The 144,179-nt window shown below is 41.5% G+C and overlaps 1 long non-coding RNA gene across 1 annotated transcript; it reads left to right on the forward strand.

Annotated features, from left to right (window-relative positions):
• The first annotated feature begins 44,130 nt into the window (after nucleotides 1-44,130).
• LOC127910596 (uncharacterized) lies at nucleotides 44,131-88,361 on the forward strand. The gene is made up of 3 exons (XR_008075412.1): nucleotides 44,131-44,228; nucleotides 67,656-67,737; nucleotides 88,085-88,361. It is a non-coding gene; the product is annotated as an uncharacterized LOC127910596 (long non-coding RNA).
• The last annotated feature ends 55,818 nt before the right edge of the window (nucleotides 88,362-144,179 follow it).

A 144,179-nucleotide genomic window follows, 5' to 3' on the forward strand; every position in this document is an offset into this window, starting at 1 on the left:
GGACTTGAATAGCCTTTACGAACAGGTCTATCTCTACAAGGCAGCAATCCCAAAATTTGCCAGGGCCCTGAAGGACGTCAGCCACAACCGCAACCCCAGCACCTCACACGGGAGCAATAGAGCAACGGACACCCCGCCAACCAATGAGACACCCTCTCAGACCTGGTAGACCCCCTCCCGAAGGACCTGCACTGAAAGAACCTAACACTCTCAGCACACATGGGGAGGTGACAATATTCCCTCCCAAATATGTCCCCCTAGACTATGACGAAACAACCCCCAAAAAAGGGTCACAACTCCTGCAGCTCTATCATACACTCATTAGTCAATGGTAGGCTTCGAGGATAATTCATATGGTAGGTACACCTACAGCTCATCTCTTGGCAGTAGTACTGTAGATTTACTTTATCAATGACTCTCTGAGTGTTCAGTCAGCCCACCAACACCCCTATCAGATCACAGCAAAATCACAGTCTACCTGAACAGAGCAATACTCAATCATGAGGCATCAAATCCAAAGGAACTGCACAATATTAAGAAATGCTATAGATGGAAGGAACGTAGTGTAGAAACCTACCAAAAAACAATTAGGCAACAACAAAAATGTCAAGCAGACAACCTAAGAAAATGAAAAACAATGGCAAATGGTTTGATGAAGAATGCAAATACATAAGACAGAAATTGAGAAACCTATCCAACCAAAAACATAGACAAGAAAAACCTGAGTCTATGCCTTTACTATCGTGAATCACTAATACAATACAGAAATACGAAAAAAGAAGAAACAGCACATCAGAAATAATTTCAATGTAATTGAAGAATCCATAGAAATTCCTTGAAATACCATGGAAATACCATCCAACACAAAACTGAGTGAGTAATGTTCAGTCTGAACCTACTGCTGAAACCATGTAATTTGTTATATAAAGCTTAGCAAATAAGGTTACTAAGGCTACTAAGTTACCAAGCTGCTAGGACGGAACAGAACTGTCTGCATCTTCAATTAGCATTGATGTGTGAAGTGAGATGTCAAAACTCATGAGCCTAACAACGGCAGGAGAGTTTTGCAGCCTCCCCACCAAATGCAGAGGCCTTTGAAGCCCCCTCTCTTTGTGCAGAGGTCATTACAATAGAGTACCTCATGGATATTAAAAATAACACTGCACAGAATAAGCACAAAAATAAACTCCTCAAGGACCATCCAGCGACACCATTTGCTTACTGCTACTAAGAGGGGAATGTAAGCAATTTCCTTTTAACAGTATATTTGACCTTTCAGCTTACCTATCAAATCTAAAAATGTCAAGCAGACAACCTAAGAAAATGAAAAACAATGACAAATGGTTTGATGAAGAATGCAAATACCTAAGAAAGAAATTGAGAATCCTATCCAACCAAAACCATAGACAAAGAAAACCTGAGTCTACGCCTTCACTTTCATGAATTTTTAAAACAACACGGAAATAAACCATGGGAAAAGGAACAGCACGTTAGAAATCAGTTCTATCCAAAACAGAGATGTATGGATAAACCACTAATCCAATCTTTTTGACAAACAGCAAAAAATATACATGATTGAATCAAGTATTAAAGACTACCAGAACCCACTGGATTCTCCAATTACTTTTGAATGAACTACAGGACAAAATACAAACCCTCCAACCTAAAAAGGCCTTTGGTGTTGATGGTATCCTAAATGAAATGCTAAAATATACAGACAACAAATTCCAATTGGCTATACTTAAACTCTTTAGCACCATCCTTAGCTCTGGCAACTTCCCCAATATTTGGAACCAAAGGCTGACCACAACTATCCACTAAGATGGAGACAAATTTGGTCCCAATAACTACTGTGGGATATGCATCAACAGCAACCTTGGGAAAATCCTCAGCATTATCATTAACAGCAGACACATTACATTCCTCAGTAAAAACAATGTACTGAGCAAATGCTAAATTGGCTTTTTACCAAATTACCATACGACAGACCACGTATTCACCTTGCACACTAACAATGGCATTACTGCTAAGTTAACCTCCAATTAGACATCAGACCTAAAGGATTGAATGACAACGGCACCGTTACTTCTAAGAGGTGTTACAGAATGGGGGATAGAAAGAACAACACAGAGAATAATACATTCCTGAGAAGACAAAGCTTTCACATAGAGTGTAAAGTGTCACTTTGCAAGCTGGGCAGCCCTACATCCAATGCAAATATGGCTAGGGTCTATTTTTCTCCACTTCCTGTCTGACTGATGTGCCAAAAGTAAACTGCCTGTTACATGCAATTATATGCATATAATTGGTACCATTGGATAGAAAATACTTTGAAGTGTATGGAAATGTTAAAATAATGTATGAGACTATAGCACAATTGATATGGTAGGAGAAAATCCAAAGAAAAACGAACCAGATTCTTTTTGAGAGCCCATCCTCTTGCATATAACCCATAGCTTTCTATTGTAATTCCAGCTCCCATATTGCAATTCCTATGGCTTCTACTAGATCTCAACAGTCTTTGTTCAAGTTTTCAGGCTTGTTTCTTCCGAAACGAGGAATAATTTCAAGTTTTGGTACTGGGAGTCAGACTCGAAAATCAGACTGTGCGTGCAACGAAGAGGATGTGCACCTGTTTATTTTGCTATTCTATTGAACATACTTCTTTCCTTATGAAATATTATAGATTCATTACATTTTAGAGTACCTGAGGATTATATAGAAACATATTGACTTGTTTTAACAAAGTTTAGCAGTAGCTGTTTGGATTCCTTTCTCTGCATGCTGAACGTGTGGATTACTCAAGTCGATGGCGACAACGAAACAGACTTTTGGGGATATAAAGAAGGATTTTATCTAACAAAACGACCATGCTGTCACGTCTAATCAAGGTGGGTGGAATCAGGCGCAGAGAGCAGATAGCGATATAAAGTTTATTCTCCGGTGAACAAAATAAACACGGTCAACCCAAATACACACAGGGTGAAATGATCCAATACAGGATAACAGACTAACCGGAGAATAAGAAACACAATAACACCAACAGACGAAATGAATGACAAAATAAACAACCTACATTATATACCGACACTAATTAACTAAACAACACACAGGTGAAACCAATCAGACAAAACCAACAGATACACGAAAAGGGATCGGTAGTGGCTAGTAGGACGGTGACGACGACCACCGAGCACCGCCTGAACGGGCAGGAGAGCCAACCTCGGCGGAAGTCGTGACACATGCATGTTATAGCTGGGACCCTTTGGAATGCAAATCAGAGGAAGACTTTCAAAAAGTAAGTGAATATTTAAATTGCTATTTGTGATTTTATGAAGCCGGTGCTGGTTGAAAAATATGTTGATGTGGGGTGCCATCCTCAAACAATCGCATGGCATGCTTTTGCTGTAAAGCCTATTGTAATTTGGACTATGCAGTTAGATGAAAAAGACTAAGCTTTTAACTGATATAAAACACTTGTATATACCTAAGTGTTTAATATCCATAATTTGTATGATTATTTATTTGAATTGTGCGCCCTCCAATTTCACCGGAAGTTGTCGGCAGGTGTCCCGCTGACGTGACGGAACGCCTAGCCGTAAGAAGTTTTTAAGAATCAAGTTATCACACGGCTTCACCTTGTCTAGGAACTCACAAATAGGCTTGAAATAAAGCTAACCCTTTCCTCTTTTCATTACACATAGTTGTTTAAGGACACTCCCATCATACAACTATTTATTAAAGAAATAACAAGCATATGAATATTTAATTTCACCCACGAAAAATGAAAATATCCCTCTCACCGCAATGTTTTGTGATCTTGACCTGAATTGACCACATGGGTGACCACTCTTAAAGAAGAAACACATTTGTAAATTATTACACAGCTGCCCAGTTGCACTGTGAGAACCAAAACCTGGCTCCACTACTCAGCAGTTTGAGTGACAGCTCAGACAAATTTCAATTTGAACTGCAGACATGGTTTGATACCCTGGCGCCTCGAGTATTACTCTCACCCGGATCATGCTGAAAAATGAATCAATAAGACATGCTCAACAATTAATCCATGGATTGATTTCTGACTTTGGTTTAATTCAGCAACAAGCAAATATTGTTACAATCAGCAACACTGGCGATGTCTTTGGGCATGGGGTGAGTGTTGTTCATTGATAGGTTGGATAGATATGTACACGACCAGCTCTAGGAAGAGTCTTAGTGGTTCCAAACTTGTTCCATTTAATAATGATATAGGCCACTGTGTTCTTGGGGACTTTAAATACTGCATAAATTGTTTGGTACCCTTCCCCAGATCTGTGCCCCGACACAATCCTATCTCAGAGCTCTATGGACAATAGCTTCAACCTCGTGGCTTGGTTTTTGATCTGTCATGCATTATAAATGATAGCTAAGGATATGGACAAAATTCTGCCCTTTGATTTCAAATATGCAGAGGGAGTTGAAAAGATCACAGAAGGCTGTGTAAAACCCATGTCTCCGAATTACATCTTCAAACTAAGGGCAACCATGGCATCCGTGACAGAGAGGGAGAAGCGTTCATCCATGTATACAGGTAACAGTCTAGCTAGCTACGTTTTCAGTTATTTTTCTAATTTTGTCAGTCATTTTCCTTGCAAGTTAAAGTGTACTGTTAGATCACTAGCTAACGCTATGTGAATGGTCTTTGTAGTAATTTTATTTGTATCTCAGAGAACTATTTGCAATTCTAGTTATTGCCTAATGTTAGCTAGCTAGTTAACATTAAACCTAGTTGGTTATCTTTAGCTATCTTCAGATTCATGCGTGGTGGCTAGCTTCTGTATGACAATCAGTTTGTATTGGTAGTGAATGAATGTAATGAATTAATTAAATGCTTTTTACGTGTCAAATCGCCAATTGGCATCCCATCCCTGATGGGATTAATTGGCGCATAAACAAACATTACAATTCTTCACTATGGTAATTAAATGATAATTATTCTTCCGGTGTTCTCTGCATTGTGCATAGCATAAAGAGTTTCAAAAAAGTACTGTCAAAATCAATACATAATATTAAATAAGGTTATCCAAACAATAATTACATCCCTGGAACAGTAAAATAACATACATACATACATACATACATACATACATACATACATACATACATACATACATACATACATACATACATACATAGTATACAGTTGAAGTCAGAAGTTTACATACACTCAGGTTGGAGTCATTGAAACTAGTTATTTAACCACTCCACAAATTTCTTCTGTCAAACTATACTTTTGGCAAGTCGGTTAAGGACATCTACTTTGTGCATGACACAAGTAACGTTTCAAACAATTGTTTACAGACAGATTATTTCACTCATAATTCACTGTATCACAATTCCAGTGGGTCAGAAGTTTACATACAGTAAATTGACTGCTTTAAACAGCTTGGAAAATTCCCGAAAATTATTTAATGGCTTTAGAAGCTTCTGATAGGTCTTGTAATACATCCACAGGTACACCTCCAATTGGCCAATCAGTGCCTCTTTGCATGACTTCATGGGAAAATAAAAAGAAATCAGCCAAGACCTCAGAAAAAACATTGTAGACCTCGACAAGTCTGGTTCATCCTTGGGAGCAATTTCCAAACGCATGAAGGTACCACGTTCATCTATACAAACAATAGTACGCAAGTATAAACACCATGGGACCACGCAGCCGTCATACAGCTCAGGAAGGAGACACATTGTCTCCTAGAGATGAACGTACTTTGATTTAAAAAGTGCAAATCAATCCCAGAACAACAACAAAGGACCTTGTGAAGATGCTGGAGGAAATAGGTACAAAAGCTTCTATATCCACAGTAAAACGAGACCTATATCGACATAACCTGAAAGGCCGCCCAGCAAGGAAGAAGCCACTGCTCCAAAACCGCCATAAAAAAGCCAGACTATGGTTTGCAAATGCACATGGGGACAAAAAAATCGTACTTTTTGGAAAAATCTGATGAAACAAAAATAGAACTGTTTGGCCATAATGACCTTCATTATGTTTGGAGAAAAAAGGGGGAGGCTTGCAAGTCGAAGAACACCATCCCAACAGTGAAGCACGGGAGTGGCAGCATCATGTTGTGGGGGGTGCTTTGCTGCAGGAGGGACTGGTGCACTTCACAAAATAGATGGCGTCATGAGGACGGAAAATTACGTGGATGTATTGAAGCAACATCACAAGACCTCAGTCAGGAAGTTAAAGCTTGGTCGCAAATGGGTCTTCCAAATGGACAATGACCCCAAGCATACATCCAAAGTGGTGGCAAAATGGCTTAAGAAAAACAAAGTCAAGGTATTGGAGTGGCCATCACAAAGCCCTGGTCTCAATCCTATAGAACATTTGTGGGCAGAACTGAAAAAGCTTGTGCAAGCAAGGAGGCTTACAATCCTGACCCAGTTACACCAGCTCTGTCAGGAGGAATTGCCCAAAATTCACAACATATTGTGGGAAGCTTGTGGAAGGCTACCCAAAACATTTGACCCAAGTTAAACAATTCAAAGGCAATGCTACTAAATACTAATTGAGTGTATGTAAACTCTTATCCACTGGGAATGTGATGAAATAAATAAAAGCTGAAATAAATCATTTGCTCTGCTATTATTCTGACATTTTACATTCTTAAAATAAAGTGGTGATCCTAACTGACATAAGACAGTGAATTTTTACAAGGATTAAATTACAGGAATTGTGAAAAACTGAGTTGAAACATATTTGGCTAAGGTGTATGTAAACTTCTGACTTCAACTGGTCTTACATACATAACATGTACAGATAAATAAATCCAGAATAAAATACAAAATCAACAGAATTAATTTGAACCCAGTCTGTCACAAGGAGAATATTCGTATGGGAGACAATATACAATCTATATACACACATGCCATTTACCACGTAGACGCTAAGTACTGCATATTAGTTGCCCTTTTTTTAATCCAGTCTTTACCATTCCGCAAATGGAAATACACAATGGACAAAAAAACATTTAAATTGCCATATAATGCCATATTATCCTTTTGTGACTAGGGGGCAGTATTTTCATTTTTGGATAAAAAAAACGTTCCCGTTTTAAACAGGACATTTTGTCACGACAAGATGCTCGACTATGCATATAATTGACAGCTCTGAATAGAAAACACTCTGACGTTTCTAAAACTGCAAAGATCTTGTCTGTGAGTGCAACAGAACTGATGTTACAGGCGAAACCCAGATAAAAACCCAATCAGGAAGTGCCCCATTTTTTGAAAGCGCTGCATGTGTCACGCCCTGGTCAAAGTATATTATGTTTGTCTTCATTTATTTGGTCAGGCCAGGGTGTGACATGGGTTATTGTGGTGGGTTTTTGTCTTGGTGTTTTGTGGGGTGTCTAGCATAGTCTATGGCTGCCTGAGGAGGTTCTCAATCAGAGTCAGGTGATTGTCGTTGTCTCTGATTGGGAACCATATTTAGGCAGCCATATTCTTTGAGTATTTCGTGGGTGATTGTTCCTGTCTCTGTGTTGGTGTTCACCAGATAGGCTGTATAGGTTTTCACGTTCCGTGTGTTGTTTTTGTATTGTTCGTTTTTCTTCGTCATTAAACATGTATGAAAATTACCACGCTGCATTTTGGTCCCACTCTCCTTCGACGGAAGAAAACCGTAACAGTATGCCAATAACTGCTTATATGGATGTGAATGGGCTACGAATGAGCTTACGCTTTGTACGTATTCCCCAAGGTGTCTATAGCATTGTGACGTCTTTTTACGCATTTATGTTGAAGAATACCCGTAATGGACCACATTGAGCAAGTGGTCGCATGATGGCTCCCACAGAAAATCTTGCCTAAAGTACAGAAGTAGCCATTTTTCCAATCGCTTCTATTGCGAAACCAACTGTCCCGACGGATATATTATCGAATAGATATGTGAAAAACACCTTGAGGATTGATTCTAAACAACTTTTGCCATGTTTCTGTCGATATTATGGAGCTAATTTTTTTTAAAGTTTGGCGTTGTAGTGACCGCATTTTCCGGGCCATTTCTCAGCCAAACGTGAAGAACAAACGGGAGCTATTTCGCTTACAAAAATAATATTTTTGGAAAAAAGGAACATTTACTATCTAACTGGGAGTCTCCTGAGTGAAAACATCCGAAGTTCTTCAAAGGTAAATGATTTAATTTGATTGCTTTTCTTATTTTCGTGAAAATGTTGCATGCTGCTAGCAGGACATAATGCTATGCTAGGCTATGATAAACACAAATGCTTGTCTAGCGTTGGCTGTAAAGAATATTATGAAAATATGAGATGACAGTGTGATTAACAAACGGCTAAGCTGTGTCTCAATATATTTCATTTGTGATTTTCATGAATAGGAACATTTTCTAGGGATATTTATGTCCGCTGCGTTATGCTAATTAGTTTCAGGCGATGATTACGCTCCCGGATCCGGGATGGGTAGTGTCAAGAGGTTTTAACAAACCTCCAAACAAACTTCAATACCATACAACACTCCATCCGTGGCCTCCAACTGCTCTTAAATGCTAGAAAAAATGAAATGCATACTCTTCAACAGATCGCTGCCCGCACCCGCCTACCCGACTAGCATCACTGCTCAGGACAGGTTCTGACTTAGAATATGTGGACAACTATAAAAACCTAGGTGTACCTAGGTGATTTTCATGAATAGGAAGATTCTCTAGGGATATTTATGTCCGCTTCGTTATGCTAATTAGTTTGAGGCGATGATTACGCTCCCAGATCCGGGTTTGAGAGTCGCAAGAAGTTATCTGGTGTGCTTTCTGAAATAAGAGCAAGTGTATATCGTGGTAGAAAGGGCAATAGTGGATAAAATATTGAGGACATAATTCTCTTGACAAGATGGCACTGGAGGGGATGGCTGCCGTTTAACTTCTTGGTGACAAGGGGGCAGTATTGAGTAGCTTGGATGAATAAGGTGCCCAGAGTAAACTGCCTGCTACTCTGTCCCAGATGCGAATATATGCATATTATTAGTAGTATTGGATAGAAAACACTCTGAAGTTTCTAAAACTGTTTGAATGATGTCTGTGAGTATGGCAGGTGAAAACCTGAGAAAAATCCAATCAGGAAGTGGGAAATCTGAGGCTTGTAGTATTTTTTAACTCAGCCCCTATTGTAGATAGTGGGATATTTGTTATGTTGCACTTCCTAAGGCTTCCACTAGATGTCAACAGTCTTTTGAACTTTGTTTGAGGATTCTACTGTGAAGTGGGACCAAATGAGAGAAGAATAAGTTAGCTCTCGTTCCATTGCTTTTCTACAATTCTCCGGTTGGAACATTATTGAAGATTTATAATAAAAACATTGATTCTAAATTTAGTTTAACAAGTTTCTACGGGCTGTAACGGAACTTTTCGTCCGACGTTCAGCGGCAACTTGAACACGCTTTTGGATTTGTTTACCAAACGCCCTAACAAAAGAAGCTATTTGGACATAAATGATGGACATTATCAAACAAAACAAACATTTATTGTGGAACTGGGATTCCTGGGAGTGCATTCTGAGTGAGTTGGTGGTGACCTAACAATCGTTTGTGGTGCTTTCGCTGTAAAGCATTTTTAAAATCAGATACTGTGGCAGGATTAACGAGAATTTTATCTTTAAAATGGTGTAAAATACTTGTATGCTTGAGGAATTTTAATTATGAGATTATGGTTGTTATTTGGCGCCCTGCACTTTCACTGGCTGTTGGCGAGGTGGGACGCTACCGTTCTACATATCCTAGAGAAGTTAATGGGCTTGTTTTTTTGTATTTTCCGTAACTTATTTTGTACGTAATGTTGCTGTTACCGTCTCTTATGAACGAAAAGCTCTGGACATCAGAACAGTAATAACTCACCTGGAACTGGACAAATATTCTTTCTTTAATGAGTCGGACGAGAGGGATTTTTACTCCAGACACCCGACAAGACCCTCATACCCATCATTCGCAGGAGAAAGAAACAGATATATCATGGAATGAGATCAGGGTGCCTTGAAAGGATCCGGCAACGAGTGGCTAATCTGCCTTTGCCATCAGTACTATTGGCCAACGTACAATTGCTGGAAAATAAAGTGGACAAACTACAAGAATGTATATCCTACCAACAGGACATTCAAAACTGTCATATCTTAGGTTTCACCAAGTCGTGGCTGAACGACGACATGAATAACTTGCGGGTTATACACTGTATCGACAGGATAGAACAGCAGCCTCTGGTAAGACAAAGTGGCAGGCTATGTATATTTGTAAACAGCTGGTGCACGATATCTAACAAAATCTCAAGGGTTTGCTCGCCTGCTGTAGAGTATCTCATGATAACCTGGAGAGTATACATCTGTATTATTCGTAGCTGTCCATTAACCACCACAAATCGATGCTGGCACTAAGACCGCACTCAATGAGCTATATACAGCCATCAGCAAACAGGAAAACGCTCATCCAGAGGCGAGGCTCCTACTGGCCGGTGACTTTAATTCAGGGAATCTTAAATCCATTTTACCTAATTTCTACCAGTATGTTAAATGTGCAACCAGAGGGGGAAAAAACACTAGACCACCTTTACTCCACACACAGAGACACGTACAAAGCTCTCCCTCACCCTCCATTTGGAGAATCTGACCATACTTCTATCCTCCTGATTCCAAGCAAAAACTAAAGCAGGAAGCACCTATGACTTGGTCAGATGTCGCAGATGCTAAGCTACAGGACTGTTTTGCTAGCACAGACTGGAATATGTTCTGGGATTCTTCCGATGGCATTGAGGAGTACATCACATCAATCACTGCCTTCATCAACAAGTGCATCGATGACATCGTCCTCACAGTGACTGTATGTAACCCAACCAAAAACCATGGATTACAGGAAACATCTGCACTCAGCTAAAGGGTAGAGCTGCCGCTTTCAAGGAGCGGGACTCTAACCTGGAAGCTTATAAGAATTCCCGCTATGCCACCCGATGAACCATCAAACCGAAACGTTGCAAGATTGAATCCCCGAGCTGACAAGGTAAAAATCTGGCATTCTGCCCCTGAACAAGGCAGTTAACCCACCATTCCTAGGCCATCATTGAAAATAAGAACGTGTTTTTAACTGACTTGCCTAGTTAAATAAAGGTAAAATAAATAAATACAGGACTAAGGTTGAATTGTACTACACCGGCTCCGATGCTTATCGGATATGGCAGGGCTGGCAAACTATTACAGATGTCATGCCCTGACCTTAGTTATCTTTGTTATTATGGTTATTATTATGTTTTTTGTTCATCTATGGCGTTTTGGTTTGTCTAGGTATAGATAGGTCTATGGTGGCCTGAATTGGTTGCAATCAGAGGCAGCTGTTTTGTCGTTGTCTCTGATTGTGGATCCTATTTAGGTTGCCATTTTCCATGTTGGTTTCGTGGGATTTTGTCTATGTGGAGTTGCATGTCAGCAATCGTATTATAGCGTCACAGACGTTTTGTTAGTTTGTTTAGTGTTCTTCGTTTAAATAAAGAAGAATGTATTCATATCACGCTGCACCTTGGTCTTCCCATTATGACGAACGTGACAACAGATTACAAAGGGAAGCACAGCCATGAGTTGCCCAGTGACATGAGCCTACCAGACGAGCTAAATGACTAATAAAATTGTATTAGTCACATGCGCCGAATACAACAGGTGTAGCAGTGAAATGCTTACTTGATACAAGAACCTCATTCATGTTTCCAATTACCTTCTTGGCGGAATCATTTTCGTCAACATCCGCTGAATTGCAGAGCGCCAAATTCCAATTAAATTACTAAAAATATTTAATTTCCATGAAATCACAAGTGCAATAAATCAAAACCCAGATTAGCTTGTTGTTAATCCACATGGTGTGTCAGATTTCAAAAAAGCTTTAAAGAGAAAGCAAACCAAGTGTTTATGTAAGGTTTCTCTTTCAGCAGACAAGTAGATTGGTCACGAAAGTCAGAAAAGCAATAAAATTAATCGCTTACCTTTGATGATCTTCGGTTGTTTGCACTCACAAGAATAAAAAATATTTTTTACATCCAAAATACCTCCATTCGGTTTGCGCATTATGTTCAGTAATCCACAGGCTCGAGCGGTCACGGTGGGGCAGACAAAAATTCCAAATAGTATCTGTAAAGTTCGTAGAAACATGTCAAACGTTTTTTTTATAATCAATCCTCAGGTTGTTTTTACGATAAATAATCAATAATATTTCAACCGGACCGTAGCTTTTTCAATAGGAGAGAGAGAGAAAATGTCTGCTCCAAGCTGTTGGTGCATGCAAAACTCTGCTGGCGCTCAGCTATCCATTGACGGGATGTGATCGTTCTCGCTCATTGTTCAGAATACAAGGCTGAAACTATGTCTAAAGACTGTTCACACCATGTGGAAGCCATAGGGAACGGAATCTGGTTGATATTCCTTTAAATGTAGGGAAGGAATGCAATGGAACAGGGATGTTTCAAAATAAGAGGCACTTCCTTGTTGGATTTTCCTCAGGTTTTCACCTGCAATATCAGTTATGTCATACTTACAGACAATATTCTGACAGTTTTGGAAACTTTAGGGTGTTTTCTATCATAATCTGACTATTATATGCATATTCTATCTTCTGAGCCTGAGAAATAGGCTGTTTAATTTGGGTACGTTTTTCATCCGAACATCAAAATACTGCCCCATACACTCAACAGGTGAAAGCACTTTGTGTGTGAAACCAACAAGTGTGATCATGTCATACATTATATGTAAAAACATGAAAAGTTTAACATTACTAATACACACAGGAATAATGGTTCAATATAGTACCAGATGGGGGTTCTTTGGTGATATATACACTGAGTGTACCCCCTCCCCTTTTCCCCTCAGAACAGCCTCAATTCATGGACTCGACAAGGTTTTCGAAAGCGTTCCACAGGGATGCTGGCCCATGTCGACTCCAATTCTTCCCACAGTTGTGTCAAGTTGGCTGGATGTCCTTTGGGTGGTGGACCATTCTTGATACACACAGGAAACTGTTCAGCATGAAAAAGACAGCAGCGATGCAATTCTTGACACAAAGCGGGGCGCCTGGCACCTACTACTATACACAGTTCAAAGGTGCTTAATAAATCCTTCGTCTTGCCTATTCACCCTCTGAATGGCACACATACCTCAATGCTTAAAAATCATTTTTTTTACCTGATTGAACTCGATTTAACAATTTAACAATGTAACAATTACATCAAATAGGCATTATAGCTTTCACCTGGTTAGTCTATATCATGGAAAGAGCATGTGTCCATAATGTTTTGTACACTCAGTGTATAACCCTTTTTTGAAGGTTCAATAAAGAACCATGCTCTTAAGATTTTAAATGGAACCTCTATGGTGCTATAAAGAACCATTTCCTACGGTTCAATAAAGAACAATTCAAGTAGGTTCTATATAGCACCAAAAAGGTTTCTGCTATGGCTATATCAGCAGTTCCCAAACTAGTAGTCACATCAAAAGTGAAGGGGCGACTCCAGGACGCTGGCGTTCTTGGCAGAGTTTCTCTGCCCAGTGTCTGTGTTCTTTTGCCATCTTAATATTTTATTTGTATTGGCCAGCCTGAGACATAGATTTCTCTTTGCAACTCTGCCTAGAAGGCCAGCATCCCGGTGTCGCCTCTTCACTGTTGACGTTGAGACTGGTGTTCAACACGTACAATTTAATGAAGTTACCAGTAGTGGACTTGTGAGGCTTCTGTTTATCAAACTAGACACTAATGTACTTGTCCTCTTGTTCAGTTGTGCACCGGGGCCTCCAAATCCTCTTTATTCTGGTTAGAGCCAGTTCTGTGTCATTCTGTGAAGGGAGTAGTACAGAGCATTGTGCAAGAATAGACTGACGAGTTTCAGAAGAAAGTATTTGTTTCTGGCCATTTTGAGCCTGTAATCGAACCCACAAATACTGATGCTCCAGATACTCAACTAGTCTGATGAAGGCCAGTGTTATTGCTTCTTTAATCAGTACAACAGTTTTCAGCTGTGCTAACATAATTGCAAAAGGGTTTTCTAATGATCAATTAGCCTTTTAAAATTATAGACTTGGATTAGCTAACACAACGTGTCATTGGAACAGATGGTTGCTGATAATGGGCCTCTGTACGCCTATGTAGATATTCCATAAAAAATCTGCTGTTTCCAGCTACAATAGCCATTTACAACATGAGCAATGTCTACACTGATAATTTTAATGGGCAAAAATGTATTTTCTTTCAAAAACAAGGACATTTCTATGTGACCCCAAACTTTTGAACATATCATAATATTGTAAACCTTAAAAATTAAAAAATACAAATTCCAACAGAGCACTCTTAAATCATGGGAAAAGGCCGCACTTTCATGGTTGACTTGAATCATTCCCACGAGGAATTCCTAGGCCCGCTACACTATGAAACCACACACAATTACAAAGTCTCTGATATTACCGGCCACAAATTTTATGGTGAAAACAATGTGTGGTGAGGAAGAGGCACAGAAAATCAAACCAATACCCTTCTCAGATAACACTGTAAAACTAAAAATGTATGCTTTTACTAGCAATCTAAAGGAAACTCTGACTGAATGACTCAAACTCCCCAGCGTATACTCTCCAAATAGATAAATAAACTGTGGGGGCCGAGATGCCCATGTATTGACTTTTGTTCGCTGTACATGTCTGGGGAAGCTATTCTCAAGGACACACTGTTCTGTCTCATGATTACCGAACATGGAACGGCACAGGGGATGTTCAGTGTGCTGTGTGGCTATATTGGCAACAACAACAACTGTGTCTCCGACGATGGACGCATTGTGTGATACACCGAGAGCAACTGGCGGCCAAAGAGCTGAGCACAGAACTCAAAGATATACTGGAGCAGGTAACTTCAATTGCAAACTATACTGAACAAAAATATAACCGCAACTATTACAACGCTTTTACTGAGTTACAGTTCATTTAAGGAAATCAGTCAATTTAAATAATTAAATTATACCCTAATCTGTGGATATCACATGACTGGGAATTGGCGCGGCCATGATATGGCCTGTGAGGGCATAGACCCACCAATTTAGGAGCAAGGCCCACCCACTGGGGAGCCAGGCCCAGCCAATTAGAATGAGTTTTTCCCCACAAAAAGGGCTTCATTACAAACATAAATACTTCTCAGTTTCATCAGCTGTCCAAGTGGCTAGTCTCAGACGATACTGCAGGTGAAGATGCCAGATATGGAAGTCCTTGGCTGGCGTGGTTACATGTGGTCTGTTGTTAGACGTGGTCTGAGGCCGGTTGGATGCACTGCCAAATTCTCTGAAATGACATTGGAGGCAGCTTATGGTATAGAAATGAACATGCAATTCTCTGGTGAACATTCCCGTAGTCAGCATGCCAATTGCACGCTCCCTCAACTTGAGACATCTGTGGCCTTGTGTTGTGTGACAACACTGCACATTTTAGAGTGCCCTTTTATTGATCCCAGCACAAGGTGTACCTGTGTATTGATTATGCTGCTGTTTAATCAGGTTCTTAATATGTCACACCTGTCAGGTGGATGGATTATCTTAGCAAAGGAGAAATGCTCACAAACGGATGTAAACAAATTTGTCCACAAGATTTGAGAGAAAGAAGCTTTTTTATACATACAGTATGGAACATTTCTGGGATCTTTTATTGCAGCTCATGAAACATGGGACCAACACTTTACATGTTCCGTGTATACATTAACCATATCTACTGCTCGCAAACCTGTTCACAAAACTCTGTGGAGCTATGGGCTCAGAGCATGACAATGTTCCTTTTCACACCGAGGCTTGGTGGTTATTGAGGGAGAGAGTAGGAAACATTTTTCACATTGAGAGAGCAACTGTTTTTATTCACAATGGATCTAATAAAAAAAAGACTTGAATGTCTTTCTGTGTAATGAAAAGAAAATGTATCTCCTTGCCTATATAACAGACATATTTATTAAACTGAACAAATCATGCAGGGGAAATACAAAAACGTTCTACATGTGAGTGACTGAATTAGTGCATTCAGAGGAAATAATTATTATTGGAGAGTCTTTCATCAAAAGCTAACCGTACACCTTTTCCTACGGCTATGCAAGTGTGATGAATGCTCACCTCCAGTGCTTGGAAGAGCACTTTGGGAACTACTTCCCAATACTTTTGTCTGTGAACCTGGCTCAGTTCACATCCTGGTAAGTTAAATTAAAAAGCTGATTAAGCTGTCATGTGAATGAATGCTGCAAACAATGCATTTACAGGTCACTACAGAGGAGTTTTGGTTCGACTCAAATAGCCTGCCATTTCCCTCTGAGAATTAATGCCACGGTCAAAACAACTGGAAACTCAGAATGTACAACTCAAAATCTCAGACTTCTGACTTCAGCATGTTCAAGACAACTGGGAAACAATACTATATGTCAATGGCTATATCACACAATGTTGAATGGTCTAACACAACACATTAGTTAAACTGGTATGACACTTTCTCTCACGGTTGCACAAAAGTGGTGTGCAAATCACGCCCCACAATATTCTAATGAGCTGCCTCCCCTACATTTGAATTATCACTAAAAGAGCAAAGAACCCTTTTGTGATCTGTAAACAACCATTGAAGATCTCAAAGGGTTATTTGAGTCATTAATGTTCCAAATAGAACCATCACCCCCATTTTTTTGTGTAGCTAGTAGCCTAGTCAAGAATGCAGCAGTGCAATTTGGCACACAATATTTTGTTACAGACCAACCAACCAAACAATTAAATCTTGAATTGTTAGGCTTAAAATACCCCTCTAGTGTCCAGTGTTGACACATTTTAAGAAATGCCATTGGTTGGTGGATATAAAGTCCAAGATCTTTCATAGGCTGATAAAGAAGTTGTGCCAGTATATAATCATTAGCACCTGTTGAGGTTAGCATAAGGCTAACATGTGCCATGTTTTCTGATGGGACCAACAACAATTTAGTGTTCTGTCACATGCAAGTAAATCAATGCTTTTCATTGGCTGATATACATTTTGTGAGCGAGAACCCATTTAACTTGAATTGCTTGCTTATGTTTCCAAGAATATGGCCCCACTGTTTTAATTACAAGAAGTCAGTTGTGGTGGTGGATATGTAGAAAAGTCAGTATCTGTAGGTTTTAAATCAATATAATAAACATTGGGATGTGACCTGACTGCATTACAGGAGCACTAACGTAGAACTTCCAGTCTTGTAAAAAAATCCAATATCAACAACTTTCATGCAATGAATGATTGAAATAGGAGTTCATTTCAGGTTCCAAGAAAATACATTTGGTTCTCTTCAGATGAAAAGATACACGAAGGAGAAGATGCTGGCAATATGGACAAAGTCAATAAAATAGCAGGTAATATAATGGAATGTATATATGTGTTTGTGGAGGGTAAACTCGGGTAAACCTCATATGTTAACTATTTGTTTTCAGACACAGATGGCTGGGGAAATGAAGCAATGTAGTGTAACATTGGTAATACATGCATGTTCATGTTTTTTTTACTCAAAAAGTTATAATGTTCTTGATTGGAGAAGCTGGATTGTGGTCCTGAGGAATATATGGTTTTGTTAGAGATGAGAACATTTGTAGTGTGGCATGGTAACATGTCAAATATATGGACGTTAATGCAAAACAGAAATTAAGCCGTTTTAAAGTGTGAATTGAGTGTCATCTCATTAAACATGGACAGTGAAGTGGTTTCATGAAAAGGATTGTGCAGCAAAAGGCTAATGGCTGTAAATTCTGAAGTGCATGTATAACATAGCATTTAGCCCATACGAACAAAGAGCAATTCAAATACATATCACTAATCAAGTGGAATACAAATACGGTCATTTAATGAATCTGTGTGTGTGTGTATTTATGCAAGTGAGAGCGAGAGATGAAAAGGATAAATGTGTTTATCATGTACTAGAATAATTAAAGACGATTCCTTACTTGCATTGGAACAAGTTGTTGAAATGAAAAAGTATAATGGTAGCAAATGTTTCTTTGATTTGGCATCATAATGCATCTTAACTGCATTTATTAAATTTACTACACTAAGCTTCCAACTATTCCAGCAAGCTCTGTTGAAGTAATGCATGAGGAAGACTTCATAAGAGCACTACACACACGTCAGCTAGATGGATGACCTTGAACATAAGACAGAATAATAACAACATGAATTTTGGGCGCCAGTATCATGATATGCATGTATGCCAGAGTCCAGAAGCTAACTCCGGTCCAGCCATCCAACATGGAAGCACTGAGGTGGGGGTGGTCAGGAGGAGGTGGGGGTGTGATTCTTGGCTCGCGTGGCTCTGAAGAGGTATGTGAAATCGATCCTATTTAAGCTGGTGACAGTTCATTATACCTCCATCAAAGTACATTTGAGAGAAATTAGCCTTGTGGTATCGGTGAGACTCACAACCCAAGGTGCCTTCCTCAGGCCTGTTTCTTTTTTAAATGAATGCATTGCTGTTTGGATCTCACTGCAGTTTGTTCATTTTCCCGTAGGTTTTCTATGTTGTATAATATTTTAACAACAAAAAGAAGTCAAACCACAAAGTAGCCATTACAGAAAGTAGTCCTTACAGACCTTAGTCCCTCCAAAGTAGTGCATTCTTTGAGAAATCAGTCACTACAGAAAGTAGTCCTTCCAAAAGGTAGATAGATATTAGTCACTTATTTGAGAAATGAGTCCTTCCAGAAAGTGGTCTAAAACTGAAAGATGTCCCTCCAGAACGCAGTCCCTCGAGAAAATAATCCCATGTTTTCCCTTTCACTTCACTTCTGTATGTCATCAAATTGCATTTGTCACATACATTGAAATGCTTACTTACGGGTCCTTTTTCAACAATGCAGAGTTAAAGATAAAATACATTTTTTTAAATTAATGACGCAAGGATTAAATACAAAGTGAATAATGGATGACAATGATGAGTAAAAATAAAATGGCTATACACAGGGTGAACTAGTACCGAGTTGATGTGCATGGCTATGAGGTAATATAGGTAGCTATGTGTACATACATTAGGTAGGGTTAAATTGGTTAGGAAACATGATAGATGATAGACAGTAGCAGCAGCAGGTAGCCATTTGATTAGCTATTAAGCTGTCTTGTTTAGCAGTCTCATGGCTTGTGTGTAGAAGTTGTTCAGGGCCCTGTTGTTTTCAGACTTGGTGCACTGGTACCGACTTCTGTGTTGTAGCAGAGAGAAGAGTCTATGGCTTGGGTGGCTGGAGTTGAACATTTTTGGGGCCTTCCTCTGACACCACCTGGTATAGAGGCCCTGGATTGCAGGGAGCTCGGCCCCAGTTATGTACTTGGCCGTACTCACCACCCTCGTAGCACCTTGTGGTTGGGTGCCTTGCAGTTGCCGTAGCAATCGGTGATGCATTCAGTCAAGATGCTCTCAATGGTACAGCTGTAAACATTTTTGATGATCTTAGGACCTATGCCAAATCTTTTCAGTCTGTGAGGGAGAAGAAACACAGTTGTGCCCTCTTTACAACTGTGCGGGTATGTGTGTACTATGTTAATTCCTTAGTGATGTGGACACTGAGGAACTTGAAGCTCCTGACCCGCTCCACTAACGCCCCATCAATGTGGATGGGGGCATGTTCACCCCTCCGTTTCCTGTAGTCCACGATCAGCTCCTATGTCCTGCTTACTTTGAGGAAGAGATTGTTGACCTGTCACAACACTGCTAAGGTCTCTGACCTCCCTATAGGCTGCCTCATCGTTGTTGGTGATCAGTCCTACCACGTGTCTTGTGTTGAACGCTGAGCTGTAGTCGATGAACAGCATTCTCACATAGGTGTTCCTTTTGTCCAGGTGAGAAAGGGCGGTGTGGTGTGCGATTGAGATTGCGTCATCTGAGGATTTGTTGGGGCAGTATGCGAATTGGAGTTATTAGTCTGTGAGGAGACTGTTGATGTGAGCCATGACCAGCCTTTCAAAGCACTTCATGCCTACCAACGTGAGTACCACGGGCTTTAGGATGGTCACCTTCACTTCCTTGGGCACAGGGACTATGGTGGTCTGCTTGAAACCCTTAGGTATTATAGACTCGGTCAGGGAGAGATTGAAAATGTCAGTGAAGACACATGACAGTCGGGCCGCACGTGCTTTGACTACACGTCCTGGTAATCCGTCTGGCCCAGCGACTTTGTGAATGTTGACCTGTTTAAAGGTTGTATTCATATTGGCTACCGAGAGCGATATTACACAGTCATCCAGAACAGCTGGTGTTTTCGTGCATTCTGTTTGGGATATGTACGTACAGTCACTTTTTCGGATGACGTCATCAACGCACTTATTGATGAAGCCAATTACTGAGGTGGTGTATTCCTCAAGAACATATTCCAGTCTGTGCTTGCGTAGCATCCGCGTCATCTGACCCCTTCCGTATTGAGCGAGTCACTGGTACTTCCTGTTTGAGGTTTTGCTTGCAAGCTGGAAACAGGAGAATAGAGTAATGGTCTGATTTGACAATGGGAGGGTGAAATGGAATAAAGATGATATAGAGTTATGTCACCTCCAGTTGGCATGCTGGAAATTGGCCATGAGAAACGCCGCCTCTGACTGTGCATTTTCTTCTTTGCTTATTGCCCTATACAGCTCGTTGAGTGTGGTCTTAGTGTCTGCAATGGTTTTTGGTGGTAAATAGACAAAAACTATAGTATGGTCTGCAGCTTATCCTAAATCAAGCGGGCAAAAACTCCAGACTTCCTTAACATCAGAGACTACCCTTCCATTGAAATGTATATACTTGTCCTTGTTAAGCCACAACCCTGAGGAACATAAGATATTCATGTTTTTAGGTCTCGTTGTAAGGTTTTAGGTCTCGTTGTAAGGGCTGCTCATCCTGTTTCTTCTCCAGTGATTGCAGATTCGCCAGTGGCAGTCTATGTGCCCACCAACGTAGCCTCTCTTTTCGCTGCTGCTTCCTCTGGGGACCAGGGCCTGTTCTGGAGTAGGCAGATTGTCCAGAGCTGCCGACTCATTGTAGTAGAAATGTTCATCCAAATCGATGATAATGAATGCTGATCTGATGTGCAGAAGCTGTTTTTGGTCATATGAAATTACGGCAGAGACATTATGTACAACAAAAGTTAAAATCAGCATAAAACAATTGCTCAGGAGCCCATAAGAAAGCTACTATCCCCTGCTAGGCCCTCTTGTTAGCTTACGCATGCCGTACATTTTTCAAAATCCATTCCATTATTGGGTTTATGACCATATTCAACCATTGAAGACCTGGAAGTGGGACCTTGTGCAGTTACTCTCTGGTCAGTGTGATAGTTTTAATGGGTAATCATTAGTGTGAGGTTGGACTCCACTTGATTAGGTGTCATAGGTAAAGGCAGAAACCATCACACTAATGTGTAATTGAGTTTTGAACGACACTATCATCTTCAGGAAAGAGGGGATAAAATAATGACCCCATAATTATTTACTGGGGTTGGAGCAAGATTTTTCAGAAATGTGAAATTTCATGTTTTCCATGTCAGTTCCCTTTACGGGTAATAATTGGCTGAGGACAACAGGCATACTGACCGTGTTACTGTAGTTTGGCAAATTATTTTAACCAGTCCAGGTGTTGATTCCTCATTTTTTACAGGCATCTATAATCCTCTGACAAATTGTTGAGGAGGAAAAAAGGACAAAGGTAAATAGATTGGAGAGTAAATGATATAGACACAATTGGAAACCAGATTTAGTCGAATGCCAAAGATGATTATATATTCAAATTACTACTTCAAATAAATCTAATTATGAAAATGATGTAGGGAGATAATACATTGTTTAAATGTCGTGTGTACAATCTAATTATTAGGTTATTTCTTCAGTCAGATCTCGCTTAACCTAATTGCAATTTGCCATGCATTCTAGTCAGAAATACTACACTTCTAAAGTGGCATTCAGCAGTTGAAAAAATAACAAAGCCAACTCACCACCCCTGTTTTGTTAAAAAGCTAAGGCATGGGGCTGGAGAAATGTAACCACGCTCAAATTCATAGACGGATGGATGCAAGGACTGATCACCCATGATATCAAAATTATGATTTTAACCATGTTTTGAGGCTATATAGTGTTTGATTACATGTACTTTGTTTACCAACATTGGAGTAAAACAAGCTTATATTTTGGCTTTTGATGGGGTACAACAGTTGAACTAAGCTCGAGGCATTTCTAAGTTATATTCTCCAACTGCTGATTGCCCCTTTAAAAAGGATGCCTTCTCTCTAGGAAAATATCAACAACACAGGCTTTATGAGGAACGCAAAGTTTAATCACACAACCATCTTCCTGTTCATAAACAGGCACTTTCACTGATTGTCACTCTCTCTCACAACAATGTAGAGGACTGCTACTGTATTTTCATCCCCCACCACCCCACTGACCCCTCTGTGTTCCATGACACTGTCTGTGAGATGTGAGGAGCCTAGTAGTTTTCCTGGGTTGGACCACCTGAGGGGCAGTGACACAAGACACCATCACCTCCCTATCAGGGCCATGCCACAGCCCACTCAGGGACCACATCAGCGGGCGTTGATCAATCAGCAGGCAAGGCATGCATCTGCTGTGACCCACTGACTCATCACTTGGACTGCTTCCCGGAACCACCGGCCGTCCTCCAACAGCAGAGCAGAACCCGCCCCGGTGCTGCCAGAGTGATGCAGTGTCAGAGGGGCTGGCATGGAGGGAGGTATGGCGATGGAGGAGTGGATGAAGGAGAAAGTGGATAGAGGGGGCAGGCAGGTGGAAGGAGGTAGGTATGGAGAAGGTGAGAATGGATGGGTAGGCGAAGGTATGGAGATCGAGGAGTGAGTAATTAATCATGGAAGTAGGTGGGAAGGGGAGTGTATTTCAACAGTTGTACAAGACAGAACTTAGCATGAGTTCAGCATCAGCTGCTCTGTTCTTTGTTTCAGTCTTTGCTCATGAGTAGGTACTAATCCATCTCTACAGTCTCCATAGGCAGCCAGACATATATAGCATCCAGCCCCTGGAGGTCTGGAGTTTTTGCACTTTAACATAAAAAAAAAAAATGTTACCTTTATTTAACCAGGCAAGTCAGTTAAGAATAAATTCTTATTTTCAATAACAGCCTAGGAACAGTGGGTTAACTGCCTTTTCAGGGGCAGAATGACAGATTTGTACCTTGTCGGCTCGGGGGTTTGAACTTGCAACCTTCCGGTTACTAGTCCAACGCTCTAACCACTAGGCTACCTTGCCTTGGAATGATCTTATTGTTTATCAAAATAAAATACCTTTCCATGGCAATGATACACAGTAGGACTGGTATTGACTAGTGAGATAGTGACAGATACTGAGGCTAAAACACTTTAGATTAGAGGTCGACCGATTATGATTTTTCAACGCCGATAATGATTATTGGAGGACCAAAAAAAGCCGATACCGATTAATCAGCCGATTTATTTATTTGTAATAATGACAATTGCAACAATACTGAATGAACACATCAATAAAATCAATTTAGCCTCAAATAAATAATGAAACCTGTTCAATTTGGTTTAAATAATGCAAAAACAAAGTGTTGGAGAATAAAATAAAAGTGCAATATGTGCCATGTAAGAAAGCTAACATTTATGTTCCTTGCTCAGAACATGAGAACATTTGAAAGCTGGTGGTTCCTTTTATCATGAGTCTTCAATATTCCCAGGTAAGAACTTTTAGGTTGTAGTTATTAAAGGACTATTTCTCTATATACCATTTTTATTTCATTAACCTTTGACAATAGGACGTTATCATAGGCACTTTAGTATTGCCAGTGTAATAGTATAGCTTCCGTCCCTCTCCTCGCTCCTACCTGGACTCAAAGCAGCGTTACCCATGCAGAGCAAGGGGAATAACTACTCCAAGTCTCAGAGCGAGTGACGTTTGAAATGCTATTAGCACGCACCCCGCTAACTAGCTAGCCATTTCACATCGGTTACACCAGCCTAATCTCAGGAGTTGATAGGCTTGAAGTCATAAACAGCGCTGTGCTTGCGAAGAGCTGCTGGCAAAACGCACAAAAGTGCTGTTTGAATGAATGCTTACGAGCCTGCTGGTGCCTTCCATCGCTCAGTCAGACTGCTCTATCAAATCATAGACTTAATGTCATTAATATGGTCGAATCCGGAAACTATCATCTCGAAATAAAGACGTTTATTCTTTCAGTAAGGTACGGAACCGTTACGTATTTCATCTAACGGGTGGCATCCATAAGTCTAAATATTCCTGTTACATTGCACCTTCAATGTTATGTCATAATTACGTAAAATTCTGGCAAATTTGGCGGCCCAAACTGTTGCATATGCACTGACTCTGCGTGCAATGAACCCAAGAGAAGTGACACGGGTTTAAAAATATTGATGTTATATTGATTTTAAGAAAGGCATTGATGTTTATGGTTAGGTACATATTGGATCAATTATATGCAACGCAGGACACGCTAGATAAACTAGAAATATCATCAACCATGTGTAGTTAACTAGTGATTATGATTGATTGATAGTTTTTTTATAAGATAATTTTAATGCTAGCTAGCAACTTATCTTGGCTTCTACTGCATTCGCGTAACAGGCAGTCTCCTCGTGGAGTGCAATGTTATCAGGTGGTTAGAGCGTTGGACTAGTTAACTGTAAGGTTGAATCTGTCGTTCTGCCCCGGAAACGAGGCAGTTAATCCACTGTTCCTAGGCCGTCATTGAAAATAAGAATGTGTTCTTAACTGATATGCCTAGTTAAATAAAGATTAAATAAAGATTAAATAAATTGTGTAAATAAAGTGTGTAAAAATATTTTTTTAAATCATCCAAATCGGTGTCCAAAAATGCAGATTTCCGATTGCTATGAAAACTTGAAATCGTCCCTAATTAATCTGTCGACCTCTACTTTAGATGGAGGTCATTAGGGTTAAATGGTGGGAACCTGGTTACCGAGAGTTTCCACCCAAAACCACTCCATTTTCTTGGGATAAATAATTTATCAACAGCATGACGTAAAATGGAACTGTTAAATGATATGCAATGTCTAAATATGGCTTCTCTACGGCCTTCTCTCTGGTCTCTGCATGATCAATCAATGCTCATGGTGGGAACAGTCAGCTCATCTCAGAATGTGCAGAATGTGTCTCACAATGCATGTAGACCTATCTCATCATGGTAACTCTTTTTCTTGTGACAGGTAGGCTTACATTTGCTGCAGCATAGCCTATGCTACAGTAATATAAGGACCAATTTCCACATCTACATCTGGCTTTTGGGGGTCACCTTCATTTTTTTTTTTTCTTTGTGAAGTATTTTTTTTATTGCAGCTGCAGAGTTTTGAAACAGCCTATCACTCGAATATCATTGCTTTAAATCAGAGCAGTAAATCAGAGCAATTCCATTCAAATTGCATCAAAATCCTGTACAAGATTGAGATATATGTCCAAGCCTACCTCTTTCAGATAATACATGCAATGCCGTATTAGCCTTATATATAGCTACTGAATGATGGGTTATGCATAATAAGCTTCTAAATAACCACGGTCTCTTGCGCAACATGCACCCACCTGTGCTCCGACCTCTCTCCTTAATAAATGCTCATTAGCTCTTGGAGTCCCATATCGGAAAAGCTAGATTAGAATAGCTTGCTGGACATTTTACTTCTTACATTTCTTATACCAATAGACAATTCGAAGAGCGACGAAGCTCTTGTTTTCTGAATTTTAAATACATTAGCCAACTGAACTCACGGGGAGTTTGAAAGAAGAGCGAACACGCCGTGGGTGGCGGTAGGCTATAGCAGTTATTTGTTCAGACTCGTGACAATTCAATCTTTGTGAAGAGAATTGTAAGTCGTCTGCATCTAATTTTAGTCCTACATTATTCAAGGAGATTGTTTAATTGATTTACCCAAGAAAGCTACATCTATGGGCTTTCTCTGTTTTGCGTAATGTGCAGTAGTCTATATGTAATATATGTATTGGATCATTTGGGCTTTTTTTGGCTTGGGCTCATAAAATGTCTTTAATGTAGGGCACATCAGGCTCAGGCTTGAATGTTCAATCAAATCTCTAATCTCTAATCAAACCAACACTTCCGATTTTGGCGGAAAATACCGGGTTACCTGGGAGAAAAGGGATTCATTTTCGGGATGGAACATTTGTGAAATACAGAGAAATTATTCCACCCTTGATGTCATGCCCCTGACAGATCATAACAAGAATATAACATGAACATGAGATGAATAGATACATATTCTTCGACCATATTTTGAGTATTTTTAATATATAAAGATCAGTGGACACCCTGAGACAGAAATGACATAAACAAATACATCAATAGAGATGTCCACTCAATTTTCCTCAGCAAACCCTAAAGGACCTTGAGGCATACAGTATGCTCAGTGGGTAAACGTAAAGGCATTCTACGCCTTCATAAAATGACATTATTATTAAAAAAAAAAACATTTTGTTATCCTTTCTATAATTTGTTTTACATTCTAATTTCATCTCTTAGAGACATTAAAGAAAAACAAGCTTATATTTTGGCTTCTGAAGGGGTACACTTGAACTAGGCCCAAATTAAATATAATTTTATTTGTCAAATGTGCCGAATACAACAGGTGTAGCCCTGACATGGAAATGCTTCCAAGCTCTTAACCAACAATGCAGTTTTAAGAAGAAAAAAAAGTAAGAGATAATAGCAAATGATTAAAGAGCAGCAGTAAATAACAATAGCGAGGCTATATACAGTGGGTACCGGTACAGAGTCAATGTGTGGGGGCAACTGTGTCAAGGTAATTGAGCTATTATGTACATGTAGGTAGAGTTATTAAAGTGACTTTGCATAGATAATAACAGAGTAGCAGCAACATTCCAGAGGTGGGGGGGCAATGAAAATAGTCTGGGTAGCAATTTGATAAGCTGTTCAGGAGTCTTATGGCTTGGTGGTAGAAGCTATTTAGGAGCCTCTTGGAACTAGACATGGTGCTCTGGTACCGCTTGCCATGTGGTAGCAGAGAGAACAGTCTATGACTAGGGTGGCTGGAGTCTTTGACAATTTTTAGGGCCTTCCTCTGACACCGCCTTGTATAGAGGTCATGGATGGCAGGAAGCTTGGCACCGGTGAAGTACTGGGCAGTACGCACTACCCTGTGTAGTGGCAAGCTGTCGGGGTTCGAGCAGTTGCCATACTAGGCAGTAATGCAACCCGTCAGGATGCTCTCAATGGTGCAGCTGAGGATGGGTGCAGCTGAGGATGGGGGCGTGCTCGATCTTCCTTTTCCCGTAGTCCACAATCATCTCCTTTGTCTTGATCACGTTGAGGGGGAGGTTGTTGTCCTTGCACCACAAGGTCAGGTCTCTGACCTCCTCCCTATAGGCTGTCTCATAGTTGACGGTGATCAGTCCTACCACTGTTGTCATCAGCTAACTTAATAATGGTGTTGGAATCGTGATTGGCTGTGCAGTCATGAGTGAACTGGGAGTACAGGGGGGGACTGTATACTTTTCCAAAATATTTCTAGGTGTTTTTTAACGTAAATAATAGATAAAATTGAAGACGGATTGAACAGAAGAAGAAGAAGAAAGAAGACTTGAATCTGTGTTCAGTACAGGAGGAAAACAAACTGTAGCTAGCTTTCTGGTCAAGCACCACTGGATGTCATAAGGTGAATGCACCAATTTGTAAGTCGCTCTGGATAAGAGCGTCTGCTAAATGACTTAAATGTAAAATGTAAGCACCTCTATAACAGTACACTTCAAGTTACCCTCACTTTTTTTGTTGGCACTCCAATATGTCCCATAAACATCACAATTGGTCTTTTTGTTCGATTAATTCCATCCATATATGTCCAAAATGTCAATTTATTTGGCACGTTTGATCCAGAAAACAGCTTACAAAAAGCACAATGTCACTACAAAATATTTCAAAAGTTGCCTATAAACTTTGCCAAAATATTTCAGACTACTTTTGTAATACAACTTTAGGTACTTTTAAACGTTAATAATCGATCAAATTGAAGACGGGTCAATCTGTGTTCAATACAGGAACACAACAAACCAACGCTACGTTTCAAGTCTTGTGAAACTGTCAACAGTGTTACCCAGTTCATAGTTGGCCGTACTTCTTCATTACACAAATGAAAAACCTCAACTAATTTCTAAAGACTGGTGACATCCATTGGAAGCGATGGAAACTGCAAGAAGGTCCCTTAGTTTTCCCACTGAAAACTCATTGAAAAGAGGGGGACCTCAAAGAAAATCAGAATGGTTTGTCCTCTGGGTTTGGCCTGCTAAATAAGTTCTGTTATACTCACAGACATGACTCAAACAGTTTTAGAAACGTCAGAGTGTTTTCTATCCAAATCTAATAATAGTATGCCCATCTTATCTTCTGAGGATGAGAAGCAGGCAGTTGAATTTGGGCATGCATTTCAACCGGACGTGAACATACTGCCCCCTGTCACTAAGAAGTTAAGGGCTTGTAAGTAAGCATTTCATTGTAAGGTCTACACTGTTTTATGATAAATAAAATTGTATTTGATTGATCAGCATGATCATTACACAGGTGCACCTTGTGCTGCAGACACTAAGGACATTTTAAAATGTGCAGTTTTGTAAAACAACACATTGCCACAGAGGTCTCAAGTTTTGAGGGAGCATGCAATTGGCATGCTGACTGCAGGAATGTGCACCAGAGCAATGCATGTTAATTTCTCTACCATGAGCTGCCTCCAACGTTGTTTCGGAGAATTTGGCGATACGCCCAACCAGCCTCAAAACCGCAGATCATGTGTAACCGCGTCAGCCCAGGACCTCCACATCCGGCTTCTACACTTGCAGGATCATCTGAAGGGTTGTGGGGGCATGCTAAGGAATATTTCTGTCTGTAATAAAGCTATTTTGGGGGGGGGAAACGTATTCTTATTGGCTGGGCCTGGCTCCCCAATGCCCTCCAAGGCCCACCCATGGCTGCACCCCTGCCCAGTCATGTGGAATCCATAGATGATGGCCTAATGAATTTATGGAGGTAGACATCATGATTGTATGAAGCAGAGGAGGGAACATGCACCGATCCACATCAATGGGACTGCAGTAGAGAGTCACACATTTTAAGTTCCTTGGCATCAACATCACTGAGGAGTTGTCACGGACCATCAACAACATGTGGCATGCCGCCCAGGGTCCTCTCCAAATACTACTGCTGCACCATTGAGTGTCCTGACCGGAAGTGTAACATCCTGCTACAGGAATTGCTCCGTCCACGACCACAAGGCCCTCCAGCAGGTGATGAAAACAGCCCGGTACCACACTGGGACGGTGCTCTCATGGATCCAGGCAATCTACATCTGCTGCTGTCATGTACAAAATGCATCTGTGGAGGGCTGCTTGTCTCAGATTGGCAGCATTGACATTTTTGCTGTGAGATGTCAAATTGCTCTTTGACATTTCTGTGATAGCTTTTAAAAGCACCCATAAGTGTGATTCAAGCATGTCTGAAACTGTCACAAATAGCACAACATGAATTTTATCCAGAAAAAGGTAGTTTCTTCCCAGAGAGCGTGACTGCAATTGAACCAATTGTCAACCATCAAGAACATTTAGTTTTACAGTTTTAAAAAATGTATTCACTCTGACTACTTAACCAATATCAGGAACTTGGACATTATGATAAAACAGGGACTGAAGATGTAAATTAGCTATGTAGCAGTATTTGTGGTGTTTCTCTGGCGTCAAGCCTTTTTTGATAAACTGTGCCATCCATCTCCATTGGAATAAAGCCATCTTTTCCACCATGGATGTTCACCAGATCACTGTAATTAATTGAAAACTGGAACAAATGAAATTCAAGGATATTATTGAGTTTAGGTTTGTCAACACTGGAGCCTGGTATATGTGCTGTGCTTTGCCCCAAAAAATACATAGACATACAGTAGATGGGAATACTGTGAAGCAGTGGTAAAGAGTTGAAATAAAAGTCAGATACCGCTGCAAGCTCACCCAGCTATAACTAGATAACCTGGATAAAAACAGAGTGAGAAAGTCCTAAACCTCTCCCAAACCAGTGAAATGCCTGTAATAAATCAGTTATGAATTATCTATTGACCGGAAAATAGCCCTGTGTGACTCTCTACAAGAGTTATCACCAGCACATTCAGACAGGAAATCTAACAGGTCAGTGCCCCTGGTGAATTTGGGGCTTTTTGAAGCAGGTATCCTTTGATTCACACCTGGATGGCCGCTGATACCTGCTAGCCTCCTGGGCACGGTGTGTTGGGAGAAAGGTGAGGGCTGCCTATTTCCAGGATTTAACAAGCTAACCAGGTCACAGCCCAACACCAAAATAAACGAGGGGCCGGCCCAGGTTGACACTGGGCACTGAAATTGTAAGTGAAATGAGTTTGCATGTGAGTTATATTGAAGGTCATAATCAGCAAGAATCATCTCAAAAACTGTACTCTGCTAATGGCGATGGTAATCGGTGGTAATATAACTATTTCATGATTGTACACACATGTCCAAAGTCAGCATTCACTGGGGACATGTCGCCCCCCACATTCTGAAATTCAATTTTTGTCCCCCCCAGTTTTATCGTTGGAACATGATACAAAACGAGGCAACAGTGTGCTGTAGGACCATGCAGATGAATGGATTAAAAAAAATGTATCCCCCCCCCCTCTTCGAAAACCAAAGATGCGCCCTATGTGTTTAAGTGGTTTAATATTACACAGTGCATTCGGAAAGTATTGAGACCTGTTGACTTTTACCACATTTGTTAAGTTAGTCTTATGAAATAAATCCTTATCAATCTACACATAATAACCAATAATGACAAAGCGAAAACAGGTTTTTAGAAATGTTTGCAAATGTATTACAAATAAAAAGCAGAAATACCTAATTTACATAAAAATTCAGACACTTTAATATTGAGCTCCGGTGCATCCTTTTCCATTGATCATCATTGAGATGTTTATACAACTTGATTTGGAGTCAACATGTGGTATATTCAATTGATTGGACATGATTTGGAAAGGCACACACCTGACAGTGCATGTCAGACCAAAAACCAAGCAATGAGGTTGAAATAATTGTCTGTAGAGGTCCAGATGTTTTATTATTATTTTATTATTTGTTAAGAACAATTTCTTATTTTCAATGACAGCCTAGGAACAGTGGGTTAACTGCCTGTTCAGGGGCAGAACAATTTGTACCTTGTCAGCTCGAGGGTTTGAACTTGCAACCTTCTGGTTACTAGTCCAACACTCTAACCACTAGGCTACCCTGCCACCCAAGATTGTGTTGAGGCACAGATCTGGGGAAGGGTATCACAAAATGTCTGCAGCATTGAAGGTCCCCAGGAACCAATGGCCTCCATCATTCTTAAATGGAATACGTTTGGAACCACCAAGACCCTTCCAAGAGCTGGCCGCCCTCCAAACTGAGCAATAGGGGGAGAAGGGTCTTGGTCTGAGCGATGATCAAAACGCAATGGTCACTCTGACACAGCAAATGGAGTTCCTCTGTGGAGATGGAAGAACCTTCCAGAAGGACAACCATCTCTGTTAACACTCCACCAATCAGGCCTTTATGGTAGAGTGGTCAGACAGATCCACTCCTCGGTAAAAGGCACATGACAGCCCGGCACCTAAAGGACTCTCAGACCGTGAGAAACAAGGCCTGAATGCCAAGAGTTACGTCTGGAGGAAACCTGGCACCATCCCTACAGTGAAGCATGGTTGTGGCAGTATCATGCTGATGGGATGTTTTTCAGCGGCAGGGACTGGGAGACTCGTCAAGATCGAGGGAATGATGAACGTAGCAAAGTACAGATAGATCCTTGTTGATAACCTTCTCCAGAGCAATTAAAGATTATCTTTCCAACAGAACAATGACCCTAAGCACACAACCAAGACAACGCAGGAGAGGCTTCGGGACGTGTCTGAATGGCCAGCCAGCGCCCAGACTTTAACCCGATCAAACGTCTCTGGAGACTTAAATAGCTGACAGAGATTATCTGCAGAGAAGAATGGGAGAAAGTCCTCAAATACAGGTGTGCCAAGCTTGTAGCGTTATACCCAAGAAGACTCGAGGCTGTAATTGTCGGAAGGTGCTTCAACAAAGTACTGAGTAAAGGGTCTGAGGACTTATGAAAATGTTTTAGCTTTGTCATTATGGAGTATAGTGTGTAGATTGAGGGGATAAAACAATGTAAATGTTTTTTGAATAAGGCTGTAACGTAACAAAATGTGGAAAAAGTCAAGGTGTCTGAATACTTTCCGAATGCACTGTTTATGAAGGAGACATTCCCTTCGAGCCCCTTTCTCTTTGCTGCCCAAATACTCTCCAAGGAATGCTCTGAACAAACATCAAAGTGGAAATTACATTTGTCTCCCACTCTGAAGTTCAACACTGTTCCTGCAAGTTATTTTTTTATTTTTCATTCATCCTTATTTTTCCTTCAAAAGAAGGCACAGTCCACAAAAAAAAACATATCTGCCTGCTAAATGTCACGGGCAGCTTTGTATAATCAGCAGTGCAGTGGTGCCAGGGGAGAGGAGGGAAGCTGGCAGGGATGCAGAGTAATGGCCCCACGTGCCAGAGGAGATCAGGGGCAGTGGAGTCATGAGTCCGCCAGAGCACCTGCTGCCATTAATAACCAGCCAAACAGAGGCAGGCCACAGGGCCACACGCTGGTAGGGCACACACAGGGCACGTTCACCAGGAGAGGGATGGAGAGGAAGAAAGGGAACAGATCGATTGATTGAGCACCACACAATGAATCACAACAATGCAAAACATTTTTAAACTGCAGCCATGCTTCACTTGCTCTCTGAGTAAAAGTTTGGGGATTAGGGGTCGATGTGATAGTTTTGTTAGGGCTGAATTTACAGTTGAGATTTACACAGAGTAAATACTTTAAAATGCAGCATCAAAATCTGTTGGGTCAATGTCTCACAAAGTTGTTTTAATTTACATTACACTTGTGATGTTCAGTGGCAAGAAAATGTATGTGAACCCTTTGGAAATACCTGGATTTCTGCATAAATTGGTCATAAAATTTGATTTGATCTTCATCTAGAACACAACAATAGACAAACCTAGTGTGCTTACAACAATAACACACAAACAATTATACGTTTTCATGTCTTTATTGAACACTGTGTAAACATTCCCAGTGCAGGGTGGCAGCAATAACCTTAACCAAACATTTTCTGTAGTTGCGGATCAGACCTACACAACAGGAGGAATTTTAGACCATTCCTCTTTACAAAACTATTTCAGTTCAGCAATATTCTTGGGAGATCTGGTGTGAACTGCTCCCTTGAGGTCATTCCACAGCATCTCAATCGCGTTGAGGTCAGGAATCTGACTGGGCCACTCCAGAATAAGTATTTTCTTCTGTTGTTGATTTACATTTGTGTTTTGGGTCATTGTCCTGTTGCATCATCCAACTTCTGTTGAGCTTCAATTGGTGGACAGAGAGCCTAACATTCTCCTGCAAAATGTCTTAATAAACTTGGGAATTCATTTTTCCGTCGACAATCGCAAGCTGTCCAGGCCCTGAGGCAGCAAAGCAGACCCAAACCATGATGCTCCCTCCAACTTACTTACAGCTGAGATGAAGTTTGGATGGTGATGTGCTGTGCCTCTTTTTTCTCCACACATATTGTTGTGTGTTCCGTCCAAACAAGTCAACTGTAGTTTAATTTGTCCACAGAATATTTTGCTAATAGCGCTGTGGAACATCCAGGTGTACTTTTGCAAACTTCAGACGTGCAGCAATGTTTTTTTTGGACAGCTATGGCTTCTTCTGTGGTGTCCTCACATGAACAGCATTCCTGTTTAGTGTTGTACATATCGTAGACCCGTAAACAGAGATGTTAGCATGTTCCAGAGATTTTAGTAAGTCTTTAGCTGACACTCCAGGATTCTTCCCATACTCACAGACAATATTCTGACAGTTTTGGAAACTTTAGAGTGTTTTCTATCCTAATCTGTCAATTATATGCATATTCTAGCATCTGGTCCTGAGAAATAGGCCGTTTACTTTAGGAACGTTATTTTTCCAAAAATTAAAATGGTGTAAAATACATGTATGTTTGAGGAAATTTAATGATGGGGTTTCTGTTGTTTTGAATTTGGCTCCCTGCAGTTTCACGTACCCAAGAGAGGTTAACTAAGGGCTAAAAGTGCAATAAGACATAACACATCTAGTTGAACTTTTTATGGTAATAGGATCTTGACACAGAAACCCAGAACACCCTGGTCATGCTGCTCCGAGACGTCGCTCAGCGTCACTCCAAGGAATTCGAGGTCGTCATGAAGTCACTTCCCGCTGAGCAGAAGATGAAGCTGACAGGGGCTGTTAGCCAATCCTAGCACACCACGTCAACCAGCTATTCCATGCCAGTCAAAGCCAGCCAATTGTAGGATTTGTGTTACTACATATGACATATCCCCTCCTCTCTTCCCCAGACCATTTCCGGAGACCTTCTCCCTTACCTCACCTCGCTCATCAACTCATCCCTGACCGCTGGCTACGTCCCTTCCGTCTTCAAGAGAGCGAGAGTTGCACCCCTTCTGAAAAAACCTACACTCGATCCCTCCGATGTCAACAACTACAGACCAGTATCCCTTCTTTCTTTTCTCTCCAAAACTCTTGAACGTGCCGTCCTTGGCCAGCTCTCCTGCTATCTCTCTCAGAATGACCTTCTTGATCCAAATCAGTCAGGTTTCAAGACTAGTCATTCAACTGAGACTGCTCTTCTCTGTATCACGGAGGCGCTCCGCACCGCTAAAGCTAACTCTCTCTCCTCTGCTCTCATCCTTCTAGACCTATCGGCTGCCTTCGATACTGTGAACCATCAGATCCTCCTCTCCACCCTCTCCGAGTTGGGCATCTCCGGCGCGGCCCACGCTTGGTTGCGTCCTACCTGACAGGTCGCTCCTACCAGGTGGCGTGGCGAGAATCTGTCTCCTCACCACGCGCTCTCACCACTGGTGTCCCCCAGGGCTCTGTTCTAGGCCCTCTCCTATTCTCGCTATACACCAAGTCACTTGGCTCTGTCATAACCTCACATGGTCTCTCCTATCATTGCTATGCAGACGACACACAATTAATCTTCTCCTTTCCCCCTTCTGATGACCAGGTGGCGAATCGCATCTCTGCATGTCTGGCAGACATATCAGTGTGGATGACGGATCACCACCTCAAGCTGAACCTCGGCAAGACGGAGCTGCTCTTCCTCCCAGGGAAGGACTGCCCGTTCCATGATCTCGCCATCACGGTTGACAACTCCATTGTGTCCTCCTCCCAGAGCGCTAAGAACCTTGGCGTGATCCTGGACAACACCCTGTCGTTCTCAAATAACATCAAGGCGGTGGCCCGTTCCTGTAGGTTCATGCTCTACAACATCCGCAGAGTACGACCCTGCCTCACACAGGAAGCGGCGCAGGTCCTAATCCAGGCACTTGTCATCTCCCGTCTGGATTACTGCAACTCGCTGTTGGCTGGGCTCCCTGCCTGTGCCATTAAACCCCTACAACTCATCCAGAACGCCGCAGCCTGTCTGGTGTTCAACCTTCCCAAGTTCTCTCACGTCACCCCGCTCCTCCGCTCTCTCCACTGGCTTCCAGTTGAAGCTTGCATCCGCTACAAGACCATGGTGCTTGCCTACGGAGCTGTGAGGGGAACGGCACCTCAGTACCTCCAGGCTCTGATCAGGCCCTACACCCAAACAAGGGCACTGCGTTCATCCACCTCTGGCCTGCTCGCCTCCCTACCACTGAGGAAGTACAGTTCCCGCTCAGCCCAGTCAAAACTGTTCGCTGCTCTGGCCCCCCAATGGTGGAACAAACTCCCTCACGACGCCAGGGCAGCGGAGTCAATCACCACCTTCCGGAGACACCTGAAACCCCACCTCTTTAAGGAATACCTAGGTTTGGATAAAGTAATCCTTCTCACCCCCCCGCCCCTTAAAAGATGTAGATGCACTATTGTAAAGTGGCTGTTCCACTGGATGTCATAAGGTGAATGCACCAATTTGTAAGTCGCTCTGGATAAGAGCGTCTGCTAAATGACTTAAATGTAAATGTAAATGTAATGGTATAGGGGACGCTTGCGTCCCACTTGGGGCTACACAAAATGCAGAAATAAAATATATAACATGCCTTACCTCTGACAAGCTTTTTTTGTTGGCACTCCAATATGTCCCATAAATATCACAATTGGTCCTTTTGTTCGATTAATTCCGTCCATATATATCCAAAATGTCAATTTATCTGGCGCGTTTGATACAGAAAAAAACTGCTTCCAAAATGCGCAAAGTCAAAATATTTCAAAAGTTTGCCAAAATATTTAAAACTACTTTTGTAATAGTACTTTAGGTATTTTTAAATGTTAATAATCGATCAAATTGAACACGGGTCTATCTGTGTTAAATACAGGAACACAACAAACCAATGCTACTTTTCAAGCCTTGCGCAACTCTTAACAGTGTTACCCAGTTCCTAGTTAGCCCTACTTCTTCATTTCAGAAATGAATAACCTCAACCAATTTCTAAATGCTGGTGACATCCAGTGGAAGTGGTAGGAACTGAAAACAAGTTCCTAAGAAATATCGTTTGCCAATGAGAAATCAGTGAACAGACCTAAAAATAAAAATCTGAACGGTTAGTCGGTTTTGCCTGCTACATAAGTTCTGTTAGACTCACAGACATGATTCAAACAAACAGTTTTAGAAACTTCAGTGTGTTCTATCCAAATCTACTAATAATATGCATATCTTATATTATTGGCATGAGTAGCAGGTTGTTGAAATTGGGCATGCTATTTATCCAAAAGTGAAAATGCTGCCCCCTATAACTTAAGTAGTTTTGAGAAAATGTCCCTTGAATATTTTGGTACACCTACTGGAGAGCTCTTTGTCTACACCCATTCCGCATTGTTCACATCCTCCCTATAATCTTTAAGTTTTTACATGTGAGGCCATTTGCTAAACAACCAAAGATGACAAATCAAATCTAACTTGCCCCGAACACAACAAGTGTAGACCTTAGCGCTAAATGCTTACCTACAAGCCCTTAACCAACAGTGCAGTTCAAGCAAGAGTTGAGAAAATGGTTTCCAAATAAACTCAAGTAAAAAAAATAATAAAAAGCAACACAAAATAACAATAATGAGGCTATATACAAGGGTTACCGGTACCGAGTCAATGCGCGGGGGTACAGGTTAGTCGAGGTACTTTGTACATGGAGGTAGGGGTGAAGTAACTATGCATAGATAGTAAACAATGAGTAGCAGAAGTGTACAAATCAAATGGTGAAGGGGGTGTGTCAATGTAAATAGTTCGGTGGCCATTTTGATGAATTTTTCAGCAGTCTTACGGCTTGGGGATAGAAGCTGTTAAGGAGCCTTTTGGTCCTCGACTTGGCGCTCTGGTACCGGTTGCTGTGTGGCAGCAGAAGAAACAGTCTATGACTTGGGTGACTGGAGTCTCTGGCAATTTGATGTGCTTTCCTCTGGCCCCAATGATGTACAGGGCCATATGCACCACCCTCTGTATTACCTTATGGTCAGATGCCGAGCAGTTTCCATACCAGGCGTTGATGCATTAGGTCAGGATTCTCTTGATGGTGCAGCTGTAGAAACTTTTGAAGATCTAGGGGCCATGCCAAATCTTTTCAGTCTCCTTGGGGGGAAAGGTTTTGTCATGCCCTCTTCACGACTGTCTTGGTGTGTTTGTACCATGATAGTTTGTTGGTGATGTGGACACCAAGGAACTTGAAGCTCTCATCCCGCTCCACTACATATTCTAAATCCTGGTTAGCAGGCTGAGTAGTTAATTGAATTGGTTTATGAACATCGAGAAGATAATTCTCGTGACAATTTGGTCCTTCGAAGCCGGATCCCAATACCTGTCCCTGCCGTCCGAAGGTACTACGCTGAAATACCGTACACGGGCGGGTCGTTGACCCGTGAATTAAAGACCTGTCCCCTGACATTGGGGTTCCATAACAGGCCAGTATATACTGTACCTAAGGTCGGCAGAGACGGTGACGGGATCCAACCAACAAGACAAGGTCAGTAATCTTTATTCACAAATTTAGGGGAATGATTTAAGATATCCTTGATTTGATGTTCTAAATACTTAGAATATATCAATAGGAGCTTAGTTATTCTAAACAGGTTCACTAGGAGGCTTTTATTTTGTGTATTAACCAAAAATCGATTGAGTGAGCAGGTCCGCAATGACCTGAGGTACATGTGCACTACCATAAATAAAAATAGCTTAATCTGTCTGTGGAATGGCCGAAAGGTTATTTGAGGGATGGCGGAGAGGTTATTAGCAAGGGATATAAATAGGTGTTGTGAGTTAGGACGGGGAGTTTGTGCAAATAGGAGAACTTAAATGGTTAATTAACATGTGGTAAATTAGCCATAGATCCAATCCAAAAGACATACCTAAAGTGTGAGGATATTGCTAAGGTTTGTGAGAGAGGACGGTAATTCTATGCAAACAAATAAATGGTAAATTAACAAAAGTGAATTAGCCATAGATCCGATTCAAAACAATACTGAAATGAAGTACAAAAAAATTGAGAAAGAAGGGAAACCTAATATAGCGGAGTGAGTTACGAGATATTAACGTCAAAAGAACAAGGAACAACAGAAAAATAGGCGGCTGACTAGGGGTTTACGACCCCTGGAGAATAGCTTATAAACGGTGAGATCTAATGTCCGATTGAAAGACACCTCTATAGATAAAGTTTCAAGAAAGGAAAAGCACACAGGTTAAAAGATAGAAACATACACAGTGTGAGCTCACACATAGGGAGCAGTGACATACACTTCAATAGTGAGACACACAGGAGTAATTGAATCAGAATTTTAAAAGGACACAGATATATTTAATAGTCAAAGTCATAACTAAGAATAAGTAGAATTTACAGTCGTATAAAGTGTGAGATTTAAATAATATATCAGGATTCATACAAATAATTATTGTAAAATTCTAGGACAGATTAACGGGAGGAATTTATCAAAATAGGATGGATAATAGTAATTGAATAAACATGAGTAGTAAATCCTCCAAGGCAATCCGGGAATTAATGGTAGATGAGAAAAGACAAAGAACTCTGAAGAGAAAAGACAGAGGGACCTAAATGTTACAACTGTAGCAAGCCAGGACATTTGGCTAAGGAGTGTGAGGAACAATGCATGCACTGTGATAAGGTGGGCCACAATCACAGAGACTGTAGAAAGGACAGAAAGGATAGGAGAGAGGGTCAAAGGCAAGAACAGAGAGAAAAAGGTCAGGCGCCTACAGCCAGACTCAGATCACCTCCAGATAATTGTAGACAATCATAAAGGAGGCCTTAAGGGGAAGGGACCTAAGAGAGAAGGGAAAAATGGACAGGATCAGACGATAGAAATTGTTTCAATTGCGATGAGACAGGACATTTCGCCCGGGAGTGTAAGGCTGTAAACATTGTGACCGAGTAGGACACAACCCCCGAAATTGTAATTCAACTAAGGGGAAGGATAGGCGCAACAATCGGGAGAGAAAGAGACAGAGAAAATGCAGAGAAAATGAGAATCCTCGCTGGGGAAATGCTTGGACCTTTAAATGAGGGATATTTTCTGGTAATTGTCTCGGTAGCGCGTGCTGGAGTTTATGACTACAGACAATTATAATAATAGGGTTAGTTGCGTCTCAATCATTTCAATAGCGTTGGTGTTCGAGGGGTAGAACTCTTGACTACAACACGGGAGACTCGGGTTCACATAGACTAAAATGAATTCTGATTGATAGGTTTTGCCTGGAAAGATACAGTTGTTAGTGTTTAAGATATAAACTGAACGTTTTATAAGCTTGTTTAGGGTAAATTGAAAGACTAATCCAGTCTAAATAATAGTGAGACGATTTCGATGTAATATGTTGTCTTGCCTAAATGGTCTGCTGGAATAACGTATTGAGAATGGAGTTTTATTAAATTACTGAATCAGAAGAGACAGTTAACTTAAATCTTATGAATTCTAAATAATAGCGGCGAGATAATTGCGAATTGTGTTTTTTATTCTTATTGATTGACTGATGTAGGTTATACATTTTGGCGATTTACATATTACTTTTAAGGCTGGAACAATTCATAAGGTTGAAGCCGAAAGAAGGGACAGTTGTAAAGTTTGGTTTTAATCGTACGATAGCAGTAAGGTAGAACGTGGCTGGAGGAGAGGCTATATTTTTATCCACTGGTAAGAAGGGGAGAGTAAGTCGTGCTCACTGGGCAAAATTTGGCTATAAGAGATTCAGGTCTGAAAAGTTTAATCGTAAAAATGTTGTGATAGTTTCCGGTTATTGATTCTTGGTTTGATTGTTTAGGTAACACCAGTGAATTGGAAAAGAAAGATAATGTATTCTAACGTTATAATGCGTCTCCGTTACATGGAACAATGTAAGGTCGGTAAAGTGGATTGCAGGTTGAGTTAATTTTATTTTGCAGGGACAGTGCACATTAATCACAGTTGTGGGGGTCTAATGGCCGGGTATTCATATCAAGCACTTTGAGAGACTGTTTGCAGACAGACTGAATGGGATTTAACGTTGCAAAGCAAGCTTGGGCTAAACTAGTCAAGTAGTAGGGGAATCTCATAGATTTAAAGTACAGTATTGTATCCAAGGGTAGTGCATGTTCAATTAAGTACATATAACCCTTGAGGAAATTTATAACTAATGATTAGAGGGAGTATAGTGGAATTATCATTATTATTAGGTGTTGATTGTAGTCAACGTTTGTGTTTCTATATCGGGGTAGTATAACGAATGCTGCCCAAGTGGTGTTTCTATGAAAAGGAGTGATTCCTTGTCTTCCTTTGGAATGTTTTCTGGGGGCTGTAATCTTGAAGGGAGCGAGGCATGTTTATACCAAAATTGAAAAGTCCTGGAAACGTTTGGTTTGTTTTTAGCCTTTGGGTTTGAGGAGATTTCCATTTTTCCTAGAGAGATGAAATCTTAAAGGGGTACACACATATGGAATAGGCTCGTAATTTAACCCTTTTATGTGTGAGTTCCAAATATCTCAAACAGTCATTTTTTTATGAATGTGATTGTTACGTAACAGTATATTTAATCCGCAGTGCCTTCAAACCAAAGCACGCAGCCTGTTTTTATTTATAAACTGTTTTCAACTTGTACATTTTAAATTATTTTCTAACAACAGTTTGAATTGAGGTGTGTTCCGCCTCATTCATTCACATAAAAGTAGTCATTTTTACGACATTTCTGACCCGGACAAAATTCCCCAAACACTTCCCAATTGTTTGTGCAGTACAAGTCTGCAGACATTTTCTTATCTGCTGTCCTGCATAAACGTGTCCATATTTTCCATCTGTTGCCTGCATCGTAATCAAAGTTGTTTTCATTACCAATGTGTGTGTTTCTATCAAAGTAGGTGCCTTAATACATTATAATAGTTTCTGCAAGTCGTGTTGTCGTTTCTACTGTAGCATAATGTTTTTGTGTATATTCCTTATAACCGCGGACACGCGATGTAACATTACTCATTTCATAACATTTATGGTGTTATACTCAATGCTTAGGTAGCTAGCTACATTCTTCTATTATCTCTGGAAAACAATGCTAATTGTGTCAGGGAAGTATTAGTATGTGTGGTATTTTGAAGCTACCCTGGCCTTATGACTCCCAAGTGGCACAGCATCTCCGTGCTAGAGACGTCACTACAGACACCCATCTTCAAATCCAGACTGCGTTTCTATCAAAGTGCCTTATTACGTTATAATAGTTTCTGTGTGTCGTGTTATACCGTTTCTATTGTAGCTCACTGTGTGTATGGAGCATAATATTTTTGTGTATATTCCTTATAACCGTGGACACGTTAGGTAACGTTACTCATGTCATAAACTTTATGGTGTTATATTCAATCGTGCTTATGTAGCTAGTTGCATTCTTCTATTAGCTCTGAAAAACAATAGCAATTGCGTCAGAAGAATTGGCTTGTTGTATTTTGAAGCTACCCTGGAAAAATTGAAAAATCTTTTACCACTTGGTCGTTTTCTGAGTGCATTCCACAAAGCTGTTTATCATGTCAGCCTTATCCACTGCCACCATTTTGAGGTTATAGTTAAGCATGCAGTCTGGGTTGATGTTTCTTTCTGTCTGGTTTGATGTTTCTGGTGGTCCACCTTCCCTGTGGCCGACATGGTTGCTGTATTGACAGTGGAGAGGACATGGAAGTCTCGTTTGTCATGGCACTTTAGTGCCAGCTGTTGACATTTGTTATTTTGTATAAAGGGTCATTTAGGATGGCAGAAGCGTTGTTGATGAAATGTCGTCATAGCAGCAGAAATAGAAAGCAGTCTTGGGAGAAGAGAGCTGCTCCAGTATTCTCTTAGGGAGTTCTTCTTTACTATCCCCATGAGAAGGACTGTCAACAGGAAGGTATACATTTCACTAATTGTGGTTGTCCCCCGCCACACTCCTGGCTCTCTTCTCCTGTAGCTCCAAGGCATAGCGATTGGTCTCTGCTATGTCTCCCACAGCTCCTCTGTCAGAAACAACTTGAAGCACTGCCTCAGATGGAAATGGCAAGTGGCGTTGCACTCCAGACTGGGACTCAACACAAACAGCAGGGCCAGGAGGGGTGAAATGGCTGGCAGCCTTCCAGCTACCACAGAACTCATGTACTTCATCCACTATCGGTCTGCCTCCATCACCACCAGCATCTTCAAAGGGAACTGGGACAAGGGGTCCTCCAGAATTTCTGCATTTCTGAGTTGTCTCCTTTTGAAAGACATTTCTAATGCTACAGCTTAGCTCATTAACTACATACATAAACAACACCACTGAATGGCTCAGAGTGGGAGTGAGAGGTTACGTTATTGACTGCCTGCACGCGCCATTTGTATCAATCAATCACTATCAGAATATGTTGTGTGGTTTTATTGATATATTTACTATTTGATAATGAAATTAATGCTAAAGTTCAAATGCCTCTCATGTGAAGTAGTGGCCCGCGACATATGCCTAGTGTCCTGACGCAAATCACAATTTTGGGTGGATATTGAATTCTGCGTACAGTATGTCATGCTATACCACAAACTATTTCAAATGCCGAGACTCCGAGACCATTTTTGCATAGTACATCTTTAAGTAAATGGAGTGGTTAGCAGTCTAACTAGCTTAGGTGTTATCAGAGCTAGCACATTTAGTTTGCCAAAATCTTACTCCAAACTATCCTTCAACACGGAAAGGCAGCATCAGATGAATGAGCAAATTGTAGTTCTTCAGGTTATCCCCCCCAAAAAATATTTTGAAGCTGTTTTTGGTCTTCTTTTCTCAGGTGAAATCTTCATTCATCAGCGGTCTAGAATTTTCTTGTCGTCAGCGGGGAGATTCCAGCAGGCAAAGTGTAGGCGGAACCGAAATTGCGCTACTTTAAGACTGATTGGTGAGAAGATGTGTCTCACTCATGCAGCTCCTAAGACTTGATCTGCACACTGATTATCACAGGACTGCTACAGCAGCGCTGTATTAAAAACCAACGGTGAAATTACATTGAGTATTCTAGCACTAGTGACCTAATATTTCACCTGGGCGACACATATCAAAATAGGATTAACTGGCAGTGGTTTGATACTTAAATGTTTATTGTAATGATTGACCCATGTTCACTGTTGAAATGCTGATGATGTCATTTTTTTGTGAGATTCTGGAGACCTCATTGAGCATGACTCCTCAGAGATTTTGTTCATTTGATTTCCATTCATGTGTACAAAATTATTCCTTCCATATTACAAACTATACTCATATTCTCTTTTGGCACCAGGGGCAGACTACCCATCTGGCATGTCGCTCAAATGCCAGATTTTCAGACTTAGGTAAGTCTGGTTGGTGCATAAGCCTGCACAGCCATTACCTCTCAAGGAGGAGGGCTGGCTACCACTGTCCTTCACAGTTCAGCAGACAACAGTTGGACTCCTCAGACTCACAGTTCATGAGGCTACAGGGTGTCACTGATTCGCTGCTTGTGCTGAGTTGGTTATTGTGTTGTGGCAACCATTTCATATGTATTACCCACTCTCAGCGCTCCACTGACTTGGGACACCTAACATTTTGTACCCTTTGAACAGCTACTTAAAAAGATATACTATGACCAGGACCTTGGGAACAGCCTCTTCATGTGGTAATTACACGATAATTTACTGTGTTATCCGTCTTATGACCCCCTTTATTGGCATAGCCAGCCTATTCTTCAAATGATTACCAAGTAATTAACTTTGTTCAATGTCAAATCAGTCCAAGGTTGTCTCTATGTTATTGATTAAGGTTGTGAGGATGTGTGGATATGGAAATATAGTCTAAGCGCTTTACGATTTGTCTATAGAAATTGATATGAGCAATTCATCTTTCCTCAATGTTAATCTTACTTGTATAAATTACTGTAGACTTTAGACAGTGAAGATCCAAAATGGAGTAGCAGATGCTCTCTGTACTGTCTGGCTGTTTGACCTCCCATCAGCTTAAACTGACAATATAATGCTTACAGTTGAAGTCGGAAGTTTACATACACTTTAGCAAAGTATATTTCAACTCAGTTTTTCACAATACCTGACATTTAATCTGAGTAAAAATTCCCTGTTTTAGGGCAGTTAGGATCACCACTTTATTTTAAGAATGTGAAATGTCAGAATAATAGTAGAGAGAGTGATTCATTTCAGCTTTTATTTCTTTCATCACATCCCCAGTGGGTCAGAAGTTTACATACATTCAATTAGTATTTGGTAGCATTGCCTTTAAATTGTTTAGCTTGGGTCAAACATTTCGGGTAGCCTTCCACAAGCTTCCTACAGAGTTGGTGTAACTGATTCAGGTTTGTAGGCCTCCTTGCTCCACATGCTTTTTCAGTTCTGCCCACACATTTTCTATAGGATTTAGTTCAGGGCTTTGTGATGGCCACTCCAATACCTTGACTTTGTTGTCCTTAAGCCATCTTGCCACAACTTTGGAAGTATGCTTGGGGTCATTGTCCATTTGGAAGACCCATTTGTGACCAAGCTTTAACTTCCTGACTGAGGTCTTGTGATGTTGCTTCAATACATCCACATCGTTTTCCTTTCCTCATGATGCCATTTATTTTGTGAAGTGCACCAGTCCCTCCTGCAGCAAAGCACCCCCACAACATGATGCTGCCACCATCGTTCTTCACAGTTGTGATGGTGTTCTTTGGCTAGGAGACAGAACGCATCTCCTTCCTGAGCGGTATGACGGCTGCGTGGTACTATTGTGTACTATTGTTTGTACAGATGAACGTGGTACCTTCAGGCATTTGGAAATTGCTCCCAAGAATGAACCAGACTTGTGGAGGTCTACAATCTTTTTTCTGAGGTCTTGGCTGATTTCTTTTGATTTTCCCATGATGTCAATCAAAGAGGAAGTGAGTTTGAAGGTTGGCCTTGAAATACATCCACAGGTCACCCTCCAATTGACTCAAATGATGTCAATTAGCCTATCAGAAGCTTCTAAAGCCATGACATACTTTTCTGGAATTTTCCAAGCTGTTTAAAGGCACAGTCAACTTAGTGTATGTAAACGTCTGACACACTGGAACTGTGATACGGTGAATGATTCTTTCTGTAAACAATTGTTGTAAAAAAATACTTGTGTCATGCACAAAGTAGATGTCCTAACCGACTTGCCAAAACTATAGTTTGTTAACAATATATTTGTGGAGTGGTTGATACACTTATGTTGGGGTCATTAAAACTTGTATATGTAAACTTCTGGAGAGACTTGTAAATAATTTAGAGGCGATGATTATGAGTCTGACACTAAATGAGGGGCTCAACTATCTCCATAGTCCTATTCAACATACTCCAGCAGTTCAAATGGTGTTTTATTGTGGCTCAGTGGCGTGTAGACTGAGTGCCTTTTCAATCTGATCTATGGCCATGTTTAGCTACTGCTATAGTTTATCTAGCCTGGAAACAGAAATTTTGCCCCAGTCACTGAGATAATACCTCACTTACCTAAATATATTCTTGAGATACACATATGAAGGGTTTAAGAATATCCTATAAAGCACTTATTAGTGTTGCAATTAATTTAAAATGGTTTGATTCCCACGATAACAGCGTCATGAATTAACCAGTTGAAGCTAGGGGGGCGCTATTTCATTATTGGATAAAAAACGTGCCCGTTTTAAGCGCAATATTTTGTCACAAAAAGATGCTTGACTATGCATATAATTGCCAGCTTTGGAAAGAAAACACTCTGACGTTTTCAAAACTGCAAAGATATTATCTGTGGGTGCCCCAGAACTGATCTTACAGGCGAAACCAAGATGCAACTTCAAACAGGAAATGAGCAGGATTTTTGAGGCTCTGTTTTCCATCGTCTCCTTATATGGCTGTGAAAGCGCCACGAATTAGCCTGCCCTTTCTATCGTTTCTCCAAGTTGTCTGCAGCATTGTGACGTATTTGTAGGCATATCATTGGAAGCTTGGCCATAAGAGACTACATTTACCAGGGGTCCGCCCGGTGTCCTTTGTTGAATTGCAGCCGCTGTGCTCGCCTTACGGCGAGGATAGCTGTACTGCAAGCCCAGCTTCAGACGCAATCGTTAGGCAAGGGTAATTTCAGTGTAGGAAAGGATGAAACAGCGTCTGTGCCACCAGTAAGTACAGATAGTAGTATAAATCCCCTGGCACAGTCCCCGCAGCCGGACAACTTTCTCACGGTTTCTGGAAGGAAATGCTGTAGGAAAGCTCAACCGGTGTCGCTCATTCAGCAGACAGAAACTTTCAACCGGTTTTCCCCATTAAGCAGCGGGTCGGTGTCAGAGGCCGAGTCTTCTCTGGTCTCTACTCCTCCCGTTACGGGGTCTGAGACGCCGAAGCTTCCCACCATTAGCTCTGACAAATTGAAAACTCTAGTCATTGGCGACTCCATTACCCGCAGTATTAGACTTAAAGCGAATCATCCAGCGATCATACACTGTTTACCCGGGGCAGGGCTACCGACGTTAAGGCTAATCTGAAGATGGTGCTGGCTAAAGCTAAAACTGGCGAGTGTAGAGAGTATAGAGATATTGTTATCCACGTCGGCACCAACGATGTTAGGATGAAACAGTCAGAGATCACCAAGCGCAACATAGCTTCTGCGTGCATATCAGCTAGAAAGATGTGTCGGCATCGAGTAATTGTCTCTGGCCCCCTCCCAGTTAGGGGGAGTGATGAGCTCTACAGCAGAGTCTCACAACTCAATCGCTGGTTGAAAACTGTTTTCTGCCCCTCCCAAAAGATAGAATTTGTAGATAATTGGCCCTCTTTCTGGGACTCACCCACAAACAGGACCAAGCCTGACCTGCTGAGGAGTGACGGACTCCATCCTAGCTGGAGGGGTGCTCTCATCTTATCTGCCAACATAGACAGGGCTCTAGCTCCACAATGAAATAGGGTGCAGGCCAGGCAGCAGGCTATTAGCCAGCCTGCCAGCATAGTGGAGTCTGCCACTAGCATAGTCAGTGTAGTCAGCTCAGCTATCACCATTGAGACCGTGTCTGTGCCTCGACCTAGGTTGGGCAAAACTAAACATGGCGGTGTTCGCCTTAGCAATCTCACTAGGATAAAGACCACCTCCATTCCTGTCATTACTGTGTCCTGTAGCTCAGTTGGTAGAGCATGGCGCTTGTAACGCCAGGGTAGTGGGTTCGATTCCCGGGACCACCCATACGTAGAATGTATGCACACATGACTGTAAGTCGCTTTGGATAAAAGCGTCCGCTAAATGGCATATATTATTATCTCAAAATAGGGCTACTTAATGTTAGATCCCTTACTTCAAAGGCAATTATAGTCAATGAACTAATCACTGATCATAATCTTGATGTGATTGGCCTGACTGAAACATGGCTTAAGCCTGATGAATTTACTGTGTTAAATGAGGCCTCACCTCCTGGCTACACTAGTGACCATATCCCCCGTGCATCCCGCAAAGGCGGAGGTGTTGCTAACATTTACGATAGCAAATTTATATTTACAAAAAAAAAAAAAATGACGTTTTCGTCTTTTGAGCTTCTAGTCATGAAATCTATGCAGCCTACTCAATCACTTTTTATAGCTACTGTTTACAGGCCTCCTGGGCCATATACAGCGTTTCTCACTGAGTTCCCTGAATTCCTATCAGACCTTGTAGTCATTGCAGATAATATTCTAATCTTTGGTGACTTTAATATTCACATGGAAAAGTCCACAGACCCACTCCAAAAGGCTTTTGGAGCCATCATCGACTCAGTGGGTTTTGTCCAACATGTCTCTGGACCCACTCACTGTCACAGTCATACGCTGGACCTAGCTTTGTCCCATGGAATAAATGTTGTGGATCTTAATGTTTTTCCTCATAATCCTGGACTATCGGACCACCATTTCATTACGTTTGCAATTGCAACAAATAATCTGCTCAGACCCCAACCAAGGAACATCAAAAGTCGTGCTATAAATTCACAGACAACACAAAGATTCCTTGATGCCCTTCCAGACTCCCTCTGCCTACCCAAGGACGCCAGAGGACAAAAATCCGTTAACCACCTAACTGAGGATCTCAATTTAACCTTGCGCAATACCCTAGATGCAGTTGCACCCCTAAAAACTAAAAAAATGTCTCATAAGAAACTAGCTCCCTGGTACACAGAAAATACCCGAGCTCTGAAGCAAGCTTCCAGAAAATTGGAACGGAAATGGCGCCACACCAAACTGGAAGTCTTCCGACTAGCTTGGAAGGACGGTACCGTGCAGTACCGAAGAGCCCTTACTGCTGCTCGATCGTCCTATTTTTCTAACTTAATTGAGGAAAATAAGAACAATCCGAAATTCCTTTTTGATACTGTGGCAAAGCTAACTAAAAAGCAGCATTCCCCAAGAGAGGATGACTTTCACTTTAGCAGTGATAAATTCATGAACTTCTTTGAGGAAAAGATTATGATTATTAGAAAGCAAATTACGGACTCCTCTTTAAACCTGCGTATTCCTCCAAACCTCAGTTGTCCTGAGTCTGCACAACTCTGCCAGGACCTAGGATCAAGAGAGACGCTCAAGTGTTTTAGTACTATATCTCTTGACACAATGATGAAAATAATCATGGCCTCTAAACCTTCAAGCTGTATACTGGACCCTATCCCAACTAAACTACTGAAAGAGCTGCTTCCTGTGCTTGGCCCTCCTATGTTGAACATAATAAACGGCTCTCTATCCACTGGATGTGTACCAAACTCACTAAAAGTGGCAGTAATAAAGCCTCTCTTGAAAAAGCCAAACCTTGACCCAGAAAATATAAAAACTATCGGCCTATATCGAATCTTCCATTCCTCTCAAAGATTTTAGAGAAGGCTGTTGCGCAGCAACTAACTGCCTTCCTGAAGACAAACAATGTATACGAAATGCTTCAGTCTGGTTTTAGACCCCATCATAGCACTGAGACGGCACTTGTGAAGGTGGTAAATGACATTTTAATGGCATCGGACCGAGGCTCTGCATCTGTCCTCGTGCTCCTAGACCTTAGTGCTGCTTTTGATACCATCGATCACCACATTCTTTTGGAGAGATTGGAAACCCAAATTGGTCTACACGGACATGTTCTGGCCTGGTTTAGGTCTTATCTGTCGGAAAGATATCAGTTTGTCTCTGTGAATGGTTTGTCCTCTGACAAATCAACTGTACATTTCGGTGTTCCTCAAGGTTCTGTTTTAGGACCACTATTGTTTTCACTATATATTTTACCTCTTGGGGATGTTATTCGAAGACATAATGTAAACTTTCACTGCTATGCGGATGACACACAGCTGTACATTTCAATGAAACATGGTGAAGCCCCAAAATTGCCCTCGCTAGAAGCATGTGTTTCAGACATAAGGAAGTGGATGGCTGCAAACTTCTTTCTACTATTAAACTCGGACAAAACAGAGATGCTTGTTCTAGGTCCCAAGAAACAAAGAGATCTTCTGTTGAATCTGACAATTAATCTTAATGGTTGTACAGTCGTCTCAAATAAAACTGTGAAGGACCTCGGCGTTACTCTGGACCCTGATCTCTCTTTTGAAGAACATATCAAGACCATTTCAAGGACAGCTTTTTTCCATCTACGTAACATTGCAAAAATCAGAAACTTTCTGTCCAAAAATGATGCAGAAAAATTAATCCATGCTTTTGTCACTTCTAGGTTAGACTACTGCAATGCTCTATTTTCCGGCTACCCGGATAAAGCACTAAATAAACTTCAGTTAGTGCTAAATACGGCTGCTAGAATCCTGACTAGAACCAAAAAATTTGATCATATTACTCCAGTGCTAGCCTCTACACTGGCTTCCTGTCAAAGCAAGGGCTGATTTCAAGGTTTTACTGCTAACCTACAAAGCATTACATGGGCTTGCTCCTACCTACCTCTCTGATTTGGTCCTGCCGTACATACCTACACGTACGCTACGGTCACAAGACGCAGGCCTCCTAATTGTCCCTAGAATTTCTAAGCAAACAGCTGGAGGCAGGGCTTTCTCCTATAGAGCTCCATTTTTATGGAACGGTCTGCCTACCCATGTCAGAGACGCAAACTCGGTCTCAACCTTTAAGTCTTTACTGAAGACTCATCTCTTCAGTGGGTCATATGATTGAGTGTAGTCTGGCCCAGGAGTGGGAAGGTGAACGGAAAGGCTCTGGAGCAACGAGCCGCCCTTGCTGTCTCTGCCTGGCCGGTTCCCCTCTTTCCACTGGGATTCTCTGCCTCTAACCCTGTTACGGGGGCTGAGTCACTGGCTTGCTGGGGCTCTCTCGTGCCGTCCCTGGGGGGTGCGTCACCTGGGTGGGTTGATTCACTGTTGTGGTCGGCCTGTCTGGGTTGCCCCCCTTGGGTTGTACCGTGGCGGAGATCTTTGTGGGCTATACTCGGCCTTGTCTCAGGATGGTAAGTTGGTGGTTGAAGATATCCCTCTAGTGGTGTGGGGGATGTGCTTTGGCAAAGTGGGTGGGGTTATATCCTTCCTGTTTGGCCCTGTCCGGGGTGTCCTCGGATGGGGCCACAGTGTCTCCTGACCCCTCCTGTCTCAGCCTCCAGTATTTATGCTGCAGTAGTTTATGTGTCGGGGGCTAGGGTCAGTTTGTTATATCTGGAGTACTTCTCCTGTCCTATTCGGTGTCCTGTGTGAATCTAAGTGTGCGTTCTCTAATTCTCTCCTTCTCTCTTTCTTTCTCTCTCTCGGAGGACCTGAGCCCTAGGACCATGTCCCAGGACTACCTGACATGAGGACTCCTTGCTGTCCCCAGTCCACCTGGCCATGCTCCTGCTCCAGTTTCAACTGACCTGAGCCCTAGGACCGTGCCCCAGGACTACCTGACATGAAGGCTCCTTGCTGTCCCCAGTCCACCTGACTGTGCTGCTGCTCCAGTTTCAACTGTTCTGCCTTATTATTATTCGACCATGCTGGTCATTTATGAACATTTGAACATCTTGGTCATGTTCTGTTATAATCTCTACCCGGCACAGCCAGAAGAGGACTGGCCACCCCACATAGCCCGGTTCCTCTCTAGGTTTCTTCCTAGGTTTTGGCCTTTCTAGGGAGTTTTTCCTAGCCACTGTGCTTTTACACCTGCATTGTTTGCTGTTTGGGGTTTTAGGCTGGGTTTCTGTACAGCACTTTGAGATATCAGCTGATGTACGAAGGGCTATATAAATAAATTTGATTTGATTTGATTTGATTTGATTTGAAATTGTTGCGTAATCTCCAAGCTGCTCGCATTCATCCATGTGATTGAGACAGAGAGGAGACTTCCAGGAATTATATATCATGAAGAGATATGTGAAAAACACCTTGAGGATTGATTCTAAACAACGTTTACCATGTTTCGGTCGATATTATGGAGTTAATGTGGAAGAAAGTTTGGCGTTTGGATGAATGAATTTCCGTTTTTTTTTGGTAGCCAAACATGACGCAGAAAACGGACCGATTTCTCCTGCACAACTAATCTTTCAGGAAAACTGAACATTTGCTATCTAACTGAGAGTCTCCTCATTGAAAACATCCAAAGTTCTTCAAAGGTAAATTATTTATTGAGTTTTATCATTTTATTTATTTATTGGTTTTTGTGAAAATGTTGCCTGCTAATGCTAACGCTAAATGCTAATGCTAATGCTAAATGCTAGTTTGCTATGGTTGAGAAGCATATTTTGAAAATCTGAGATGAGTGTTGTTAACAAAAGGTTAAGCTTGAGAGCAAATAGATTAATTTCTTTTCATTTGCGATTTTCATGAATAGTTAACGTTGCGTTATGGTAATGAGCTTGAGGCTGTATTCACGATCCCGGATCCGGGATGGCTCGACGCAAGAAGTTAATGCTTGAACTACAGACTGCTGTTTTTTTGCGTTGGATTCTTCCATTTCTTCTGCATCCGCTAATACCAGCCATTAGCGTGTGTGATTAACAGGCTGAACTAGAGCAGTGTTTATGAGATATGGGCAGTGTCACGCCTTGGTCGAAGTATGTATGTTTGTCTTCATTTATTTGGTCAGGCCAGGGTGTGACATGGGTTTATTTTGTGGTGTGTTTTTGTATTGGGGTTTTAGTAGGTATTCGGATTGTAGCTGAGTAGGGTTGTCTAGGAAAGTCTATGGTTGCCTTGAGGCGGTTCTTAATCAGAGGCAGGTGATTTTCGTTGTCTCTGATTGGGAACCATATTTAGGCAGCCATATTCTTTCAGTGTTTCGTGGGTGATTGTTCCTGTCTTTGTGTTTTCACATTTCATTATTTTGTAGTTTCTTCTTGTATAGTTCTTTCCTTCATTAAAATATCATGAATCATCATCACGCTGCATTTTGGTCCGATCCTTGTTCCACCTCTTCGTCAGAGGAGGAGATAGAAGAGAGCCGTTACAGGCAGATCCCAAAAAAGTCAATGGTTTGAACTTCAAACTATTATGAGCCCACTATGAAAAGCTTAGACTGTCACGAACACGCACGTAATATTTTTCTTTACAACACTTACAAGCCACACAAGTTGTTAAAGTTAAGGATTCTTATAAATAGAAGATCATGGGTAATCCCAGGACATGGTGTCTGTCATACCATAATAAGCTTGCATAGTTGCTGTCACAAACTCAACTCCACACAGTTGTCTCTGACTAGTTGCATATTCATTTCCTACTGAGCAAACACTTGCTGTACTTACAGCATTTGAATAAATACATTTTTTATCAAGTTTTTGTTCTACTTGTAGCCCTGCTTTAAAAAACACTTCAAGATGAGGCTAAATATGAGGGCAGAGCAAGCAGATTAATGGAAATATCACACATTGGTTTCATGGGTGTAAAAACATTTAAAATGTGTCAATATTGTTTCTGACACCATTAACAAGTACTGTATGTCCTGATACACTTCTCCTTAACAGGCAATATTCTGAGAAAGCAGGGATTGTGGTGCTATAATTCCCTGCTGTCAACCAATCATCATCCAGGATCCAAACAGCCAGTATTATAAAATAGCTAACTGTGTAATTCTGGTTGTTGCATTTCACAAAAACTCCAAGTGCAAGTATATTGAAACAAAAATATAAACTCTCCATACAAAAATGTTACAGTTCATATAATGAAATCATTCAATTGAAATTAATTAATGAGGCCCTAATCTATGAATTTTACATGACTGGGCAAGGGCACAGCCATGGGTGGGCCTGGGAGGGCATAGGCCCACCCATTTGGGAGCCAGGCCCAGCCAATCAGAAGGGTTTTTTTCCCCACAAAAGGGCTTTATTACAGACATAAATACTAGACAGTTTCATCAGCTGACCAGCACCTCCTCAGATGATCCTGCTGGGAAAGAAGCTGGATGTGGAGGTCCTGCTCTGGCGGGATTACTTAAATAAATATATGTATAACTAGGCAAGTCAGTTAACAAAATAATATTATTTACAATGATGGCCTACCCCGGCCAAGCCCTCCCCTAACCCTGATGACGCTGGGCCAATTGTGCACCGCCATATGGGTTACACCTGGTCTGCGGTTATGAGACCAATTGGATGTACTGCCATTTTTGACGTTGGAGGTGGCCTATGGCCAATCAATTATCTGCAGCTCTGGTGTACATTCCTGCAGTCAGCATGCCAATTGCATGATCCCTCAACTTGAGACATCTGTGGCCCTTTATTGTCCCCAGCACAAGGTGCACCTATGTAATGATCATGCCGTTTAATCAGCTTCTTGATATTCCACTCCTGTCAGGTGGATAGATTTGTCTTGGCAAAGGAGAAATGCTCACTAACAGGGATATAAACAAATGTGTATGGAACATTTGTGGGATCTTTTATTTCAGCTCATGAAACATGGGACCAACACTTTACAGGTTGTGTTTATATTTTTGTTCATTATAAATTAGATTTTTAAGATGATTTGAGAAAAAAAGCTTTGGTGCCACTATTTACTAGTTTTAGAGTGGAGTGCATGTGTGGATGGCACTTCATATCCAAGTTGAACTTTGCAAATGACACCTGATGGCAGAGCGAGATAGGGGTGCAGAGGGCAAGAGGGCCACCATAAATCAACATCTATCCAAGCTGTTGCTGTCACATGTACTTTGGACTGATGTCGCTCCGGCACCTCCAAGCTGGAAAAGGCTACGGACCTTATAAGACTCCACCAACTCTTCAACAGTGGGTATGATTGCAAAACCACTGCTGTTGGAGGAGCAAAGTCAATTTAGTTTTTACTCTCTCTGTTTCTCCGAAGTCAAACAGTTTGAAATGGACTTCTGGTGACTTTGAAGCATCAGGAGCGGTATTGTGAGAGAGGGGAAATTGGAGGTGAGCTGAATGGCTGGCAGGCCATCTTTTTACACTTGAAACACAAAGATCAATTGTCTTGGGGGTTAAATGGGAAGGAAAGGCTCCACCTTCATTATATGTCCCTGCCAGCTGCTACTGGTGGGGCCAGAGAGCAAACATGTGGAGCGTGTGATGCTGTGTTATAACCAATGGGAGAGACTGGCTCAACCAAAGTGCACTACAATCAACATTTGAATGAGTGTGTGCATAAGAAAAATAAAGTTTCTGCTTTAAAATGTTGGTTGCATTTGCCGTTCGATTTGGTTGTTTCAGAGTATTTTGTGCCCAATAAAAATGAAAGGTATACAGTATAATGTATTGTATCATTTTGGATGAACTTTTATTGTTAATAAGAATAGAATATGTTTCTAAACACTTCTACATTCATGTGGATTATAGAATGATTACAGATAATCCTGAATGAATTAGATGCACAAATATCTTACCCAAAGTGCTGTAAATCCAAAGCAACAAAGGATGTCACTGTCCCAATACGTTTGAACATACCTACTCACTTACTTATTTATTTGAATATTTTCTACATTGTAGATTAATAGTGTAGAAATCAAAACTATGAAATAACACATGGAATCATGTAACACATGGAATAACCGTAACCGCCGAAATTTGTTTTTGGGGATGATCCGTGAGATATACCTGCTGTAACATTTAACCAGGTAGGTTAGTGACCAGTGAACTGAGATAAGGCAAGCTTTACCTAGCATAGACTTATAGATGACCTGGAGCCTGTGGGAACTGAATATGTCAGGGCCAGCCAAATATATCGTACAGGCAGCAGTGGTGGGTGGTATAAGGTGATTTGGTAACAAAACTGATGGCAGTTAGACTGCATCCAATTTGCTGAGTAAACTATTTTGTAGATGACAAGCCAAGTAGGGTCGGTAGGATAGTCAGTTTTAAGGGTAAGTTTGGCGTAGTGGTTAGGGCACTGTACTGCAGCGTCAGCTGTGCCATCAGAGACTCTGGGTTCGTGCCCATGCTCTGTCGTAACCGGCCGTGACCGGGAGTTCCGTGGGGCGACGCACTATTATCCTAGCGTCGTCTGGGTTAGGGAGGGATTGGTCAGTAGGGATATCCTTGTCTCAGCACCAGCAACTCCTGTGGCTGGCCAAACCATGGTTGCCAGGTGCACGGTGTTTCCTCCGAAATTAAAATAAAAACTGGGTTGGAATCAGGTAGAAGAAGCAGTGGGCTGGGTTGGGTTGTTTACATGATGGTCTCTCCTGAGCCCGTACAGGAGTTGTAGCGATGAGACAAGATGGTAGCTACTAAAAACCATTGGATACCACTAAATTGGGGTAAAATTAAATAAATAAATATATATATAGATTTTTTATATTTGATTCTTCAAAGTAGCCACCCTTTGCCTTGATGACAGTTTTGCACACTCTTGGAATTCTCTCAACCAGCTTCAGCAAGTAGTCACCTGGGATGCATTTTAATTCACATGGAATATCTTTCCTTAATGTGTTTGAGCCAGTTGTGTTGTGACAAGGTAGGGGTGGTATACAGGTAGGGGTGGTCTTATTTGGCAAAAGTCCATACTATGGCAAGAACAGCTCAAATAAGTAAAGAGAAACGACGGTCCATCATTACTTTAAGACAGGAAGGTCAGTCAATTTGGAAAGTTTCTTCAGCTCGGAAAGCTTTCGCCAGTTCGAACAACGTGACTCTAACCAGAGCATAACGGACCTGTTATTTTTATCCCCGGATTCCTACCGCAAACTGAACATTTGAATCTGGATCTTCACAACTAAATAACCGCAATCCCGGATGAGTACTCTTGGCTAGCGTTTCTATCCCAGAGCAAGCACCAATTTCGCTTGAAGCTAGCCCGGCCAGGGCTCCTGTGCTACCACCGAAGCATACTCCTGGGCAACAATATCGGCCTGCTAGCTACCTAGAGCTACTTGGAACCCTACTAATTCCACGATTGGTCTATCGACGTCAGCACACGAAGAGTCAAAAACAGACTTACTCCCATCGCGACGCCCCCCAAAGGCTAACTTTCTAGCCCCTGCTATATGCTTGCTTGCTAACCCGGTCTGCTAACTGCCGGGCCCTGGTCTGCTAACTGCTTGCTTGCTAACCCGGTCTGCGAACTGCTAACTGCTAGCTTGCCTGCCCAGTCTGCTAACTGCTAGCCCTTGCTAACTGCTTGCTCGCTAACCCGGCCTGCTAACTTATTGCTTGCCCTGGTCTACTAGCTGCTAGCTTGTTTAGCTCTGGCCTACTAACTATTAGCTTGTTAGCCTGCTCACTGTCTGAATCGCCGTGTCCCCAGCCAGCCCAAACACTCACTGGACCCATATGTTCACTTGGCTACGCATGCCTCTCTCTAATATCAATATACCTTGTCCATTACTGTCCTGGTTAGTGATTACTGTCTTATTTCACTGTAGAGCCTCTAGCCCTGCTCAATATGCCTTAACCAACCATGTTGTTCCACCTCCTACATATGCGATGACATCACCTGGTTTAAACATCTCTAGAGACTATATCTCTCTCTTCATTACTCAATGCCTAGGTTTACCTCCAATGTACTCACATCCTACCTTACCTTTGTCTGTACACTATGCCTTGAATCTATGCTATCGTGCCCAGAAACCTGCTCCTTTTACTCTCTGTTCTGAACGTGCTAGACGGTCAGTTCGTATAGTCTTTAGCCTTACCCTACTTCTCCTTTGTTCCTCTGGTGATGTGGAGGTTAATCCAGGTCCTGCCTAGCTCCACTCCCACCCCCCAGGTGCTCTCATTTGTTGACTTCTGTAAACGTAAAAGCCTTGGTTTCATGCATTTTAACATTTGAAGCCTACTCCCTAAGTTTGTTTTACTCACTGCTTTAGCACACTCTGCCAACTCAGATGTCTTAGCCATGTCTGAATCCTGGCTTAGGAAAACCACCAAAAACCCTGAAATCTCCATTGCTAACTATAACGTTTTCCGCCAAGATAGAACTGCTAAAGGGGGCGGTTTTGCAATCTACTGCAAAGATAGAAAGTAATACAGAACTCTGTAGGCTAAGTCTGTACCCAAACAATTTGATCTTCTACTTTGAAAAATTCACCTTTCCAGAAAGAAGTCTCTCACCGTTGCCGCTTGCTATAGACCTCCCTCTGCCCCCAGCTGTGCCCTCGATACTATATGTGAACTGATTGCCCCCCATCTATCTTCTGAGCTCGTGCTACTAGGTGACCTAAACTGGGACATGCTTAACATCCCGGCCATCCTGCAAACTAAGCTTGATGCCCTCAATCTCACACAAATTTTCAATGAACCTACCAGGTACAACCCCAAATCAGTAAACACGGGCACCCTCATAGATGTCATCCTAACTAATTCGCCCTCCAAATACACATCGCTGTTTTCAATCAAGATCTCAGTGATCACTGCCTCATTGCCTGCATCCATAATGGTTCTGCGACCAAACGACCATCACTATCACCACTCCCTAAAACACTTCTGCGAGCAGGCCTTTCTAATCGACCTGGCCGGGGTATCCTGGAATGACATTGACCTCATCCCATCATTAGATGATGCCTGGCTATTCTTTAAAAGTGCCTTCCTCACCATCTTAAATAAGCATGCCCCTCTCAAAAAATGTACAACTAGGAATATATATAGTCCTTGGTTCACGCCAGACCTGTCTGCCCTTGACCAGCACAAAAACATCCTGTGGCGTTCTGCATTAGCATCGAATAGCCCCCGTGATTTGCAACTTTTCAGGGAAGTTAGGAACAAATATACACAGGCATTTAGAAAAGCTAAGGCAAGCTTTTTCAAACAGAAATTTGCATTCTGTAATACTAACTAAAAAAAGTTCTGGGACACTGTAAAGTCCATGGAGAATAAGAGCACCTCCTCCCAGCTGCCCACTGCTATGAGGCTAGGAAACACTGTCACCACTGATAAATCCACTATAATTGAGAATTTCAATAAGCATCTCTCTACGGCTGGCCATGCTTTCCACATGGCTACCCCTATCCCGGTCAAATGCCCGGCACCCTCCACAGCAACCCGCCAAAGCCCCCACCATTTCTCCTTCACCCAAATTCAGATCGCCGATGTTCTGAAAGAGCTACAAAATCTGGACCCCTACAAATCAGCCGGGTTAGACAATCTGGACCCTCTCTTTCTAAAATGATCTGCCGAAATTGTTGCAACCCCTATTACTAGCCTGTTCAACCTCTCTTTCATATCGTCTGAGATTCCCAAAGATTGGAAAGATGCCGCGGTCATCCCCCTCTTCAAAGGGGGTGACACTCTAGATCCAAACTGCTACAGACCTATATCTATCCTACCCTGTCTTTCTAAGGTCTTTGAAAGCCATTTAGAATCCAAACATACCTTCTCCGCCATGCAATCTGGTTTCAGAGCTGGTCATGGGTGCACCTTGAGCCACGCTCAAGGTTCTAAATGACATCATAACCGCCATCGATAAGAGACATTACTTTGCAGCCATATTCATCGACCTGGCCAAGGCTTTCGACTCTGTCAATCACAACATCCTTATTGGCAGACTCGACAGCCTTGGTTTCTCAAATGATTGCCTCGCCTGGTTTACCAACTACTTCCCTGATAGAGTTCAGTGTGTCAAATCGGAGGGCCTGATGTCTGGACCTCTGACAGTCTCTATGGGTGTGCCACAGGGTTCAATTCTCGGGCCGACTCTCTTTTCTGTATACATCAATGATGTTGCTCACTGCTGGTGGTTCTCTGATCCACCTCTATGCAGACGACACCATTCTGTATACTTCTGGCCCCTCCTTGGACACTGTGTTAACTAACCTCCAGATGAGCTTCAATGCCATACAACTCTCCTTCCGTGGCCTCCAAACTGCTCTTAAACGCAAGTAAAACTAAATGCATGCCTTTCAATCGATCGCTGCCCGCACCTGCTCACCCGTCCACCATCACTACTCTGGACGGCTCTGACTTACAATACGTGGACAACTACAAATACTCTACTCAACAAACTGGATGCAGTCTATCACAGTGCCATCCGTTTTGTCACCAAAGCCCCATACACTACCCACCATTGCGACCTGTACGCTCTTGTTGGTTGGCCCTCGCTTCATACTCGTCGCCAAACCCACTGGCTAAAGGTTATCTACAAGGCTCTGCTAGGTAAAGCCCCGCCTTATCTCAGCTCACTGGTCACCATAGCAGCACCCGTGCTAGCACGGCTCCAGCAGGTATATCTCACTGGTCACCCCCAAAGCCAATTCCTCATTTGGTCGTCTTTCCTTCCAGTTCTCTGCTGCCCAGGACTGGAAGAATTGCAAAATCTCATGAAGCTGGAGACTCACATCTCCCCAGCTTTAAGCACCAGCTGTTCTCATTTACAGATCACTGACCTGTACTTAGCCTATCTGTAAACGGCCTATCTATCTAACCTCAGCCCCATACTGGTTTTATTTATTTATTTTGCTCCTTTGCACCCCATTATCTCTACCTGCACATTCATCTTCTGCCGATCTACTATTCCAGTGTTTAATTGCTATATTGTAATTACTTCGCCACCATGGCCTATTTAGAAAACCACTCAAAACTCACTGTATAAACTTTTTGTTTTCTTTTGTTCTACTGTATTATTGACTATATGTTTTGTTTATTCCATGTGTAACTCCATGTGTTGTTGTATGTGTTGAATTGCTACGCTTTATCTTGGCCAGGTCGCAGTTGCATATGAGAACTTGTTCTCAACTAGCCTACCTGGTTAAATAAAGGTGAAATAAATAAATAAAAAACATCAACTGTTCAGGGGAGACTGCGTGAATCAAGCCTTCATGGTTGAATTGCTGCAAAGAAACCACTACTAAAGGACACCAATAATAATAAGAGACTTGCTTGGGCCAAGAAACACAAGCAATGGGCATTTAGACCGATGGAAATCTGTCCTTTGGTGTGAGTCCAAATTTGAGATGTTTGGATCCAACCGCCATGTCTTTGTGAGACGCAAATTACATGAACGGATGATCTCCCCTTGTGTGGTTCCCACCGTGAAGCTTGAAGGAGAAGGTGTAATGGTGCTTTGCAGTTGGCACTGTCAGTGATTTATTTAGAATACATAGCACACTTAACCAGCATGGCTACCACAGCATTCTGCAGCGATACACCATCCCATCTGGCTTTGTAAAGGCTATTTGACCAAGAGGTAGAGTGATGCATCAGATGACCTGGCCTCCACAATCACTCGACCTACACCCAATTGTGATGGTTTGGGAGGAGTTGGGCCAGAGAGTGAAGGAAAAGCAGCCAACAAGTGCTCAGAATAGGTGGGAACTCTTTCAAGACTGTTGGAAAAGCATTCCAGGTGAAGCTGGTTGACAGAATGCAAGAGTGTGCAATGATGTCAAGGCAAAAATCTAAAATATGTTTTAACACTTTTTGGGTTACAACATGATTCCATATCTGTTATTTCATAGAAAATAGTAAACAAAAAATAAAAAAAATTGAAAGAGTAGGTGTGTCCAAACATAGTGAGAGAGAGACCCACTAGGCAGCAGCCTAGGTCAGCAGATTGACAAAATCTTACATAATTCTGCACAGAAACTATGATAAGTTCTCTCATATGGGCTATTTGGGCTATTTAGGTGATCACTGATGCCACCCTATTATAAGCAGTACACACTTTGTCAAAGGCAGGGGCGCCAAATATTGTCCATGCCCAGCGTCCCTCTCCCCTTTACATCATGCATGTTTCTCTGATCTAATAGCCTAACCTAAATGGCACCCCAAAAAAGAATGCACTTCAGTACAGGTCAAAGTAAAATTGACTATCTGGAATGGAAAATATAGGCTAGAACTGCTGTCCGGGAGTTTGTATTTGTAAATTGTATTGGAGCTGCATCATAATGAAAAGGAAAGGTCTTCTGCATTTCTGGATGTGCAAACACATGGATTTTCATTGCAAGTAGGCTAAGGATAACTCCTGATAAAGTTTGGTAGCTGATATTGAGAGCTCAAATATCCAAAATGATTAGTACTAGGAATCAAGACTAATAAAGTCACTACAACTATTTTACAAATGGTAGGCCTACCACATGGATGGGCATTAATCATTTCATTGCGGGCCGACAATGTAGGCTACACTATTCTAGTTTTGTAGGGTAAGAGAGGGGCAATTTTTTTTTGTCTTGTCTAGGGCAGCAGAACGGCCAGGACCGGGCCTGTGTGTGTGTGTGTGGGTGTGTTGTCATGGACCAGGAAAACATTAATTGTGTGGAGTATGGCTAGAGGGTCCCCACACATTCATTGTTATGGACAGTATTTGCCCCAAATTTGAGGAAGACACTGATGAGAAAGATTAAAAAATAAGTACATAACATGCCATCTGCCCAAACAAAACAGACCTAAAGCTTCACCGAATTGTGACAGAGGTAGAGACCAGCAGTAGAGGTTCTGTTTATTTTAGGCCCAGGACATAAAACCTACTGTTGCATTAGGGGAAAGAGATTCACCCTAGGGTTTAAGTGATGATTGGGATTTTGGCTGGGCTTCAGGAATGAAACAGCTGTTCTTATTCAAACTCCGCAATGCTCACCAATACCCCATTAACTAAATCCCCATCCACCATTTTACAATACACATGGGTCAAGCTTTGCTTTTGTGTGGGAGTTGACTGCCTTCACTATTTTAAGACTTTGATGATCCAATCAGCTATTTTGCTAATACAAATTAAAAACCCATCCCATTGAGTCTGGGTAACACACACAAGGTGCAAAAGATTGTTAGTTTTGCAGACTGAACTCTTTTGAAAACGTATAGGGGAGAGAAAGACATTTTTTTTGTAATTGAACAAATTTGAGTGATCTGGATGATTTATTGGCCTACATGTTATTGCTGTTTGAGTAGAAGTTGACACGTCAGAGTTCAGTCACTTTCTCTTTAACAATGCTTCCAACACAGTTGCCCATCCCTGCTCTAGATCACCTCTACGCCACACACAGAAAAACAATACAAAGCTCTCACTCGCCCTCCATTTGGAAAATCTGATCATAACTCTATCCTCCTGATTCTTGCTTTAGAAGCAAAAACTCAAACAGGAAGTACCAGTGATGCACTAAAAACGGAAGTGGTTCGATGAAGCGGATGCTAAGCTACATGATTGTTTCACTAGCACAGACTAGAATATGTTCATCAATCTACACCTATTGTTTAGTAAGCATGTGACAAATACAATTACATTTTGTGACTGGGGCACCAGTTTGGCAATGCACATTTAGCCGACCACAGAGCGCAGTCAGTCAGTGAGCGAGCAAGCTAGCAAGGCCCCAGCTCTTTGTCATGCAGAATTAGCTGTAAGACTGTTTAAAGTCTTTAGGATTATGATGATGTGAACGGTAATTACGATGATGGTGGTGATGATTAAAGAGATGATGCCTCCAAGGTAAAACAAAATGAGAGGGAAAAGGGAGAGGCCTGAAACAGATGACATTTTACATGATCCACTGTTCACTATTGGAATATCAGACTCCTAGTGATTAGCCGCGGTCTGATCAACCAATCTGCACATGTTCAGACCAGAACAGACTATTCATTTAAAGACATTACGCATTCCTCTTCACCTTATCGCCACTATTAGTATGCAGTTCTTATAGGGGGTGCCCTTTCTCTTGCCATTATCAGTGGGTACGGTGTCTCCGGTGCGTCCTGTAGTAGAGCAAGCGATGTTGTGGTGGCAGTGACATGCTTGGCATTTTTTTTCACTCGTGCAGACCACCATTGACCTTAACAGCATCATATTCAGGTAGCTGCTGAACGGGCTGATTTGGCCAGCTCTGAAGGCGTCCCTAATTGCAGTCATTATGTCCACCTCAGAACTATAGGCCTGATTGAGCCAGCAGTGAGCTAATGCTTTCCCAATGAAGGGGTGGCAACAGGGGGAGGCAGGAGAGGGTAGATGTGTGAGGCGGAGGACGTTTCAGCATGAGTTTCCGTGCTTTGTGAATGAGCACGGGAGGGCAGAACAGTGGCCAGGCTTAATGGCCCTGTTTACACTTGCTGCCAAGCAGCTTGTTCATTTTTCCTGCCAGTAAAATATCATTGTGACATCCACCAGGGCTGCAATCAGAGCACTGCTGGAGGGGGAGGGCCCAGGGCCCTAATGGTGTCCAGCCTGCAGTGCCTTTTGAGCAGAAGGAAATGGCCCCTGACCAGGCATGACAGCAGGGACAGGAAGGACTCACACTGCGCTTCTTGATCACCAACTTCTACTCTGACATCATACTAGCATGGATTGAATTCAGGTTAACAATGGGTTCATGTTCTATAGCTGTCACCATAGTCCGTATTCACCGTTACCTATTATCATTGGCAGGCTAATCCATCTAGCAGTTAGCTGGGAATGGTATTGCACAATTGCATTCCAGCAAAAAACATGTATCACTGTGTTATCTGCAGCTTATTATTTTTGTGAAAATAAGTCATTCACTTCCTTTAGCTCCTACTTCTATAGTAAGCATACTGCTAACACCTTCATTTATCATCATCTCAAAATTTTTCCAGTCTCCCAGTACTACCTTACAACCTGTAGTTTTGTCTAAAACCAAGTCTGACATCCCTGACCTTATAGTCTAACATTCCTGCATCCTCCTCTCAACTCCTCCAGTCAACAGTCATTTCCCTCATTATCATCTCAACTCCACCAGTCCACAGTCATTTTCATCAGCCTCATCTTCCTCCTCTCAAATTCACCAGTCCATGCATTTCCTCTTAGCAGCACTCTTTCAGCAGGCTTCCTCACCTGCCACTTCCAACCTTCTTAAGCCCTCAGAAGTCAGTGCACCTACGAAGCCCCTGTCTCTTCCAGCAGACTGTCTGGTGATGGCACCCTCTGTTCCAATGTACACTGCGACGGCAGTCCCGCTGCGTCACTTGTCTCCTCGATATGACACTGCCGAGGTGACAGGGCAATTAAATGCTAACCAGCTCATTAATATACACATCTGTTGGGGCTCTATATCTCACACTGTCTGTTTAGCACCATAGCCCTGCTTCACCGTCTGCATCTCTCTCACCATGTCTTGAGGCATTGGATCTCACCACAGAGACAGTGTTGTATCCTCACAGCTGGACCACCCAATCAGTACCCTGCAGGAGACTAAAGGCTGGATCGCCTGTCGATGATGTCTATTGACAACTGTGCTTCTATAAAGACAACACTTACAGGGATTTTACAGTTTGATCCAATTGTGATGAAGTTGCCAACAGTGTAGAAGTGATTTATTTGCACTGATCAATTGGTCTTGGGGAGAAGGATTCAGATGTATTGGTTAGCGGCGCACTGGAATTGCATACGCCATCCAAGCATGTCTAATTAAGTAAACAAATTGATCATTGTCATATCACGAAAACGGACATTGCATGTACACTGATGTGATTGCATGCAATGGTTAAACATTGGTTCCCATCTATCACTGAGTGAATTGGGACTAAATTAACCCATTGAGCAGCTCTAATCTGACCCAGTAGTGTTTGAAATGTATTCTCCTAGATTCACCTCTCAGAACATTTAAACAGCTGTGTAACGATGGTCATCATCAGAAATCAGAAGAGAAAGGGTGCTGAAATGTCCCCCTGCTCATCCTCACGTCATAGATTTGTATCGTCAGGTAGTCCGTGTGAGTGTCTAAAGACACACAGGGGATTGATTAACACTCAGTAGTTTCATATAATTTCATCAAGCCATGACACTCACCATCTCAGATTGTTCTGAAACCATTTCTGTAGTTAGAAACAAGTAAGATTGTATTTAAATGTTATTTTATCTCAGGAATGAAGTTAATTGATTGCACCTAAATTGGCAATACAATTTTTTAGGATTCAGTCAATAAATATAGTACCCAACAACCGACGTAAATCAATTTGTCTTACTTACTAATTTCCTACCAATGAGTAAGTAAGACAAACAAAAACATCTAAAGCCACCCACGGACTCACCACAACCCATGCCAATCCATCCCCAACAACCAGTATACAGTATCAGTTCTCTGTTTGACAAATATTATGAAGCTGTGGCTTGGAGTATTGCCTCTCCATACTGCTGTATATAATGTATTCTCTGCGAATCTGGTGAAGTTTTTTTTTCCTGTTCAGAGAAAGTCATTTGCATTATTTACCATAAAGTAATGTGAAAGTACCAGGTTTAGTCCAGGAGATGTCGCTGTTCCTGCTATACCACAACACTTTTTACCTTGCAACTCTGGATAGAAAACCAACAGATTTGGCTCATGATGAAAATAAATTGTGTGGTCATCCTCACAATTTAAGCCAGTCCTCCATGAAAGCAATTCTGTTTGCCCTTCTTTTACGCTTAATATATTATCCAGGAAACAGCCCCTTTGTGTGTGGTTTATTCCCATAAATATACTGGGATAGATATTAGATACTGTAAGGCCATTCTTGATGAAGAAGCAAACCATTAGGCTACAGTAGTTCTAATGGTTTCAAATGTTATGGTCTCGGGTTCTATTAGGGTTGTCACAACATTTTAGTCCATAGCCAATTTCCACATCAATGTTTTGGGCTTGAAGGAAATGTCCTCATATTAGAATTGCACCATAGGGATAGCCCTCTCAGAGAGCTGCCACTTGTTGGACAATTCAAGGAGAGTTGGGTTGAAGTGTTTGGTTGATAAGACAAACTGAATTGCTTTCATGGAGGACTGACTTGAATTATGAGGATGACAACACAATTTATTTTCATAATGAGCCAAATCCTTTGGTTCTTTACCCAAAGTTGCGAAGGAAATGTTGTGATCTATTCAATAAACACAATAGACCAGCAAAATGGATAAAAGTATGGCGGCATAGGAAGAACAGTGACATCTTGTGGTCAAAACCTGGCACTGTCCCACTAATTATATTGCTCTGAACAGGGAGAAAAAGCATCTCAATTTTCACAAGGAATAAGTAACATAGAAAAGCAATACTACAAGCCACATTTTCACACTACTTGTCAAAAATAGACAGCTGATACTGTATACTGGTTGTTGAGGTGGGATTGGCATGGGATGTGGTGGTCCATGAGTGACATTTGACTTTTTTTTATAGATTCCTTTGTCTTACTCACTGGTAGGAAGAGGTTTGGTACAAATTGGATGTTGGGTACTATATTTATTGAATATTATCTGAATCCAATGAATTAAAATGGCCAATTTGGGTGCAGTCAATTTCTTAGATCAAATTACGTTTCAGGAATGTTAATCATATCTGTTAAAACCTACAGATTTTTTTTTAACAATCTGAGATGATGGGTGTCGAAATCCTCTTTCTTGTGGTAGAACAACCCCGTAGCATTTAAAACCACCCAGTTAGCTAACGCTCCAGAGGTATGCAGCATATTTAGCTCAGCTGAATGTAGGCTGCTACTATTATATCTGTGTTGGCATTGCAATGTTCCCTTAAAGGTTTTAGGCCTAACCTGGCAAGAAATTAGTGGACATACCACCCAACCCAGTATAGTCTATTACTTTATGAGACTCCCTATTAGAAAAGAGCCACATAATGGCACTTGTATTGAAAGGAAAATAATAGAATGCCTTGTCTGAGGTAGCATCATTTACATGGCTGAGATGGTAGGTAGCTACTGTAGGGCCCAATGTTAGCCACATGGGAAGCAGTTTCAAATGTGTCTTTGTATAAACACAGTTAATTACCTTACCAGACTCTGTGTACCGTCTGCCATTATGAAGTGAAATGTGTGTCCTGAAAAATGTCTCATCTTCCAGGCCAGCTGTTCATGGCCTCGTCCCGGATCACAGCAGCTGAAATCAAACCCAGCTGATGTGAAATGGATTGGATCCTACTAAGGTGAGTCACGTTCCAGCTGGCATCAGTCCCAACAGCAGTATTCCCCCTCAACCCCTGCCACGCTGCCCACCTCCCCTGTTTGGGTCTTTATCAGATACGCCTGTCTCCCCTCTGCACGTAGCTAAACGTTGATCCTTTTCAATGACTCTCTCTGCTAGAGAGATTCTGGGCATGGTTAGCACTGGGGTGGCATCACTCCAAGCAGGATCAGTGGCTGTCGCTCCTGCTCACAGATCGGTGAGAACTAAGACCTGTCACTCTGCCATGGCACTGGAGTTGTACAGGGGTGGGGAGGGAGGAAGGGAGAGAGAGAGGTGGCAGGTTTTCAATTCAGTTGTGCCATCTCAAATAAAAATGTAATCAGGGGTTTTCAGCCCTGCTAATGCCTTGTGAGTGGGCAAAATTAACCAAATTGTCAATTTACCCCTGATATTATACTCTGTTGGCACACTTTTTTACAAGCATTTTGTCAGCCTCAAACTGACCAAACTATGTAGAACTCTTGACTACAGGCGCCCTAAATGCAATATTACAATGATAACATGTATTGTCAATTAGGACAAGTTATAGTAATGGACAAAAATGGAGGGATGCAGAACACAGCTGAGCAGATGTTTTATTTCCGCCCAAACAAAATAATTTTTCATGAAATGGCCATAAACAATAACTGATAATGTTGCATAGTTTAAGAAAGGTCTGCAACTCACCTTTGTGTAAAAAACTGTTGAGGTGTATTCACTTTTGAGGACACAAACTCAAGCATATTGTGAAAAGTCATATGTGACCGATCCCTCGATTCATACTTATGTAGCAAAATTAGAAATTGTGTTTTTAACGCTGGATAAAAGTAGAGACTGAGATAGAAAATGGTATATCATACACTACAGTTGAGGAATTATGGGAAAGTAATTCTGCTTTGAAAAAATGCCCCTAGAATATTTCGTACCTACTGGAGAGCTCTTCTTAGTCTACACCCATTCAGCATCATTCACACCCTCTTAAGCTTTAGCCCCGCCCATCTCTTTAAGGATTCACATGTGAGACTATGTCCTAAACAACCAAAGATTTCCAGGCTAAAGGTGTCACTTTTGTTGTATGGATGAGACCAAGGCGCAGCGTGATGTGAATACATGTCCTATTTTAATGAAACGAAGAACACTTGAACAAATTTACAAAACGAACGTGACCGCTATATAGAATAAATGCAGACACAGGCAACTAATACATAGACAATCACCCACGAATTACCCAAGGAATATGGCTGCCTAAATATGGTTCCCTATCAGAGACAACGATAAACAGCTGCCTCTAATTGAGAACCAATCCAGGCATCCATAGACATACAAAACACCTAGACTCAGAAACAACCCCATGAACATACACAAACCCTAGACAGGGAAAAACAACAACAAACCACCCCTTGTCACACCCTGACCTAACCAAAATAATAAAGAAAACAAAGATAACTAAGGTCAGGGCATGACAAAAGGCTTATACTATGGGTGTGTTTTTCGTTTTAATATGGAGGTTCAGAGTGTGCTTTGGGCGTTCGTAAACTCAGAGCGTTGTCAGATTGACCGTTCGTAAATTCAGAGCGTTTCGCTCTCGGAGCATTCAGAGCACACACTGGACGCTGGCCGAGAAGTAGGGTTGATCTAAGAGTTCGGACCTTACAACAGCAGTCAAGCACCCAAGCCAACTGGCTAACATTGGCTAGCTTGCTAGCTACTTCCAGACAAATGAGAGAACAGCTCACTGACCATTTTACTCACCCTAGCAGAGCTAGTTGGGCTGTTTCTACGTTATCCAGACCGTTGGTGACTGCAACTGTGCTGCTGGCAACAATTTAATTACCCTTTTTTGCCAAAGTTTGGTGTTGAGCATTCATAAATTCGTCAGTTATTCTGTGAATTGGCACATTCAGATGAGAGTGCCCTGAAATTGAAGTAGACAGCCAGAGCGAATATATCGATCGACATTCTATTGAAATAGTTACTTGCATAGTGGAGTCTTTTTTGTTTGTTTAGTCATGTAGGTAGCTAGCTAGCTAATCAATGAACCATATTCCCAGCTCATAACGTTACGGCCCTGCTTTAATCTGCAGGTAGCTAACCAGCCAGTTGCAATTGACATGGATCTGAGAATTAAATGCTAGAATTTCTCAAACTCATTAGCTATCAATGTTGCCCAGCATTACACACTCCTGCCACTATCATTACGCACACCTGCTTCCCTCGTCACAGGCATCAGTGATTCATTGGACTCACCTGGACTCAATCACCTGTGTTATTACCTCCCCTTTATCTGTCTGTTCCCCGCTTCTGCATTAATTATTGTTTGTCATTGTGTTACCCGGTTCTGACGCTGTTCCTGTCCTGTTCCATGTCTGTGCAAAATTAAAATATTCACTCTCCGTACATGCATCTCTACTTCAGCGTCGGTTCTTACAATTTGCTTACTATGACTGTGATATGTGGTTGTCCCATCTAGCTAGCTTAAGATGAATGCACTAACATTAAGGTGCTCGGGATAAGAACATATGTTATTATTAAATCAGGGAATATGATTTTAGTCCTTGAAAAATCCCCTTCACAATGGCTTAGTTTCCTGAAATGAATCACATAATGACTTTTTCCCATTCAACAAAAGTCGGTCAATAGGGCTTGAAAATATTTTAATAATTTCTAAAGATAGTAACAATAAAATTATAAAAAACTGACTACCATTCACTTTTCTTATAACTGTAAAATCAATATGATCGTACTCAGTGACAGTACAATATTGGCACCATTTCAAATAATTGAAAACGGAGAATGTTCTCCTAAACGTCACCTGCGTGGCGCAGAGACACCATTCAAATGTGTGCAGACTCGTTAAAAACAAAAAGTGATTTTGTCCATCTGTGACCAGCGGAAAGGTGTCGGGTTTCAATTGATTTAGTATATTTCATGGTGACAGCTCTAAATCTGGCTGAGAATATTACAGTGGGATGAAACTGTTGGATTTGCCAGACTGTCACCTTTCATATGCCATCTACCAGACTGGGCTCTGTCGCTCAGAGGAAGAGCAAATGTATTGTTATTCTGGATAGGCCAGAAAATGTGACACGTCAGTCCCTATGCGAATAACTAGTCTGAAACCAGACAATTAAAATCAGCTCTGCTGAGAGAGTGGTAGCAGAAAGCAAACATATGGGGTTTTCTGGCACTATAAGGCACGGGACCCTATGACATTCACAGAGTGATTTGTACACCAAAGTGGTCCAGACCCACTCCAAGTCCCCAATATAGGGGACTTAACATCTAAGAGTTAATGGATGGTGTTTAACAATAGTAATGTGTAAATATAGCTGTGAACAGCAATGACTGGGTTCACTGGATGACACAGTGACAACGGTACAGTTTGGCCATATTTGAATATAGCAACCATTTCTTTTCAAAAACCATTATCAAAGGCTGATGTAATGAGTCCAAATGCAGTGGTCAGTGGATAAACAAACAATGCATTGAACACATTTGTCTGAACTAACTAGTCGCCAGCTATTGTTGGCAGTGGTGAACATCCCTCTAAACTAAAAGACGTAAAGCTGATAAACACAGTTAAAAAGGTATGCCTATACAATTGCAGGGAAATATCACCTTACTGATACTAACTAGGAATAGTACAGTCGTGGCCAAAAGTTGAGAATTACACAAATATTAATTTCACAAAGTTTGCTGCCTCAGATTGTATGATGGCAATTTGCATATACTCCAGAATGTTATGAAGAGTGATCAGATGAATTGCAAAGTCCCTTTTTGCCAAGCAAATGAACTGAATACCCCAAAAACATTTCCACTGCATTTCAGCACTGCCACAAAAGGACCAGCTGACATCATGTCAGTGATTCCCTCGTTAACACAGGTGTGAGTGTTGACGAGGACAAGGCTGGAGATCACTCTGTCATGCTTATTGAGATCGAATAACAGACTGGAAGCTTCAAATGGAGGGTGGTGCTTGGAATCATTGTTTTGCCTCTATCATGTATAGTGTTACCTGCAAGGAAACATGTGCCGTCATCATTGCTTTGCACAAAAAGTGCTTCACGGGCAAAGATATTGCTGCCAGTAAGATTGCACCTAAATCAACCATTTATCAGATCATCAAGAACTTTAAGGAGAGTGGTTCAATTGTTGTGAAGAAGGCTTTCAGGGCGCCCAAGAAAGTCAAGCAATTGCCAGGACCGTCTCCTAAAGTTGATTCAGCTCCGTGATCGGGGCACCACCAGTACAGAGCTTGCTCATGAATGGCAGCTGGTGTCAAGAAGGGCAGCAAAGAAGCCACTTCTATCCAGGAAAAACATCAGGGACAGACTGATATTCTACAAAAGGTACAGGGATTGGACTGCTGAGGACTAAAGTCATTTTCTCTGATGAATCTCCTTTCCGATTGGAAATGAATTACTTAAAAATCATACAATTGTCACGCCCTGGTCGAAGTATATTGTGTTTGTCTTTATTTATTTGGTCAGGCCGGGGTGTGACATGGGTTTATTTGTCTTAGGGTTTTGTTAGGTATTGGGTGTGTGGCTTAGTGGGGGTATCTAGCAAAGTCTATGGCTGTCTGGAGTGGTTCTCAATCAGAGGCAGGTTGTCACGTTCTGTCCATTGTTCGTATGTGTTTTCCTTGTTTTCGTGTTGGTCATGACATGAGCTGGGTGGGCATTCTATGTTGTGTCTGGTTTGTCTATTTCTATGTTTGGCCTGATATGGTTCTCAAGCAGGTGTTAGTCATTGTCTCTGATTGGGAACCATATTTAGGTAGCCTGTTTTGTGGGTGATTGTTCCTGTCTCTTTGTTTGCACCAGATAGGACTGTTTAGGTTTTCACTTTTCTTGTTTTGTATAGTCTGTTCATGTATAGTCGTCTTTATTAAAAATATGAATAACCATCACGCTGCATTTTGGTCCTCCTCTCTTTCACCAGAAGAAAACCCATACACAGGTGTTTATCGTTGTCTCTGATTGGGAACCATATTTAGGCAGCCATATTCTTTGAGTGTTTTGTGGGTGATTGTTCCTGTCTCTGTGTTAGTTGTCACCAGATAGGCTGTATAGGTTTTCACATTTTCCATTTGTTGTTTTTGTATTGTATTTGTTTTATAGTTTTCTTATTTTTTAAGATATCCATGCCAAACTTAACATGGTTCTGTCACGACTCCTACCGAAGGTGGCTCCCCTTCCCGTTCGGGTGGCGCTTGGCGGTCGTCGTCACCGGCCTACCAGCTGCCACTGATTTTTTTTCCTCCCCCTCCTTTTCCTGTTTGTTGGTTACACCTGTTGTTAATTAGGTTATTAGTTGGGCTTTATTAGCCAGCCGTCCAGCCTGCTGGGTATAAGGGATTGTTCTATGTGTACTTGTTGTGCACGCATGTGTGTCACGGCTGTTTCGTGTACGTGAGCTGTTTTTGGATACGGTTTAGTTCCCCTGTGGTTTGGGGTATTTGTGTTGAGTGGCGTCTTGCTTTTTCACCTGGTCAGTGTATTAAAGACGTGCCTACTCTGAACTCTGTCTCCTGCGTCTGACTCCTTCCTCCACTACACTGCGGACATTACAGGTTCATCTTTGATGACTCTAAAACGATTAAACTTGATTGGCCATTGTGATGGAGATTTGCAAAGGACTTAACCTGTTAGTCCACTAGGGGCATTATTTCATTTTTGGATAAAAATACGTGCCCGTTTTAAGCGCAATATTTTGTCACGAAAAGATGCTCGACTATGCTTGGAATTGATAGTTTTGGAAAGAAGACACTCTGACGTTTCCAGAACTGCAAAGATTTTCACTGTGAGTGCCGTTGAACAAAAGCTTCAGGCAAAACCAAGATGTTTGAGCGCCCAGGAAATGAACAGGATTTCTGAAGCTACGTTTTCCATGATCGCCTTATATGGCTGTGAATGCAACAGGAATGAACGGACACTTTCTATCGTTTCCCCAAGGTGTCTGCAGCATTGTGACGTATTTGTAGGCATATCATTGGAAGATTGACCATAAGAGACTACAATTGCCAAGTGTCCCGCACGGTGTCTGCGTGGAAATTGGTGCGCAAAAGTCAGCTACCAGTAAATTTCCATCCGAATCAGAAGAATGCAGGCTTCCAGGGACGGCATTTCAATGAAGAGATATATGACAAAACACCTTGAGGATTGATTCAAACAACGTTTTCCATGTTTCAGTCGATATTATGGAGTTAATTCGGAAAAAAGTTGACGTGTAGGTGACTGAATTTTCGGTTAGTTTCGGTAGCCAAATGCATAGTAACAAAACGGAACGTTGTGTCCTACACAAGAATCTTTCAGGAAAAACTGGACATCTGCTATGTAACTGAGAGTCTCCTCATTGAAACATCTGAAGTTCTTCAAAGGTAAATTATTTTATTTGATCCCTTTGCTGGTTTTTGTGAATATGTTGCGTGCTAAATGCTAACGCTAAATGCTAAGCTAGCTATCACCACTCTTACACAAATTATTGATTTTCTCTGGTTCTAAAGCATATTTTGAAAATCTGAGACGACAGGATTGTTAAGAAAAGGATAAGCTTGAGAGCAGGCATATTTATTTAATTTCATTTGCGATTTTTAGAAATCGCTAACGCTGCGTTATGGTAATGAGCTTGAGGCTGTAGTAACGCGACCGCATGCGGGATGGGGCGGACTATGAGGTTAAATGGACATGTAAAACCATATTTCCTGATTTATCAATAACATTTACATTTGAGTCATTAGTGCATTGATCTTAACCAGAAGGGGGTTATGGTACCCATTTGGGAACGAACCCTCCCACGTTCAGCTGGAACGTGGCGCAATGGAACGCAAAAATGTTTTTAGAAATATTTAACCTCCACACATTAACAAGTCCAATAGCTCAAATGAAAGATAAACACCTTGTTCATCTACCCAGCAAGTCAGATTTCTAAAATGTTTTACGGCGAAAACATAGCACATATATATGTCAAACCACCACCAAAGACACAGCTAATTTGAATAGCCAAGTTGAACAAAATATGCAATGAACAAACGCAGGATTAAAATAAAAATAATTCACTAACCCTTTGAAAATCTTCATCAGATGACAGTAATATAACATGTTACACAGTACATTTATGTGTTTTTCAATAATATGCAATTTATATCCATAAATCTCTGTTTACAATGACGCCATGTTCAAAAAATACTACTCAAATGTCCGGAGAAATTATGATAGCTCCATCAGATAACAAGCAATACACATCATAAACTTTAACTAAATATACATGTTCTACACATAGATAGAAAGATACACTTCTTCTTAATACAACCGCTGTGTTACATTTATTTTTAACGTTACAGAATTCATTCACTGGGCTATAATATGAGACGGCGCTCAGAAATTAGCATTACGTCGCCTCTATCTTGGAGTCCACAGAAACCCACATTTACCACATAAATATTCCCTTACCTTTGATGTTCTTCCATCAGAAGACCTGGAAGGAGTTATACTTACCAAAAACATCGTTTGGTTTTGAAGTCTGTGTCTTTAGGTTATCAAACGCGACAAATTCCGGTCGAAATGTAGCCAAAATTCTCGTGGATGCGCACCAAAACTTCAAAATTACATATTATATGTTGACTAAACTGGTCAAACTAAGTGCAGAATCAAGCTTTAGCATGTTATAAACGTGGAAAACAATCCTTAGCACGAACAGAAACACCGACATCGTTTGGTCAATCCTGGAAGAAAGAGAGCTCTGGAGCGTCCTCGCGCGTGAAAGTACTTGTTTTTTCGCGTGACCCGAAGGTTTCAGCCCGCCAAAAGTCTCGTGGGCGCGCGATTCTCACAATGGCAAGCCCCATTGAAAGCAGACATCGCGCTGAAGACATGGAAACTGTTCCCAGGTCTGTAGCTGCTTGGGAGGGGTGGGGGCGATGACGTCAAAGTTGGGCCAACTTTTCTGATGACAAGAGAGTTTGGGAGAATGGCTGCCCTGAGAGTTCTGCTTTACATACAGACATAATTTGAACGGTTTTAGAAGCTTTAGAGTGTTTTATATTCAATAATAATTATTATATGCATATATTAGCAATTTTGGACAGATTTTTTTTTCTTCTGTTTACTATGGGCACGCAATTCCTCCAAAGGGGGCAGTAGTCAGCCCTATCCTTAACAGGTTTTAAGACCGCTAGGTGGGACAACCACATATCACAGTCATAGTAAATACATTTTTCCTCAAAGTAGCCACCTGCAAAGTCAGAGCGATAAAGTGGGGGAAAACAGTCATGTGCGAGTGTTGGCTCACGATAAAGCATATTCATATAATTTTTTTTGTTGGTCAAGTCATCGCTTTACCAATTCCTTAGCTTTTCTCAATCTAAGTTAAGATATGTACCATGGGCCCACATACAGTACATTTTTTTTTATTGTTTTAAGATATGTACCATGGGCCCACATACAGTACATATTTTTTTATCGTTTTACAAAATTTCCAAGATGGAGGAAAATCCATCCTGACGGACCTTATGGATCCTTGAGGCAAATCGATTCAGCATGAGGAAAGACAACCTGCATACAAAGCTATACATCTCTAGGTAATAATAATAATAATATATGCCATTTAGCAGACGCTTTTATCCAAAGCGACTTACAGTCATGTGTGCATACATTCTACGTATGGGTGGTCCTGGGGATCGAACCCACTACCCTGGCGTTACAAGCGCCATGCTCTACCAACTGAGCTACAGAAGGACCACAGAAGGACCACACATGGAGGTCAAATGGAGCGGCGGATATGAGGGTTTATTGGCCAATCGGTGACATTATTTTTTACCAAGTTCCTCGGGGCCTCTGGTGAATGCTAAATTAGAAAAAGTTACCAATCAAGTTACCAATCTATGCATGAGTTATTTGACCATGTCAAGAAAAAACATAAGCTAATAACAACAAAAAGTTTGACAGCTTTGCTCTGAACCTCTAACCCAAGACCTGAATCAAGAAATCATAATAATAATGCGGGTGCAGCACACATTGTATAGTAGTGATTACCAGATGCTATCATAATATGACTATATCATCTACAATGCTTATTCAAAAAAAAGTTATTTCCATCATATAATACCAAGCACCAGCTGAATTGCTTGCTGTAAGCATGAATAATATTAATAACTCTGCCTCTGATGGTATAGTGTCTTTCCTATCTTTTCTCTCCATCTGTTACCTTCATACCTTTTCATTTCTCTAATTTTTCCCTTTCAAACAAATGATGATCAAATTCATTGAGGCAACCACTGGTGTTTTATTCCCAGACGCAAAGAATACTCTACAAAAATATGACCACCTTGATTGCCCTTAACCAACAATAATGTAAATACATCTATAGCTTTTTTTTCATTGGATATGATGGAAATAAATACAAAATTCACAAATGTAATGAGAACCAACAATTGTTAAAACCAGGTTTGTTACTATTATCAGTGATGTCAGTATGGTGTCTCAACATTCTAGTCAGTGATTGTCTTCTCAAACACAAGAGAGGTGGAACAAGCAGCAGCTACTCCTTTCTCTTTCTCTCCAAAGGTTCTTTCTTTCTCTCACTATCTCTCGCAGTCCACACTCCCTTCAAACTAAAGACAACACTGCCTCCTAGGGTCACACATGGGAGTACATGTCTGTATCCTCGTTCCCTTCTCATGCTCTCCCCCCTCTCTGTGTCTCTCTCCCTCAGCATAAAGGGAGTCTCAGAAAGGCATTGGGTAAGATTCCGCTTAGTTTCCACATGCTTGGGAGGCTTTCAAATAACTACTGCTGAGGAAAGGTCCACAGAGAGCACAGGGAGGACGTGGCTACACAGCGTTTGTGCATAGGTACTAACAGCTAGCAAACAGCTAGCAAACAGCTTCCGTTTCCACTTGAAATGCATGTACAGCTATTGTGTTCAAATCCCCAAAAACTCCCAGTGTATTGAACCGACAATGACTGAGACAATCCCTGAACCGACAAAAACTCTAGCCTTGTTCACACTGCAGGCATTGATCCTCAAATCAGTTTTGTTTTTGAAATCCATACTTACAAGTGACCAAATTGGATTTGTGCGAGTTCAGACACGAGTCATTTGCTGACCTGGCTATGCTACTTGTCATAGTAATAACGGTTGTGTGTGCAGTGGGTGTAGGCTGATTAGTGGTGGTGCTTGTGCTTAAAATCACCCATCAATTATGTAGTAAGTGAAGGAGGTAAAAATGCCTGCCATGGACAGTTCCCAGTTGCTTTGAATCTTCAAATTCATAGTGTAAGAACACTTTTAAAGCCTCAAAGATTAAGATGATCCAACTTTTAAAACAAAAGTCATTTTTGGCTAGCCGCAGCACTCAACTAGCCAGCTAACTAGCTACCACATGTTCTTGTCAAACAACAGAGTAGCTAGCAAGCAACACAATATGACAAAAAACAGTCAAACTACGTATGGGCAAATATATCCGATTTTAACGTTCAGACACAATTCTACAAATCTATATGGAATTGTTTTAAGATGGTGATAGCAAGGACAATGTAGCTACTTGATTTGAAATTTTCAGACCCCTTAAGGTATATTATTATATACACACACACACAGTTGAAGTTGGAGTCATTAACTCATTTTTCAACCACTCCACAAATGTCTTAACTATAGTTTTGGCAAGTCGGTTAGGACATCTACTTTGTGCATGACACAAGTAATTTTTCCAACAATTATTTCACTTATAATTCACTGTGTCACAATTCAGGTGGGTCAGATGTTTACAAACATTACGTTGATGTGCCTTGAAACAGCTTGGAACATTCCAGAAAATTATGTCATGGCTTTAGAAGATTCTGATAGGCTAATTGACATCATTTCAGTCAATTGGAGGTATATCTGTGGATGTATTTCAAGGCCTACCTTCAAACTCAGTGCCTCTTTGCTTGACATCATGGGAAAATCAAAAGAAAGCAGACAAGATCTCAGACAGAAAATGTAGACTGTAGAAACACCATGGGACCATGCAGCCATGTTCTGTCAAATCAATCCCAGAACGACAGCAAAGGACCTTGTGAAGATGCTGGAGGAAACAGGTACAAAAGTATCTATATCCACAGTAAAATGATTCCTATATCGACATAACCTGAAAGGCCACTCAGGAAGGAAGAAGCCACTACTCCAAACCGCCATAAAAAAGCCAGACCACGGTTTGCAACTGCACATGGGGACGTAAATCATACTTTTAGGAGAAATGTCCTCTGGTCTGATGAAACTAAACTGTTTGGCCATAATGACCATCGTTATGTTAGGAGGAAAAAGGGGGAGGCTGGCAAGCCAAAGAACACCATCCCAACCTTGAAGCACGGGGGTGGCAGCATCATGTTGTGGGGGTGCTTTGCTTCAGGAACGACTGGTGCACTTCACAAAATAGATGGCTTCATGAGAAAGGAAAATTACGTGGATAAATTGACGCAACATCAAGACATCAGTCAGGAAGTTAAAGCTTGGTCGCAAATGAGTCTTCCAAATGGACAATGACCCCAACCATACTTCCAAAGTTGTGGCAAAATGGCTTAAGGACAACAAAGTCAAGGTATTGGAGTGGCCATCATAAAGCCCTGACCTCAATCCTATAGAAAATGTGTGGGCGCAACTGAAAAAGCGTGCGTGAGCAAGGATGCTTACAAACCTGAATCAGTTACACCAACTCTGTCAGAAGGAATGGGCCAAAATTCACCCAACTTACTGTAGGAAGCTTTTGGAAGGCTACCCGAAATGTTTGACCCAAGATAAACAATTCAAATGCAATGCTACCAAATATGAATCGAGTGTGTCATGAAATAAATAATTCTCTATTATTCTGACATTTCACATTCTTAAATGGGGAGGCGCACTGGAGGCCTGATGCGTGGGGCTGGTACAGGTGGCACCGGACTGGTGACACACACTTCAGGGCGAGTACGGGTAGGAGGCACAGGACGTACTGGACTGGGGAGGCGTACAGGTGGCACCGGATTCGGGACACGCACTTCAGGGTGAGTGCGGTGAGAAGGAAGAGGACGTATTGGGCTGTGAAGGTGCACCGGAGGCCTGATGCGTAAAGCTTGCACAAAAGGTACTGGTTCGATGACACATCTCGCACGGCAAGTGCGAGGAGCTAGCACAGGATGGACTGGGCTGTGGAGGCGCACTGGAGACCTGGCGCGTAGAGCCGGCACAAATTGTACCGGAGCGATGACACACTTTGCATGGCGAGTGCGAAGGAGCTAGCACAGGACGTACTGGACTGTGGAGGCGTACATCTGGGCGAGTGTGAGGAGCAGGCACAGGACGTACCGGACTGGGGAGGCGCACTGGAGGCCTGATGCATGGGACCGGCACAGATTGCACCGGACTGGTAACACGCTCCTCCAAACGCCTGCGTTGCCGCATACCCCTCGCCAACTCCATTCTCCGGTATCCCTCCTCGCACTGTTCCATTGATTCCCAGGCGGGCTCTGGCACTCTCCCAGGGTCGACCGACCACCTCTCTACCGCCTCCCATGTTGTCACCAGATCACACGTCGGCTCCGCCGACCACCCCGTGTACCCCCCCCCCCCAAAAAATGTGGACCATCTTTTGGCTTTCCTTGTGGCCGCAAACCCCGGCGTCTTCATTTTTCTCCCTCCCTCCCGCCAAGGAAGGCGATCCTGTCCTGCCAGAATTTCTTCCCAAGTCCAGGATCCCTTCCCATCCAGGATCTCCTCCCAAGTCCAGGATACACTCTCCTCCTGGGCACACTGCTTGGTCCTGATGTTGTGGGATATTTTGTCACGATCGTTTGTAGAAACAGACCAAGGCGTAGTGAATGTTGAGTTCCACATAATAGTCATCTCAGGGATGCTATTTGAAAATGTCACACAGAAGCAATTTCTGGTTTTGTTCATAACTTAACAGTCATTAGACATGCATTCATAAAATTACACTAAAACTGTGTAGGACATCACTAAATAATTCATAATAACAACCCAAATGTTAAAAGTTGCAGAGTTGTCTTTTAAGTCAATTTGACGACATCTTATTAATGCAGGCTGGTGAGGCAAAGTTGTTTCCTACTAATTATTTAACTACAATACTTTAGCAATGTCATCGTCTCGTCAAGCCTCTATATCGTATTTTAGGCAAAACAATCATTAGCCCCCGTTAAGAATGACTAGGCATCACTAAACCTTTGGGAGTCAATATGGCTGAGAGCAGCTTGAGAAAATTGATAACAACCAAGTGACAGAGGGGCAACCCATGAATAGCAGTTGTGTTACTGTGGCTATAGAAGTGAATATAGTCATTGTTTACCTCAACTGTCAAGAGATACAGTACTAGCGTATATCAGGTCACACAAAATACCAACACAGTGTTCTCCGCAGTAAAACAACACCTCAACATGTCAGGGATGTAATGCCTTTCACCTTTTAAAAGAGTCATGATCTATGTTTGTGTCTGTCCAATAAAAATTGAGCCAACAGTGTGTCTGCTGCCGAGGAGATAAGGCTAGAGGAGCGGGGGCGAAATGTGCTGTGTTTGAACTTCAGGTAGCATGTGATGACTTAATTCTCCTTCCTGTCTCACTCATGCATTCCCTGACCTTTCTTTCTAATCCCTTTCCAGACCACTGTGTTTGTCAAAGGGCCTGGCGGTATGACCTGCCTCCCGCCATGATAAAATCAAATTATTTCCATTCAGGGCCCACTCTGACGCTCCCTCTGTCTATCTGCCTGTGTCTTCACGCATGCCCTCACGTGTGTTCAATGTGGTTTGTGTATAGGAGTACAGATGCCACTATACCACAGTTATATGGCTTGCCTTCAATTTTTTTTTACGTCTTCTCAAGCATCCCTATGGAAATGTGACTTCACAGACAGTTTGGTCATGTGTGACTGGCATGATTTTCAAGGTCAATTTTAATTACTTGTGGCCATGTGAGTTGTATGTGTGAATGTGATGTTTCTCTGTGGTAAGGTATTTTGGAAGGGTGGATTTATATGCATGTTTTGTACCAAACAAACATCTAAACCCAACATGCAACAATTTGAAAGATCTTACTGAATTACAGTTCATATAAGGAAATCAGTCAAATTTAATAAATTCATTAGGCTATGGATTTCACATGACTGGGAATACAGATATGCATCTGTTGGTCACAGATACTGTACCTTTAAAAAAAAGTAGATGAATGGCACAACAATGGGCTCAGCATCTCGTCACGGTACCTCTGTGCATTCAAATTGCCATCGATAAAATGCAATTGTGTTCGCGGTTGTGAGGCTAGTTGGACATACTGCCACATTTTCTAAAATTATGTTGGAGACAGCTTATGGTAGAGAAATTATAATTCAATTATCTGGCAACAGCTCTGGTGGACATTCCTGCAGTCAGCATTTGCACACCAATTGCACACTCTTTGGCATTGTGTTGAGACATGTGTCATTTATTGTCCCCAGCACAAGGTGCACCTGTGTAATGATCATGCTGTTTAATCAGCTTCTTGATATACCACACCTGTTAGGTGAATTGAGTATCTTGACAAAGGAGAAACGCTCACTAATAGGGATGTAAACAAATTTTAATTAAATAATCTTTTTGTGCATATGGAACATTTTTGGGATATTTTATTTCAGCTCATGATACATGTGACCAACACTATACATGTTGTATTAATATGTGTATATATATGGTCATTAGTGTAACCACATCATTTTCAAACGCTTTTAAAACACGGAAGCCAACCACAGAAACTATGGATACAACTTTCTCTGCACTTGTCATTATCAAAGTTCATATGTGCGCCACAACATAGCCCTGTATTAGCATGTTTCTGTTAGCTGATACATCATGACAAGACACACCATATTACTGTCCTGCTAATGGGCCTGGACTTTGTAGGCTAAACTGCAGAGAAATAACCCGTAACTGATCCAAATGGTTGCCCAACCAGGCAGGCTAGATGCAGTTATTTCGAAAATGAATATGCATTCAAAACCACAGGCTTTTGAGAAGTTTTTTTTAATTAAATAGGCTTATTCACTGCAGTTTACAGTCTAGTCTAGAGTTTTGTATTCAAAACAATAATAACATTCTTCATTACATTGTGTTGTTGTAGCCTAGGTAGGATACATTTCTTGTCCCTAAAAAACGTTTCAAGCTGTGTACCTGGGGAGCGCACATGTAGGTTACCTATAATTTCGTCATCTGATAAACTTTTTTCTTTCTTTCGCTGTGTAAATTGACTGGATATATTCACTGCATATTAAGCCTACCATTGAATTGTGAATTATGGGCTAATATGCATAGCCTACACTTATAATGTTTGCTGTAGGCTCCATCTCAAGCCTGTCTGTCTTCATTGACCTGTTGCACAATAACACACCTGGCCTCTCAGCTGCCACGGCTATTCCTTTTAAATCTTGTGGGGTCCCAGGAAAAGCCAGACTACAAAAGCTTGTTGGACACTTGTTTCAACTTATTTTCTTCAGCCTACTAATAGCCTATTGGAGGAGAGATGCACACTTGCTCTTGCTTGCTGAATGTAACAGACTACAGCATTAACGGGCGGGGAGTTGGAAGGAGAGACCCATATTTTCCTCTTGTAGGCCTATCTTAATACTGAGCTACATCCTGACAAAATAAGCCTACACCATATGAGTGCCCTGATTAATGTACCTTTCTGGACCTTCTACACTGTTGAGAATAGATGCAAACCTATCCAAATGGTTGCATAATCAGGCCTAGGCTGTTATTTTGGCATGAAAGAAAACATGACCTGTGAGCAGTTTTCATATTAGCCTATATCAATGCAGTTTACAATAATTGTGTATTCACTTGATAATAACTAAATCCTCTGTGTTGTTGTAGCCCAGGTATAATAATGTTATTGTCTCAAAACATAGGCCTAGTCAATAGTGGAGCTTTGCGTGCCCGGTGACCACAGAGCGCAGCCTGGAGGAACACACTACAGATCTGCCATTTCACAAGCATGTTGCTATACCCGCAATGACATCTGCTAAACATGTGTATGTGACAAATAACATTTTATTTAATTGGATTTCATTAACTTATTTTTCTTGGACTTTGACAGGTAAATATTTAGCAAATGAATGGCCTAATTGGGCGGCAGCGTAGCCTAGTGGTTAGAGTGTTGGACTAGTACCTGAAAGCTTGCAAGATCAAATCCCCGAGCTAACAAGGTACAAATCTGTCATTCTGCCCCTGAACAAGGCAGTTAACCCACTGTTCCTAGGGCGTAATTGAAAATATGAATTTGTTCTTAACTGACTTGCCTAGTTAAATAAAGGTTAAAACATTTTTATTTTATTTTTATGTCTAGCTTCTTTCTGAGGCTACACATCACTAGCCTCTCTCTTCCAGCTGTTCTCGTACAAAACAGGCGCAGGCTACGCAAGTCTCTCTGGCAATCTTCTTTTTTTCTATTATTTATTTTACCTTTATTTAATTGGAAAGTCAGTTAAGAACATTAAGAACAAATTTGTATTTACAATGACGGCCTACCCTGGCCAAACCCGGACGGCGCTGAGCCAATTGTGTGCCGACCTATGGGACTCCCTATCACGGCCGGTAGTGATACAGCCTGGAATCAAACCAGGGTCTGTAGTGATGCCTCTAGCACTGAGATGCAGTGCCTTAGACCGATGCACCACTCTCCTTCTCATGAAATCCCAAGAAAAGTCATAGACTACAAAAGCTATAGGACATTTCTTTTGATCATTTTTTTTCTACTAGGCCTAATAGCCTATTCGTGGAAAGAAGCAGGCTTGCTTTGCAGAATGTAAAACAGGCCTACGGCATAGAAAATGCATGTCAGGTGAAGTTGAGGAGAGAGAGTACATTGGTGTGATACATTTTTGCCAGTTATGATAACATTGTCGCACTGATGCATTGCAAATAGTTGCACAAAACATACAGTGATGAGCACAGTGAAAAATAAAACCCAAAGAAATTGACAACCATTTGAAAAATGGAAATCACTTGCAAACCACTTGAGCAACGAGGCAATGACAAAGATGTGCAGGCTAAAGGACGTTCGTTTTTGAATTGCTTCAGTTAAATACGAGTTACTAGATCATTTTTAATTGGGTCTACATGTACATTGAATTATTATTTGCTGTTGTCACTATGACAATGAACACACCCTGAAAGCATTGAATTGTCTGAATCAGTTAGAGACCTCATGAATGGTCTTATGGTGTTACTACCACCTTAATAGGCAGTGTGCAGTAGGATGCGTTGATCAGTTGATTGACAGGTGTAGGAATGTAGAACGATAAACTTTCCTCTAGTGTGGATGCTCGCCAACATTTTATAGTTACAATATGTAGCCAATAGTTAATCAATATATGTAACGTTATAGTTATTGGCATGGTGGATGGCCCGGGCCTTAACTCTGCTTTAACTTTAGCTGTGTTGTGTCAGAGTTATCACAACAAAACTAGCCTACTCTAGCAAGTTTGCCACAGGCAGGCTTCGGGATGTAAAGCAGATGTCTATTACTTCCGTTGTTTGGTTGTGCCCATAGCAACGTTCAAAAATGGATATGAGTGCATTCGGGGTGAGTGGCCTGTATCTGTGTGTGTGTGTGATACACACTGTGGCATTTGTCTGTGCTCTGGGTGTCCCTTGAGTGTCAGGCCTCCTCTTCCTTGTCCCCTTCACTCTAAAGGACAAGAACGAAGTAATGTAGGCTGCATTATTTACATTTTATGACATTTCTGTCATTTAGTAGACGCTATTATCCAGAGCGGATTAAGCAAATGCCTTCGTGAACAGATGTTTGAGGGCTGCTGGAGTCGAGACGATGGATGGAGCCGCTGGCAGGCACACCCTGCTGGAAGGAGGGAGAGGGAGAGTATCAGGAGAGTATGGGGGAGTTGGCATTTCCAGCATGCCAGGGTGCCATGACTCCACTTCAATTCTTACCTTCCCCACAATCAAATAACATCAAATGGTATTTGTCACAAGTGTAGACCTTACCGTGAAATGCTTACTTACAAGCCCTTAACCAACAATCCAGTTTTAGGAAAAATAAGAGTTAGGAAAATATTTACAAAATAACCTAAAGCCTACCAGCATAGTGGAGTCTGCCACTAGCACAGTCAGTGTAGTCAGCTCAGCTATCCCCTTTGAGACCGTGTTTGTGCCTCGATCTAGGATGGGCAAAAATAAACATGGTGGTGTTCGCCTTAGCAATCTCACTGGAATAAAGACCTCCTCCATTCCTGACATTATTGAATGAGATTGTTCAACAAAGAACATTTGTCACAAGAAATTAGCTCCTTGGTAAACAGAACATAGATGAGTCCTGAAGCAACCTTCCAGAAAATCGGAACGGAAATGTCACTCCACCAAACCTGAAGTCTTCCGACTAGCTTGGAAACACAGTGCCGTGTAATATCGAAGAGCCCTCACTGTTGCTCAATCATCCTATTTTTCAAACCTAATTGAGAATAAGAAAATTTCAACATTTTCTTTTTGATACTGTTGCAAAGCTAACTAAAAAGAAGCATTCCCCAAGAGAGGATGGCTTTCACTTCAGCAGTGATGAATTAATTAACTTCTTCGACGAAAAGATCATGATCATTTGAAAGCAAATGACGGACTCCTCTTTGAATCTGCATATTTTTCCAAAGCTCAGTTGTCCTGAGTGTGCACAGAACTGCCAGGACATATGATCAATGGAGAGACTCAAGTTTTTTAATACTATATCTCTTGACACATTCACAAAAATAGTCATGGCCTATAAACCTTCAAGCTGCATACTGGAACCTATTCCAACTAAATTACTGAAAGAGCTACTTCCTGTGTTTGGCCCTCCTATGTTAAACATAAAAAATGGTGATGTCATTCGGAAACCCAATGTCAACTTTCACTGCTATTCAGACGAAACAGAGCTGTACATTTTGACGAAGCCCCAAAATGGCCTACCCTGGAATCCTGTGTTTCAGATATAAGGAAGTAGATGACGGCAAATGTTTTACTTTTACACTCAGACAAAACAGAGGTGCTAGTTCTGGGTCCCAAGAAACAAAAGGATCTGCTGTTCGATCAGACAATTAGTCTTGATGGTTGTACAGTCATCTCAAATAAAACTGGGAAGGACCTTGGCGTTACTCTGGTTCCTGATCTTTCTTTTGACGAACATATCAAGAACATTTCAAGGACAGCTTTTTTCCTTCATCGTAACATTGCAAAAATCTGAAACTTATTGTCCAGAAATGATGCAGAAAAGCTAATCCATGCTTTTGTCAATTCTAGATTAGACTACTGCAATGCTCTACTCTCCAGTTACCCAAATAAAGCACTAAATAAAGTTCAGTTAGTGCTAAACACAACTGCTAGAATTTTGACTAGAACCACAAAAATGTATCATATTACTCCAGTGCCAGCCTCTCTACACTGGCTTCCTGTTAAGGCTAGGGCTGCTAACCTACAAAAGCATTACATGGGCTTATTCCTACCATCTATCCGATTTGGTCCTGCCATACATACCTACACGTACACGACCATCACAAGACGCAGGCCTCCTTATTGTCCCAAGAATTTCTAAGCAAACAGCTGGAGGCAGGGCTTTCTCCTGTAGCGCTCCATCTTTATGGAATGGTCTGCCTATCCATGTGAGAGACGCAGACTCTCAACCTTTAAGTCATTACTGAAGAATTCTCTCTTCAGTAGGTCCTATGATTGAGTGTAGTCTGGCTCAGGGATGCGAAGGTAAACGGCAAGGCACTGGAGCGACGAACCACCCTTGCTGTCTCTGCCTGGAGGGCTTCCCTCTCTCCACTGTGATTCTCTGCCTCTGACCCTATTACTGGGGCTGACTCACTGGCTTACTAGAGCTCTTCCATGCCGTCCCTAAGAGGGGTGCATCACATGCCAGGTTTTTTCAACCCACTTGAGTGGGTTGAGTCACTGACGTGATCTTCCTGTCTGGTCTTGCGCCCCCTCTGGCTTGTGTGGTGGAGGAGAGCTTTGTGGGTTATACTCAGCCTTGTCTCAGAGTAGTAAGTTGGTGGTCTGTTGATATCCCTCTAGTGGTGTGGAGACTGTGCTTTGGCAAAGTGGGTGGGGTTATATCCTGCCTGGTTGGTACAGGGGTATCGTCGGACAGGTCCACATTGTCCCCTACCCCCCTTCTCAGCTTTCAGTATCTATGCTGCAATAGTCTATGTGCCAGGGGGCTAGGGTCAGTTTGTCCTATCTGGTGAAATTCTCCTGTCTTGTGAACTTAAGCATGCTCCCTCTAATTCGCCCATTTCTCAAATCCTCTTTCTCTCTCCCCCCTCCCCTGTAGGACCTGAGCCCTAGGACCATGCTCAGGTCTACCTGACCAGATGACCCCTGGCTGTCCGTGTCCCCAGTCCACCCTTTCATGCTGCTGCTCCAGTTTCAACTGTTCTACCTGCAGCTTTGGAACCCTGACCTGTTCACCGGACATGCTACCTTGTCCTGGACATGCTGTTTTCAACCCCCCCACTCCACTCACTATCTCTCTCGCTCTCTCGCTCTCTCGCTCTCTCTCTGTTTTGAATTCAACAAAATGTGAAATAATTAAAGGGGTATGAATACTTTCTGAAGGCACTGTAATTCCTTCTCACATCTACACGCTCTCCTCCTCTCACCTCTTCCCTTCGCTTGTGGATTTTAGTGAACAATACAACAGCTGTCTGTGGCCAGGCGCAAAAACCTCTCCAAGCCAAACCATACCATAAAAGGTAACCACTACACAGCCTAGATCGTTGTCATCATATTATTGTTATAGTCAACAAACTAGAACTAAAGCATTAGTAATCCTAATCCAATCCATGTGCACAAGCACGCATTACAGGTTACAGCAAGCAGTTTAGAAGTTGCTCCGGTGGGCACAAGTGGCAATAAATTAATGAAACTAAATGCTTGACTTGGAATAGTTGCAGTGTTGGATAGCCTTAGCCAGCTAGCTTGTATAAATAGCATTCTTCTCCATTTGAATCAGTTTGTTGAGTAGGCTAAATTAGCTGCATTAGCTAAGTAAGTAAAAATCTCTCTCTCTCTCTCTCTGTGTCTCTGCTGCTTCTCCTTGATTTCTGAAGAAATACATTTGTTCAAAACTATTCAACTCTTCTCTTTCTTTCTCTTTGAGTCAACTACTCACCACATGTATGCACTGCAGTGCTAGCCAGCATGAGCTTATATTTTAATTCTCTGATCCTTTGTTTGGATGGACAAGATGTAGTTCATGCTGATGTAGATGTAGTTCATCTTATAGCTTGGATGACATCCTCCGGAACTCGTCATAATTACTGTGTAAGTCTATAAAAGGGGGTGAGAACCATGAGCCTCATGTACCCAGAGGAGGACGGAAAATAGCCATTCTCATGCTACACCAGGCCTGGGCAATCACATCCAGATATGCTACTTATTTAACTTGCACTTTTAACATGCACAGACATAAACCACATCCATGCTCTCCATTTGGTATGTATTTTCATTAATAAACATGCAATGAACTACTAGGTACGGCAACTGCTCCGCCCACAACCGTAAGGCTCTCCAGAGGGTAGTGAGGTCTGCACAACGCATCACGGGGGCAAACTACTTGCCCTCCAGGACACCTACACCACCCGATGTTACAGGAAGGCCTTAAAGATCATCAAGGACAACAACCACCCGAGCCATTGCCTGTTCACCCCGCTATCATCCAGAAGGCGAGGTCAGTACAGGTGCCTCAAAGCTGGGACCGAGAGACTGAAAAACAGCTTCTATCTCAAGGCCATCAGACTGTTAAACAGCCACCACTAACATTGAGTGGCTGCTGCCAACACACTGACTCAACTCCAGCCACTTTAATAATGGGAATTGATGGGAATTGATGTAAAATATATCACTAGCCACTTTAAACAATGCTACTTAATGTAATGTCTACATACCCTACATTATTCATCTCATATGTATATACTGTACTCTATATCATCTACTGCATCTTTATGTAATACATGTAGCACTAGCCACTTTAAACTATACCCCTTTGTTTACATACCCTACATTACTAATCTCATATGTATATACTATACTCGATACCATCTACTGCATCTTGCCTATGACGCTCTGTACCATCACTCATTCATATATCTTTATGTGCATAATCTTTATCCCTTTACACTTGTGTATAATGTAGTAGTTTTGGAATTGTTAGTTAGATTACTCGTTGGTTATTACTGCATTGTCGGAACTAGAAGCACAAGCATTTCGCTACACTCGCATTAACATCTGCTAACCATGCGTATGTGACAAATACATTTGATTTGATTTAGGAGGGAGAAGTAAACTGTGCATTCAGCATCACGGACATAACTCTTGTTAACGGGTATGCACAAAAACACAAGAAAGAGAGAGAGCTCAACATTACATTTAAATTACTCAATCAGTGTGAGGAGTGAATTCTCTGGTGGTCATTGACTAGAGCAGTGAAGTCAGGTATAGTTTCTGACGTCGCTATGCGCAGGATTGCTGAAAGGTGAGAGTCAGTAAGAGATGATCTGTGCCTTGACTTGCTATATTTCATCACAAATGTCTGTTCACATACATAGGTTGACCCAAACAATACAAATATCTTCTGAGCATGACTCCAAGTTTTATTTGAGAGATGCATAGAACCTCCTCATTGACATTGGAGAACTATTCAAAACAATCACTGCATCAGACTGAAGATCAATAAGCTCAAGTTGCAGGTCAGTGGAAGTGTTATCCACATTGAAGGTGAAAGGAGAGGAAACACTTTGAAACGCTCAACGTCAAAGCACGCAGCAGCGACGTATACCTCTCCCGCTGGTCATCTGTTAGGGAACAGTAGTGTCGGGAAGGTGGGTGGGATTGTCGGCTTCTACTTGGCGGGTCAGGAGGAGTAATTTTCCCTTGAAGGCTTAAAAAAGGCTGTACATCTGATGTACATCTGATGTGCAAAAAGGCCCTTCTCTTGTAGTTTGGAATTCAGTTCATTCATGAGGGCCATGATGTCCACGGTGAAGGCAAAATCAGCCAACCATTCTTTATCTTGCAGTTGATGGAAATCCACATATTTTCCTTTCATTTGCAAAAACTCAGCAATCTCTTGACTTCAGGTCCCACACCCTTTTAAGCACCTTCCCCAAACTCAGCCATCTCACGTTTGTGTGGTAGGGGAGATATGCATGACCTGACTCTCTCTTCCAACAGTGAGACAAACTGCCTGTGGTTTAAAGATTTTGCTCTTATGAAGTTTACCACTTCAGTGACTGTATCCACAACATGGCTCATTTTCAGAACACATTTACAGAGAACCAACTGATGAATAATGCAATAGAGGAAAATACTTTTCTGATCTGGATTTAGCTCAGCTGCTTGATCTTGTATCCTTTTCAAAAGGCCAACGTTTTTTCCTGTCATGTTTGGGCACCCATCAGTGGTCACACTAGATAACTTTTCAAAACTCAGTCCCAGCTTTGCCACACACTTATTAACATCCTCCAATAAATCTTTACCTGTTGTTGTGCTCTTCATTGACTCCACTGAAGCAAGCTCCTCTGTAATTTAAAAGTCTGGGGTTATGCCTCGTAAAAATATCAACAACTGCGCCGTGTCACGTGCATCACTGCTCTCATCCAGGCCAAGGAGAAATAGGTGAAATCCTTTACCTTGTCTTTCAACTGTTGTTCCATATTCTCTGCGATGTCCTCAATATGCCGTGTCACTGTTCGTCTTGACAGGGAAATATTTTCAAACAGCTCTTTCTTGTCACGGAAAAGTATTTCTGCAGAGTCAATTGAACATTCTTTAACCTCTAGTGACTCCCCATCCCGCATGCTGGAGCGTAATCATCGACTGACACGAATTAGCATAACGCAACGGACATAAATATTCCTAGAAAATATTCCTATTCATGAACATCACAAATGAAATATATTGAGACACAGCTTAGCCTTTTGTTAATCACCATGTCATCTCAGATTTTCAAAATATGCTTTACAGCCAAAGCTAGACAAGCATTTGTGTAAGTTTATCGATAGCCTAGCATAGCATTTTGTCCAGCTAGCAGCAGGTAACTTGGTCACGGAAATCAAAAAAGCAATCAAATTAAATTGTTTACCTTTGATGAGCTTCGGATGTTTTCACTCATGAGACTCCCAGTTAGATAGCAAATGTTCCTTTTTTTCTCAAAATATTATTTTTGTAGGCGAAATAGCTCCGTTTGTTCTTTACGTTTGGCTGAGAAATCGCCCGGAAATTGCAGTCACGAAAATGCTGATAAATATTCCAAATTATCTCCATAATATCGACAAACATGGCAAACGTTGTTTATAATCAATCCTCAAGGTGTTTTTCAAATATCTATTCGATAATATATCCATCGGGACAATTTTTCAGTTGGACCGATTGGAGTAATGGCTACCTCTGTATTTTACGCGAGAGTCATTCTGGGAGCCATCAGGTGACCACTTGCGCAATGTAGCCGCTTACCGGAATTATTCAACATAAATGTGTAAAACTATGTCACAATGCTGTAGACACCTTGGGGAATACGGAGAAAGAGTAATCTGGTTGATAGCCCATTCACTGCTCAATAGGGACGCATTGGAACGCAGCACTTTCAAAACATGAGGTACTTCCGGATTGAATTATCTCAGGCTTTCGCCTGCAACATCAGTTCTGTTATACTCACAGACAATATTTGTACAGTTTTGGAAAATTTAGAGTGTTTTCTATCGTAAGCTCTCAATCATATGCATATTGTAGCATCTTGTCCTGACAAAATATCCCGTTTACTACGGGAACGTTATTTTCCAAAAATTAAAATACTGCCCCCTAGTCATGAATTCGCCCTCAGCGAATGGCTTGCTATGTTTAGCAATTTTGTGGGAGAGTACATAGCTAGCTCTTTGCTGAATGCAGTTTTGTGAAAAGTCCTTGCTGCTTTTGCAGCTTGGAAAGCAACTCTTTCGATGCACTTGCCCTCTGCTCAGAAGAGATATACCTATATTTCTATGCATGCTTCGCCTGGAGGTGTCGGGACAAGTTGTAGTCTTTCAAGACATTGATGCTCGCTTTGCACACTACCTCAATAAATAAACATTTTGATGTCCACTCTTGCTGGAACATCCTACGTTTAGTCTACTTTCCTTTTCGGTGAAATATTTGATTTTTGAGCTATTTCTAGCGAGCTATTATTTGTAACTGTGAAGTGTGTCAGCATGTCAGTCACTGTCTGTCCTTGTGCAGTTATTTCTACCAGCCTTGGAAATAATGTCCCACAAGCGGTGGGAGTTAAATCATTACACAAAGGTGAGTATTCATTGGCCTTTTTATTTCAAAACTTTACTCTCACAAATTCTTTGTGATCTGAGCATGATTCCGCGGGCCATATTGAATCAGGTCGCGGGCCTCATATGGCCCCAGGCCGGCCTTTGCCCTGGCCTGGGCAATACCACGGTGCTACTCTAGAGGGTGCCGTTCGAGCTACTGCAGATCTTCATTGCAAAACAGTGTGTTATTTGGTGATGTGAATATATTTAGTGTAATTTTATCCACAAATGTTCTCTTTTTTCATGTTTCACTATTTGTATTTTTCTGAAATCCACTGAATGATCCTCTTTCTCCTCTGAGGAGCCTCCGTGGATTCAGAGACACTGACAGCTATGTCGGTCAAGAGAGGTTCTAGTAGGGTAGTAGGGTTTCAGTCTGAGCCATAAACGTGGCTGCTACATTGTGGTAGGAGGCTGTTGTTGTGGTAAATTAGTTAATTTAACTTACTTAGGACAAGGACTCAAATTTTACTGTAATATATGTGCTGTAATCATCTTCTGAATGACATCAACATTTAATTTAAAGCTGAGCAGGAATTATATGAGAGGAAGCTTGCAATGCATTTTCATTAGAGTTAGATCTACCAATGTGAATGGGGAGTGTTCTATTGTTTTATAGCTTATTATGAACAACTTGTTGACAGTTTTTCATTACATGTAAAATGCCAACCAAATTGTATTTATTTTACCTCATGTTTATTTATTCAATTCCATGGTAACATAATTATGCTGAGACTGATGTTTAAAATGTTAATACATGTTATCTATTTATATCCAGTAAAACCATAACATATAACCAGGGCACCAGGAGTTTTTCCTTATCAGGACAAATGATCAGGAACAACTCAGGGCCCTAGACGTACTGTATTTCTTCTTATGGTCTTTGATACACATTACTCCTTGTAGGCCACTAGCGGCCCCTCACCCAGTTTCCCAACTTTGTTGCAGTGAAACTGTGACAGGTCACACTCCTTGCCCCAACCCTATGTGCCATATCCATCCTGCTGTGTTCCTTATGGAAACACTGCCACCACAGAGTGGGGATCAGAGATGAGGTTGGACAGGAATAGCAGACCCTTTCAACAGTGGCAGAGAAGCCAAGGTGTTGTTGAGAACGAATCTGTGTGACCGTTCCATGCTCAATATGGAATTGATGTGATGTCGAATGTTTATTTACATCCTGTGAATAATCATTACCAGCAGTATCTTATAAACCTATATGGACTGGACAGCTGTGAGTATATTTGTGTGTTTGTGACATACAGACACTAAAATCAATCCCAAAGCAATGAATCAATCAACCAACCCCACAAACAAAATATCAAACAGCACATGGAACTGAGAGAAAACGATATACAGATTCTATACCTAGTATGCTTTTAAATAGAAGCATATAGACTGACGATGATGTAATATAGTACATTCTAATTTGTCACTAGTGATTCTATACTATTTGCACCCCCCCCCCCTTACACCGCTGCTACTCTCTGTTGTTATCTGTTGTTATCTTTTATGCATAGTCACTTTAATAACTCTACCTACAGTGCCTTGCAAAAGTTTTCACCCTTGGCGTTTTTCCTATTTTGTTGCATTACAACCTGTAATTTCAATGAATTTTTATTTGGATTTCATATAATGGACATAAACAAATAGTCCGAATTGGTGAAGTGAAATGAAAAAATAACTTGTTTCAATTTTTTTTTTTAAATGTTTAACTGAAAAGTGGTGCATGCATATGTATTCACCCCCTTTGCTATGAATCACCTAAATAAGACCTGGTGCAACCAATTACCATCAGAAGTCACATAATTAGTTTTGCAAACAGATTGCACAGAGATGGACATTAGTTTAGTGTCCCATGTTCCGTCACATGATCTCAGTATATACACCTGTTCTGAAAGGCCCCAGAGTCTGCAAGCAGCACTATGAAAACCAAGGAGCTCTCCAAACAGGTCAGGGACAAAGTTGTGGAGAATTACAGATCAGGGTTGGGTTATAAAAAAATATCAGAAACTTTGACATTTCCACAGAGCAACATTAAATCCATTATTAAAAAATGGAAAGAATACGGCACCACCAAAAAACATGCCAAGAGAGGGCCGTCCACCAAAACTCAGGGACCAGGCAAGGAGGGTATTAATCAGAGAGTCAAAAAAGTGACCAAAGATAACACTGAAGGATCTGCCAAGGTCCACAGCAGAGATTGGAGTATCTGTCCATAGGACCATTTTAAGCCATTCACTCCACAGAGCTGGGCTTTATGGAAGGGTGACCAGAAAAAAATAAGCAAACATGTTTGGTGTTCACCAAAAGGCATGTAGGAGACTCCCCAAACATATGGAAGAAGGTACTCTGGTCAGATGCGACTAAAATGTAGATTTTTGGCAATCAAGGGAAACGCTATGTCTGGCGCAAACCCAACACCTCTCATCACCCAAGAACACCATCCCCACAGTGAAGCATGGTGGTGGCAGCATCATGCTATGGGGATGTTTTCATCGGCAGGGACTAGGAGACGGGTCAGAATTGAAGGAATGATGGATGGCGTTAAATACAGGGACATTGTTGAGGGAAACTTGTTTCAAACTTCCAGAGATTTGAGACTGGGACAAAGGTTCACCTTCCAGCAGGACAATGCCACTAAGCATACTGCTGAATCAATACTCGAGTAGTTTAAGGGGAAACATTTAAATGTCTTGGTATGGCCTAGTCAAAGCCCAGACCTCAAAATGCTGTACATCAGCGGAACCCATCTAACTTGAAGGAGCTGGAGTGGTTTTGCCTTGAAGAATGGGCATAAATCCCAGTGGATAGATGTGCTGAGCTTATAGAGACTTGCAGCTGTAATTGGTGGCTCTACAGTATTGACTTTGGGGGTGAATAGTTATGCACTCTCAAGTTTGCTGTTTTTTTTATTACTTCTTGTTTGTTTGACAATAAAACATATTTTGCAACTTCAAAGTGGTAGGCATGTTGTGTAAATCAAATGATACAAACCCCCCCAAAATCAACTTTGATTCCAGGTTGTAAGGCAACAAAATAAGCAAAAATGCCAAGGGAGTAAATACTTTCGCAAGCCACTGTACATGTACATATTACCTCGACTAACCGGTGCCTCCACACATTGACTTTGTACCGTTACCCCCTGTATATAGTCTCACTATTGTTATTTTACTGCTGCTCTGTAATTACTTGTTACTTTTATTTCCTATTCTTATTCATATCTTTTTTTTACTTCATTGTTGGTTAGGGGCTTGTATTCGGCGCATGTGACTAATGCAATTTGATTTGATTTGAAACTCGGGCAGGGTTAGCTAGACTGACTGATAAAGGCTCTTTTTATCTGAGAAAGGTCCAAGAAATTAAAGGTTGAAGTGGGAATCTGTGCTGTCCCTTATTCCCTATTCAATTTGACATGCAATTGCTTTGTCTCCAATTTTACTCCTAATCTGCCACACTCTACCACCCAAACCATATAATCTCAAGGTCTCCCATTTTCCAGGTGAAATGGGAGTACTTCAAGGAATGCAAAATGTCATGAAGGATCATCCTGAATTGAATTCCGCTACTCTATCGATCGCTCCATACATTCAGCCAGAAACTGCCATCCTAGAAGTTGTTTGTGCTAATGAGGGGCGTTGTACAATACAAATTCATCAGCTATTGGATCGTCTCTAACCAATCAGAGTATCAAAGCCATTGACATGATTCATAATTTGTGTTGGCCGGCTCTGGCCCAACCTATCGGTTTTTGGGACCAAACAGAGAGGTCAGAATGTGTTTGCATTCTACAAGACATCGGGGAGGAAAACATTGTGAGAAAAAACACTAGTGGGTGTGACATTTGGCTGGAGTGATGTGGATGGGCAGTCAGATGAGCAAAATGTACAAGTACTGTACTCATTCAAGTACAGAAGAACTATGAATATTCAGAAACAACATATTTTTGTCATAGAAATGTATTTCCTTTTTTCAAGTTAATTCATATACTTGCTCTCATCATCCAGTGCTGAACAGTCATCTATGTGCATATGTATAGACCTCTACTGTACAGTATATGTACCAGTTCACTGCTCAAGACACTAAAGAGTACAAATTAAACAGCATGTATAAAATGTCCATGCATCATCTTCTTCTTTTTTATATCTCTGTTCATGCTGACCCAGCTCTTATTGATGTTTTCAAGGCAGTTCAGCCTTATCCTAGCAGATGTGCCTCTGTGTGTTCAATATTATTTTATTAATTCATCTATGACAGATTCTGCCTTTTTTGAGCTAGAGTGAGTTACGCGTGGATGATATGGTACTTGTTTGTTTTGGCAAGTTCACTTAATTTGTTTTTCACAAAAGTTCTCCTTGCATTTCCTGAGTTTTTCAATTTATATCAACATTGAAACAGCAACAAATGAATACACATAGGCTCACATACAAACACATCTTAGAAATAAAATAGATGTGAACTAAACTTTCATAAAGGCAGAATGTAATGGAACATAATGGCAACATATTCATCGATGGCCTATGTTTCACAAGCGAACAATGGCCACATGCTTTAACAAAAATCACATTTTGTTTGAAACAATACATGCAACAAATCTGTAAGATTCTGCTTCCCTGGCCAAACCCCGCATAGTTTGTTGACTATGCAGCTATTAACCTGGAAAGTCAACATGCTAGTAGATAACTTCTTGTGTAATCACATTATATGTTACTCTGTGTAATGGAAAGCTATGTCAGCCTGAAAGACAACAAACTGAGAGCATAATTCTTTCAGGAACAAAAACTGTGATGTGTGCAGATAGAACCTTCTAGTCCCAACCTCTCTTCTTTTGATTGCATTCATAAACAAATATTCAGATCGAAAATGTACATATTAGCCTCCCTCTGTACAAATCAGTATAGCAGTACTATACTATCTGACAAGTATAAAGAAATCCATGTCGCTGCTGGGAACATGGCGCCGGCATATCTCTAACTTTCTCTCAGTCTCTCTAGCGTTAAAAAACGGTCAATAACAAATTACAAAAACACTTTGTTGTCTTTCGATGTTTAGCATATTCAAAACTTTATAGTCTATTGTTTAATTGGTTTTTACTTTCCTAAAACAATTTTCTACCTCAATTAGGCCACTGTGTGCCTCCAAAATTCGAACAATTATAGTAACAATCAAATTATGAACGACTTAATGTGCGATTTTTCACCTTTCTTATCACTGTAAAATAAATGATCATACTCAGTGACAGTACAATATTGGCACCATTTCATAAAACTGACGACAGAGACTTTTCTACCAAACGTCCACTTAGCGGCGTCGACACCATTCAAATGTATGCAAACTTCTTGCAACTTCGGCTTTAAGCTCAAATTGATTTAATCTTCTGTGACAAAGAGAAAGTGGTCTCGTTTCAATTCTACGATATGATTTTGTATATAAATCAACCCGAGAAAAGCGGGATGAAACTGCTATTGCAAGTGTAGCTACGAGGGTTCACAGGCACGTGAAATCGTCCCTTTGTGTCTATACGCCAGAAACTGTGACGTGTTGCTCCTGTGTCTGTGAACCTCACAGCTGCGCTTGCAATAGTGCATATGAGCTTTTAGGGAATGTAAAGCAATTGATGTTGTGTTGTTCACAGAGCATTCTGTACACAGACATATCGGTCGGAACCAGTCCATAACCACTCAAACTTAACATACAATATGTTTTTAATGGCTGTTTATAGGCTGCTATCTACAGAGGATGGCATCTTTAGAGAATCATAGACCTCTGAGCAACCCACCCTAATCATGTAGCATATTCATAGCATTCTCCCATCAGTGAGCCACGATTCGCTTCTGCCTTATTCTCCAACAGGAAAGGGAACACGCATCATGAGGACAGTCTGACACTGATTTCAACTGGCCACCATGGAGAAGACAAGCCACAGTAGGCAACCAGAGGATAGAAAGGTCTTCCCACTGTGGAAAGGCATGAGAAGTTTCAAAAACTTTCAGAACACCAACACGAAGGAAGCACACACACACACACACACACACACACACACACACACACACACACACACACACACACACACACACACACACACACACACACACATCATTCTCTCCTGCTAAACAACTTTCAGCAGTACTCTGTAAGGTCATTTCCCTGATAAAGATTTTGTGGGTGCTAATTTGGGATGACAGCTCATGTCATCGCTAATGTTATTTTTTTCCAGGACCTGATTATCATCAGAGCTGCCCATGCAAATGACAGGGAGACCTTAAGGGATATAATTTTCTATTAAAATAGGGAAGAGTATAATTATAGATAAATGTCATATTAGCTGTGTGTGTGCGAGGGAGACCTGGAATGGATTGGTTGGCATACTAACGGGAGGAAAGATGGACTCGAACTACAAGGAAGGACAGGAAGAAGTCCAGCACGGATCAGTTTTTTGGAGCCGCACCAGCCCCACATCATCAATTCCGTGCCCCGCTTGATACCCGACATAAGGAGAGATTTTTCTCTGCATCCCAACCCACTCGCATATAATTATTCTGAGAGCCGATCCGTGACGCGCAAATAATGAGCTCCTGGGTTTGTAAAAAATGTATTATCTTGATTTAAAAAGTTTCTGACCAGAAATATAATTGTTCTGAACCGCAAAATATTAGTTTTATTCCACAGGCAAGATGTTTTTTTTTTAGGTCTCCTGCTGGAAACTGTGGGTGTCTGACCCGATGCAGGACTCTACATTGAGAAGTGAGTTAGGGGTGCACTGGACTAGCATCACCCAACATCATCTTCGGCAAGTATTGTCAAACTGATTATTTAAATTAATGATCAATTCACTTTATGTACATATGTGTATTTGTGTGTGGTTGCCAGTTATTAAGTAACATCAGTCTAGTAAGTAAGGAAGTATAGAGGACACTGTATGTTTGAATAATTCCAATGATCGTTTCATCAAACTAAGACTATTTAGACAGTGCCACTTTTTGACGCAGGAAGCAACAACAACAGGGGCCATCACTGACACTGTGATTGTATCACACACAGTTACACATCTGTTTGTCAATTTCATATGGTTCCCCAATCTGATTTAATAGTGCAGTACTTACCTCCTAGGAAAATGTTCAACTTTTAATGAACAAACTCATTAAAACAACCAGAGATCCTGGTTGGTTCCTATGCACCAGATTAAGCACTTTTCAATTACACACAGCTCCAAAACGGCCCAGGGCTTTCATGGTCTCTTCTAAAACCACATCATTAAAACCAGACTCAGGCCAGTACAACCAAACCGCTGGATGGACGGACGGACACACTCAGCTAGTCCCAACGCCCTCCCACCACCTCCAATCACACACCTACTGGCCATCCCCAAACCCCCAGCTACCATGGATAAATGTTATGTCTGCTCTTCCTCCATCCCTCCCTCCCTTATAGCTCTTCCTCCATCCCTCCCTCCCTTCCTTCCATCTCCAGATGCCCACATGAATCATAGATGTCTAGCACATTAGCAAATACTGGTCTGGTATTTCATTTGAGAAACCCTGAAACGAGTTCCCAAATGTGATCATTTGGATAAAAGTGACAATCATTTCAACAGGTATTCCCACTGCATACAGTTGTCTAAAATTATTGCTGTACTTTAGTCAGTAAGGGACATGGAGAACATGTTGATTGCATGGTTCCCACCACCACCACCACCTCTACCCCCACCAGCCACCCCCATCACTCCTACCACAGATGGGCAGTTGGAGTTGAGAAAACTGGAGTGTTCCTCTCTCTTTCCAAGGCCCTGAGAGAAAGAGAGACTGCCTCCAGAATGACAGCCTGGATTGACTGCTGCTCCCAAAGAGGACAAGAAAGAGAGGGATAAGGGGGTGGTTTATTTAAAGCACAGAAGGCGGGGGAGAGCAAGTGGATGCATAAACAACAGAAAAGAGAGAGTAGAGAAAACACATCCTGGACACGGTGGCCCAGGTGCCAACCAGGCCATACACCCGGTATAACAGCTGGATGTCGGGGTTTGGCCATGTATAGTATAAGCTGTCTGTCAATGCCCTCTCATCCCTCTCTCTTCCACTCCCCCCGCTCCTCTCACATCGCAGAGAAAGAAATCAAGACTATAGTGATGAGATTTCCTCTCGTTTATCTGGCTCAGAATGTCCATTCACAAGGGGCTTCTGATATACAGCATGGGAGGTTTGGTTCTCCACTGTGTTTGAGAATAAAACTTATTCTAGACCCATTTGATTAGAGAGGGATTTAGGGAAGGAAAGCTTGTCATGATAACTTAAGGCCTATCATTTCTTATGACTCGTGAGTTCATCCTGTTTCTCAGGAATTATGCACATGATGTGGCCCAAGTTGGCTAAATCATTTCGAAAATATCTCTCAACTTGTTATGGGGAAATATTGGGTTAAATGACATCCTCTTCACGTTTCCTTTATCGGACCTCTTAGTTAAGTTTAGTTTTGTGTTTTGATTGATTATTTCAAATGCGCCTTAAACCTTGGGTAAATGTGCATTTGAGTGAAAATCCCACCAGATGGGATGGAAATTAAAAGTACCAGAGAAGTGTGAAAAGATTGTTGGAAAAATGTCAGAGACATTCTGCAGGCATAATTCCAGATGAGTGTCATTAAAGATTTAAGCATAGCCGTGATAGACAGGCGAGCGGGAAGACACAGCTGTCCTCTGACTAAGAAACGGCAGAAGGGGAATAAAAGAAGAATGTTAGTGTTGGCCGGGCTCAGTGGAGAGAAACAGAAAGCAGACACAATGACCAGAGTGGCCCTCTGAGATGGTTACTAAGAAGATAAGGTGAAGAGATATTTGTTAAAAAGAAAGTAAACATGTCTGCTCACTGTTTGTTGCTCCAAAATGTGATCTTTAAGGAAGCTTTGTGATACAACAGTTTCAATTGACATTGAAGATATAGTTTTATTTACTCCTCATCGTAAGATCATGTATCTTATTGATGTATAAGGTTTACATTTGTGGTTTAACAATGTCAATTCATTGTCCTTCTATGTATTCATCTCACATACAGCATTATTATTTGGTGTTGAATTGATCCATGTTGCTGATGACTGTCTAGACAGATGTTAAAGGGCAGAATTCACCATCATATGTCCTCCACATTGTGATATAGTCGAGAGAGGATGATGAATCGCCCCTAGAGGTCCCATCACTGCTTTCACAAGTGTCCTTTCAGCTGGCAAGAGCATGTGTCCTGTAAACACTTTCATGTTTGATGTCTCTGTCTTCATCCCTCCCTCCATCCCACCCTCTCTTTCTCTTACTCTCTCAACATCTCTGCTCAAGAAACCATGAACTGAGGGTGGCATTTCAAATGCCGGTATGGTAATGTAGGGGCTGTAGACTACAATCCAAATGGCTGGGCTGTACCAAGCAAATCAAAGTCCCATTCTAGTTGTTGGACACAAAAATTATGGATCTTTTTTTAAATAAAGCCCTTCGATTCTATTCAATGTGAAGCCACAATAAGGTATCAACAGTCCCAATCCCCAACTGTATTGTAACTGCAAAGCATTAGCACTACTCACATTCGTAATGTTAATATTGCATCCTGTGTAATACAAAAGCCTACAATCATGAGTGCTATAAATCTTTTTGTGATCAAATATTTATATCACATACACCATCAATTATGTGAAGATCTTGCATTGCTATCCCCTTTGCCTCTGCAATTTGATATGCAAAACTGCAGTTCCTATTTGGTCCATTATCCTTGCATTTACAGTGAAGGCTCACAAAAACATCTGCATTCATCTGACCTTTTTTTAATCCTCAGCAATCCACACACAATAACACATAATGACAAAGTGAAAACAGGTTTTTAGAAATGTTTGCAAATGTATATATAAATAACTGAAATACCTTATTTACATTAGCATTCAGACCTTTTGCTATGAGACTCGAAATTAAGGTAAAGTGCATCCTATTTACATTGTTCATCTTTGAGTTGTTTCTACACCTTGATTCGAGGCCACCTGTGGTAAATTCAATTGATTGGACATGATTTAGAAAGGCACACACCTGTCTATATATGGTCCCACAGTTGACAGTGCATGTCAGAGCAAAAACCAAACCATGAGGTCAAAGGAATTGTCCGTAGAGCTCTGAGACAGGATTGTGTCAGGTACAGATCTGGGCAAGGGTACCAAAACATTTCTGCAGCATTGAAGGTCCCCAAGAACACAGTGGCCTCCATCATTCTTAAATGGAAGAAATTTGGAACCACCAAGACTCTTCCTAGAGATGGCCGCCCGACCAAACTGAGCAATCGGGGGAGAAGGGCCTTGATCAGTAAAAGGCACTTGACAGCCTGCTTGGAGTTTGCCTCTTTGTCCTGAATGCAAAGCGTCACGTCTGGAGTAAACCTGGCACCATCCCTACGGTGATGCATGGTGGTTCAGCATCATGCTGTGGGGATGTTTTTCACCAGCAGGGACTGGGAGACTAGTCAGGATCGAGGGAAAGATGAATGGAGCAAAGTACAGAGAGATCCTTCATGAAAACTAGCTCCAGAGCATTCAGGACCTTAGACTTCCAACAGGACAATGACCCTAAGCACACTACCAAGACAATGCAGGAGTGCCTTCGGGACATATCCATGATTGTCGTTGAGTGGCCCAGCCAGAGCCCGGACTTGAATCCATTCGAACATCTCTGGAGAGGCCTAAAAATATCTGCGCGCCAACGCTCCCCAGCCAACCAGACAGAGCTTGAGAGGATCTTCAGAGACGAATGGGAGAAACTCCCCAAATACAGGTGTGCCAAGCTTGTAGCATCATACCCAACAAGACTGTAATCGCTGCCAAAGGTTCTTCAACAAAGTACTGAGTAAAGGGTCTAAAAACATATTTGTAATACATTTGCAAACATTTCTAAAAACCTGTTTTTATTTGTCTCCATCTCCTTAGCTATCATACTCTAATTCCACTGATTTCAAAACTCCATCCACCAGAAAGTGGAGAGCAACACATACAGTTCTACTTCATCAGATATTCCAAAACAGGGGTATGTCATTCATATTTTCCAACGGGGCTATACAGTTTTTTTTTCTCACCTGAGTATCCTCGTTTCACTGCCAAAAATGCAATTAAACCATGTAGTGTTCAGAGAAATAACAACACAATGTCAAATACAGGTAGCCTAGTCAAATAATTAACATCCAATCACAATAACCATTTTTCTCTCGCCGGGAATTCCACTAACGTTCCGAATATAGCCAAACGTAGCTACTGCTCATGTTGGTATTTGTACTGATGGCGCAAAACCCATGACAGGGAGACATAGTGGAGTGGTAATGCAAGTGACAGCACTTGAGTACACTGCAGCATCCACCCAGAGGCTCTTGCAGCGTTTTGGACACTACTGTGAAAATGGTTTACTATGTAAAGCAAGGCCGCTGAACACTTGTGTATTTTCTGCACTATTCAATGACATGGGCAGCGACCATGTCAAGCTTTTACAACATACAGAAGTGCGCTGGTTATCAAGAGGCAAAGTATTGACACGTCTGACCGTTTCTCACACGACTGGCATATCTGGGTGATATTTTTTCTCACCAGAATGATCTGAATCGAGGATTACAGGCTCTACACAACTATATTTAATGTGCGGGACAAAATTGAGGCTATGATTAAGAAGCTCGAGCTCTTCTCTGTCTGCATTAACAAGGACAACACACAGGCCTTTCCGACATGGTATGATTTTTTTGTGTGCAAATGAACTCAAGCTTACGGACAATGTCAAATGTGATATACTGTAGCAAAGCACCTGAGTGAGCTGGGTGTGCAATTACGCAGGTACTTTCCCGAAACGGATGACACAAACAACTGGATTCCTTATCCCTTTCATGCCCTGCTCCAGTCCACTTACGGATATCTGAACAAGAGAGCCCCATCGAAATTGCAACAAGCAGTTCTGTGAAAATGTAATTTAATCAGAAGCCACTGCCAGATTTCTGGATTGGGCTGAGCTCAGAGTATCCTGCCTTGGCAAATCGTGCTGGTAACACACTGATGCCCTTTGCAACTACGTACCTATGTGAGAGTGGATTCTCGGCCCTCACTAGCATGAACTAAATACAGGCACAGACTGTGGAAAATTATTTAAACTGGGACTCTCCAATACAACTACAACCCAACATTCCAGAGTTATGTGCATCCTTTCAAGCACACCCTTCTCATTAACCTGTGGTGAGATATTCACAATTTTCATCGAACAAGTAAAGTTTTATATGTAAGATGGTTAAAAAAAGAGCAAAATAATTAATTATTATTATATTATTACTTGTGCCCTGGCCCTATAAGAGCTCGTTGTCACTTCCCATGAGCAAGGTTGTGACAAAACACTCATTTTTATGTTTAATAAATATATTGTGTATTGTGTGTGTGGCAAGGTTACACAGAAGGCAATAACAACATTTGAGAGTGTGCTGACCCTGGTGCTAGAGGGGGTACGCAGCTGAAGGTTGAATGTTTGAAGGTGTACAGGACTATAAAAGTTTGAGAACCATTGTACTACGTGATATCTTTAAAAAAAGCTGCTTTCAAAAGGATTACCTACACATACTGACCAGCTCATGTTATAAACAGAAGCGTGCTACATGGCAAACTAATTCGAACTCATCTCTCAGCATGTCCAGCCCACTCATTATCTCAGCCAGTCAAGGCTAGTGGGAAAGTTGCTCATTTTCCGTGGCTAAACGAACAGGACTCATAATTTAACAATTTCATTTGTATCTACAGATGGAATACAAGTTTGTTGTGAAAGCACATGAAAGGTTACATTTAGCATGGGTCCCCAGATCCTCAAAAGTTCTACAGCTGCACCATCGAGAGCATCCTGACCGGTTGCATCACCGCTTGGTATGGCATCTGCTCGGCATCTGACCGTAAGGAGCTACAGAGGGTAGTGCGTACGGAAGGTTGCAAGTTCAAACCCCCGAGCTGACAAGGTCGTCATCTGTCGTTCTGCCCCTGAACAGGCAGTTAACCCACTGTTCCTAGGCCGTCATTGAAAATAAGAATTTGTTCTTAATTAACTGACTTGCCTAGTTAAATAAAGGTAATAAATACAGGACCTATATAATAGGCGGTGTCAGACTGTTATAGACTGTATTCTCTGCTACAGCACTGCAAGCGATTCTGGAGCGCCAGGTCTAGGACCAAAAGGCTCCTTAACAGCTTCTACTTCCAAGCCATAAGACTGCTGAATAATTAATCAAATGGCATCCAGACTCTTATCAATCAAATGTATTTATATATCCCTTCTTACATCAGCTGATATCTCAAAGTACTGTACAGAAACCTAGGCTAAAACCCCAAACAGCAAGCAATGCAGGCGTAGAAGCTCCCTAGAAAGGCCAGAACCAGGCCATGAGGGGTGGCCAGTCCTCTTCTGGCTGTGCCAGATGGAGATCATAACAGAACATGGCCAAGATGTTCAAATGTTCATAAATGACCAGCATGGTCAAATAATAATCACAGTAGTTGTCGAGGGTGCAACAGGAGTAAATGTCAGTTGGCGAGAGAGAGAGAGAGAGAGAGAGAGAGAGAGAGAGAGTAAATACTGTAGGCTGAGACAGGAGGGGTAAGGAGACCCAAACAGGCAGGATATAACCCCACCCACTTTGCCCGAAGCACAGCCCCCACACCCCACTCAAGTGACGCACCACTCCTAGGTACAGCATGGAAGAGCACCAGTGAGGCAGAGAATCCCAGTGGAGAGAGAGGAACCGGCCAGGCAGAGACAGCAAGGGCGGTTCGTTGCTGCAGTGCCTTTCCATTCACTTTCACACTCTTAGGCCAGACTACACTCAATCATAGGACCTACTGAAGAGATGAGTCTTCAATAAAGACTTAAAGGTTGAGACCGAGTCTGCGTCTCTTACATGGGTAGGCAGACCATTCTATAAAAATGGAGCTCTATAGGAGAAAGCCCTGCCTCCAGCTGTTTGCTTAGAAATTCTAGGGACAATTAGGAGGCCTGCATCTTGTGACCTATGTGTAGGTATGTACGGCAGGACCAAATCGGAAAGGTAGGTAGGAGCAAGCCCATGTAATGCTTTGTAGGTTAGTTGTAAAACCTTGAAGTCAGCCCTTTCCTTAACAGGAAGCCAGTGTAGGGAGGCTAGCACTGGAGAAATATGATCACATTTTTGGATTCTAATCAGCATTCTAGCAGCCGTATTTAGCACTAACTAAAGTTTAATTAGTGCTTTATCCGGGTAGCCGGAAATTAGAGCATTGCAGTAGTCTAACCTAGAAGTGACAAAAGCATGGATACATTTTTCTGCATTTTTGGACAGATAATTTCTGATTTTAACCTGTTACTCCTACCCCCTACTTTTTCGAACATTCTGTTAAAAATCGCGGCTGTGACTGAAACAGAACGTGCGTTTCATCGAAAAGTGCAGGAAAATCTGATCACTGAAAATGGGAAAATATATCCATGCGCCACTTCAACCCATTGTTGAACGTGATCAACATTAAATGAGGTCGAGGTTGCAATACCTACAGCTTCCACACGATGTCAACAGTCTTGTCATTTGCCTATGATTTGTTTCTTGGTCAAACAGACACAAGGCAGCGCAGTTCTTCCGGTCTCCGACCGGATATTTTGGTTGAGATTTACCCGGACATTATTTCCAGACGTACAGCTATAGAATATACATTGCCTCGTGATCAATTTGATCGCTTATGAACGTTTACTAATACCTAAAGTTGCATTACAAAAGTATTTTGAAGTGTTTTGTGAAAGTTTATCGTCAACTTTTTTAATTTAAAAAAATGACGTTAAGTTATAAAACGCTATTTTTTTCATTGATCACACAGTCTTCATAGATCAATATCTAGGCTATATATGGACCGATTTAATTGAAAAAAAGACCCAATAGTGATGTTTATGGGACATCTAGGAGTGCCAACAAAGAAGATGGTCAAAGGTAATGAATGTTTTATATTTTATTTGTGCGTTTTGTGTAGCGCCGACTATGCTAATTATTTTGTTTACGTCCCCTGCAGGTCTTTTGGGGTGTTACATGCTATCAGATAATAGCTTCTCATGCTTTCGCCGAAATTTTTTTTTAAAAATCTGACTTGTTGCCTGGATTCACAACGAGTGTAGCTTTAATTCACTACCCTGCATGTGTATTTTAATGAACGTTTGAGTTTTAGCGAGTGCTATCAGCATTTAGCGTAGCGCATTTGCATTTCCAGATGTCTAGATGGGACGCCTGCGTGTCCGGTAGGAAGGAGCAAGAGGTTAAAATGTTACGTAGATTGAAAAAATATTTCCTTGAAACAGTCTTGATATGTTTGTCAAAAGAGAGATCAGGTCCAGAGTAACTCCGAGGTCACAGGTACAGCTGTGTGTCATCCTCATAGCAGTGGAAGTTAACATTATGTTATCGAATGACATCCCCAAGAGGTAAAAATTATAGTGAAAACAATAGTGGTCCTAAAACGGAACCTTGAGGAACACCGCAATTTACAGTAGATTTGTCAGAGGACAAACCATCCAGAGACAAACTGATATCTTTCCGACAGATAAGATCTAAACCAGGCCAGAACTTGTCCGTGTAGACCAATTTGGGCTTCCAATCTCTCCAAAAGAATGTGGTGATCGATGGTATCAAAAGCAGCACGAAGGTATAAGAGCACGAGAACAGATGCAGAGCCTCGGTCTGACGCCATTAAAAGGTAATTTAGGCACCTTAACAAGTGCAGTCTCAGGGCTATGATAGGCTTGATTTACCAACAACGACGAGACGGCCTACAGGGAGGAGGTGAGGGCCCTCGGAGTGTGGTGTCAGGAAAATGACCTCCCACTCCACGTCAACAAAACTAAGGAGATGACTGTGGACTTCAGGAAACAGCAGAGGGAACACCCCCCTATCCACATCGATGGAACAGTAGTGGAGAGGGTAGTACGTTTTAAGTTCCTCGGCATACACATCACAAACTCACTGAATTAGACACAGACAGCATCGTGAAGAAGGCGCAGCAGCGCCTCTTCAACCTCAGGAGGCTGAAGAAATTTGGCTTGTCACCAAAAGCACTCACAAACTTCTACAGATGCACAATCGAGAGCATCCTGGCGGGCTGTATCACCGCCTGGTACGGCAACTGCTCCGCCCACAACCGTAAGGCTCTCCAGAGGGTAGTGAGGTCTGCACAACGCATCACCGGGGGCAAACTACCTGCCCTCCAGGACACCTGCACCACCCGATGTTACAGGAAGGCCATAAAGGCCATAAAGATTATCAAGGACAACAACCACCCGAGCCACTGCCTGTTCACCCCGCTATCATCCAGAAGGCGAGGTCAGTACAGGTGCATCAAAGCTGGGACCGAGAGACTGAAAAACAGCTTCTATCTCAAGGCCATCAGACTGTTAAACAGCCACCACTAACATTGAGTGGCTGCTGCCAACACACCGACTCAACTCCAGCCACTTTAATAATGGGAATTGATGGGAAATGATGTAAAATATATCACTAGCCACTTTAAACAATGCTACCTAATATAATGTTTACATACCCTACATTATTCATCTCATATGTATATGTATATACTGTACTCTATATCATCTACTGCATCTTTATGTAATACATGTATCACTAGCCACTTTAACTATGCCACTTTTTAAAAAAATACTCATCTCATATGTATATACTGTACTCGATACCATCTACTGTATCTTGCCTATGCCGCTCTGTACCATCACTCATTCATATATATTTATGTACATATTCTTTATCCCCTTACACGTGTGTGTATAAGACAGTAGTTTTGGAATTGTTAGTTAGATTACTTGTTGGTTATTACTGCATTGTCGGAACTAGAAGCACAAGCATTTCACTACACTCGCTTTAACATCTGCTAACCATGTGTCTGTGCCAAATACAATTTGATTTGATTTGATTTGATGGGGTCTGAAACCAGATGGAAGCATTTCGTATATATTGTTTGTCTTCAAGAAGTAAGTGAGTTGCTGCGCAACAGATTTTTCTAAAATGTTTGAGAGTCGATATAGGCTGATAGTTTTTTTTATATTTTCTGGGTCAAAGTTTGTACTCCTCCAATTGACTCAAATTATGACAAGTAGCCTATCAGAAGCTTCAAAAGCCATTACGTAATCTTCTTTAATTTTCCAAGCTGTTTCAAGGCACTATCAATTTAGTGTATGTATTCTTCTGACCCACTGGAATTGTGATACTGTGAATGATAATTTAAATAATCTGTCTGTAAACAATTGTTGGAACAATTACTTGTGTCATGCACAAAGTAATGTCCTAACCGACTTGCCAAAACTATACTTTGTTAATAAGAAATGTGTGGAGTGGTTGAAAAACTAGTTTTAATGACTCCAATCTATGTGTATGTAAACTTCCGACTTCAAATGTAACTTCTTCCAGACACAAATGAGAGAACACCACATTCTGACCATTTTACTCGCCGTAGCAGAGCTGATTAGGCTTTTTTCATGTTGTTTAGAGTGTTCTTGACTAACTACAGTATTCAGTATTTTTGTCTACGCTTACTGACACTGGTTATATTCACCGGGTATTGTGCGTTTGTATATTCATTAGAGAGTGCTTTGAAATCGACGTAGATCCCCAGAGTAGTAGATAGCCAGAGTGAATTTCAAACGCAAGAAATATGCTAACTGGATAACAGTCGTTCATGTTCTTACTAGCTAACCCAATGACACCTGCATCACTAGCTGTGTATAGCCACTGAAAAACTACATCAGGGGGGAAAGTCACTCACCCACTCCTCCAATGGCATGACATCCTCCTAGCAGCTAGCTGTGTGGCTAATGTTAGGCTCCGTGTTTTTAGCTTGCTACATAAACAGATACTCTATCCTATTAGCTATGTTATGACTGACTTGCTAGTTTGATTGTATTGACATTTCCAGTCTTAGTTACGTTTGTCTGTTTTTGTCCAGAATATTGACTCATTGAAACTGAAACAGTGCATCCCGAATGGAGGCAACAAACATTGTACCAGGCTTGGCTGTGATTTAGAACCTGATAGCAATATTTTTTGGAATACCAAGAAATGTATTGGGGAATTACAATAAGCATGCAGTGAACTGCATCCACCTATTCTGCCAACAATGCCTTAGAGACATAATGGAACGTTGCGTCAAATATAACATATTTTTAAAACCTTCTTTGAAGTTGGTTTTGCATAAAATGGGAATGAAATATGTTTGATATTATGATTGTCTGTTTGTTTCATATCTGCAAAGTAGTTAACCCTGTCAGTTCCACTTTAAACTTCAGGTCACCGCTGTGTGCTAAACATGAAATGTTTTATGCAATGAGAAGTAGTAGTTATACATTTCAATTGGGAAATGCTTAATGCTTGAGTTTTTGTATTCTTATGATTGGGACCTACTGTCTTATTATGTCCAAGTTTAAGGACTGTTTATCATTTAACATCATGCTGTGTGTGACGCCTGTTTTTCCATCCGTCCTATGCTATGGTGTAATGATGCCTGGCGAAGAGAGTCTAATTTTGTCAAAACACTTGCCTGCCCAGCAAAGGAAAGGCGCCCTTTGTGAAAAATCCTATGTTTTCCTATGGTTTTCAATTAGTTTTCTTATAGATTTTTCCCTCTCAAAATCATACTTTTTAATAGACCATCAAATGTTTGTATTTATTCTAAGTCCACAACAATGCTTAAACCACATCAATCTGATTGGGTGGACCCTCCAGGGCCTGGCTCCCCAGTGGGTGGGTCTGTGTCCACCCAGGCCCATCCCTGTATACACCCCTGATGCAAACAGCACATGATGACAATTGCACATAACAAATAGCCTACTAACCAACACTTCGGACTGAACTTTTTCAATAATTGGTTTGCATACACATTGTTGCCTTAGTTAGCATTTACTGGTGAATAAGATACGTTGAAATGTCTATCCTAAACTACAGGCTCCTGATGTCATTCTTCTGTGAGCTGCTCCATGCCAAAACCAGTTGAGAGCTGCACACTCTTGCTGCCTTCAGATGATATTCCGTGAAACTAGGCTCTGTGTGCGTTGCACATGTGAATATATTTCATGGGCTTTACGATTGTGTAGGCTACTTTGTACATGAGTTCTCTATTGTACTACATAATTGATAAATCGTTTACCTCCACTACATTACTTTGATAAGCACAAGTAGGGATTAAGAAGTGAATATATGCAATGCCTACTGGACAACAAAGTGGGTATATGGCGTATACATGCGTATACCCTCACTACAACACCGGCCATTTGTGTTTTACAAAAAGTGCACTCTCCTATATGGGTGTGCTGGTAATACGGTTGCTTATAGGTTCGCCACTGCGCTAATATGCTTATAATACGTATAGAGACTTAATAAGATATTCATGTTTCAAGAAAGAAGTGTAAATATTTGGCCTGGTGAAGCGGTTTTAATTGCGCTGACTTAATGGAAGCTGATAATTCACCAGCAGAGTGTTTTACTCTGCTGGTAAAATTATGAGTCCTCACTATCCAAGACCAAGTCAAGACTGGGTAGAAATGTGTTAAATGTGTTAAATGTTGATTTTATTGATTTTATTTAAAAAACATATTTATTTATTTAACCAGGTAGGCCAGTTGAGAACATGTTCTCATTTACAACTGCGACCTGGCCAAGATAAATCAAAGCAGTGCGACAAAAACAACACAGAGATACACACAAACAAATGTACAGTCAATAACACAATAGAAAAGCTATGTACTGTGTGTGCAAATGTAGAAGAGTAGGTGGGTAAGGCAATAAATAGGCCATAGAGGCAAAATAATTACAATTTAGCACACTGGAGTGATAGATGTACAGATGATGATATGCAAGTAGAGATACTGGGGTGCAAAAGAGCAAGAGAATAAGTAACAATATGAGGATGAGGTAGTTGAGTGCGATATTTACAGATTGGCTGTATACAGTGATACAGTGATCGATACGCTGCTCTGACAGCTGATGCTTAAAGTTAAAGACGGAGATATAAGACTCCAGCTTCAGTGATTTTTGCAATTTGTTCCAGTCATTGGCAGCAGAGAACTGGAAGGAAAGGCGGCCAAAGGAAGTTGATGTTCCAAATGTGACTTGTATGCAGCTTGTAGGCCTATTTGCAGAGGCCTGGAGATGCTAAACGTGTTTATGGTAATTTATGGTAGTTTACCTTGAGACCAGCATTCTGTTTGACAATAACCAGCTGACAAAATGTCATGACTGCCACAGCCCTAGCAAGGACAACAATATACTGGAGAACTGGACCTTCAATCACTAATATTTCAAAAGGAGCATATTTGTCTACCAGCAAACATTAATTAATTAAATCAACACCTTTTGAATAAGTTCTACCCATATCAGGGAAGGGGTCTGTTCTCTTAGGTGTCTATGAACAATACCGTGCCTTGCAAAAGTATTCATCCCCCTTGGCGTTTTTCCTATTTTGTTGCATTACAACCTGTAATTTCAATGGATTTTTATTTGGATTTCATGTAATGGACATAAACAAAATAGTCCAAATTGGTGAAGTGAAATTACAAAAATGACTTGGAAAAAAAAGAAACTCTCGAGTGGTTTAACCTCTTGGTGACAGGGGGGCAGTATTGAGTAGCTTGGATGAATAAGGTGCCCAGAGTAAACTGCCTGCGACTCTGTCCCAGATGCTAATATATGCATATTATTAGTAGTATTGGATAGAAAACTGTTTGAATGATGTCTGTGAGTACAACAGAACTCATATGGCAGGTGAAAACCTGAGAAAAATCCAACCAGGAAGTGGGAAATCTGAGGCTTGTAGTTTATTAACTCTGCCCCTATTGTAGATACAGTGGGATATTGGTTGTGTTGCACTTCCAAAGGCTTCCACTAGATGTCAACAGTCTTTAGAACGTTGTTTGAGGCTTCTACTGTGAAGTGGGACCGAATGAGAGAGGAATGAGTCAGGTGTCTGGCAGAGTGCAGACTCTGAGACGCGGCCACGAGAGAGTTAGCTCTCGTTCCATTGCTTTTCTACAGACATAGGAATTATCCGGTTGGAACATTATTGAAGATTTATGATAAAAACAGATAAAGATTGATTCCATACTTAGTTTGACAAGTTTCTACGGGCTGTAACGGAACTTTTTGAACTTTTCGTCCGACGTTCGGCTGGACCTCAACGTGCTTTTGGATTTGTTTACCAAACACCCTAACAAAAGAAGCTATTTGGCATAAATGATGGACATTATCGATCAAAACAAACATTTATTGTGGAACTGCGATTCATGGGAGTGCATTCTGATGAAGATCATCAGAGGTAAGTCAATATTTAAAATGCTATTTATGACTAATGTTGACGACCCAATATAGAGGATATCTTTTTGGCTGCTTTGTTGTCTGAAAGCTGTACTCAGATTATTATATGGTTTGCTTTTTCCATAAAGTTTTTTTTTTTAATCTGACACTTAAGGGGAAACATTGAAATGTCTTGGAAGGGCCTAGTCAAAGCCCAGACCTCAATCCAATTGAGAATCTGTGGTATGATTTAAAGATTGCTGTCCACCAGCGGAACCCATCCAACTTGAAGGAGCTGGAGCAGTTTTGCTTTGGGCAAAAGTCCCAGTGGCTGGATGTGCCAAGCTTATAGAGACATACCCCAAGAGACTTGCAGCTGTAATTGCTGCAAAAGCTTGCTCTACAATGTATTGACTTTAGGGGGGTGAATAGTTATGCATGCTCAAGTTCAGTTTTTTTTTTTTTCAGTTTTCAGTCTTATTTACTGATTGTTTCACAAAAAAATATATATTTTGCATCTTCAAAGTGGTAGGCATGTTGTGTAAATCAAATGATACAAACCCCCCAAAAAATCCATTTTAATTCCAGGTTGTAAGGCAACAAAATAGGAAAATTGCCATGGGGGGTGAATACTTTCGCAAGCCACTGTACATATGGGATTGTCTAGAATATTCACATGTACCTGTTATACTCATAGACCACTGAATAAACTGTTTCCTGTTACTGAGCTGCGTCTTGTTTCCTCCTGCTCTCTAGGCTCCCAGCTGTCATTACTGACAGGCCCTCTAAGACAGGCCCTCCAGATCATTCTACTTAACGTCTCACTCAGGGGTAGGAACATCAAGTTTCACAATGCCTGCTTATGGGTAAAGGGAGAACATATGTGACTTGACTGCTAACATATCCATAGCCATTATAAGGAAAAGGGATTTGTACATGCTTGCAAAGCCAGATACTCATGCTTTTAAGAAATGTCTAGATGCATCAGCATTGGACCCACCACACACCCAGTTGCACCACTATCACAGAGGAGTTTAAAAAGTTATGAGTGCTGGCATGGCAATGTGCTACAATGTTTTTTAAGAGCCAAAGGCGTGTGTGAGTTACAGCGTCCCAGAGTGGCAGCCCAAAAAGGCCAGACAACAGAGTATAAGGAATTTATTTAGACAAGCAAAGCCATGAAAATGGCAGGATATAAAGGTTTGAATTATGAATAAATGCATGTCTAACTAGAGGTGGGCAAGGCAATCAATGTCAATGATCTCGCCCACAGATAAATCTGGTTGACTTGAGTGTGTTTGTACTTTGACAGGTGAGCGTGTGAGTTTGTCAGCTAAACAGCCTTGTAACCCATTTAAAAACTCAACTAGCTCTCACAGTTTCATTTCAGACTTAGACATTCATCTGTGTTTCTCAAATGTCAACTTTCGAAGTGTTTAAGGTTAAGTTCAGGCTCTAACTCCACATTTTTAAGGTTAAGGTTAGTTTAGGCATTAACTCTGAATGGTTAAGGTAAGGGTTAAGGTTTGGTTTATGCTTAAAACAAACATCTCAAAAGCAACTTTCTATCGCTGGATTCAAACTTGCAACCTTTGAAATCGAAGGCGGATGATAACAGCCATCCACTATTCCTGTCCACAATACCACAGCAAAACCGAAACCTACTTGAAGGTAACAGCGATCACTGTTGTCCATAGTGGCCACTTTCCACGTCATCTCCCGAAGTCCTCAGACATGGATGGATGTCGAATACTGACTTGTATCATGGGTGACCTGGCTGTGGATGGCTGAGTGGAGAGCAGAGATGTCTTCAACGGGCCAGTCTATGGGGCTTTCAGACTTGTTTCAGAAGTTCACATGTTTTTTTCTCTGAGCAATTGAGTTATGGCTAAGAAAAATACAATCATTCTGCTTTCCAAGTTTCTTCAAATACCATGTGATTGTGACATTTGAATGTATTTGTTGTTTAGGAACAAATAAATGCAATTTCATCCAAACCAGAGGGTATTATCTTAGTGTTGATATTGAAAATGTAATGGAAATGTTTGATCTCGTTCAATCCACCACCTGTGCCACTGTGCTCTCTCATCTGTCTTTAACAAGAGTCATGGCCAGGTCCTAAAACTTGTAGTCCATGATTTATGGTTGTTTCACTAACCGCACGGTCCATTACTCTGCAAAAGCACCAGAATTATTCTTGTGTTTCACTGATCTAGCTCAATGGTACACTCCAGGGGCCTCATTTATCAATATTGCATGGAAACTATTCTAAAATACTACTTATGAACAGAATGTAGAACGTTCGTATGCATAGAAAAACTGTGATTAATCAAACAAAACTACGAGCGTTCCCTCCTGTAGGCGTATAGGCCAACTTTGCTGTTCTGCAGAATGAACGAGTTATGCGTTCCACCTGGCCAACTTGCCAACACATTCAGCAGCGTTTTTTGTCAGATAACTTAATCAAGTTTTTAATGTCACGTGCACAAGTACAATGAAATGCCTTTATTGCAAGCCCTAAACCCCATTATGCAGCGATCAATATCAATGTAAATCTACAAAATTGAATAGGGTAAAAACAGAAACCCACAACAAATAAAAAGGAGAAAAAATAAAAAGAGGAACATGTGAATGTAAGAAGCTCTATACAGGGTCAGTTCTAGTACCATATTTACAATGTGCAGGGATACTGGAGTGATAGAGATAGATATGTATAGGGTGGTGACAAGGCATCAGGATGTATAATAAACAGAGTAGTAGCAGCGTAAATGAAGATTGTATGTGAGTGTGTGTGTGTGTGTAGAGTCAGTATAAATGTGTGTGCATGGTATGTGTGTGTTGGAGTGTCAGTATGCCTGAGTCTGTAGAGTCCTGTGAGTGTGCATAGAGAGTGCAAAAATTAAAAACAAATACAAGGGTCAATTTAGATAGCCCATGTAGCCATTTTGTTAGCTATTTAGCAATATTTTGGCTTGCAGATTGAAGCTGTTCAGGAGCCTGTTGGTGTCAGACTTGATGTACCGGTACCACTTTCCATGCAGAAGCAGAGAGAAGTCTGTGGCTTGGGGGGCTGGAGTCTTTAATGATTTTCCAGGCCTTCCTTTTACACCATCTGATATAGAGAACCTGGATGGCACTTAGTTTGGCCCCAGTGAGGTACTGGGCTATCTGCACCACCCTTTGTAGTGCCATGCGATCGAGGGGCGGTGCTGTAGGCACACCAAGCAGTGACGCAGCCAGTCAAGATGCTCTCAAAGGTGCAGCTGAAGTAACTTTTTGAGGATTTGAGGGCCAATGCCAAACTTTTTAAACCTCCTGAGGGGGAAAATGTACTGTCGCCTTCACAACTGTGTGCACGTGTGTGGACCATTTTAAGAAACTTTGTGTTTTGGACCCAGAACTTAAAACTATCGGCCAGCTCCACTGCAGCCCCATCAATGTGGATGCCCCCTCCCTTTGTCCAGGTGGTAAAGGGCAGTGTGGAGAGCAATAGAGATGCGTCATATGCGAATCTGTTGGGGCGGTATGCAAATTAGAGTGGGTCTAGGGATTCTGGTATGATGGTGTTGATATGAGCCGTCACCTGCCTTTCAAAGAACTTCATGACTACAGACGTGAGTGCTACAGGTCGGTAGTGATTTAGGCAGGTTACCTTTGGGGTTCCGTGGCAGAGGGACTATGGTGGTCTGCTTGAAACATGTAGGTATTACAGACTTGGTCAGGGACAGGTGGAAAATGTCAGGGAAGACACTTTCCAGTTTGTCAGCACATGCTCTGAGTACATGTCCTGGTAGCCTGTCTGGTCTTGCGGACTTGCAAACATTGACCTGTTTAAAGGTCTTTACTGACATCGGTTACTGAGAGCGTGAGCACACAGTCATCTGGAAGAGCTGGTGCTATCATGCATGCTACAGTGTTGCTTGCCTCGAAGCGTGCATAGTTGTCATTTAGCTCATCTGGTAGACTTGTGTTATTGGGCAGCTCGCGGCTGTGCTTCCCTTTGTAGTCCATAATAGTTTGCAAGCCCTGCCACATCCGACGAACGTCAGAGCTGGTGTAGTAGGATTTAATCTTAGTCATGTATTGACCCTTTGCCTGTTTGATGGTTCGTCGGAGGGCATAATGGGTTTTATTATAAGCGTCCTGCTCCATGAAAGCGGGATCTCTACCCTTTAGCTCAGTGTGTGGATGTTGCCTATAATCCATGGCTTCTGGATGGGGTATGTACGTACGTCACTGTGAAGACGACATCCTCAATGTACTTTTTGATGAAGCCCTTCGCTGATGTGTTGTACTCCTCAATGCCGTCGGATGAATACCGGAACATATTCCAGTCTGTTCTAGCAAAACAGTCCTGTAGCTTAGCATCTACGTAATATGACCGTATTGAGCGAGTCACTAGTACTTTCTGCTTTAGTTTTTGCTTGTAAGCAGGAATCCGGAGGATAGAATTATGGTCAGATTTGGTGGTGTGGTCTACAGCTTATCATGAGGTTCTCTACCTCAGACGAGCAAAACCTCAAGCCTTGTTTAATATTAGATTTTGCACACAAGCTGTTATTGACAAATAGACACAGGCTACCACCCCTAGTCTTGCCAGAGGCTGCAGTTCTGTTCGGAACTGCCCGGAAAACTCAGCCAACTGTATATTATCCATGACGTCGCTCAACCACAACTCGGTGAAACATAATTTATTACAGTTTTTAATGTCCCATTGGTAGGATAGTCTTGAACAGAGCTCATCTAGTTTATTCTCCACTGATTGCACGTTGGCCAATAGGGTGAATGGTAGAGGTAGGTTACCCACTTGCCGTCGCACTCTCACAAGGCACCCGGATCTGTGTCCTGTGTATCGGCGTCTCCTCTTCATGTGAATAAAGGCCTGGTCTGGTAGAGACCCCTCTTGCCTTCAACCTATTGTACGATGTTGTATGAAAGTTGTATGTTACAGTTAATTTTGCTGATTGCATGCAAAATATTGGCTCACTGAGCGACGTGAGATGCCCATTGGCAAACTCCCGCTGAAGTGCCCATTGCCAAAAAACAGAGGGTGGAAACACTATGATGTCCACCGGAATGGCATGTGTTTGCCTTTCTAAAGTAGGTCTTAAATCTTCGCAAAGATCCTAAGATTGGATCAACAGATAGTTTTCCAAAACCAATCTGTACTTTCTGCAAAAAGGTCTCACCTGTCTCTAAAAACGTGCTCTGTGCGAAATGCAGCATGTGCTGAATATTCCAACAGAGCAAGACTGGTGTTTTGCGGATACTATTTAATGAAGCTGCCAGTTGAGGACTTGTGAGGCGTCTGTTTCTCATCAAACTAGACACTATAATGTCCTCTTGCTCAGTTACGCACCGGGGCTTCCCACTCCTCTTTCTATTCTGGTTAGGGCCAGTTTGAGCTGTTCTGTACAGGGAGTAGAACACAGCGTTGTACGAGATCTTCAGTTTCTTGGCAATTTCTGGCATGGAATAGCCTACATTTTTCAGAAAAAGAATAGACTGACGAGTTTCAGAAGAAAGTGCTTTGTTTCTGGACATTTTGTTTCTGGCTAAGGGCACATTTTAACACAATGTGCCATTGGAACACAGGAGAGATGTTTGCTGATAATGGGCCTCTGTACACATATGTAGATATTCCATAAAAGAAATAGCCATTTCCAGCTAAAATGATCATTTATAACATTACAATGTCTACACTGTATTTCTGATCAATTTGATGTTATATTAATGGACGAAAAAGTAACCACAAACCTTTGAACGGTTGTGTGTGTGTGTGTGTGTGTGTGTGTGTGTGTGTGTAAATATATATATATATATATATATATATATATCATTATGTGTTGCTGAATTCATTAGAATATTTGCTGCCATTGTAGTAAGGTTGGCAATACGAGAGGTCTTGGGACCATTTTTGTGTTATTTTCTTTGAAAGAACAACAAGTGGGTTTCTAGTGATATTCTGAGAGCAGGTTCGTATCTCCTTCCTCTGTATATAAAAACAGTTTAAAACTGTATAACACAATATTGTCTTTGGGAAAACGTGTTCATATATCCTAAAGTCAATAGCGAATGTGACTTTGCATATATTTATTTTGCCGTTAATGTATTTAAGACCTATTTCGGGCAAGTTAACCAAGTTTTTGCTGACTTAGCTAGCCACTGTCACACCCTGACCATAGGGAGCTTTTTATTCTCTATGTTGATTAGGTCGGGGTGTGACTAGGGTGGGTCATCTAGGTGATTATATTTCTATGTTGGTCTGGTATGGTTCCCAATCAGAGGCAGCTGTTTATCGTTGTCTCTGATTGGGGATCATATTTAGGCAGCCATTTCCCCTTTGTGCTTTGTGGGATCTTGTCTAGGTATAGTTGCCTGTGAGCACTACTTTGAGCTTCACGTTTCATTTTTTCGCTTTATTGTTTTCTTCTTTGAGTTTCTTTTCGTAATAAATAGGATGGAAACATACCACGCTGCATCTTGGTCCACTCCTTATAACGATCATGACAAGCTAACTAGCACTGTTGGTCACTGCACTACAATGTCATGCTAGCTATTGCTAGCAGGTGTTTTGCTAGTAGGTAATTTTTTGAAATATTAATTTAATGTTTATTTTCTTACCTAAAAGGTTTATATGAAACTTGTGTTCTGTATTTATGGATTAATATCACTTTACATTGAGGGCATGTATCACTACTGTTGCTCCTATCTAAAAAGATATCTTGTGTTCTACCTAACCAGTGGCTATGACCGTCCTGTCAATGCCTGTCATCACTATTTGTTATCTTTTACTGCAGGTATGCTTTTCTGTATTTTTGTTATTTTCTAAACACAACGCATGTATACTATACGATCACTTTGTGGTGTCAGGGTTTTCCTGTGGTGAAGTAGAGGACCAAAACGCAGCGTGGTTATATTGACTCATGTTTAATAAAAACAGATAAACATGAACACTACAAAACAATAAACGTGGAAAACCAAAAACAGCCCTATCTGGTGCAAAACACAGAGACAGGAACAATCACCCACAAAACCCAACACAAAACAGGCTACCTAAATATGGTTCCCAATCAGAGACAATGACTAACACCTGCCTCTGATTGAGAACCATATCAGGCCAAACATAGAAATAGACAAACCAGACACACAACATAGAATGCCCACCCAGCTCACGTCCTGACCAACACTAAAACAAGGAAAACACATACGAACGATGGACAGAACGTGACATGTGGATTGAGTCTGAGAGAGATATTATTTTTATTTTTTTTATTTTACCCCCCTTTGCTCCCCAATTTCGTAGTATCCAATTATTAGTAGTTACTATCTTGTCTCATCGCTACAAGTCCCATACGGGCTTGGGAGAGACGAAGGTCGAAAGTCATGCGTCCACCGGAACACAACCCAACCAAGCCGCACTGCCGCGCACACCGCCCGCCACAAGAGTTGCTGGTGCACAATGAGACAAGGATATCCCTACCGGCCAAGCCCTCCCTAACCCGCGGCCAGCTGCGACAGAGCCTGGGCGCGAACCCAGAGTCTCTGGTGGCACAGCTAGCGCTGCGATGCAGATAAAATCCGAGTCGACCTGATGTGTGGGTGCCGTGTGCCTTTCTTCTGAGGGGCTATGTGAAGTTGGTTACAGGTGCTTCAATAAAGTACTGATTAAAGGGTCTGAATACTTATGTAAATGTATTATTTACATTTAAATTTTTGTATTGGTAATACATTTGCAAAAATTTATACAAACCTGCTTTTGCTTTGTCATTATGGGGTATTGTGTGTAGATTGAGGGAGTGCAACAATTTAATACATTTTAGAATAAGGCTGTAACTAACACAATGTTGAATACTTTCCGAATGCACTGTATATATATATATATATATATATTATTTGTAGTATTATATTTTTTGCACCTTGGGTCTGAGAAAAGTGCTTCACAAATTAAATTAACCATTATTAAGTAGACTGTCAAGATATGTTGCATGAATTCACAATGGATTTTTAAAAATGTATTATTAGACCTACTCTCACAATTTCACACATTTTCCCCATTTTACACTTGACAAGCAGTTCCCTAATTCCACCACTTGGTACTGTGGGTACGCATGGTCCGGACTGTGCGTAAATGTATATTTATGCACACTCTCAAGCAAACATTCATATTGATAAATCTCACACTTTGCGTGGAAATGTGCTTTCTCATGAGTGATAAATGAGGGCCTAGGCCTTTGTGCATTACAGGAAGAATATGTTTAGCACTTTCATGAGTAGACACATCTTGAAACAAGTTGATGAGAGTAAAATGATGTACTGATACTTTAGATCACCCCTTCAAAAAGACTGCAAAGAGTAAAAAAAACAGACTAAACTCAACACTCATTGTTATTATTTTCAATATTGTAAAATGCTCATTTGCCCACACTTAGTATTTTGTTTTAAAAATTGCAGAGCAAGTGTATGGTGGAAGAACGTTTCCTTACTGTGGAAAAGCAGTTTTCCTGCCAGTGAAAGGGCTGGATGTGTCATTGAGCTCCTGATGTTGACACAGCTAATGGGAGCGATTCCCCCCTACTAGCATTGATAGCTACTTTACTGAGGAAAAATTGACTTACGACGACTGAGATATGTGGTTGTCCCACCTAGCTCTCTTAAGAGGAACGCAATAACTGTAAGTCGCTCTGGTAGGAGAATCTGCTTAATAACTCAAATGTAAAAATAATAAGAAGAAGGAGACATGATGGTGGTGGTAGTAGCTCATCTCTTTAATGTCATTTAATCTGGATTTTCCAACAAAAGTGTGAGGCATTGAATAACTTAAGAGTCAAACTCAATTATTTATCTGATCACTCAGTGTCAAAATGATGTTACCACACTTCCTTGTAACATCTCTTAAAGCACAGCCTGAAACACCCTCTCAGCAGGCCAGGGCTACCCTCACATCCGGCCTATTAGACCCCCTTTAAAAGTAAAGTAGTGAGACACAAATTGGTCTAGGCTGCATCTCCAGGCCAAAGCAAAGTCCAATGAAGATTGGCAGTGTAACAGAGGAGTGTTTGAACTGGAAGGTGGAGAGGCTGCAGCTGCCACCTCTCTCCCCTCTCTCTTTTCTTCAAGCCTGTTCCCATTTTAGTTATCCCCAAATTGCCTCTTTTGAACTTTAATCTGATCCAATACAGGAGTGGACGAGGTGTAGACAGGGGCTGAGAAAAACAGTGAGCAACAGTGGACCGCTCGGCATTTCCATGACTGACCCCTCGGATTACCCCGACTCACACACAGACTCCATTTTATTACTTTTTTTACAATCTTGTGTTCTTTCATAATTGTATTCCCTCTATGCATGAAGGAAAGGAGTGTGTTAGAGAGAGAGATAGAGAATTATGTTTTAGTAAGTGGGTGTGTTAGTGAATCTGTGTGTTTATTCATAATCAATCAGTTTTGAGATGATTCATTCATGCCACGCACACAGACACAATTCAGGATGGTTTACAATTCAATTATGTTTCCTCATTTTCTGTCAAATCTGCAGACTTGGCTTGATACTTGTACACATTGTAAACCGTGGGTGAGGGATAAACAATGAATTGTGAGCACATGTGTGTGAAATGCCAGAATACCTACCTCTGAGAGATAATAATGTGAAAAGTAACCGCCAGGCAGCTGAGCCAATCGTGGGCTTAGTAGTAGAAGATGGTAGGCCTACTCCGACTCTGGTCTGAGACATCTCCTTCACTCAGCCTTTTTCCCTCACTATCTCAGCTGATGCTGCCTCCCCAGCCACTTCCCTTCTTCATGTGTAGTTCTCCCTGCTGCACCAATTCACAGGCTAGGCCTACCCCTCGCTTCCTCTTTCCTTCCCCATCCTCAGCCCCCAAACCCACAAACCACATGCCTCATTAGAGTAGACTGAGCATACAACATACAGTGAACTTAGCTCTGCAACAGACACACACACATGCACGTATACACACACACAATTGTACACACACACACATTCCCCTCCAGGGGAAGTCTGTTGGCTCAGATAGCCCATAAGACCCAGGCTTATCGTTCAACCTGGCATCCTGCGTCCCTCAGCCCCCCTATCCTCCTACCCATCTCACAGCTCACTGATAATCAACTGCCTGTTTAAACTGAGGGATGCCTGGATACCCTTGGGAAGGATATGAGATTCAAACACAGGGGCATTATTGTCTCAATGTGCAGATACAGTACAGCTGTGGTGAGAGATGAGCGGAGACAGTATGTTTCCACTGGGGCCCATGCAGCATGTGGGTAATGTTTTCCCGAGGAAACACAAGAGCTGCTGCAGTTGTTTACTGTGAAGCTAATAAGTGGCTTTGGACTTAATACGAAACTAAGAGGCCCCGGCTCAGAGATCACAGACAGACCGGCTATCATTTGTCTTGGTCTAACATCACATGCTGGCTCGATCCAGTAGCCTAGGCCGCCAATTGTGAAAAATCAAGGAAGAGTGGGGGGAATAGAAGAGAAAAAAATGTTGAAGGGTGGGTGAAAATAGAGGATAGGGTAAGAAAAGGGAAAAATAAGCCACATGAAGTACTGGCTTATCCCTACAGCCTTCCCTAATTGAGGGAGCTAATACGCTACAAAGACAGTGTAATCCTAGGTGTCAGAAAGCAATTATGTGGCTAATGACAAAATAATTAATGCAAATAGTTCATCCGGAATGACCGATCTGCCAAGTTGCATAGAACTGTGGGTTTCATATTTGTCTCCGTTTAGAGGTTAATTCTGAGCCCTTAGGCCCCTTGACACTCCCAGATCCCCTAATTCTCTCTGTTACACCAGTGTAAATGCATAGTTGATGTAAGGGCTTATTCAATATTTACCAGCCGGCTCAGTAGGAGATAGGCCTGTCTCTAATGAGTGGGATCACACTGTTCCTAGACAAAAATAAATGTCAATCCCACACAGATAACTGGTACCTAGAAATCATTACTATGTGAGCCATTACAGCTATTTGTTCAATTTCTGAGCCACAATTCAGCGCCACGTTATTCTCCTTTTGTTGCCTTCCAGGCAATTCAATACATGTGCTACTAACAGCACCATGCAGGCTTTAACTTTGTGTCAAGGAGGAAAAGCCCTGGCCTGGGTTTAATAAAAGCTATTTGAATTGAACAATTCTGCCCAGAAGAAGCTCCAATTTACCTCTGCAAACCTGCAGCTGAATGTTGTAATTCAGTATGACGCCTTGAAAGGCAACTTCTGGCTTGAAGTGTAGAGAATGTTGCTCAGGAAAACTGTTAATGACATCCTAGTGACCTAGCCAACCATGGGACCTTTTTATAATGGAAGCCTTCATAAGCTTATAAAATATACATTATTGAAATTGCTGACAGGGCAAGGAGGAATTGAAGCAAAATAATAGTTTGAACATGGTTAGGATGTTAGGGCTGACTGGCTGTGACCCCAGGATTAATCTCGCTACACCACATTAATGGAACTAGAGTGTGGTCAGTGTTAAGACTTCGACCCACGCAAAATAACAGCTTTCAGACAAAATTCCATCCAGTGCGAATGGCCGACTGAGCTACTCCAACAAATATGTGTAATTTGCGAGATACATGAACTTTTCTCCCGACCCCTGCCTCCTTGTGAGACTGAGATCAGGGAAGAATATGTCCTGTGCAACGTACCCCTGGTTGAACCTCTCCACTTTCATATTACTGGAACGTTCATCCCCACAGTTCAAGGGAAATACTATATTTGATCACCTAATGTATTCCTTTATCTGAATAATTATTTTTTTCTCTTTAAAAAAAAAGTTGCACTATGAAGATCTTGCTCTGCCATTTCCTGGTTGCTAAAACTCTAATAGTTTGTCTAATTTCAGTTTATGTGACAAAATAAGTCAGTAAAGTATAAAGAATCATGGAACCATCTAAACCGAAATACATTTTTCATAACCAAAAATGTTGTTGTTTAAGCTGTTTGAAGCTTGTGTGCAAAACCGAAAGTAAAAGACACAAAAACCAAACTTGCAAAATCCATTCTGATTTCTAGTTGTTGATGTTCCTGGCCACAGCTTCTCCCAACCCTATACAGCTTACTCATGAGTAGCACATGTTTGCCTTTCTTTGGCACGTAGGACACTAAGCACGTGTCGGCTGTGAACACAAACTTAGAGGAATTGATAGGCCTGTTCCGTGTATTCAACAGCTGAGCTGGGAGCTCTGGCTTGTTTCTTCGTACTGTTCCTACCATCGTCAGCTTCCTCTTGAGGAGCTCCTGTCCCAGCTTGTGCGAAGTAAAACAAATGATTGTATGTTGTGGCCACAGAATCCCTGTGTTACGTCCAGGACAACCCGCATCCCTTGGTTCTTCTCAGGGGCTCCTCCATCTGGCTTCCCCGTATACACATTCAAGTTCCACACATATGAAGGGGCAGCGGCTGCTAAATGGCATAGGCTGCTCATCAACAGTAATGTTAGGCAGTTTCTGCATCCCACAGGGATTCTTTGGATTCCCCATTGGATCTGAAAACACCAGCAAATATAATAACCCCAAAATATGCCTGTAAATTAGTTTGGTCCATCTCCTTCCATCTCTCTCCAAAAACACACCTTCCCTCTAAATTAGTACAGTTCAGAATGATTTTCTGGATGTTGTCTGGTAGTTCAAAAATATACTTGATGTCCTGCACATGTGTAACCGCCATCTGCGTCGCCCCTGGTTGCATCCTAATCACATTGGCAGCCATGCGGGGTAGCTTATTCATTGGGCAAGAAGACCATTCAATTCACTTTTTTTTTATTCCATATTTCTCCTCCTGTAGGCTGCTGATAAGCTGGTTTCTGACGGGCTGGTCCTGGGGCTGGCTGCTGACGGGCTGGTCCTGGGGCTGGCTGTGTGTCAATCTCATCCTCTTACAACTCACTGTCTGACTCCGAATTAACAGAGACATGATCATCATATTTGGAAAATTCTTAATCTTCCAAAGTGGAAGGCTCCTTCCACACTAGCTTCTCTCTGCAAAAATGATTTCTAAGGCCCTCTGAGCAGAGATTATGTTTGCCATACTGGTTGATTGTGGTAAGGAGCCACACATGCAAAGCTATTTATTTGTTGTGTCCTTTCCCCAATTTGCACCATGCTGGGGTAGAGTGTTGCAAAATACAGATATTTTTTTAATAATGTATCAAAAGAATGCATTGTAATAACACCACATATGTAATATAAATGTGTGTGGGGGGTGCAGTGTGCACTCAGTGAAAACGTGTTGTTTTACATGTTCTTCACAGAAAATGAGTCAAGGCCAATGAGTCTCAGGTTGATAAAATAGTTCTTCTTTGAGTAAACATTGAAAATGGGTCCCACAGACCGAACATAAAACAAGGGTTACATTTATTGGAAAATGTTTGTATAGTATGTTCCTGTTGTCATCTGCTGTTGATTTATGATTAGCGATCTGCCTTTATCTTTCACATTACTTAGAGCCAAATTGAACGGAATGCATTAGAATTAGCTAGTTGATTACCTTCTACAGAGATTCAATGACAGATTAGATAAAAAAGTAGAACTGGAGACCATCTAGAGCACTGGTTCTCAATCCTGGTCCTGGGGACCCAAAGGGTTGCACATTTTTGTTTTTGCCCTAGCACTACACAGCTGATTCAAATTATCAACGTATCAAAAGGCTTTGATGATTAGAATCAGGTGTGTAGTGCTAGGGCAAAAAATAAAAATGTGCAACCCTTTGGGTCCCCAGGACCAGGATTGATAAATACTGATCTAGAGCGTTGGTATTGTGGGAACATACTTGCGCCTGTGGATTATTACCGTATGCATAACTGCTCAGACATCAGAGGCCTATTCAGATGCCCATAGTTGTGTTGATGCCCACACCAAATAGATCTGACATTAACGGCTTCAGATCAGCCAGTAATGCTATTCATGATATCTCTGGGTCCCTTTTCCGTGTGATATTATTAAGAAAATATTCATGATATCTCCTCCAAATTGTCCTTGGGAGGGCTCGGAGATTATGGTGGACCACTGATCCGTGGGTTGTGAATAAACATGAAAAACAATCAGCGTTTCATTTAAAGGAGGAATGGCGCTGATGCCTCAGCCTCCAGGGGTCTTGCAGATGAATAATGAACTTGTTACAAATGTATTGAAATACAAATAAATGACATTGTGCACTAATACCATCCTGTTATGTAACTTACTTCTCACTCGCTAGTTCCTATAATGTGAGTGTAAGTAGCTACTGTATATTCCCATACTGTGAACACCAAAAGGGGCCTACATACAACATAGTAGGTTTACTACGCATGTGGGAAGACATCTGCATCATAACAAAATTCTCTATGGCATGTTCATTAATAAAATTATTATGCATTTTACTTGAGAGATATGTAATTAGGAGCTAATACAGTGTATTTTCTTGAATCTCTTCATAGTTCCCCTTTTCCTGTGTTAAAAAAAAGTAACAACGTAGCTACTTTGTCCTTGGATGAAAAAGGATAGATCAAGCAAGAGAGTTCAAATCGATCGAACTCTATCAGCAATAGTTCAAGTAGCTACAGTAATGCCAAATATAATGGCATAGTGGGCCAGAGACACAGACAGATAGACAATGAATGAGACAGAGGGAAACAGTGAGAGAGAGATATGGGTTCTAACGTCATTCTTCTGACAGTAGTTAACTCCCCAGCCTGCTTCCAAACAGACATCTCAGAGAGAGAGAGAGGTTCTACAGACATTGAGGGAGTCCAGACTGATTAGGGCCCTTCTCAAAAGGTCAAGCCTTCTAAATGTTTGAAACCTACATTTTTCTTAACTATCCTGAAGTCTTAACTTTCCTTGCCTTGCAGTGGATGAACCATATTACTTTTTACTCTTGTCATGCTACACAATGGGCACTGAGGAGAGAATATTTTCAATTATATTGGAGAGGGAACATATGCATTGAAAACCCATTGAAAATATGAGTAATATGAAGGGTCACAGAAAACTGGGGGGATTCACTCACAGTATGAGAATATTTCAATCACATAATATCAATCCAATGGCGCCTATCTACAGGGCATGGCTACTAATAATGACCAACTGGAAAATGGCAGAGGGCCAATTCAGCTTGTATGATGGTGTGTACGTGTGTCCACTAGAGTGTGTTTTACTTGATATTCTATTATACACTGAAAAAATTATATATTTTTATTATTTAACTAGGCAAGTCAGTTAAGAACAAATTCTTATTTACAATGATGGCCTACACCTGCAACATCCTGACCATAGAGAGCCCTTTTTTTCTATGGTAGAATAGGTCAGGGCGTGACTGTGGAGTTTTCTAGTTATTATATTCTAGTTTAGTTTTTCTATGTTGGTGTTTGGTACGATTCCCAACTATAGAGGCAGCTGGCTATCGTTGTCTCTATATGGGGATCATATTAAAGTGACATTTTTTCCACCTGTGTTTTATGAGATATTGTTTTGAGTTAGTGTATGTTACACCTCTTAGTTACGGTTTGTTGTTTGTTTTGTTCGTTCTCTGTTGTTTTGTGCGTTTCTAATAAATAATATGTGGAAACCATATCGTGCTGCAGCTTGGTCCGATAATTATTCCAGCGAACGTGACAACACCAGTGAAACTTGGACAACGCTGGGCCAATTGTGCGCCACCTGTTGGGACTCCCAATCAAGGCCGGTTGTGATACAGTCTGGATTTAAACCAGGTTGTCTGTAGTGATGCCTCTAGCACTAAAAAGCAGTGTCTTAGACCACTGCGCCACTTGGGAGGCCATATAAATGCAACTTGCAACAATTTCTAAGAGTTTACTGAATTACAGAAGGAAATCGGTCGATTTAAATGAATTCTTTAGGCCCTACTCTATGGATTTCACAAGACAGAGAATACACTACTTGTATTTGAGAGAGGCACTAACATGTTGAATGTGCCGGGCTGTTTGTTTGAACTACTGGCACACAGCACGGACACTCATGCATACCCCACAATACATGCAACCAGAGGTCTCTTCACAGTCCTTCAGAACAGATTATGGGAGGCGCACAGCACTAAATAGAGCCATGACTACATGGAACACTATTCCACATGAAGTAACTCATGCCAGCAGTAAAATATGATTTAAAAACTGATGAAAATGCACCTTATGGAAGAGCAGGGACTGTGAGGCAACACAAACATAGACACATGCATACATACGCACTATACACACATTTACTCATGGATTTTGTGTTATAGATAGGTGGTAGTAGAGTAGAGGCCTGAGGGCACACACTTAATATGTTGTGAAATCTATTATAAATGTGCTGCAATGTTTTTAAATGTATAACATTTAAAAACATTGGGGTGGCAGGTAGCCTAGTGGTTTAGTGGTTAGAGCGTTAGACTAATAACCAAAATGTTGCAAGGTCAAATCCCCAAGGTAAAAAGCTGTTGTTCTGCCCCTGAACAAGGCAGTTAACCCACTGTTCCTGGGCCGCCATTGAAAATAAGATTTTCTTCTTAACTGACTTGCCTAGTTAAATAAAGGTTTAAAAAAAATAATAACTACCTTTATTTTTGTGGACCCCAGGAAGAGCAAACCACTCGCCCACACTGTCTGCCATTTGCCCGGAACAGGTGAAACTGGAATTCAACCGTGAAGAACACACTTCTCCAGTGTGCCAGTGGCCATCGAAGGTGAGCATTTGATGTCGGTTACGTCGCCGAACCTCAGTCAGTTTAAGACCGTGGTGAAGAGGACGAGCATGCAGGAAAGCTTCCCTGTGATGATTTCTGACAGTTTTTGCAGTTTTGCAAACCCACAGTTTCATCAGCTACGTATCTGTGTGGCTCATCTCAGACCATCCCGCAGGTGAAGAAGCTGGATGTGGAGGTCCTGGACTTGCGTGGTTACATGTGGTCTGCAGGTGTGAGGCCTGTTGAACGTATTGCCAAATTCTCTAAAACGATGTTGGAGACAGCTTATGGCAAAGAAAGGAACATTCTTTTCTCTGGCAACAGCTCTGGTGGACATTCTGGCAGTCAACAAGCCAATTGCACACCCCCTCAAAAATGGAGACATCTTTGGCATTGTGTTGTGTGACAAAACTGCACATTTTGCCTTTTATTGTCCCCAGCACAAGGTGCACCTCTGTAATGAAATTGCTGTTTAATGAGCTTCTTGATACGCCAAACCTATCACATGGATGGATTATCTTTGCAAAGGAGTCATGCTCACTAACAGGGATGTAAACAAATTTGTGCACATAATCTGAGTATGAACATTTTGGGGGATGTTTTATTTCAGCACATGAAACATGGGGCCAACACTTTACATGTTGCGTTCCTATTTTTGTTCAGTATAGATTTTCTTTCATTGCTGTTTTGGCCCAGACACAAAACTAAACCACCTACTTCATTGGCCATTGCATATCACAATATAATTAATTTGGCACAGTATAATAGCAAACACATGAAGCCTATAGCATTTATAATCCAGTCCACTGAGTCAAGCACACTGCAATGACTTGCAGTAGGGGGATAACGCAAGTCAAATAAGACTAGGGTTAAACCTGTAAGTAGTCAGAGAGATGGATTGGCCTGTGTTTTGTTTATGTAAGGAATAAATCACTGTGCAGCTCCACGTCCGCCCTGTCGGCATCCCACTGCTCCACGCCAGTACACATTTAATGTGAGAGAAACTCTGCCTAATGACGACCTCTAGGAGGCCTTACAAAATGAGGAGAAGAGGGGGAATTGAGTCTGTCTGCTGCGTCCTCATCTATTTTAGGCTCTCAAATATTTACTGTCATTAAAGCAGAGAGGAGAGACCGGTAGTATAAGGGCTGTGGATAAAACTTTCCAGAGAGGGAAGAGCAAAAGGAAGATAAATAGGGCAAGAGTGCAAGAGACAGAGAGAGAGGGGGAGAGGGAGAGAGAGGGTGAGACAGAGAGACAGAGAGAGACAGAGGGTGACACAGAGTGCAAGAGACAAGGGGAGAAAGAGATAGGGAGACAGAGAGAGAATGTAGCGAAATAGAGCAGTGGGAGCAAAGAGGGCAGGCAGGTAACTCTCAGATGATTTGAAACTGGGTCTGTCACCTGAAGAGCAAATTGAGTTGCGTCCACTGCTCCCCGGAGCAGCCACCAGAGGCATTTTGTCTTTTAAATCTTGACAGTCCGGTTAACAGACCAAGCTGAGGCCAGAAAGGTGGCAGCCCCTACATCGGGGGGCTAAGGGTTTTAGATATTCCTCATCAGTACCCTCCAATAACAGGGCCGAGACTGACGGGGCCAGGGTGTCAGAGGAGATGTAGAGGATAGCTGCTGAGGGCCCTCAGGCTTCAACCAATCACTGATAAAGAGAAGCTCTGCCTGCCTGTGCACCAACCATACAAAGCACGTCACTCAGCCAATTAACTCTTCACTCCCCATATACCTGATTAGTGACAGTCTCAATTCCAGGCTGCATTGTGTTTGACATATTGGACACGGTCAGTTAACCCTTTGTGTCTATCTGCACCTCTCCATTGGTTAGCAGGTTTGACAGGGTCAGCAGCATCTAGTATCAAGAGACGGCAGAGGTCAGGGCTGTTTGATTATAGGGAAATGGGAATACCTACACAGTTGTACAACTGAATGCATTCAACTGAAATGTGTCTTCTGCATTTAACCCAACCCCTCTGAATCAGAGAGGTGCAGGGGGCTGCCTTAATCTACATCACCTGGAGAACACTGGGTTAACTGCCTTGCTGAGGGACAGAACAACTGATTTTTACCTTGTCAGCTCGGGGACTCAATCCAGTTACTGGCCCAATGCTCCTACCCAACAGGCTACCTGCGGCCTCTGTGCACCCATCCACATCCACCTAGTGAGAACATGCAATTACATGGTTATCTTATTCTGATAATACTCTAAATTGACCCAGCAAACAAATGTGATGAACCACAAAATGTGTAGCTTAGTCATTAGAGTTTTGAGAGATTGTAATACAAGGTCATATTTTAAATGTGATTAAAATAATGAAATTGGGCTAATATGTAAGCACATAAAAAATATGGATAAAGAAGAATGGGAGACAGAGAGAGAGATTTATCATATTTGTCACCACGATCTCCATCTATTAAACATCTTGCAATATTTTTCAGGCATGCATTTTTCTCCTGCTTCCATAGTACACTATAAATCCTCACACTCTTGTATGACTCTGATGGAGCTTGACAGAGAGGGTGTAGGGCTACCGAGACTTATTCAAACATCTGAGCCCCATCTGAGTTGTTTTTCTGTATATTAATGTGTTCATACACTGACATAGACTGACCAAGTAAATCAAGGTGAAAGCTAGGAACATGTATTAATGTCACCTGTTAAATCCACTTCAATCAGTATAGATGAAGGGGAAGAGAAAGGTTAAAGAAGGATTTTTAAGGTTTGAAACCATTTAGATTTTGAATGTGTGCCATTCACAGGGTGAATGGGCAAGACAAAACATTTAAATGCCTATGCATGGGGTGTGGTAGTAGGTGACAGGTACACCGGTTTGAATGTGTCAAAAACTGCAATGCTGCTGGGTTGTTCACGCTCTACAGTTTCCCGTGTGTATCAAGAATGGTCCACCAACCAAAGGACATCCAGCCAACTTGACACAACTGTGGGATGCATTGGAATCCAAATGGGCCAGCATCCCTGTGGAACGCTTTCGACACCGTGTAGGTGTTCCTAATGTTTTGTACACTTTGTATATTCCTGTACCACTAATGTGTGCATGCATTGCCTATTTTTCCTTTCCCTCTTTATCCCCGTTGGTAGTGTGAGAATAAGGACAGTTTGAGGCTGTGATTAGACTGACCCTGGTGTTAATGAGCTGCCGACAGATAAACGCTGCTCCTTCATGCCTGCTAATTGACACGGCTGCCTTGTTCTCTGCAGCGCCAATTACCTGTGTCAATCTGAAGGCAACTTCCCACAAGTCAGGGAGACTTCCCTCTTTCAAAGCCATTTGTCCGAGCCACCATCTCTTCTCCGGGGCTCTGCCTACATTCTCATCAGCCTTCCTAAACTGCTCTTTAATTTATTATATCATATTCTTCCATGATTATTATTTATATGTTTTTTTCCACACATGGGCGCTTGTGGTAAACAAATGCACTTGCTTTATTGTGCTCAACACTGGAGTGCCCAGCAATTGGAAAGTCATTTTCAAGGGGCAGGGGTATTAAATACACTGCTTTCATGTCACAGAGACCTGGGTCTGTCTGTTTGGCTGTGTGCATCGCATTTGGAGATGTCATTCCCTACAGTAAAATGCTTTGACTTGTAAATTCACTTCAATCACTGTCTTGTCTATCTAATTGTCAATAAAAGCAGCTTTATGTGGTATCACAAGTGGTCCTAGATTCCAGTTCCTCTGGTTTGTTTATCCAAACAAAACAACATTTATTATGTTGGTTTAATTGTTAGCTATTAAACAAAGGGATGGCTTGGCAGACACCATATTGGAAGTTTTTCTATTTGTGTCTTCCTGCAGTGTCGATTAAACAAATTTAGTTTCCGCTCAAGACCATTTGGGGGGGAATTTGGTGTTATTTATTTGATGACCCATGAGGCTTGTCTAGTTTTTTGAGTGAGCCAATCTCTGGGGGGGTTGTGGCTTTGCTCATCCTTCTTAAAGCTCCAGTTTATTGTTTAATTTAATTTGCTATATACATATAATTCCATCAAATGCTGTATAGTTGTGATGGCCGTCATAAAGATTCTGATTCTGGAGGATGACTATTTCTGTGGGCTGTGACCCATGAAATGCCTGCGCAGGACCCTATATTATCATACATCACTCATTATTTCGCATTAATGTCCTCTGCTGATGCTCAGCTTCTTGTCATAGTGACCTTAGCATTCTGGATGGCTTCTCAGTGAGAGCCCTACAGTGTGTGTGTGTGTGTGTGTGTGTGTGTGTGTGTGTGTGTGTGTGTGTGTGTGTGTGTGTGTGTGTGTGTGTGTGTGTGTGTGTGTGTGTGTGTGTGTGTGTGTGTGTGTGTGTGTGTGTACGCACAAGACGTGCCTGTGACAAAGACTGCCTATGACGATAATTCCATTTTTATGGACAGAACAAGTGTGTAAAGTTCAACAAAAACATCACAGAAAATGAACAGAGGCAATGACATTTTAATTAAAATACACCCCCTCCATGTAAAAAATAGCATTGTTGACACAGACACAGAATTTATTTTGTGAATTTTTTTCTCTCATTTTACCCCCAACCTCTCATTGTTGCAGAGAAGCATAATGATTTCTGCTTGTTTTAGATCAGTGGTTCCCATTTTTTTTAAACTCTGGCCCCCCTTCCATCATAGGGGAACATCACCCGGGAACATCTATTTCACACCCCTCTTGTTGGTGGAGAGAACATTTTGCAGTTTTAAATAGCTCTATAAGGTCTGTAATGTCAAGAGGAAAACTGCTGATGTACTATCCAATTTAAAAACTTCACCTTGTGCAATCTACCACTACACATTTCATAAGTAAGTTGAAAGCCCAACTGAGTTCCGTACACCTTCCTGAAGGTCAATGTAGGCATGGGGAGGAACTGTGGAACTGTGTCACTTTCTTGGAATTGGTCCATTTGATTGTATTCCTTTAGATTGTCTTATATTATGAATACAGTGGGGCAAAAAAGTATTTAGTCAGCCACCAATTGTGCAAGTTCTCCCACTTAAAAAGATGGGAGATGTAAATAGGTATTTGTTTTAATGGTTTTCAATATGTGCTATGTATTAGATACTCATAGCCACTACTAACATCTACATTGAATTTATTTTTATTTCTCAAATATAAAAAAAATCCTGTTCCCAGTGATGATGAAAGACTTATATCAAACGATTACCAACATTATGTGCAAAGCTACATTGAACACGCCAGGACCAAGCACGTTGGAGTTGATTGAATACCAGGCATTGTATTTACTCACTGAATAAACAATGCGCCTGCTTCACTAAGGTATTGTTTGTTGCAAGTAAAATACTTTGATTTCCCAGTCTAAGGAACTGCCCAGTCTAAGGAACTGCATCTCAGTGCTATAGGCATCACTACAGACACCCTGGTTCGATTCCAGGCTGTATAACAACCGGCTGTGATTGGCCCAGTGTCGCCTGAGTTTGGCCGATGTAGGCTGTCATTGTACTTAAGAATTTGTTCTTAACTTACTTGCCTAGTTAAATAAAAAAAATGTTTTTAAATATCTGGAAGTGGAATGGAAACAATTCCTTAAAAAATGTGTTTAAATCTCAACTTCTGCAGATTTCAGGGGCTATTGGAGAGGCTATGGGGTCCACCTACTGTAATATGTCAGATAAGACACTTTGGTGTTTTTTAATCTTTTTCTCGGCGTACCAGATGGATACAAGACAGATCAGAGAGAAGTAGAGTAGGCCATCTGAAAGATCCCATATGATTATTCCACATCTTACAAATATCACATGCATATTTGGACGAAGAGAGGAAGAGCCCTCCTGGCTGTCAAGGCCGGCTGCTCGTTTTGGACCGTTCTTAGAACATCAATCACTGGACTCAGTGGGGGTAGTGGGCCTGCGCTCTCCATCACTCACCCATACCCTGCTGCCCTCAATGCTCTGGAGCAGGACATTTTAATCCACAATCAAAGTCAGATAGCGCACATCAGAGAGAGAGAGAGAGAGAGAGAGACTGCCACACGATCACTGGTGATCAACACTTCTTTCATTTTTCTGGATACATTGGCTTGCTAAATCTAAATGGATTCTGAAGGAAGTGAGAAAGCGAGAGAGAGAAAGGTGGAGGATGTGAAATCAGTCTGCCCAGAGACAGATCACCATAGAGATGGATGGTGCTGAAAGGGAGAATGTCTTAGTCATAATGGCACATCTGATGTCCCTGACAGTAGATGCTCAGATACATCTTTTTTTACGACGACCCCACTGTACATTCACCACCACAATGATTGAAGACAGAAGATGAAGGTGAATGTATCCGGAGAGGGGAGTGTGTGTGTGTGTGTGTGTGTGTGCCTTTGTGTGTTTTTCCATGTTACACATTTCCTTGTGTCTCTCTTTATGTGTCCTTTAAGGGTGGAGAAAACTGCTCAGCCGTAGCTTTCACTCAGGGGCAACAATTAAAACTAGAGAAAGACAATATAAAAGTATTTCTTTAATATATTTTAGATTAGGGGTTAATCAGTGTGAAACATCACTTATTTTATTTCCTCTGTAGCGTTCTCGGGAAGCAGAATAACTCTGGTGTGCTACATTTAGCTGTCACCCAAGCAAATGGCATCACCTCTATCTGTGATCAAATGATGATCAAATCAACTCACACAAGATTATCATGGCTTTAAAATGAAACATTTCCATCAGAAAACACGATAATGCAAACAGAGGGTGAAACATCCATGCATTAAAACTGTTATACAAAGGCAATTTTCACATGCATCTAATGATATTACCCTTATTTACACATTCACATGCAAGTTTACAGATGTCGAAAAATTCATTTCAACCAGTTTGCTACAGCAGGAAAATAATCCCGCAGCAACAGGAAATATGCATTATTATGTGGATTATAATTCATATGTTGTAGTGGTTGATACATTTCACATTAGGGCAAATCAAGTCTGACATTTTTAAATGGAAGTTACAAACTTTATAAGCCTCTAAACCTTGATTACACTACAAGTTTGCATTTCCTGCTGTGCAGGAAAATTCTCATCAACAAAAGAGTCATCAAATTAAGATCCTACATATGTAATGAACACTTTGTTTGGGGTATTAATGCAATGGTTATAATGGACCATTTCAATATATCAAGCCATAGTAACTACAACGTCACTGTTATCCTTCAAGCTAATGATATGATTGACATGTGGTGTAGTTACTTGAATAGGAAAACATCACGTGATATCATTACGCTCACCCAAGTGTGTTGTAATTTCATGTTGGTATCGAAATTATGAGGTGTTTGCCAATGATTTACCTGAACACACTTAAGATGAAGCTTATGTTAACACACGTTGACACCTTCCATGCCTTGCATCATCATATCACGTCGTCTTCAAATCAAATACTTACAGAATTAAGATCTAACAAGAAATGCAATGGTACACTGAAAACAATTAAGATTCTTAAATGGTTCTTCCTCAACTCTTAAGGTTCATTGGAGAACTCTTGCCCCATAAACAGGCACTTTCCACATTGCTGTACCACTCTTCAGCTCTTAGCAATGTTTTGCCAATTTCCAACCTTCCATTTGCAAGCAAAATTCTGGAGAAATTGGTTTTCATGAAGCTAAATCATTTTTTAAGTGAGAACTGCATATTTGACAAACCCAATCTGGTTATCCTGCCCACCACAGCACAGAGACAGCTTTAGTTAAAGTAGTAAATTATCTTAGAGCCAACACAGATGCCAAACAGCTCTCTTTCCTTGTACTCTTGGATTTAAGTGCTGCATTCGACACTGTTGACCATGATGTCTTTCTGGACAGACTGGAGAGGTGGGTTGGCCTCTCCGGTCCAATTCTAAATTGGTGAACATAACTCAGAGAAAATAGATATCACATGTGGTGTTCCACAAGGTACAAGTTTGGGTTCAGTACTGTTCAGTTTATATACGTTACCCCTTGGCAGTGTTATCAGAAAGCACAGCATTGATTTTCACTGCTACGCAGACGATAGACAACTTTACATTTCTGTGTCACCAAAGGATTTTAGCTTCACAGATAAATTATTAGACTGAATCAGTTATTTAAATACTTGGATGGCTCACTACTTCCTCCAGCTAAATCAAGACAAGACTGAGGTACTTATTATTGGAGCCAAAGCACAGAGCAAAAATCTGGATTCACATTTTAATTCACTGGCAATAAAAATAAAACACCAGGTAAAAAAACTAGATGTCAATTTAGATTCTGAAATGAATTTTGAATCACACATTAGGAATGTGACCAAAATAGCTTTTTACCAACTTAGGTACTTGCCAATGTGTGGTGGTTTCTACCTCAGGCTGAGAGATTCATCCATGCTTTCATTACAAGCAGGCTTGACTATTGTAATGCTCTCCTGTCTGGTCTACCCGAGAAAGCCATTGGTCAACTGCAAAACATACAGAATGCTGCAGCATGGGTACTGACCAAGACCAGACAGAGAGCACACATTACACTGGTTTTAAAAGTCTCTACACCGGTTGGTTGCCTGTGAGTTTTACAATTAAGTTTAAGATTATTATATTGTTTTTTAAATAAACTAATGTACACGAATCTAAAAGCAAAAGAATGGAATTAAGAAATATATAAATATTAGGACGAGCAATGTTGGAGTGTCATTAATTAAAATACAGTAGAATAGAATACAGTATATATACAAATGGGATGAGTAAAGAAGTATGTAAACATTGTTAAAGTGACTAGTGTTCCATTATTAAAGTGTCCAGGGGTTCCATGTCTATGTATATAGGTCTTGAAGCAAGTGTATACAGCAGACTGGGATAGGGAGAGATTTGAATATGTCTGTAAACGCTCAGGCAGCTGGTGTGCGCATGCTCTGAGGACACGGCTAGGGATGCCATCTGGGCCGGCAGCCTTGCGAGGGTTAACCCTCTTAAATGTCTTACTCAAGTCGGCCACGGAGAACGAGAGCCCACATTCTTGGGAGTGAGCCACGTCATTGTCACTGTGTTATCCTCAAAGCGGGTGAAGAAGGTGTTTAGCTTGTCTGAGAGTGGTTTGGTGTGGTTTTTCCCTTTGTAATCCGTGATTGTCTGTAGACCCTGCCACATACATCTCCTGACTGAGCAGACTGAGCCGTTGAATTACGACTCCACTTTGTCTCTGTATTGACATTTTGCCTGTTTGATTGCCTTACATAGGGAATAACTGCACTGTTTGTATTCAAACATATTCCCTGACACCTTGCCATGGTTAAGGGCAGTGGTTTGCGCAGATTTTAATAGTCATGTATGGAAGCCTGCAGATGTGTCCCTTTCAAAGCACACAGCAAATTTGCAGTGTTAACTAGTGTTGGTTTTTCAGTGAAACATTTCTAGTGTTGTTTCAAGAGTTAAATTAACACTGTAATAGTAAAATTAACCTCAGCGTTGGTGCTAATAACCAGAGTTTAACCAAACGCACACCCATCATTGTAATATTTCCCAGCTTGCTCTGCTGCAGGTTGATTTTTAGAATTGTTTCTTTCAGTATCTATGTTTTTGCATGTACATTGGTTGATTAATTAATCATATGGAACTAAAATACAAATAATACATTTGTCTAAACTACTCCAATCTGTTACTTTGACTTATTGCATCTCTTACTGAAATGGAACAGTAGTTTAGATTTTTAAGTTAGTCTCATACTGTATCATATTCTCCCCAATCCTGGCAGTCATTCTGAATGCAGGTTGCGGTTGAATAACCAATAACCAGTAACCGAAAGGTTGCTGAATTGAATCCCTGAGCTGACAAGGTAAAAATACGTAGTTCTGCCCCTGAACAAGCCAGTTAACACACTATTCCCCAGTAGAATGTCATTGTAAATAAAAATGTGTTCTTCACTGACTTGCCTGGTTAAATAAAAATATAAATTACGTATTACATTTAAATGACAACATATTCACTTAAGATCTTTGGCAAACACAGTCATGGGTGGTACTGGTAACTCTAAAATTCAATTGAAAAGCACGATGGGAAATATGCAGATAAGGCTTGAAACCCTACAGCAGAGCCATTCCGGGCCTGGAGGGCCGAAACATTTCTGGATTTGGATTTTATGTGGTTTTTCAAAGAACCATCCCATATATGGTTCTTCAGAGACCCTAAAATGGTTCACCTATGCCATCACTCTCAATAACATTATTTGGTTCCAGCTGGCACCTTTATTTTTAAGAGTGTAAGATCGTAGACTGCAATTGTAGTGAGAGACATGAGCAAGTTTCCCGATGACATGCAACACCCGTGCTGTTGAATGGATCACTATGATATTGTGATGCACTGAAACCAGTGGAAACCTTCCATAGACACAACCAAAAATTGTTAATAGATACACTTCCACACACACACACACACACACACACACACACACACACACACACACACACACACACACACACACACACACACACACACACACACACACACACACACACACACACACACACACACACACACACACACACACACACACACACACACACACACACTCACTAGACACAACGTTTGCAAGAAAACAGATTGATGTACCAAAACATAGTTTGATGGACTAAACACCCTTATTTGTAACCTTTTAACAATGCCCCTAATGTCTGCCTTGGACGATAACCATTTTGATCGAATGAAGAAAGGGCTGGGGAAGCACAGTAATTCGGTTTCCCCTCATGAGTGATCTGCAATGTTCCTCTAAATGGGAAAGGTCTCTGGGATCAAGGCAGTATGGGATATAAACACACGACTGGAGAGAAAAAACATGCTATCAGCAGCGTTGAATGGAAAACTGTACAAGCTATCCATTCTGGAAACATTGGCTGCTCTGCTGCAAGCTATCACAGGTGCAAGTGAACTATTGTTCTTTATGAGATCTGGCTTGTTTGCCAAAAGGGGCCTGCAGATGCTCAGTGTGCTAAAGCAGAGAAAACAGAGAGATGCTAATCCATCTATACCCAGTGTGTTAGCATCAATAGCACTTGATGAATTTGCACATTTATTTCCCCCCTTCAATCCCTCACCTCCCGTTTTCTGTTTCTCCGTCTTCCTCTGGATGTGGTTGTATTTATCTAGGCGGAGCGGCAGTGGCAGAGTGATTGAAAGGCTGTCCTGTAGATCAGGGTGGTTTGTGGGGCCTGTCCGTGCTTTAATCCATCTTCACGACACAAACAGAATATCAAACAGGCCACCAAAAAAGCAGAGAGAGAGAGAGAGAGAAAGAAAGACACAGAGAGACAGAGATATACACACACAGTGCGGGAGAGAGATACACACAGTGCGGGAGAGAGAGATATACACACACAGTGAGAGAGAGAGAGAGAGAGAGAGAGAGAGAGAGAGAGAGAGAGAGAGAGAGAGAGAGATAAACACACAGACAGTGCGGATGAGAGAGAGATATACACACACAGTGTGGAAGAGAGAGAGACACACACAAACACAGTGCGGATGAATGAGAGAAGTTCAACGAGGGTCTGGCCAATGCAGCAACGGGTGCAAAAAAAGAGGCAATTCCTGCAGTCTCACTCCACTACTTTTCTTCATTTGACTCTGATTAGCTCTGATAATGTATCTCTGCCATTATATGACTAATAAAAAGAGGCAGGTGGTAGATAGGGCACAGGGGTAATGGCGTCTAGCTCCTCTGTCTAAATAAACTCTGCAGTGACAAGCTCTCAAGGGGTCATGAAGAGTGACGTGCCCTCACCGTCATGGAGGTACTGTAAACAACAACAATAGTCCCTCCTTAGCACCCTCCCCAAGTTGCAGAGGTCAGGACACAATACACATGGGCCTCTACTGACGGAATTGAAATGTTTGAGATTTTTTCCAAAAGGCAATATTTCAGGGGACAAAGGAAGTGGAGCTAGTTTTGGCCACTGGGGAGGTTGAATCATGGATGCCATGTCACTGAATTTACTGTTGGATCATCCTCATTTGTTTCTCTTCCTAAGGCTTCAGCCTTCACTACTCCTGTGGCTTCAGATGAAGCATGAGCCCGTTGTGGCGCTGCATGCTTTGAGATAGTGCCTATACCTTCCACAGTCATCCAGAAACCAAGGAATAGATGAATTCTGACCAACCTAGATCCTACATTTTCTTTTTACCTTTATTTTTAACTAGGCAAGTCAATTAAGAACAAATTCTTATTTTCAATGATGGCCTAGGAACAGTGGGTTAACTCCCTGTTCAGGGGAAGAACAACAGATTTGTACCTTGTCAGCTCGGGATTTGAACGCTCTAACCACTAAGCTACCCTGCCGCCCCTAGAAGCACTATAGCACCCCAATACTGCAGAACTGACACACCCGGGTCACTTCAAATCGCCAGCTCCATCACACATCAGTGAAGTAGTTCTCTGCTCCGCTATACACTCCCCTCAGCAGCAGCAACTTTATAAAGGACAACACAACAATGGATGGAGGATGCGTCATTTCCGGGTTCATACTTTTAACAGAAAGGGATGATGTATTCCATTTCTCCTCTGTTTTGTCTGCTCTCTCGCTCTATCTCTCTCTGTTAATCCAGTATCTACAGTACTGTACCGCACACAAATAACAACAACAAATAAAGGTCAGGGTGGGTTTGGCTGGAGTGCTGACAGGTTTATAAATGTCTTTCTTTTTTGATGTATGTTCACTGATCTCGAGGGCAGATTTGTTTCGAGCATTGTTCTTTTCTAGGTGAGTTTGTTGGGACTTAGAGTTGTTGTTTTCATAGCTTTCGCCCTTGGATAATCTTGTTTGAAAAAAGCCTACCGATGACCCATCTCACGGCACTTCAAGCGTGACGATGTAGCAGATTTAAATTAAACCCAATCAATTGTAAAGTTATTTGTTTGCGATACATTTCATTTTAGGATGATGTGGCTGCATTGAGTGTCACCACTCAAGCCCAGTGATTGTGATGGGGAATGGATAGGACTTGGAATGTCACCACACTCTAAAAAGACAGGACATTCATTCAAAAACAAAACAAAAACAGATCAGGGACCACATCCACAAAGTGTCTCAGGGTATACTGAGACATTTTACTCTTACTCTTTTGGGG

Source organism: Oncorhynchus keta, chromosome 22 (assembly GCF_023373465.1).
Source record: "Oncorhynchus keta strain PuntledgeMale-10-30-2019 chromosome 22, Oket_V2, whole genome shotgun sequence".
In the NCBI taxonomy this organism is placed as follows: domain Eukaryota; kingdom Metazoa; phylum Chordata; class Actinopteri; order Salmoniformes; family Salmonidae; genus Oncorhynchus; species Oncorhynchus keta.